We start from the raw sequence: 134,646 nt of genomic DNA, 5'->3' as shown, positions 1-134,646 counted from the left end.
TTTGATCCCTGGCACCACATATGGTTCCCCGATCTCAACCAGGAGTGATCCCTGAGCACAAAGCCAGGAGTAAACCCTGAGCACTGCCTGGTGTGGCCCCCAAACAAAAAAAAAATAGAAAGGAAAAGAAAAGGAAGATTCAGAGTGTGTCTAGAGAGGGTTGATGTCGCCTGCCACACTGTCATCAGTCCAGTAGCTGCCTCCTGCAAGGGCTCCTGGCTGTACATCTCCTTGTGACTAGCAGTGTCTAAAAGAAAGGCAGCACTTGGGGTGCAGAGTCTCTGGATCAGAAGCACCTGCTAACAGCACCTGCTCCTTTCACCATCCTGGTGGACACAGCCATAGGATCCATTGTATGAGAGGAAACTCATTCCCAGGCACGGCCTGGGTGCCTTTTTTGTGATGGCCCAAGGAAGGAACCGCCCCTTGACACGGCTCTTTTTGTCTCCCCCGACAGTATTTCAATTACCTGTACACCTACAAAATGCCCGGGGACATCAAGAACTGGGTCGACGCTCACATGAACTGTGAAGACATCGCCATGAACTTCCTGGTGGCCAACGTCACGGGGAAGGCTGTCATCAAGGTACGGGGTGTCCAGGCCCACCCACCTACTGCCCTGCACCTGTGGGGGTTCCCTTAGGTAGGAGGAAGTGGAGGACAAGGTGAACCGCACGCCCCAAAGCTTTCAGTTTGCAGAGCCTCAGGTTGATGTGCTGGAGGGGGAGGCTCCAATCCTTTAAAAAGAGCTCATTTGGGGCCGGAAAGATAGCCCAGTGGTCACGGCACTTGCCAGGCACACAGCCATTGTGATTCAATGCCCGGCACCCTTGTGTTCCCCATTTACTGCCAGGACTAATCCCTAAGTGCAGAGCCAGAATAAGCCTTGAGCTGAGCCCAGTTGGGTGTTGCCCCAAAACAAAGATACATAGTTGAATGAATAAACAGAGCTTCCTTTGCTTCTTTTGTTATAGTTCTCTTTCCCCTGCAATTTTTTAATCTCTAGTAGCAGAAATCAAGGTTATGAGGGCCCTTGGATAAACGCCTGGAGTGATAGCACAGTGGTAGGCTGTTTGCCTTGCGCACAGCCAGCCCGGCCGAGCCAGGTTCGATTCCTCCGCCCCTCTCAGACAGCCTGGCAAGCTACCGAGAGTATTCAATATGCCAAACACAGTCACAAGAAGTCTCTCAATGGAGACATTACTGGGTCCGCTCGAGGAGGGCAGTGGCAGTGCAGTTGGATAAACGTGGTTTTTTTGTTTGTTTGTTTTTCGTTTTTTGTTTTTGGATTACACCCGGTGTTTCTCAGGGTTACTCCTGGCTCTGCACTCAGGAATTACTCCTGTCAGGGTCAAGGAACTATATTGGATCCTGGGAATCAAACTTGGGTCAGCTGCATGCCTGGGTCAGCTGCATGCAAGGCAAATGCCCTATTCACTGTACTATCTATTTGGCTTTTTTTTTTTTTAATTTGAGTTTCATTGTCAAAACTGATTTTGGAATCTTTCTTGGATTTGATCTGGTTTGCTTTGCTTCTGGTGTACTGTTTTTGCTTCATTAAACCTCTAACCGGACCCTCACACATATAAGGCATGTGCTTCGGCTGTATCCCTGGCCGGTCTTTATTTTTTCTTATAGAAATTGACAAGAGTAGCACACTTGGTACAATAATACCTGTAGCTGTGCCCATACCAACATTGTGTTAAAATACCAATTACAGGTTTTAAAAAAGTACCTTTTCCCATCACACCCTGATAACCGAGAGTGCATATGTGTTTGTGGATATCTGTTCTTGAAATGCATGTTTGGCTCACAGCTGATCCTGAGGTGTCTGTTTAGTTTGTTTTTCTTGGTTCAGGGGGCCACACCCTGCAGTGTTCAGGCACCTTGCTCAGGGGTCACTCCTGGTGGTGCTAGGAGTCGGAGGGAGGGCCACCTATGTGGTGCTTGAGCATCTCAACCTGACCCTGTCCTCCAGCCTGAGCCCCTCAGGTACCTTGGCTGCGTCTGCTTGGGCTGTGAGTAGGTCCTGGGATTCCATCTGTGAAAACAGGCCATGCAGCCAGGCCGGTCCCCCATACTGGGCTCATCCCTGGCCGGGAGCTGCGCTTGGGAACTCGGACCCCACCTGTGCTCGTCTTTCGCCTTCCGTGGGTGAGCGAAGCCAAAGGGACTGAAGAGCCAGAGGAGCCTGACTGTCCTCTCGTCTCGCATGACTTGACCCCGTCCTTACCCCACCCCCAGCTCTAAATCACTCAGTGAGCCTCTGTCTCACCAAGGGAAACCAAAGAATGTAAATCGAGAGATTAGTTTTAAATGAACACTGGGTCCTGCCCCCTCTCCCCCTCCCCACCCCGCCCCTTTCCAATCTCAAAATTTGCCTTTTTTTTTTTAAGGGCATTTTTTTTGTTATGTCTTTTCTCCACATGTTTATTCAAGTACTAATAAAGATCATAAGAACACCAAACAGGGGCCAAGTTGTTCAGCAGAGAAATTCAGGAGCAGAAAGACTCGAGTGTGTGTGTGTGTGTGTGTGTGTGTGTGTGTGTGTGTGTGTGTGTGTGTGTGTAAAAGTATCAGTGCATGCAGGTACATATGTACATGGCCATGTGGACATCCTGGCTGTTGCACGGAAGTCTGTACCAAATTTGCCTTTTTGACAGGCTTCAGGATGTTTTTCAGCTGTGTCTGCCTCCTCCTCCTCAGAACTAGGGATTCCTAGTGCCTTAGCCTTGCCCTGGTGGCTGACTTTTCTCTCTAGTATAGACTATGTTTGGGGAGCAGCCCCTCCACCTCCCCCCTGCCCCCCACAAGCTCACTTGAAAAGAACCCATTCCAAGTTGAAGATTTGGGCGGGTGGGAGGGAGAGACAGCATGTAAGGGGCCCTTGAATTCTTTCCCCAGTTCGCGGTAATGGCCGAGGACCCCAGTCCCGCCCAGAATGGGCCGCTGCTCAGGGCGTTCGCCATGAGCTCGGCAGACAGCGAGCGCCCGTGGGGAGGAAGGTTACGGTGAAAGTTATGGGAAGCTGTATTTCATCGCCCTTATGGCTGCAAGAACAAATGGTGTTTATACAAGGACCTTGGCAGTGAGAAAACAGTCATTAAACAGGAATTAAGGAGCTTGTCATCACCACTTCTTTCCCGTTACAGAAGGCAAAAGCCTTCCAAGCCTTTTTTTTTTTTATTGGGCCCTGGTGAGTTCTGCCCTTGGCCAAGCCAGACAGGATTGAAGGGAGGAGCGTGAGGTGTGTGCGCCCACACGTGTGTGCATGCGTGCATGCATGTGCGTGTGTGCGCGTGCATGTGTACATGTGTGTGTGCGCGTGTGTGTGTGTGTGTGTGTGTGTGTGTGTTTGCACACGGGGGGACCTGCCTCTCCACTTACAGAACACAGCAAGCATGTCGCATGGGGCCACAAGCCCGATTTCACAGCCCAGGGAGCTGATGGCTGGGTATGTTTTTCTGCTGCTCCGGCAGGTAACACCACGAAAGAAATTCAAATGTCCCGAGTGCACGGCCATCGACGGGCTCTCGCTGGACCAGACACACATGGTGGAGAGGTGAGTGAGTGAGCCCGCCCTTGCCGCTGAGGCCCCTTCCCTGCCCAGGCCTCGTTTATGGGATTTGGCTGGAGATAGAAGGACGGCAGCTGGCCGCCCTAGCCATCGCCTCTCTGCAGTGTGGGAATTTGGGTTAGTTCAGGCCCAGGTCACCCAAGAATTAATTTGGAATGCTCCTCGCTCAATTTGTAATGGCTGGAAGGGTCTTAAAAAGTACAGCCGGCCTTAAGCTCTGGAACCCAAGGATGCTCCGAGCAGGCTGTGCCGTGAGGCATCCGTCCGCAGTCACGTGAGCAGGGAGCTGGTTCAGTCCAGGGAAATCACTGGCTGGTTTTACAGGGCTGCCATTTCCACGCTCGAGTAAAAATCGGATTCTAAAAATTTACACCAGACCCACCAAAGACAGGTTAGCTTTGCTTTTGTGGGTACAGCCAAAGCGTTTTGCAGGAACAGAGCTGCACAGCAGCTCCGTGGGTGGGTGGGTGAGTGGGTGGGTGGGGGCCTCCGGGACGCTCCCTGCATTGAGATTCACTTACTCGGGGGTGCATCTCGGGGTGGAATATGGCACAGGAGGCCTGGGAGGGGCAGGAGAGGCCATCACTGCTGGGCAGTAGATATAATCAGTCTCACATGTATCCCCAAAGTCCCCAAACTTCCAGGCTCCTGCATTCAGTCGGGTTCTTCCAAAAGGCAGTTCTTTATGCAAGACAGTAAACTCCTTCTGATATCCAGTAGCTCTAGCGTCAAGGGACTGGAAGGCTGTCAGAGTGTGTTACAGGCCCTTCCAGAATAAGACATCCCCTTCCAGTCTCCACCAGTCACATACACATCTGCTTGCAGCCATTCATTTCTGAAATCTGTCAGCAATATTAAAATCCTTCAAGCAGAGAGGGATTTCTAATTTTTTTTTTTTTGGGTCTCGTACAGAAAGTTCAGTTGGCTTCATTCTTCTCTAATGTCATGCCTTACTCCTTCTCTTCTTACTGCTACTCTCTAAATGCTATCCACTCATATTTCTTACTCAAATTATGTGCATTTTGCCACTGTCAGTGAGAAGTAGCTATGTTATGATTCTGGAAATGTTATTCACACTTGTACGTATGACACAGTCAAGAACTCAACAATTAACTGTCTAGATCATTTGAAAGGGACCCCAATTCTAGTTTAGTGGAGTCCAAGAAAACCATGCTTTATTTGTTTGTTTTTGGACCACTGCCCCTGGCTGTTCTCAGGGTTTAGTCCTGGCTCTGTGCTTGGGGTGGGTTCAGGGTAGGCTCAGGGTGGGCTCAGGATGTGCTCTTGATGGGATCGTGGGACCATGTGGTGTGCCAGGGATAAAATCTGGTTGGCCTCGTGCAAGGCAAGTGCCCTACCTTCTGTTCCATCGCTGTGGTCCAAGAAAACCACTATTAAGTCTGATCCCATGCTCTGTATTTTGGGGAATTCATCGCACTAAACTAATAGGTTATTGGTTGGGCAAAGTTAATATGGTGGGGCTCTGTGCTTCCAAAAGGACTTAGAAGGAGAAGTTGGCCTGACAATGTCAATGACATTAGTGCAGAGGCTGAACAATTCTTATCTGGCGTCAGGGAGATGACAACACATGTAAAAAGCCTCAACATGCAGCGAGAGGCATGTAAGTGGGATAGAATTATTCTTAAACGCTGAAGAAAAGAGCGTAGAACTCTCCTCTTTGAAAAGAAGCTTTAGAGAATAAAATAGGCGATAGCCTAGATGTTCTTTGACTCAGTCAGATTATTCCCGAGCCTATAATTAATAGCAACAAATTGCACACACACACACACACACACATCTCGAATGTGAGGTGTAGAGATAACTGTAATAAAATAAAATTGAATTGAATTCTAGTAAATGTGTGTGCAGCTTAATCAGAGTTTTCCCTCCTAAGTGCCATGAGACTTGAAGCGTTATCCTGGTTCAAAGGAGGGAACAGTGCCTCTTGCTAAGTTAGGAATTAGGAATCGTTTCTTAAAAGAGCCAACTCTGACCATCAGTCTCCAGAGAACAGTCAGGTTCTGCCCGGCAACAGTGGACAAGATGAGAGGTCTGTGCCGGAGGCGGGAGAGGCATGAGGGTCAGAGGTGCCAGCCAGCAAGGCGACGTGTATTTGGCAAGCGGCTCGGGGGTGCGGCTGGGCTGAGGCAGATAACTCATTCCAGCCAAACTGCAGAAAGTCTTGACTACCCACTGGAGACGTCTGGGCCTTCATTCTGTACACTCTGGTAAGCCATTGAGGTTTTTCAATAGGGAGCAACTTGACTTGAGTGTTGCTTTGAGATTCATTTGGGAGTAGTGTTTAGAACAGAGTAGCACATAGCATAGAATTGTGTGTCGCTTGAGTAGAACATTGGACAGAGTAGCGTGTAGTTTCAGAGTTCATGGGGTAGAGTAGCATAGAGGATAGAATGTAGGATAGAGCAGTGTGTAGCTTGAATAGTACGTAGCATAGAATAAGTAATGCGAGACAGAGTAGCACATAGTTAGAATAATGTGTAGTGTAATATGATAACGTGTGGCTTGAGTAGTATGTAGGATAGAATAGTACATATGGTAGAATAAAGCGTGTGGGTTTGCTTAGTAAGACCGAGTAGTGTGTAGGATACAGTAGTGCATGGGATGACAAGATGGAAGAAGGAACAGTTCTAAGGCTTCGATGAAACAATGCAGAAAGAAGGAGAAGGATTAAATTGCAAGATTCTCTTTTCTCCCCAAGCTTGATTTTCACCCAGACAGAAAGGCAGAGGTGATGAAGAAGGAGTTGACAGAGTGTTCACTCTGATTCTGATGTTACATAAGACAGGGGCACTGCTGTGACTGGCTTGCCCCTCAGACCATGTGATTCCTAAGGGCAGCAGAAGGTGTTAGGCTTGGGCGGAGTCAATGGCTTGGGGGTCGTGCACTTGAGTTATCTGCAGACAGGGACAGGGAGCATGGCCTTAGCAATGTGGTGCAAGAACTTTAGAAGGAAAATTTAAAATGAGGATTTGGGGAAGACATCTGGTCGTGGGAAGCAACCGGGTGAAAAAGTCAGGAACAGGAGACACAGCAGTGAATCCCAGAAGACAGTAGAACAGTAGCTCACCGGAGATCTCTCTGGACCCCTTACCAAGTCAGTTCCACTGGCGCACCTCAGATGGAGCCCTCTCTGCCCACTCCAGATGAAACCCCGATGGCCATGAGCTTCCAGAAGCAAAACCCAGATACGTGAATTTAAGGACTAAGACTCCAGGCCACATGGTGGTAGCAGAGATGGGTCACCCCTCCCTGTCTCCCCACCCCCTTGGGGTTCTGGCTGTCACACCCACGATCTGCCTCCGGGCACCATCTCAACACATCAACAGCCTTGATCCAGTGACAAACAAATGAATCTCAAAATGGATTAGCTCCCTACAGAGATGTCTCTGGACCCCAACCATTTACGATTTTAGAATTCCAGAAGTGTGCGGCCACAAAGGCGGCCGCATGACTTCTCATTATATTCATAATAAGCAATTGAAAATAAATTCTGGTGGTGGGAAATTCAAGATAATGGTGGTGGAAAGGTGTAATGGTGGTGGGATTGGTGTTGAAATATTGAATGCAATCAACTAATGTGAACAACCTTATGAAAATAAAATTTTTAAAAAAGTCAGGGGGCAGAACATTGAGGAATCCAGACCTTAAGGAGCTAGAGAAGAATCAGCACTGGAGAGTCATTCAGCATCTTCTAGAGAGGCCCTGCAGGACCTAGGCTCCATCTTATCTGAGCTCATGGGCCCAGGGAGGAACTGGGAGCCTGCAGACTGGAGCAGGGCACCGATTGAACAGGCACCACCAGAGCCGGAGAGTCTGAGCTGGGGGTGGGCAGAGAGTGAGTCTGACTAACCCGTTAGGAATTCTGATAGAAGATGTAACTAAATCAATCTTAAAAAAAAAAAAACAACTTTGTGGGAGAGGTGCAGTGGGTGGAGCAATAGCACAGCAGGTAGGGTGTTTGCCTAGCCAAACCTGATCAGACTCTGGTTTGATCCCCAGGATCCTATATGGTCCCCCAAGGCACTGCTAGGAGTAATTCCTGAGTGCAAGCCAGGAGTGACCCCTGAGTATTGCTGGGTGTGACCCAAAAAGAAAAAAAAAGAGAATAACATTTTTTGGTGGTGGGAGGGTGTTGGGTCACATCCAGCTGTGCTCTGGGTTTATTCCTGGATCTGTGCTCAGGGAACCCTCCTAGTGGTGCTTGGCTTACTACGTGCATACTGAAAATCACATCAAGGTCAACTGTGTGCAAGGCAGGCACCCTGGCCCTGCTCTCTTGCACCTCAGAGCTCAGTCTTGACGTCAGGTAGAATCTGGAAACAAGGCTGTTTAGATTAGAGGGTGGATCACTGAATCACTAAATAAGACCCTTAGACCGGAAAGGAGGGAGGATATTGTTTCTCGAGGGGATGTCCCAACTGTGGAATTGTTCCTTTGCTTTTTTTTATTTTCTTTTTGGGGGGGTCTTTTGGGGTCACACCCAGCGAAGCTCAGGGGTTACTCCTGGCTCTTCACTCAGGAATTACTCCTGGCGGTGCTCGGGGGACCATATGGAATGTCGGGGATCGAATCCGGGTTGCCCGTGTGCAGGGCAAATGCCCTCCCCGCTGTGCTATTCCTCCAGCCTCCTTTTGTTTTTTTCTGTAGTTCCCTTTGTGGGGGTGGGAGGGTGGCGAAGCACACATTGCACAAAACAGTAAAGAGTTGAGCACTCTGCAAGTTCCAAGCTTAATGCTGTTAGGTTGTGTGGTTCAGTAAGCTTATTTATTCTTTGAAGCTTATTTAAATTTGGGGTCCAAGATCAGGACTCTCAGTTGCCTGAAAGAGTCACTTTCACAGTCTGGCATCCGGTTCCAAGATTGATTCTTAATTCTTTAAAGCCAGAAGAATTTGTTGTTGGTCGTTCTCATCAGTGCCTTCACGAGGGTCAAGAGAGTCGTGGCAGTTGAATTAAAAAATAAAGCAGGGCCAGAGCCAGTAGGACAGCAGGGCGGGCATTTGTGCCTCATGTGCAGGCGGCCTGGAGACCATCCCCGGCACCCCATGTGATCCCCATAAGCCCTGCCAGGAGTGACCCCTGAGCGCAGAGCCAGGCGTAAACCCTGAGTCCCACTGCTGGTGACCCCTCCCCCCCCCAAACAAAACAAAATAAAGGCAGTATTCTGATCCAAGGCCGTCTTTGTCCAGACAGTAAATTTAACACTGACTCGCTCTGTGACTTGAGCAGGTCGGCTTACCTCGGCTGCCCTGCAGAGCATTGTGGCCCCTAACATGGGGACGCTGCTGTTTATTGCACGGGTGACTATCCACAGACTCTTAGTAGCCACCGACTGTAATTCCACTTAGAGGTTCCGCCAGCCTTTATTGGATGCTGCAGCCGGGGTGTGATGAAATAACAGTGTGTGGAAGGTGGCCATGGTGTTTCCCCAGCAGTGACCCTAAGGGCCTCTGGTTCCTGGGATGTGTGTGTGTGTGTGTGTGTGTGTGTGTGTGTGTGTGTGTGTGTGTAACAGGAAAACATCCCAGGTGCTTTCTACCCACCCCTCCCCTCCCAAGACACCCTCAGCACTATAGGGGAGACTTGTGAGGGTTCTCAGGGTATTCTAGAAAAACACGCAGCAGATGCAGAGGCTGCAGAATAGCGGCCCAGGTGACCGTTCGGTGGACTCCCAGCAGCATGTCCCACATACTCTCCTGTGGCCTGTCCTGCTGCCCGGCTCCCCTGTGTGGGAAGATTGCGAGAAGTGCTGTGGGAAGCTGCCAGGAGAGTCTCAGGGTGAGCTGGAGGAGGCTGAGGGCAGGCAAGGGGAGCGCTAAGCGGTCCCCCCGGTCCACAGTTTCCCCGAGGTGCCAGGGACCACCCCGTTCTGCCAGCAGCCATCATTCTCCATGGGTACAGTGGCCGGAAACAAGCAGCATCTCCTTGTTTGCCGGCATACCTTTGCAAAGCTTCGACCCTGATGTTTCAGGAGAGCAACCTTGATTGGGGGGGGGGGGGCACTCCCCAACAATCCCTATGCTGGGGCCTAGGCAGTGTTTATGCCCACACCCCGCCATGCTGTACTGCTCTGGCCCATGAGTGACAGGTTACCAGGCAGTGGCAGGGCTCAACACTTCGGACAATGTCCCCCGAGGGCCGAAGAGATGGCGCATAGGGCTAGAGTATGCGCTTTGCACGCTAGAGCCCCGGGTTTGAACCCCAGCACCACACAGTCTCCCAGGCACTGTCAGGAGCCACCCACCCCCAAGCACTGAGCCAAGAGTAGCCTCCATGACCCCAAGAATGTGGCGTCTCTGTCTGTCCCCAGCCCCACATCTCTGATTTGGTTTGGGGTTTGGTTGGGAGCTGTCACACCCGGTGATGCCCAGGGTGGGTTACTCCTGGCTCTGCACCCAGGAATCACTCTTAGCCGTGCCCTGGGAACCATATGGGATGCTGGGGATCAAACCCCGGGTCAGCCACGTGCCAGGCCACCTAACCCTGCTGTACTGTTTGCTCCTCTCTTTGGAAACTTGATCGCTACCTTCAGAACCTGCCAGCCTGGGACCTCTCCATTCCCCGCGGGTTCTGGAAGGGGATGGGAAGGGCAGAGGCTCGAGCCCAGCTGGGAACCAGCACTGGGTCCTCCCTCAGTCTGGGCACTTAATCTCTGCCAGCCCCGCGTGGTCCTCCGCCCTATAATGTAGAGCTACTGTGGACCCTGCCCTTGGGTGTGGAGAGGGGAATACTTTGGAGGAAATCAAAATGGTCATGCATGTAAATTATGGGGCAGGTAATGGGCGCCCAGCGGTTTTTAACTGCAACCCAAGAATTATGTTCAATGAATTCATGTCACCTCTCAATTAAGACTTAGCCTCAGGAGCCGGGATGCCGGCCTTGGGCTTTTTTCCTCTTCCTCATATTTTGACTCTGGTCCAGTGGGACGTGGGGGTGTTAGTAGCACCGTCCCCGTCAGTCCATTGTGGGGGCACAGAGAGGGGTTCTGGAGGATAGAAAGGCCCTGGAAGGAAGCCAGTCCGGCACACGTCATCTGACCCTGGTGTTGCTCTGTGAACTTGATGACCCAGCTTACCTGGACATAGGCTCAGGGTGGGGCTTTTCTGGTAACTCAGCACCCCACAGAGGAGAACCCGAGGGGACCAGCAACAGCTTCTCCCTGTGGCCCCGAGAGCTCTCTGACACAGACCCGTGGATTGGGGTTGCTGGACTCTGCCAGGATGGGGCGGGGCAGGGGGCAGTACACCTGACAGAGGAGGTGGGGGTGGCCTTTCTGAAATCCTCCCTGGAGGTGTCCCCTTCGCTGCCTGCCTGACCCACTGGCCTGGTGGCCCTGATACCAGTTTGTCCTCCTGCAGCTGTCTGACCAGAACTGGTCCCACCGAACCCGGAAGAGGCGACTCCCTGGGCTTGGTGGGGGTCAGGAAACGGACCCCGCTGGGCCGGCCCTTGTGGTGAGGGCCAGCAGCACCCACCCCCACTGTGGCGGGCTCCCCGCACCTCGCTCTTCTCCACCCTTTGCCTCTCTCCAGCTGGCAGGGACGGGGTTAAGGAGGGTTGGCCGCTGATCCACCTTGGTCTGAGGCCTGCAGTGCTGAGCCCTGAGCCCCGGGAATGACTGGAATTCTGGAATTCCAGGGGGGAGGGGAAGAGCTGTGCTGACCTCTACCGGGGGTCCCAGGGCCTCCTCACCGGGGCACCCCTCCCCCTTCCTCCCACTGCTGGAAGAGTCGGGCACCCCTGGGTCCCTCTGTGCTTCTTTCCCGGGCCAGTGGGGGGGCGGGGGTGAGGGGGTTTGGGGGGCAGAAGATTACGGGGTGGGCTGGCCGGGGTCGGGAGCCTCTTGACGCCTCTCCTCCTCCTTTTCTCCCTCTCCCCAGGTCCGAGTGCATCAACAAGTTTGCCTCAGTCTTCGGGACCATGCCCCTCAAGGTGGTCGAGCACCGGGCCGACCCCGTTCTGTATAAGGACGACTTTCCTGAGAAGCTGAAGAGTTTCCCCAACATCGGCAGCCTGTGAAGCACACCCTGGGAGGAGGGGGAGGCAGAGCCCTCCCTCTACCCCTGAGACCCAGGGATCTCAGAGTGGACCACGGCCCTGGCGTCCAGCGTCTCGGCCCTGTCCCCCACGGTGCCCTGAGCCTGCAGTGCCCAGTCTAGCCCTGTGTCCCTCCTGCCCGCCCTGAGGAAGCTGGGGGGGAGGCAGGGGTTGGCACGGAGGGTGTGTGTGTGTGTGGGCCAGCTCAGAAGATACGTGCCACCAAGGGCAGGAAGAGAACGTGGGGGGAACAGGGACCCTCACAGCAGTCAGAGCCATTTCAGGAGAAGCCAAGGTGCTCAGAATTCGGGCCCGAGCCCGCCTCCCTGTGGGGTTGCATGGGCCCCCACCCCCCCTTGGGGGGCATGAGGATTGGGGGTAGGGGGTGAGGGGTAGCCTCAGGGTCTGTGCAGTGTCCAGAACACCCAGTCAGGTGCCAGCCAGTGAGTCACACCAGCAGCTCTCCCGGGTTTGGCTCTTTGATATGAATAAAAGGATTTTCTAGTTCCCTTTCTACTTGGCCTTGAATACGGTTCTTGGTGTCAGAACTCGCTCTTGTTCCTCTACTCGTCGAACACTCGCGGCCGGCTGGGATGTGGCCTGCTGCCCGCCCTGGGGTGAAGGCTGGGACCAGCAGGGGCAAACCCCAGGCCCCCGAGTGGGGTCTCCCCGACCCCCCAGGGGGCTCTGCCGGGCTCTCTCCTGAGCGGGTGAAGTGGGCAGCCTAGGGGAGCAGAGAGCCCCACCTCCTCCTTCGGGAGGAAGGTGAGGAGAGGAGGCAGGGGGTCCCTGTCACCTGTCACCATATGGGCAGCACCAGTGTCCTGGGGTCACCCACCGTCCGCCTCGGGGGACATCGCGGCGCACATGTGGCTCTTCCCCACATCAGGCTCACGCTGATGAGCAAACCCACTCTGGCAACTGTTAGCAACTGGATCCAAAACAGATTTCTCTGACTCTAATAGGAAGATTAGCCACAGTTTGGGCTTCAGCCGAAACACATGTCCCCAGAACACAAAACACGGGCCCGCTTGCTCGGGGTATGGAGATCGTTAACCCAGCGGAGCGGTGGGCCCGTCCGAGTCCCCAGAGTGACAGGGAGGGGCCGGGTTTGGGGCCCGTGGTTTCCCCACATGCCCTTTATGTTGTTTTATTTGACCAGCGCTGTGGCCGTGGAGAGTGCCAGGTGAGGACTGTTAGTGTCCCTGCAAGGGTCACTTATCTGGGTCAAAGCTGGGGGTGGGGGCATCCCCCCGCATGGAGGCCACACACCTGGTGCCCCGGGAGTCCCCGCCTGCACTGGAGCAGCCTAAATGTGGTCAGCAGGGACTGGGACACACATGAACAGCCGGTTTCCGATCTAAGCCCCCAGCAGAAATGTGGGGGATTCCTCCCCTCTCTGGGGGTCCCCTAGCTCACTTTCTAAGGTTCAGGGTGGTGAGAACGGGGTGGCCTGTGCCCCCTCACCCAGGGCAACACTTCAGCTCTCTTGTCATCACTAAATATGCCCCGTCAGCGGCCACTCACCACTTCCAACAGGGAAAGAACATTTTCCCCTGCTCTCCTAGGGCACTCCAGGGGACCGCGTCTCACCTGAGCACTTGTAAGGTTGTTAAAACCCCATGGAAAGGGGGCCAGAGTGATAGAATAGTGGGGAAGGTACTTGCCTTGCACATGGCCAACCCAGGTTGGAACCCCAACACCGGCTATGGTCCCCGAAGCCTTGTCGGGAGTGATCCCTGAGCATAGAGCCAGGAGTAATCCCTGAGCACCGCCGGTGTGTACCCCCACCTCCTACCCACCTCCATCACCCACCCATATACACACACAAATACCGTCCTTGGAAAGGACCTCCCTACCCCCCAAAGGAAGGAGGGTTGAGACAGGGCAACATGGCACAAAGGAGCTTCTCTGTTTAGGTTTCCTTTGTTTGTTTTTGGGTCACACCTGGCAGTGCTCAGGGGACCATAAGGGATGATGCCAAGGATCAAATCTGGGTCGGCCACATGCCAGGCAAATGCCTGCCCTGCCTGCTATACTATCGCTCTGACCTCTTCACAGAGCAGCTTCTAGAATGACTGGAGTCCCCTGCTGGGCACCCACAGTGACCTTCTAATTTTTTAAATTTAATTTTATTATTGATTGATAGATTGATTTTGGGTCACGCCCAGCGATGCACAGATATTATTCCTGGCTCTGCACTCAGGAATTACTCCTGGCAGTGCTCAAGGGACCATATGGGATGCTGGGAATTGAACCCGGGTTGGACGCGTGCAAGGCAAACACCCTACCCGCTGTGCTATTGCTCCAGCCCCCAGTGACCTTCCAGGGCTGTGCCCAGGGTCAGTCAAGACACTGTCACTGTCCTCCCATTGTTCATCGATTTGCTCAAGCAGGCCCAGCAACGTCTCCATTGTGAGACTTGTTGTTACTGTGTTTGGCATTTTGAACATGTCACGGGTAGCATATCAGGCTTTGCCGTGCGGGCAGGACACTCTTGGTAGAGATACTCTTGGTCTCCAAGAGGAATCGAACTCGAGTCAGCTGTGTTGGCTGTGTGCAAGGCAAACACCCTATCCGCTGTGCTATCGCTCCAGGTGAGCAGGTAGCGGAGTGAAGTTCAGGATAGACCTCGGCCACGTGAGGGCGGCCCAGGGATGCTGGCAGGGCTCGGCAGCCCAGCCCTCGTCCGTGTATTTCCGAGCCGCTCACCACCACACTTTACCCATACGCTTGGCTCGGCCCCATCTGCTCGGGGGACACCAGAGAGCTTGGTTGCAGAAGCGGAACAATGATGTTAATTAAAATGGCCTGGCTTGGCCTACAGCAGACAGCAGCTGGCTGCAGATTCAGAGCTCTTTTATTTTTTTTATTTCCAGAAATTGCATCCCACTGGTCTGTTCCTACAGAAAAGGATCCTGGGTGGGGCCCGCTGCGTGTGCTCGGTCGCTCGCCTCTGCCCCCCTCCACCGCACTCCCCGCCTCTCCCGAGGACTTAGGTGGGCCGGGCCCACGAGAAATGAATGACAGGCTGGGAAGCCACTGCTGGCTGGTTAACACGAGGGGCTGTCTGTGTTCTGACCACATGGGTTTTCTTGGGCCTCGCACAAGTGTGCTGCGAAAATGAAGAAAGGAATGGAAAGCCCCTGTTCTCAGAGTCTCCCATTCCTTCCTGCAGGTGAGGTGATGGTGTGAGTCCTCAGGATCGCGACGTGCAGAACTCTGTTTTTCTGCCCCAAATGGAGCAGGTTCCAACTGAGCTGCTCCCTGGCTGTTTTCAGGAGCAGTCAAGTCACCATGGATGTGTGTGTGTGTGTGTGTGTGTGTATGTGTGTGTGTGTGTGTGTGTGTGTGTGTGTGTGTGTGTGTGTGTTTGGGGTGAGATGGGACAAAAGAAGAAAAGTGAAGGAAGGAAAAGGGTCTAAATAAAGATTGTGGGGTTTTATTTTGGGTTTTTTTGTTTTGTTTTGGGTCACACCTGGCGATGCACAGGGGGTTACTCCTGGCTCATGCACTCAGGAATTACTCTTGGCAGTGCTTGGGGGACCATAGGGGATGCTGGGAATCGAACTCAGGTCAGCCGCATGCAAGGCAAACGCCCTACCCGCTGTACTATTGCTCCAGCCCCTTGTTTGTTTATTTATTTATTTATTTATTTATTTATTTTTGTGAAACTATTTAGGGCTAGAGAGCACAATAAGGCTTGCATGCAACTGACCCCGGTTCAATCCCTGACATCACTTACAGTCCCCTAAGCACTGCCTGGGGATCACTCGTAAGTACAGCCAGGAGTAGCCCTTGAGCACAACTGGGTCTGGCCCAAACGCCACCTCTCAAAAATAAATAATGAAAACACCTCATGGCTTCGTTAATCCCGCTCTTGGACAGCATGTTTCATTACTTCTTGCACTGGGAAAACATGAGAGAGAGAGAGAGAGAGAGAGAGAGAGAGAGAGAGAGAGAGAGAGAGAGAGAGAGAGAGAGTCACTGGGAAAACGAGAGGGGGGAGAGAGAGAGAGTGTGTGTCACTGGGAAAATGAGAGAGAGATGGGGAGAGAGAGAGAAAGAGAGAGAGAGAGTGTGTGTGTGTGTGTGTGCGCGCGCGCACACGCACGTGTGTGTTGGCGGTGGGCGGGGGGGAAGCATTCCTGGACTCTTCCTGCACAATACAGTAGCTGCCAGGCATCCTGAGATATTAAGACGTGCACGTGGCGTCCACTAAAACCCCGGGGACATCCTGCTGGCCTGTGCGTGCAGGCCTGGGAGCAGGAAGGGGTGACCGGCATTCACTGGGTCGTTGCTCACTACCCCAATCCCAGCTTCTCCCCAGGGCACTGGCTCATCCTGACTGTCCTCAAGCTAGCAAGGACCCGGGAATCCCCTCTCTTACCGCAAGCCAGCAGGGTCTAGCAAGGGGACCTAGTGGTGTGGTTGCCAGGGTCACCCCCAAGAGCCCTGCAGGGGAGAGCCAGAGTCAGCTGGGGTGGTGGTATGAGTTCTGGAGATCTAGTGCCTGGCTCTGGTTCTGGGAGCCCAACTGGGAGGGGGGCAGAGGGTAGGGGTGGGAGTGGGGGCTGACAGCTTTCCCCAACCCTCTGGGCCTGGGTCGTGTGTGTGCTGGGGGGTGTGCGGGGGAATATGGAGACTGGGCTGCTGGCTGAGCCCAGGGTCTTGAGAGCAGAGAAAGAAGAGCTCTGTCTTGGGGGCCGGGGAGATAGTCCCGTGGGGAGGACGGCGCTTCCCTTGCACACAGCTGACCTGAGTTTGATCCCCGCCACCCTGGAGCCCCGCCAGGAGCGATTCCTGAGAGCAGAGCCTGCACGCTGCAGGGATCGACCCAAACAACAAACTGGCAAACGAAAAAGGAGCAAAGCTCTGTTTGTCCTGTGTGGGGGTGTGAGCTGGAGGCAACTAGACCCCCGCCCCAGAGGCCCGTCATTCAACTCTTTCTGGACAAGAAAGGTGACCTGAACACTGAGCCAGGGGACCGAGGCTTCCCAAAGTGAAGCTGTTGCTATACTCTGCCACTGGGGGATGGGGGTCACCACGGGACCCCCATGGCGGGGATGTCCCAGAGGCCGCCAGATGTTCCCAGAGGCTGTGGGGTGAGCTCAGGAGCCCCCATCTCAAGAGAAAACCTTGAACCTGGGAGTGGAGTGCCTGTCAGCTGCCTTGCTTTCCTCTGCCCAATGGCTCCCAGGAAGCCATGGACAGGTAGGCAGCCCCCTGGGGTACCTGCTGAGAGGGAGAAGTTGGTGGCGGTTCCAGCACTGGCCTGGGGCGGGCACTGGGGACAGGTTCCCACTGCCCCTTGCCCCTCCACAAGGCTGCACCAGCCTCAGGCAGAACCCTGCAAAGCTTGAACCGCTTCCAAGGTCTTCCTGCGAGAGAGTCAGGCCTGGGGCTGTGGGCTCAGAACGGGAGACCGAGGAAAAGGAAGCCAGGTGGATACTGTGTCTGCTCAGAGGCACCCTCAGGTAGGCTCCATCTCGTCGGGGGGCGGGCGGCGCTCCCACCCCTCACCCTCCAGAGCAGGTTGCCACCATTGGGCCACCCTCACCTGCCGTCGGAGCCTTCCCTCGGCAAGACACCCACATGCCCTTCCTCTACAGCCGCCCACCTGGTGGAACCCAAGGCAAGTCCAGAGAACTGGTTCATTTTGTGCTCTGCAAGCTGACCCAGAACATGCAGCTCGCCACTGCCCCAGCTTAGGAAACACAGATTCGGTCATGAGCCTTTCCTCCCGGGGTGAGCTCTGCCCCGGGGCATGGGCCAGGCCCAATGTGAGGCTGAAGTGGAGCCATGACAGGTTCCACTTAAAGACTGAGCTGAGTTTTGAGTTTCCCCCATCAGAAAGTCCCGACTTCTCAGAAAACAATATCACCCTGGGCAGATAAACCAACCAGTGGGAACAGCCTATCAGAGTAGGGGGCATGGGCAGTGGCACCCATTCAAGCAGAGAGGACTGAGGAGTCCCATCCCGGGACATAACACCAGACAGGGACCAAGAATTGGAAATATAATGTTGGTCCCTGGAGCCACCGGACGGGACAGGGACCAGAATTGGAAACATATTTATTGTCAGTTCCTGGAAAAATGCCGTTATGTAACCAACCCCTATCAAAGCTGCTCAGAATTTGAAGTCGGGGTCCTTTGTCAAGACTCCACTGCGTTGAATGAGACTCGGACCCTAGCTCGAGCTAGCAAGAAAGGGTGCCTTGTATTTGCATCCTCACATCTAGTCTGGTCAATGTGCGAGCGAAACTCCCGTCCCGGGACATAACACCAGGACATGGGCTTGGTTGCGTATGAGAGAGACCCACTGGCCTGCGGGCCCTGACTTCCGCACGTGTCCCCGAATCCTATAAGATGGCATGAGCAACGGGAACCAGGGCAGGGAGATGTGGGGAAGGCAGCCTGGGATACTGTGCACAGACAGTGCAGCACCCACAGCAAGTACAAATTCTCACAGACACCCTCTTCTTCAGGACACGTGTGTCCCTCCATCTCTTCCCTTGCTTGATACCCTGGCCCCTTAATTTCCTCAACCCGAGTCCCCCGACCTAAATGTCCTCAAACAGAAAACAGTCACTGCAGACGGCAAGCGTCTGTGGAGCCTGGTTTGGTGAGCCTGTGCTGGCTCTGTGAGACGGCGACCAGGACCTTCATTCACCACATGGGATCTGGCGATGCCGCCAGCCACTCCCCCCCCCCCACCCCTGGTCGCCCCCTCTTGCTGTTTGCCCTGTTACCAGAGAGTTTGGGGGTCTGGATCGTATCTGGCCCCGTCAGGGCGGATTACCCAACGCGCCGTTCCTCTGCCCCAGTCCCTTTCCTGTGCGATCAATAAGCCCCGTGTTTATTTTCTGACGTGATTGAAATGAGCACTTGGGACGTGGCCTCTGGACGGGTCCCGAGCGCGTCCATCCGGTGCCTGGCCGGGGCCCCGTGTGGCTGGCTGCTGTCTGAAGGTATGTGGCGCTGCCCCCCTCCGCCCTCCCGCCCTTTGGATGTGGCTTCGTGGCGATTGGAAGGGCTGCACGCCGCCTTGGATCTGCTGATTTTCAGGTTTCAGCTTTCTGCCAGCTTCTCTGCTGGCTTAGAAGTCAAGTTGTGTTTCTCATTAAGGGGATAACAGGCACAATTGAGGTGATTAAGGGAGATGGTGTGTCGGTAGTAGCAGCTGCGACCGAATTTCTGAGGGTCTCTCTCTCTCTCTCTCTCTCTCTCTCTCTCCCCAACCTGAACTCGCCTCCTGCCTACCTGTGCCCGCTCTCTCCTCCTGGTCTCCTGGAGCCTGTCCCCAAAGTTTCCCTCCCAACAGTCTCATTCTCGTCCCTGCATGGGGTTGGAGGCGGGGACAACTGGGCAGAGACTGTCCCTTGGCTCCATCTTCTCAGGAGCACAGAGGAAGTCAGGATTTTATTATTTTTTTTTCTTTCCAATCTCCCGGTACTTTCCACCTGCCTTTGGACCCTTTGGAACTTCCATGGATGAAAATTGGGTCATTGCGCATTGGTGGATCTTTGCGGTCCAAAGCAGCTGCCTCTCAGTGGAGAGTGGGACCCAGGACTATGTGGGGGTGGGGATGAAACATCTGTGTGCTCGGTGCCGGGATTCTGATCTCTGTGAGTCTGGGGACAGGGAGATGCTCTGAGCGAGGGCTTGAGGGGGACCTCTGGCTCCTTCCCGCTTGTGGGAGCTCCCAGGCGGTCCCCCGCACAGCACACACACACACACACACACACACACACACACACACACACACACACGCCTTAGCGTGAAGACTGGGATTCGCTTCCAGGTGGGATCTGCCTGCCAAGTCATTCAGCAGAGAGTGAATGGTGATATAAAGGAGAGGGGATGTACCTGATACCCAGACTGACTTCCCGTTGACAAAGAGGAACCACAAGAAAATAAAATCACACTCACGTAGTTTTAAGTCTGAGAATGCTTCCCCCCCCCCCCGCCCCCCACCACACACCTTTATCTTTTAATTTTGGGGGAGGTTGCTTTGAGGGGCCAGCAATGCTCAGGGCTTACTCAGGGAACCATATGTGATTCCAGAGATTGAACCCAGGTTGGCCGCCTGCGAGGAAAAAAATACCCTACCTGCTGCCCTGTCTCTCTGACCCGGGATGCCTTTTCCTTAAAAATAAAAAGGGGGTTGGGGGCTTCCACTCTGCAGGAGCCGTTTCAGGGGTGACTGGTGGCATTGGCAAGTGTGCCCAAGCCAAGCTGTGGGACTGGATGCAGCATCACTGGCCCAACAGGAGTGCCGGGTTTTCACTGCACGTACTGAGAAAAACAGAGAGAAGTACTGAACAGAATGAGTTTTGAGGGGGATTCTCTGCCCATTGAACATGTCCCAGTGACCAAAGCAGCCAAGATGTGCTCTCAGGGCTCCTGGGCAGATTGGCCTTTACATGAGTGTCCTGGCCACACTGAGATGACCCTTAGTGGAAAAGAGCAGATGGTGGACCACAGCAGTAGTAGAGCTTGTCACTTGCAAGGCTGTCACTACACATGCCCCTCTGCCCCCCTGAGCCCCACCAGGAGTGATCCGTGAGCAGAGAGCTAGGAGGAAGCCCTGAGCACTGCTGGGTGTACTCCCCCACCAAAAAAATAAAAGCAGACACGTATTATAATGTCTGGGATTGAGCTTGAGCAGTGAGAGCTTGAAGTGTTCACTATAGAAAAACTAAAACCAATGATCTAAACTTCACATTTCAAACAAACTAGCCTTGACCTCCTGCACGACTCTCCCTCCATCCCTGTGAATGGCTTTTTTAAAGAACGAGTCTTTTACCTGCAGTTTGGAGAGAAGGCTGTAGGGAGGGAAGGGGCTCAGACAGTGGCAACAAATCGTAGAGGGAAATATATATATATATATATATATATATATATATATATATATATATATATGGTAAAGGCCCTCCCGTTGATCGTCGATTTGCTCGAGCGGGCCCAGTAACGTCTCCATTGGAGACTTTGTTGTTACTGTGTCTGGCATATCGAATACTCTCAGTAGCTTGCCAGGCTCTCCGAGAGGGGCGGAGGAATCGAACTCGGGTCGGCCATGTTGGCCGCTTGTAAGGCGAACGCCCTACCCGCTGTGCTATATATACATATTTTCAGTTATGTATATAGGCATACCACATATATGCCTATATACATATTTTCAGATATGTTTATAGGCATACCAAAGCTCACATCACCCAAATTTTAACAACATGTTAGTGATATCCTATAGAATGTCTTACTGGCTCCTGACAAAATAAAATAATCTTCACACTGTTTTCTATATGAACACTCTTCTGTAAGCATGTTCAGCAGCTCTTCATAATAAACAATACAAGATATATTCTTTCATTTGTGTTTTGGGACAGGGATTGGGACTTGGAATGGAAACCTCCCAAATTTGGTGGTGGGAAGGTGTAATGGTGGTGGGATTGGGGCTTGAATATTAATTGTAATCAAATATCGTGAAGCAACTTGTAAAATGTCACTGACACTGTTGTTGTCATCCCATTGTTCATCGATTTGCTGGAGCGGGCCCAGTCACATTGTGAGACTTGCTGTTACTGTGTTTGGCGTATCGAATACATCACGGGGAGCTTGCCAGGCTTTGCCGTGCGAGCGAGACATTCTCGGTAGCTTGCCAGGCTGGAACTTGTAAGATAAATAAATTAAAAAGGTAAAGGTAAAAGGTAAAGGCCCTCCCGTTGATCGTCGATTTGCTCGAGCGGGCCCAATAACGTCTCCATTGGAGACTTTGTTGTTACTGTGTCTGGCATATCGAATACTCTCGGTAGCTTGCCGGGCTCTCCGAGAGGGGTAGAGGAATCGAACTCAGGTCGGCCATGTTGGCCGCTTGTAAGGCAAACACCCTACCGCTGTGCTTTTTTTTTAAAAAAAAAAAAAGGAAATTAGGAGGCTGCTGGAGGTGGGAGTGTCAGCTGAGCCCGGGTACTGGCTGAAGAGGTGGTGGGAGGTTCAACAGGAAGTCGAGCCTCTTGGATTCATCGATGAGTTTGGAAGCTGAAAATACTAGTGGACTCAAGGATTTGTCCTCTGTAAAAGGGCGGTACTATGAACTTGGCAAGCGGGAGGACAGGGAGCGTGGAGAAAGGAAACTTAGAGTTCTCGATGTGCCAAGTTTAAGATGTGTGCTGGACAGCTAGACGGTTGTGTCATTTGAGCAGTTAGAGATCTGGAGGTCGGAAGGAAAGTGAGAACTGCCAGGATGAGGGGATTTAAAACCAGAAGGTCATGAAGTCAAGGAGAAAAGGCCTGGAGCCGGATGACGAGTTCCCCCTCTAACGTTCACAGGTAGGGAAGAGAAGGCATCAGCAAAGAAAACTGCAAAGTGGCCATTGAGGGAGGAATAAACCCAGGGCGATGTCTGGAAAATAGACGGACAAATTAAAGACACACCTTGTAAACCCCAAAGCAACCCCGAGAAACATTTCTAAAAGAAGAAGAGCCGATAAATGAGTACTGGGAGAAGGGTCCCAGAAAAATAGGCAGGAAAAAGAGAAAGAGTTAACCAAGAACAGACAGGATAAATAAAAAAGTCAGGGAGTAGTCTTAAACCCAAACACCAATAATTAAAGTAAATGTAAGTGGTCTAAGCATTCTAATTATAGGGCAGGGATTATCATTCTGAATTAAATCGTAAGAGCAATTGCATGCTATCTTTATGGGAAGCACCATAAAATGCAGTTGTTAGAAAGGTTTGAAAAAAAAAAAGTCAAAGAAAACTAACGAAAAATCATAGGAAAGTGGTTATATCAATAAAGAACAAAAGAAACTTTTTTTTTCTTTTTCGGGGGGGTCATGCCCGGCGATGCACAGGGGTTACTCCTGGCTCTGCACTCAGGAATTACTCCTGGTGGTGCTCAGGGGACCATATGGGATGCTGGGAATCGAACCCGGGTCGGCCGTGTGCAAGGCAAACACCCTACCCGCTGGGCTATCACTCCAGCCCCCACAAAATAAACTTTAAAACAAGGAATAGTGCCAGGGAGGACAGAATAAATAGTCACTGGCCAACAGTGCTTCAAAGTTTAAAAAGCAGGGCCAGAGAGACATACAGTGGGGAAGGCACTTGCCTTACAAGCAGCCAACCCTAGTTCTAGAGTTTAAAGTGTTCACTATAGAAAAACCAAAACCAATATGATCTAAATATCACATTTCAAAAAACTAGAAAAAAAATCACAAACTGAATTCAAAGATCACAGGTAAGGTAAAGGTAAAGGTAAAGGCCCTCCCGTTGATCATCGATTTGCTCGAGCGGGCCCAGTAACGTCTCCATTGGAGACTTTGTTGTTACTGTGTCACAGAAAGAAAGAAAAAACTGAGAGTATATAAATAGAAAATGGACGAATGGTGGAAAGAAGTCCATTAAACAAAAGTTGGTTCTTCTGGAAAATTAATGACTGCTGTAGATTTGTTCAAGGGAAGAAAGGAAAGTGACAAGCTGTCCATATCAGGACATTGATAGAAATTCTAGAAATACAGAGAGGAGAATATGTATGAACAACTCTACAGTGATCTCCAGCAGAGATGAACGATACAGTCCTTTAAAAAGAAGCTGACAAACATGCCTCAAGAAGAAATAGAAAATTGCACATAGTCCTGTCACTATTCAATCGACCAAATCCACAATTCAAACACTTTGGAAAGAAGTATCCAAGCCTGCAGTTTTATGTGGCAAATTCTATTAAACAGCTCAGGAAGAAGCATCTACCAATCACTGTGGGATTATTACCTGTACATATTTGTATTTGTATATAAACACCTCCTTCTTTGCTTAATATTGCTGCATTTCGTGTTATGCACATACCTGTATAAAGATGTTTTTTAAATAAGGGTTTTTAAAAATCATCTTTATTGGCTGTTACCCCTCTGGAAAATTCCATGTTCTCTTTTGAGCACATCTTTCTCTCTCTAAATTTCTTTCATAAAAACCAGTTTGCTTCACAAGAAAAAAGGAAGATACACACCCCCCCCGCCACCTCCCCAAAAAGCCCTCATCTTCCTTTTTCTTTTTTGGGCCACACCCAGCAGTGCTCAGGACTTACTCCTGGCTCTGTGCTCAGGGCTCACTCCTGGTGATGCCGGGGAACCATGCATGATACCAGGGGTTGGACCTGGTGGGGCCGTGGGTCTGTGTACAAAGCAAGTGTTCTACCCACTGTATTATTGCTCCTGCTCCAGTTGTTGTCCTCAAACCTAAAGAGCTTGAATGCTTCCCATTTCATGGCCCAGATAAGAGTCCAATGTGGACTCACCTGCCCTCCAGCTTGCAGTGTGAGCATCCCAGGTGCTATTATAGATCACTAGGTAAGGACCACACCATGACCACTTATAATGGAATCGATATACGCATGAGACAAACCACTTTCCCTCCTGTCCGCTAGACAGGGCAGGCCTGGCTGAGTGACTTGCACTCACCCCTCCATGGAAGAAGCTTGGGGCAGCTGGGGTTTGGTGAAGAGAGCAGGAGGCTGGTGGTGGGAGGGAGTGGACAGGGCATGATGGGAGTTTGGGGCAGAAACTTTGGCCTGAAGAAACAAAGAGGGGCTAGAGAGATGGGGCGGGAGTTAAGGTTCTTGCTCTGCCCTTGGCCAAGCCCCAGCACCTCACTGGGTGCCATGAGTACCACCAGGAATGATCTCTGAGCACAGAAATAGGAGTCAGCGCTGCCAGGGGTGGCCCAAACACCACCCAACACACACACACACAGAAGCCAGAAGAACACACACACACACACACACACACACACACACACACACACCCCCCACATCACACACACACAGAAGCCAAAAAACCACATCACACACACACACACACACACACACACACACACACACACACACACACACAGAAGCAAGATCACAGACATCCCAGATTTGCAGGAGCACCAAGAATAGGGTGGGAAACTGGGAAAAGTGAGGCTAGAACTGAAAAGCAATGGGGTTCCATAGCTTGGCAGCATGAAGGTTTCTTACCTAGCTGCCGCCGCAGTGTTGTTGTTGTTGTTGCCGCTGCTGCTGTTGTTTGGCATTTGGCGATGCTCGGGGCTTACTTACACCTGGCTTGCACTCAGGGATCACTCCTGGCAGTGTTCAGGGAACCCTACGGGATCCCAGGGATTGAACCCGGGTCAGCTGCAGGCAAGGCAAGCGCCCTCCCCGCTGTGCTATGGTTCGGACCCCACCTGTGGTGGTTCTGAGAGCCACGGCCCTTGCATCTTTCTCTCTGGCATCAGCATTGGTGGAGAGAGTGTGACTGGCACGACCCCTCAGTCGTGGTCTCAGTAGATAGCGACAAGGTCCTGAGCCCAGCGGGAGTTTGCTGGCCTGAGCTTAGACCCTTTGGGATGAGGGACAGGGATGAGGTGGGGGGGGGGAGGGTGTCTCTCTGTGCCATCCCCTCACCCACCACCGACAGCAGCACCACCCTTGCTCCAGAGCTTGTCCACGCGTTGTAGAATCCATATGCGGAAGCCCAGCCTCCTGTGGGAGCGGGTTGGGAGAGCGTAGCTATAAGAAGGAATCAGAGCATCACCGGGCAACATCCCTGGGCTTCTGTGGAGAGGAGGGCACTCCGCTCGGCAGAGCCCAGAGGAAAGGCTGCCTAAGGACATGGTGGGAGGGGGCAAGAAGGCGGCTGTGGACAAGCCCGGAGGAGAACCCCCCCGCCAGCCGCCAAGGCTGCCAGCACCTCCACGACGGTGGGCTTCGAGCACAGCTGTCTGCTCCTCGGGCCTCCCAGCGCGAGGAATGTCGTGTGGCAGCCTGGCGGGCCGCCCCGGGCTCCACACCAAACCCCGCCCCACAAGTGCAATCTGGGGGGTAGGGGCGGGCATGGGGGTGCTCTCTCCCACCCCCCCACCGCCCGCTGCCTGTACCTCAGGGAATGGTGACACCCTTGGTGGAGCGTCTGCACCCTGCCCTCCTCCACCCTCGGGGCTCCTGGCTTTGCCATCTGTCCAACACTCGCCTTGTAAGTGACTGAGCTCAGTTTGATCCCCGACACCCGAGGGCACCCCAAGCAAACACCCTTACCCGCTGTGCCACGGTTCCGGCCCCACCCGTGGTGGTTCTGAGAGGCATGGTCCTTGCATCTTTGCTTTGGCATCATTGTTGGTGGAGGGAGTGAGGCTGGCAGGACCCCTCAGTAGAAAAAGACCCCTCAGTCTCAGTAGAAAGTGAGTGGGTGTAGCTCACCCCCCCCCCCAAAAAAAAAAACAGACTTCATCTTTATTTATGGCTCAGGATGTAACTCAGCACTTGCCTTGCATGTATGAGGTCCTGGGTTCGATTCCCAGCACTGCAAAAAAAAATATTAAAAGGCAAATATTTGAAGTCTTTTAAACTTAAGAACCTTCTGTGAGATAATCAGGGGGAGCTTGTGACAAGATCACAAGCTGAGAAAGGAAAATGGTTCAGTGCTCACAGGAGGCCGCAGAGCTGGTTATCCTTCCAGCCTGACCTCTCTGTTCACTCGCAGCTGGTGGCGGTGTTCCGTCCCGGGAAGGGAGTTTCACTCGCAAATTGACCAGACCCGATGTGAGGATGCAAATACAAGGCCCCTTTATTGTAGCTGGAGCTAGGGTCCAAGTCTGATCCAGCGCAGTGGAGTCTTGACAATGACCCCGACTCCAAATTCTGAGCAGTTTATATAGGGTTTGGTTATACAACAGCATTTTTTTCTAGGAACTGGCATTATGTTTCTAATTCTGGTCCCTGTCCAGTCCAGTGACTACACGCCATAGGACCTCTCTGCTTGGCTGGGCGCCACTATATATATATATATATATATATATATATATATCACTGTCTCCCATTGTTCATTGATTTTCTCGAGAGGGCACAAGTAATGTCTCCACTGTGACACTTGTTACTGTTTTTGGCATATCGACTTTCAGTATTTTTTTTTGCTTTTTGGGTCACACCTGGTGATGCACAGGGGTTACTCCTGGCTCTGCACTCAGGAGTTACTCCTGGCGGTGCTCAGGGGACCATATGGAATGCTGGGAATCGAACCCGGGTCGACCGCGTGCAAGGCAAATGCCCTACCCGCTGTTCATTTTTTAAAATTTTTTTTATTTTTATTTATTTATTTATTTATTTTATGGGTTGTTTCTTCCAAATGAAATAGCCATTCTTGGTGAGGTTCCAGAACAGCTAACAGATCACAGGAAGACAGTTCTTTGGGCCCTTGTTTGAAATCAACAGCTAGAGTGTAACTATTGATCTTCAGTCAGGGCCATTGTTTTTGGCATATCGAATACGGCACAGTTAGCTTGCCAGGCTTCGCTGTGCCAGCACGATACTCTCAGTAACTTGCCGGGCTCTCCGAGAGGGGTGGAGGAGTCGAACCAGGGTCAGCCCTGGTTGGCTGCGAGCTGGTTGGCAGCCCATATATATATATATGGGCTGGAGCGATAGCACAGTGGTAGGACGTTTGCCTTGCACACAGCCAACATGGCCGACCCAAGTTCAATTCCTCCGCCCCTCTCGGAGAGCCTGGCAAGCTACCGAGAGTATCTCGCCCGCACAGCAGAGCCTGGCAAGCTACCCATGATGCATTCCATATGCCAAACACAGTAACAACAAAGACTCCAATGGAGACATTACTGGGCCCGCTTGAGCAAATCGATGAACAATGGGAGGACAGTGACAGTGATATATATATATATATATATATATATATATATATATATATATATATTTGCTTTTTGGGTCACAACCTGGATTACCCAGGGGTTGCACAGGGGTTACTCTTGGCCCTCACTCAGGAATTACTCCTGGCGGTGCTCGGGGGACCATATGGAAAGTTGGGAATTGAACCCGGATCTGCCCCATACAAGGCAACTGCCCTAACCGCTATGCTCCAGCCCCATGCCCCCTACTCTGATAGGCTGTTCCCACGGGTCAGTTTATTTGCCCAGGGTGATACAGTTATCTGAAAAGTTGGGACTTTCTGATGGGGAAACTGAGACTCAGGCCTGCTGAGTTTTGGTCTTACAGTGGAGCCAGTCATGTCTCCCTTTCAGCGGCAGGGGTTGGGGTTCGGGGGAGGGGAGATGGGGGTGTCAGGCTCCATGCTCCCAACCCCTAAGAGGCTCCTGTCCCAACGCACCGGGGTATGGAGAACTGGGCTGCCACAATGTTTCAGCTTCGGCTGCCACATGCGTGCCCACGCGCATGCACACATTCATGTTCTTATTCCTTCCACGGTCTTAGGAGGCCGTCCTATCCCAGCGACAGTGGGGAGGTTGGGCAGGAAGGGAGCCCCAGGACCAGGGGAAGAGCGAGCAGGGAAGGGGGGTGGCGGGCTTTGCAGAGCCCCAGAGAGGGGCAGTGAGAACGCTGGAGCTCTCGGGGCCCATCTGCAGGGGGTGGGTGTGCCCAGCCTGAGCCAGCCCCACCTTCACACATGGCCAGCACCTGGCCCCGCGCCCGCCCTCCTTGGCGGGAGTCAGCCTTTCCTCCAGCCTGTGGGTCTGTGGTCTGCATGGAGCTCGGGGGAGAAAAAAAATAAAATAAAATAAAAATCTGTTTGGAATCATAATTCCTGGGAAAATGTCAGTGCTCACACCCATTGTCTCCAGTCTGGCATCTTGTCCTGTCTGCGCAGTTCGCTGGGAGCCCTATTTTGGGGAACGGGGCCTATTGTTCCCGAGCTGCTGAGCAGGCAAGTGTGAGGCGAGAGACCACCCCCACGGCACCCCCCACCCGGCCGCTCCCAGAGCAGACTCCGCTTCAGGACCTAGGAAAGGGGCTGGGCTCCAGAGCAGAGCAGCTTCTGGGGCAACCGTCAGCGGGCAGACGTGGCCTCAGAATGGCCAGGCCAGGCTGCAGAGGGGGACAAGGCTGGCTCAGAGATGTTGGGGATGCAGGCTCGACGCTCGAGGGCATCACAGGAGCCAGCCTCAGGACAGTCCAGCGCCAGGAACACAGAGCCAGGAGGGAGAGGGCAGCCGGATTCCCGGCTGGCCCCTAGCTGGGGGCTCAGCTCCCTCCTGATGAGTCTCAGGGGGGTCTGGCATAGCTTCTGGCTCTAGCACTGAGCTCAGGTGCCCCTACCCCCACCCAGCCTTCTACTTCCGGTCCTGAGCCTGATTTGGGGGCGGGTCTCCTAATACTCACCTCCCTGTCCCTCACTCATCTCCTCCTGCCTGGCTTCCCTGCCTGCTCACATGTGAATAGAACCAGCCCCTTTGGAGTCCTTTCGTCAGAGGGTTGGGGGCCGTGTCTCGAGTAATGAGTTAGCAGATGTTTCGTTTTTATTATTATTATTATTATTATTTTGGGGGAGGGATGGGAGACACACTTAGGCAGTGCTCAGGGCTTACTCCTGACTCCACACTCAGTGATCACTCACTCTTGGCAAGGCTCAGGGACCCATAGGGGGTGCTGGGGATTAAATCTGGTTGAGCTTCTGTGCAACGCAAGTGCCCCACCCGCTGAACTATCTCTGCGGCCCCAGGATAAGGAATCTAGAGCCCCCAGAGTGTCAGAGTCTGGTGGGAACTCAGAGGGACAGTGATTGACTTTAGAAATTGAGGTGAGGGGGTTGGGGCACCGTTTTTTTTTTTGAGGGGGTCCCAAAAAGGCAAAGAAGTTGGGGGTGAACAAATGTCATTTGAAGGGACTTCAGAGAAGGAGCTGGAGCTCTCAGATAAAGAGGCCGGCAGGGGTGGGGGCCAACAGAACAGGGCATGTCTCCCCTGGGCTAGTGATGCCTCCAGAGGGGTAGTAGGTGGCCTGGATGGCCAGGCAGGGAAGGGTGGGGCATGGTGGGGGTCCCGGGGAGCCCTGTGGCCAGGTGGGTGTCAGGGCGGGTGCACTGAGAAGCCCCAGGGGTCTGTGCCCCTCTCCTGCCGGTCTCTTGTGCATCCCAGAGAAGGGAGGTGCTCAGCCTCCACAGAGAGGAGTGAGGGTAATAAGGCGGTGCCCCCTGCTTCAGGGTTTCCCCTCTCTCGGCTTTATCCTGACCCGAACTTCCTGGAGGACTTGGGGCACAGAGACCAAGCATCGCTGTGATCCTGAGCCTTAAGAGGTGACAGTTATCATTCTTTCCCCTAACCCGGGCCATCCTGCCCTCCCTCAATCAGGACGCAGACTCTCCGGGAACCAAAGCCCAAGCGGGGCTCCGGGCAGGCAGTGTGACCGAGAAGACGGGACGCGGGGGATCCTCTACCAGGGCACTGAACCCGCTGTCCTGTGCGCACCTGGGTCCCCTGGGCTCACACACACAGCGGGGCTTAGCTGCCTCCTCCTCTTCCTCCTCCTCCTCCTCCTCTTCCTCCTCTTCTACCTCCTCTTTCTCCTCCTCCTCCTCCTCCTCTTTTTCCTCTCCTCCTCTTTCTCCTCTCCTTTCTCCTCCTCCTCTTTCCTTCCTCCTCCTTTCTCCTCCTCTTCCTCCTCCACCTCTTTCTCCTCTCCTTTCTCTTTCTCCTCCTCTCCTCTTTCTCTTCTCCTTTTTCTCCTCTTCCTCTTCTCCTCCTCCTCTTCCTCTTTATTCTCTTCCTGCTCCTCTCCTCTTCCTCTTCCTCCTCCTCCTTCTGCTCTCCTTTCTCCTCCTCCCCTTCCTCCTCCTCTTCTTCCTCCTCCTCTTTCTTCTCCTCCTCTTTCTCCTCTCCTTTCTCTTTCTCCTTCTTTCCTATTTCTCTTCTCCTTTTTTCTCCCCTTCCTCTTCCTCCTCCTCCTCTCCTCCTCCTCCTCCTCCTCTTTATTCTCCTCCTGTGTCTTTCCTCCTCTTCCTCTTCCTCCTCCTCCTTTCTCCTTTCCTCTTCCTTCTCCTCTTCCTCCTTCTCCTCTTCCTCCTCTCCTTTCTCCTCCTCCTCCTCTTCCTCTTTCCCTTCCTCTTTCTTTTTCTCTTTCTCCTCCTCTTCCTCCTCCTCTTCCTCTCCTTCTCTTCCTCCTCCTCTCTCCTTTCTCTCCTTCTCCTCTCTTTCTCTTCTCCCTTTTTTCGCCTCTTCCTCCTCCTCCTCCTCCTTCTCCTTTGCCTTGTCCTCCTCTTTCTCCTCTCCTCTCCTCTCCTTCTCCTCCCCCTCCCCCACCCCCGCGGGTAGACCAGCAGTCCCAGCACCTCCAATCCCCCATCTTTCCCACAGGAGAGCCAAGCTAATTCTTCTCCCTGCTCTACTCAGGGGTCTTCCATGGTGGGGGTGGGGGACCCCACCTCTTCCCAGAGTCACCTTCATGCAGAAAAACACATCTGGCTGGTCCGGTGCCAACTGGCAGCAGCACCTCCTCGCCGCCCACCCTTGCCTGGCCATCCAGGGCCTCTCCCCACCACTTCCCAGCCCTCTGGGGCTATCACTTCCCCCCGCGGAGCGTTCAGTCTCCAGCTTTGCTCTCCGATCATCTGCTGGGCTCCCCCAGACACCCAGTGGGCAGCGAGGTCAGCAACCTGCCTCTCCCGGAAGCCGGTCCCAAGCTCAGTGCCAGGCAGGCATCTGCTTGCCCTGGCCCTCCCTGCCCTGGACTCCCCGCGTGCCCCTGGACTCACCCTTGTCCACCCTTCAGAACTGTGCAGGACTCAGCCCTGACCCAAGTGTCCCCAGAGATGGTGGGGGTGCCGAGATGAGGGGCTTCCGGTCACTCCCCCGCCTCCCCCTCCCTCTCCGCCTGCCTGCTCTGCTATACAGACAGGTCCTCTGGGACGGAGGGGGCGCCCCAGACCCTCGCAGGCCACCCCCTCTTTGTGCAGGAGGCCCGGCTGGCCACCTGTTGTTAATCTAGCCTTGGTAATCCATTCTGTACTGTCAGCAGTTCAAAAGGGCACTGTTAGTATTTTTTGCCGACTTCAATTAACGTGAGATTTCAGAGGCCCCTCTGATCACATTTCATCTGTCACAGTCGGGAACAAAACAGACAGGGCCGGGTTGAGAGGAGGAAGGAGAAGGAGTTTATTGCCAACACAACCAAACAGATCGGGCGTCCGGCCTCGGGTGCTCTGGGAGCTGCCTGGGGCTTCCGCCTCTGTCTGGCCCCTCGGTCTGGGCCCCCAGGGCCCCCGAACCCCTCTCCCTCCCCCCAAAGATGTACGTGCAATAACTTACTTTGAAAAGGCAAGAACGTTTCTTTTTAATATTTTGCTATAATGTCGTTACATGGTGGTATAGGCAGTAAAACTTTATGGAACCAACCTCATTTTTTTTTTCTGAAAAATTTTTTTTAATATATATATTTTTAATATTCCACCCCAGGCCATTAAGCTAAAGGAAGAGTTTGCATCGATACAGGACTAAACTATCTTACAAGGACAAGTTAGTATTGGTTGAGGTTCATGTTCTGTCCACCCCGCCCCCTCCCCCCCACCCCACTCAGCCCTCCACTGCCCGCTCAAAACAGGCCATCAGACGTGGGAAACTGTCCTTCAAAATCAGTAGTATAAAGGCCTAGCTGTATGCGTGTACGTGGAGGGGGAAGCCGCGGGGAAGGGGGTCACCATCCAGTCAGGGGACTTCTTGGGTACCCCACTCTCTCCCGTCCTTCTGGAGAGGGGGGTGGTGGGACTCTGGCCAGGAAGGCTTCTCCATCTTCCTGTGCATGCAGTACGAATGAGGGGCAGCCTCTCCCCCAAAGACCTTGACCCTCAGCCACCCAGAGCCCCTTGAAGACCCATTTCCTCCCCCCCCCCAAAAAAAACCATCTATCCCGGAGGAAGAGTCTGCACCCCAGCAGAAAGCTCCAAAGTCTTCATAGAAAAGTTCCTCTTGTCTATGGGGCTGAAAGGAAGGGCAGCTGGGGACCGGGGTGGCCTCCCACTCCTTGCAGTGTCTTTAAACTAACCTGGCCACCGGCCTTCCTCACACCGGAAGCCTGGGCATGACAGCTGGGAATCAAGTATCACGAAGGGAGTCAAGCTTACAAAGCCCACAGCCCACAGAGGCCATGGAGACTTGGGGACGGGCCTCTCCTGGAGCGTCCCCCACAACCCCTCAGGTCTCCCCTCTCAGCCCCAAGGGTGGTGACAGCACCCCCGAGCTCGGGACTCTCTGTGAGACCTGCCCTGCTTCCCTCCTGACCCCTCCCTCCCGTCTAGCTGCCTCTGGGATGACCCTGGCCTGAGAGCCCACGCACACGGCACCTCCTTTATAGCTTATTTGCCCCGTGGGTCCCCACGGGGATGCTGCCGGCCTTCTTTGGGAGGCTCAAGAGCTGCTCACCCCGTGAGTGTGTCACTGCTCTGGGGTGCCCCCATCCTAGAGGGCAGGAAGCTGAGCTTGGCTGGCCACCTGGGGCGTCTCTGTGGAGCCCAGAGGGGTGCCGGCTAAGATACCTGTGTCCCCCTTGCCGCACTTTGCAGGGCTTAGATGTGGCTTAGGGACTTCCAGTCTCTGTGGGGAAGGGACTGGCCGAACTAGGAGACTCTTAAGTTTGTTTCAGGGCTTGGGAGGTCATCAGAGAGCTAGGCAGGCCCTAGAGGGCTGGGCTGGGATTCGAACAGGAGGGGATGACAGCACCTCATCCACATTTTAACCTTGGCTGGGCTGGGCGGCGGGCAGGTGACCAGAACCAACAGCCATCTTCAGTGAGAGGCTTTTCCTTTTAAAGTTTTGGGGTTCAAGTCTGCTCGACAGAAGTCTAGGTCAGCCCAAAAGCAACCCGCCAGAGGAACTGAGCACCAAAGTCCGCTCCGGAATGTTTTGCCCGGAGTCCTCACTCCACCCTGCCTCCTTGCCAGGCCTTCCCAGTTCTCTTTGCTGCGGGGCAGGGGGCTGGGGATGAGCAAACAGATGCTGTCAGGGCCCCTTGGAACCTCCAGGAGCTCATTTTAGCCTCAGGCATCCTTCTTCCTTGCTCTTCCCAAATTTGGGGGTGGGGGGAAGGGCGGGTCAGCACGATTTCAGTGAACCTCAACACTCAGAAAGGCTTCCTTAAGAAGCATTCCAAGATCCTCAACTCTACGAAGCCCTTATAAGCCAAGCCTTCCAGAACATTCCGTTCAGCATCCAAGCCCATTTCGACTTCCCTGAGGCCAGTTTGAGGGCTACGGTTCAAGAAGTCCAAGGGAAACCAGAGCAGTGCCCACCCCACCCCACCCCCGCCCCCACCATCCCCCTCCCCGGCCCTTGTTTCCGGAGCAGACGAGGACATGGGGGGGGGGGGGAGGTGAGTGGGATCTCCAGAGACCGTGAGTCACTCAGGGGCAGAGGCCCTCACTCCCCTACTTCAGTCCAGGAGGCTGCCCTGTGTCCAGGCCCTCGGAGTGTGACCCTGACTCTCCTCACCCACAGGGTCAAGGCCATGGGGGCAGGTCCTGAGTTCGGTCCCTCCATCAGTGTGGGTCAAAGGCAAGGTCGAGGACACTGAAGGAGACTGATCTCTCTCTCACCAGAGGCTGGTTCTTTCTGGAAAGGGCGGTGGGGCCATGGGTGGGGCCTCTCAGGTAGCCCAGGGCATGACCCAAGGTCAAAACTGAGCTGCCTTTGTTCCACAGACATCTGCTCAGGTCTCAAGGTGCCCCGGAAGGACAATCCTGTATACCTTTCCCAGGAGGGATCCCCTGAAAGGCCGTCTGCAGAACACTGCTTAGGTGACAGGGAGCCTGGTCCCCAAACCCCAGCAGTAGGTGAATCAGACAGACATGAACCTTTTGGCCCCACTACCCGCCCCCTCCCCAAAAAGGAGACACCCGCCCCCCAACCTTTCTTCTTGCAGACAAGGAAACCTATCCCCACCTCAAGTGACCCCGAGCAGTGAGTCAGCGGATGGTCTGGCTGGGGAAGAGAGTCCGGATTCAGAGCATCCCACCTGCAGGCTCCCACTAGGGCTGTGGGAGGGCCTGGGACAGCTCCTGACTGGGCGTGAATGCCCGGTCCACAGCGAATCCTGTCTCTGCTCCTGCTCCTCTGCCCTTGAGCCAGACACGAAGTTGCTTCCTATCAGGAAGCCCCAGGCTTTGCCTACGGGGGGAAGAGCTGGTGTATGCCCGAAACCCTGCCCCACTAGCCCTTCCTCTCTCTAGAAGCACAATTTTCTCCTTCAAGGAGGCGGTTACCATTGGGGGGGGGGGAGGGGGCCATGTTACCCCCCACACACATCCTCCACCTTCTGTGTCCACCCAGACCCAGAGTCCTGGGGTTGGGCCAGAAGTGGGAACCGAGGGGGCGCCAGGGTTGGGGTGGACCATATAGACAGCAGGATTCTTCAGCTGCAGTTTCTCGGCACAGGAAACAGCCAAGGCGGCGGGTGCGCTGGGTCCCAATGGGCCGCTTAACCTTGACTCATCAGGGAGGGGTTCAGCGGTTCAGGAGCGGAGGTGGGGGGGGGGAGGGAGAAAGGGGCTTCAGCTTAAAGTGGAGGCCAAGCTGCCAACTGGGTTCCCTGGCTCTCTGCGAGGAGGTGGGGTGGAGGGTTGGGGAGGGGGCTGTCCCCTAGTCCGGCTGAAAGTGCTGAGGGTCAAGCCCTCCCCCGGGGACAGACGGCTCCCGCCAGGTACCCCAGAGGACAGCCGAGTGGGAGGCGGGGCCCGGGAAGCGAGGGCGGGGCCGTCACTCCGGGGGGCGTGGCCTGGGCGTGGTCGGCGCCCCGGGGGCGGGGCCTGCGCGGGGATGGGGGAGTGGGCGGGGCCTGCGCGGCGCGGGGGGCGGGGCCTGTCAGGTGGCCCAGGAGATAGCCGCGCTGTGCTCCTTGGCCTTCATGCGCAGGGCAGCGATGCTCGACGTCTTGCGGTCCGGCTCGCCGTTGAGGTCGTAGCCGTTGAGGCCCGGGCTGAGCCCCGCGGCTCCGAACAGGCTGCCCATGTGCGTCTGGCCCACGTGACCGCCGGCCCCAGACACGCTCAGGAAGTCGGTGACCCCGCTGGCCCCAGAGCCGGGCGGGTGGGCGTGGGGGGACATGCAGGCGGGCACTGGGTCGCAGGGCACCACGCAGGCTGGCACCGGCGACGCCGCCCCGTTGTTGCCGATCCAGGACGGGTTCTGAATCTGGGGAGAGGGCAGGGAGAAAGGTCACTGGGGAGTGGACACCGGCAGACAGGCTTACCTACACCCCATTCCCCCCCACCCCCCCATGTAAGCCTGTCCCTTACAGCTCATCCTTACCACTGCACCGTTGCAGGGTTTTGTATTTTTTGAGGGGGGTGGGGGGAGCAGGGGGATATTTGCACAGAACTTAGGGGCCTCACATCTGCGAGACTGACTCACCTGTGTAGACAAGAGGCGGGCTGGGGTTCAGGCCCCCGCTCTGCCCTTCCAGAGTCAGCCAGGGGCCGAGAGAAATTCTCATTTGAAGCCCCGAGCTCCAGGCCCCATTGAGGGGCCAATGGGGAGAGCAGTGCCAATGGGCCTAACTGGGCAGAGATGCTCTCATTCACACGCTGACCCATACTCTCTTCCTCTAGGCAGGGCACAAGGGTCAGGCCTGGGTGCCCTTGTCCCGCCACCCCGGGCTGGCAGCTGTACACTGGGGATGAACTGGACATGCAGGTGGGGTGCTGGCCACCTGGATACCAGGCTTGCAGATTCTGACTGCTGGAGGGGGAGGGGAGGAATGGATATGTGTGGGGGGGAGGGTGGGTGCATGGGGTGGGCCAGGGGGCTCAATCAATTTTCCCAGAGCCAAGGCTGGCGAGAGATGAAAGTTCTAGGAGCTGGTGCCCCGGGTCTCAAAGCTCTCACTCAAGATAGAAGTGAGCGCCTGTGAGCACAGGATGGGGCTGGGCTGGACCCCCAGGCTGGAATGAGGGTGGGAGTATTTCGGACCACAGGCTGGGTCAGGGGGGCGGGGAGGTGGGACATCTAATCTCCCCTCTGCGCCACGGAATCCTCCAGCCTCCACTCCTGAGCCCTCTTGTCCTCTGAGAGTGCTCAGGTGAGTCTGAGGTCTGACTCCCCGTGGCCCTTAACTAACTCTGCTGGCTCCCTGCCCCCCTGCTGCAATGCACCCTGGGAAGGCACTTAAAAGCAGAGTCAGGAGCGACAGGACAGCGGGGAGGGCATCTGCCCTGCATGTGGCCGACCCGGGTTCGACCCCCGGCATCCCACATGGACCCCTGAGTCCCACTAAAATAAGAAAAGCAGAATGAGGGGAGAACTGCACCCCCAATCCATGCTCGCAGGTGGTCCTTGCCATATTCCTCTACTCCCCAGCTGCTCCACCACCCCAGCCCCTCTCTCAGGAGCTCTGGGTGCGTGAGAGGCAGGAGACAGGGATGAGCTGGTCCCCCTCCAGTCCCAGAGCTCAGAGGGGTCAAGACACGGAGTGGAGCTGGAGACTGGAGGCCAGCTTGGGGACAGGGGAGCTGCCGGTCAGGGTACCAGAGGGAGGGCCACGTCAAGGACCCAATACCCCTCTCTCAAGTGTCCCAGGGAATGACATCACTCAGCTCTTCCTGGGCCAAGTCTCTGAGCCTCAAACACCTCTGGAGTGGGGAACGAGCTGGCAGGGGGTTGTAGGAAGATGGACGCCCAGGAGAGCAGGCAGGGTGCAGGGCAGACACCGCAACCTACAAGCCACTGGGCTCTCATGGTGAGGAACTCAGACCTCACAGCAACGTTTGGGGAGGGGGGAGTGGAGAGAGGAGACAGTGAAGAGAGGAGAGAAGAGAGAGGAGAGGAGAGGAGAGGAGAGGAGAGGAGAGGAGAGGAGAGGAGAGGAGAGGGAAGAGGAGATGAGAGAGAGGAGAGAGGAGAGGAGGAGAACGGGGAGGAGAGAGAGGAGAGAGAGAGAGGAGAGGGGGGAAGAGTAAGGAGAGGAGAGGAGGGGAGGGGAGGGGAGGGGAGGAGAAAAAAGGGGAGGAGAGAGAAAAGAGAATGCAAAAGCAAGGATCTGGTTCTGTCCCTTTGTAGGAAAAGAGCCTGAGGCCCGAGGGAGGTTGAGGCAGATCTCAGCGATGGGTGGTCTAACCTGCGGGATTCAGGGCTTCCTCTTCTCCCGCCCTGGCACAAGCCTTCCCAAGCCTCAGGAAGGCGGGGACTCCTGCCCAGGGGCCACTGACCTCTCTCCTGTATCGCCACCGGAAATGGGGCCAAGGAACAGAGGAAGGGGCTACTCTCCCTCCCCTAAAGTCCACCACGCCTGGACACTCACACAGCTCTTAGACATGGCTGCGACTGAAGCAGATGCACCCCTGACCCCCGCACTGGAGCCCCGCGCCCTGTCCCCAGCGGGGGGGTGGCCAGGGCAGGACCTTACCTGGGCATAGTTCTCAGCTCGGGTGAGGAGAGGAAGCTCGTAGGCCGTGGAGAAGTGGGTCCGGACCTGCTGCATCTGCCCGAAACGCTCCCGCTTCCGCCACTTCGCCCTCCGGTTCTGGAACCAAACCTGCAGGACAGGGCAGCGGTCAGCCCCCACCAGGAGGCCCGGCCTCTGAGCCCCTGCTCAGGCTGCACTCTGGAGTGTCTGTCTCGGTCTCCATCCTCGGGAGTCATGGCATAGCGGGGAGAGCATGTGCTTTGCACACAGCCGAACCGAGTTGGATCCCCGGCATCCCATATGGTCCCCCTGAGCACCGGCAGGAGTAACCCCTGAGTATCACCAGGGGTGACTCAAACACCATTCCCGCCCCTCCCCCCGCCCCTGAAATACAAGATCATTCCATTCTCAGCGCTGACTTGGGAAGGCGGTTCACTCCCAGACACCCGTGGGTGTGGTCTCAGGCCTGTCTGTTCATTTCCTGGAGGGCTTGGAGAGGGTGTTGGGGTCCACCCAGCAATGCTCAGAGGCTACTCCTGGCTTTGTGCTCACTAGCGGCCCCTGGTGGGAGCTAGGGAGACCTTAGGTGATGCGGGGATTGAACCAGGGTCTAGGGGATGTTCTGGGCTAGTGCTTTAGTCCCGTACTAGCTCATGAACACAAGTTCATTTTGCAAAGTTTCAGAAGCTAAGGCAGGCACTGTGCTCTCTCTCTCTCTCTCTCTCTCTCTCTCTCTCTCTCTCTCTCTCTCTCTCACACACACACACACACGTGCGCGCGCGCGCACGCATGCACTACACACTCTTCTGGTCACCAAACAACCCCAACACGGGGGCACCTAACCCGCTGGGCCCCCCATGCTGCCGTGAACTGTCTCCAAGGTCCTCTCAAGTAGCTCCACTTTCCTCCGATAATTCTGACTCCCTGGGGTTGGCAGGCGTGGGGACCCGACACAGAGATGGGCCGAGAGCCCAGCCTCCACCCTGCCGCCACCACGTCCTCCCTGCCACCCTGCAGTGGGCAACAGTCTCCCAGCTGGGCAGCACCTGTGGGTGGGCGGGGGGGGGGCTGGGGGAATAAAGGACCAGCTTCCTGGAAGAGGGCGCTGGAAGGGTGTAGAAGGAAGCAGGGTCACCTTTGCAGTGCAAAGACTGCCTGGCCCTGGTGTGTCTGAGCGTGGGTGGGCAGGTGCCGGCTGACGTGGGCATGGTTCCTGAGCTCTGGTGGTGTTGGCGGGGGCTGCTGACTCCCTTCTCTTGGCAGTAGCGTTTCCAACAGGCAGAGAACTCCCCACCCCCACCCCCACCCTCCAAGATTCCCTCGGGGCCTATTAGCCCTGCTTGGGATTGGGAAGCAGGGGTGAGTGGGGGAGCTGGGAGGATGGAGGAGGGAGGGAGGCCCCCGTGTCCAGGCAAGGCAGCCCCCACAGCCAGATGCCAGGGTGCCCGCGGGCTCGGTGGATGGAGGGAGACACAAACGGAGCCTGGTACAGGCCCCTCTTGGGCAGGGTCCCCATTGGGCAGGCAGAGACCCTTCCCATCCAACAGAACCAGAGCTGGGGCTGAGTTCCAGAAACATCTCCTGAATCGGTGTTTTCTGGAGTCTGGGCCTGTTCTGGGGCCTCGGTGTCTCCATCTGCAAAATGGGACCAGTGCCTGGGCCTGTTGTTTGGAACAGGGGGATCCAGGGGCGGCGGCAGATGGGCAACGCAGGCAGAGGTTGGTGGGGTGGGGTGGGGTGGGGCGTCCTGTTTGCGTAGAGCTCCTGCCCTTCCTTGCTATTTTGCCAGAGGAATGGAGTTGATTTGTGTGTGTGTGTGTGTGTGTGTGTGTGTGTGTGTGCGTGCGCGCGCGCGCAGCGCGCGTTTGTGGGGGGGGGGGCGGGGAGAAGGGGCACACCCAGACGTACTCTGGGGTTACTCCTGGCTCTGCATCACTCCTGGGCTCCGGGGACCCTATGGGGTGCTGGGGATGGAACCCGAGTGAGCTGCATGCAAGGCAAGCAAGCACCCTACCCACTGCTCTCTCCAGCCAAGAGGTTGGGGTTTAAACAATACAAAACAAAAAGCCAGCGGAAGTGGGGTGAGGGTGGGATGTCGGGCGTCCCCCCACTTTTAAAAAATTAATTAATTTGGGTCACACCCAGCGATGCTCAGGGGTTCCTCATGGCTCTGTACTGAGGAATTACTTCTCGCATTGCTGGGGAGGGGGGGAACCATGTGGGATGCTGGGGATTGAACCTGGGTTGGCCGCGCGCAAGGCAAATCCCTCCCCACTGTTCTATCGCTCAGGCCCTGTGGCCCCTCAATTTCGTGCCTAGTCCCACGTCCACTTCCGAGCGTTCATGCACGCCCAGGTCCAAGTACTTGCACGTCCGTTTCTCCCCGTCTCTCCCCATCTCCCTCTTCTTTCTCACCTTCCTCCTGCCTTCTCCTGAGACCATCACCCTCTCCTGGGCTGGGCCTCTTGGCCCCCTTTCCTTCGGGGGCTCCCAAGGTCCAGGTCCGGGCCCCCCCCACTGCCTGAATGGGACCCCCCCCTTTATCAGTGGCTGGAATGTGGGGGGCTGAGGGCAGGATGAGAGCGTGAAGCAGCGCAGCGTGTTTTCATTTCGTGTTTAATTTCCTGCAGGCTTAGTTCAGTCTTTCCGCAGCTTCCTCCGCCTCCCGGGTTTTCTGGGGGGCACGGGGGGGGGCAGGAATGATGACAAAGGAGCCCACTGGAGGCACCCAGATCGACTGTGGGGGTGGGAAGAGGGGGAGGGAGGCAGGTGTTGGCAGTGGATGCCCAGGGCCAGGAGTGGTGGGGGTACGCACTGTTGGAGGGGTCAGTCGGTCCCGTGCGGAAGGAGCCTGTGCAGGCAGGGTCAGGGGGACCTGGGTTATAGGGGGAGGCGGAGGGGTGGGGTGGGGGCTGCTGAGATAACACAGTTGGTGGGAAGGGAGGGGAGGAGGGCCAGGAGGAGCCATTTATGAGGAGTGCGAGATGAAGATTTGGTGGGGGCGGAAGTGCCCTCCTCCCTCCTCCCTCTTCCTCCTCCTCTTATTCCTCTCTTCCCTTCCCCCTCCCCTTCCTTCCCACCAACACCCTTCCTCCTCTTCCTTCTCCTCCTCTTCCTCTTCCCCCTCTTCCTCCTCCTCTTCTTTTCCCTCTTCCTCCTCCTCTTCCTTCTCCCCTTCCTCCTCCTTTTCCTGCTTCTCCTCCCCTTTCTCCTCTTCCATTCATTTTCTCTCTCCTTCCATCTTTTCTTTCCCTTCTTTCCCTCTTTTCTTCCCCCTCCTCTTCCCTGCATCCTGTTCTCCTTTTAGACATCTTCTACCCCTCCCCTGACCCTTTCCTTCCTCCCCCTCCTCCTCTTCCTCCTCTTTACCCTCCTCCTTTCCCTCCCCCTCTCCCTCCTCCCCCTCCTTTTCCTTTTCCACCCCTCTCCCTCCTCCTCTTCCTCCCTTCCCCTCCCCCTCCCCCCTCCTCCCCTTCTGTGCCAGGCCCAGTGCTCTCCAGATCTCAGGCTTAACCGCAGGCCCCGCTGGGTTCCCACCTCCTCACTGCCACACTGTGAGGTGCATTTCCCACCCTGCTCTGCTCCCGTCCTCACTCCCAGGTCACAGTCCTTCCTGCCGGGCCCCTCCAGATGTGCGGTGCCCCCTCCCAGCCCTCGGGTCTGACAGTTCCAGGCAGAGCCTCCCGGAGGAGGTGAGGTCCCGGCCTCCCTCCTGCACACGCTGCCCCAGGACCCTGCTCGGGGCCACTCCGCATGGGCACTCCCCCCCCCACCCCCCCTGCCACGGGGCCAACCATCTTGGCCCAGGACGTCCTAACCGCAGCGCATCTGGGCCGGGGCGCGGGGGGTGGGTGGGGGGGCTCCACCTCATTGTCTTCAGACACCAGCTGTGGAGATCGGAATCCCAGACAGCAGAGAGAGGCCCCCGCAGCCCCCTGGAGTGGGGCCAAACCCCGGCTTCTTCCCAGGAAACGGCCGTGGTGGGGGGCACGGTCCCTCTCTGCCCCACTGCTAAGGCCTGGTCTCCCAGCAGTGAAGCAGAGCGGGGTGCGGGGGCAAAGTCAGCAGAGGCGGGAGGCGGAGTGGGGGGACGGTTGGGGGGGGGGTCTCAGCACAGCTCCCCACCCCGGGGACACCGCCAGGCTTGGGGCACAACCCAGAGGTCTGACGCACACGAAGATCCCACCCACCGCCTTGTACAAAGGATGCCTGGGGCAGCCTGGCACCCGGCCGGGCCGTGGGCAGAACCCGGCCTCCCAGATTCCCGTCTTCAGTACCGCCATGGAGACACTGTCCACCCCGGGGGCCGTCTGCTGCGTCCCCAGGGGACGGGCCCCAGGTGATTTTCCTGGGCGCTGACATGCTCAGATTTTTCAAGTTTCCCCTTAGAGGCCGGAACAGTGGGACTCTGGAGTCCCCCTCCCTGCTCTGGCAGCTGGGGAGCTGCACACTGAGGCTGGCCCTCTCTGGACCTCTGATCTGCTTGACATTGGGCAGCACCCTCACTGGCCCACATCACGCTCTCTGGTTCTTAGCTGAAGAGAAGTCTCTCACCCGTGGCTCCAATTGGAAGTTGGACTGCGCATGCGTGTATGGGCATATGCGTGCGTGTGCGTGCGTGTGTGCACGCGTGTGTGCACATGTGCTCATGTATCTGTGCTGTGTGTTTATCCGTGTTCGTGTGTGCATGCCTGAACATGTGCCTGCGTGCATCTTGCACACATGTGTATGTGTGCATGTGTACTGTGTATGTGTGTACTTGCGTGTGCATTTGTGTGCATGAATGTACTCATGTGTGTGTGCGTGCGTGTGCATATGCACATGTATGTTGTGCACACATGTGAACATGTGTGCACATACGTGTGCCCACGGGCATGCCCACGGGGGGCGCAGAGAAACTATCCACTGGAGCTGTCGGGCTGTGACTGGGATTGTGAGACCTGCCCCTTCAGTGCCATGACTTGTTCCAGAAGGTTTTTTCGTCCCACCTCCAGTTCAAAGTGACATCAACTCTGGGGTGGCTGCCGGGAGAGATCCCCTGCGCAACATGTTCCTGCACATGCACACACATGTGCCCGCACACAGACCTGGAACAGACTGAACCGGCCCATCCCACACCAGCCGTCCAGGAACAGCTCGCCAGGGACCCTGTCTCATCTCCATAACCCCTAGAAGCCCCCCACCCCCGCCACCCCCGCTGGGCTTCCCGTCCAGACTCTGACACTGGGAATCCAGCATCGATGAGGCCTCTGCCTGCTGTCTGCTGTCCACAGGCAGTCACGGCTGGCCCTGTCAGTCAGTGGCCAGTGCCCCTTTTGCTGGAAACTGCCTGTCCTTCCCACACCCACCGTGGGGGATGAAGAAGAAGCTTCTGGATGGTTCTAACATCTTGAAGCAGGGCACACTAAAAACGGGTGCCCTTGGATTTTTAATCGGGACCACTCCAGACAGAGCTTGGGGCTCAATCCCGAAGCCCTCCCTGCAGGAGAAGTAGGGATACCCACCCCCCAACCACCCCTGGGGCCTCGCACCCCCCACACACGTGCTCTACCGCTTGAGCCTGCCGGTCCTGGCCCTGAGACCTCAGAACCAATCTGGCAACAGCAAACGCTCATGTCGAGAGAGCTCCATCCCACAGGGAAGGGCTCAGCCACCTGCTGTGATGGGTTGTACTGTCTCATGAACCGAGCTCTTGGGAGATGGAGGAACAGAGGCACGACCCAGATGCAGGCACTGAGGCATCACCCCGAGGCAGGTGGGAACCCTCAGGAAAGGAGACACCCTGGGAGAGCCTAAAGGTGGTGAGAAGAGTCTGAAAGGGCCTGGGGCCTGGGAGATGGTGTGGGCGGCCAGTAAGGGTCTGGCCTGGCATGCAGCCAACCCAGTATTGATGCCAAGGGTCCCCCAAGGCACCCAGGAGTGATCCCTGAATGTAGAGCCAAGAGTAAGGCCCGGGCGTTACTGGGTATGGCCCCCAAAACAAAACAAGAATATGAAAAGGCCCTCAGGAGTCCAAGGTCTTTTCCCCGCAACTACACCCAGATGAAACCTCCCGCATGCAGGGAGCTCCGGGTCAAGAGAGTTCAGAAGAATCAAACTGGCAGGCACTCGAGGTACATGCTCCGCCCTGGGTCTGGCCTGATCTCAGCCTGAGCTCTGCATTCCCAGCTGTCCCCCAGGAGAAGCCATGCTCGCTCACACACACACACACACACACACACACACACACACACACACACACACACACTTCCTCTCCCCCCTTCACATTTCTCTAAGTAATTTTTATTTAAATAAAACTATTTTACTTGGAGCTGGAGCAACAGTACAGTGGATAGGGCATTTGCCCCAACCCAGGTTCGATACCCAGCATCCCATATGGTCCCCTGAGCACTGCCAAGAGTAACTCCTGAGTGCAAAGCCAGGAGTAACCCCTGCGCGTTGCCAGGTGTGACCTCCTAAAAAAACTATTTTAATTTACAAAAATACACAAAATAAAATTTTTAAAGCATTTCTCTTTGGGGGCCAAGAGATAGTAGAGGGGTTAAGGCACTTGCCACGCATGTGGCCAACCCCGGTTTTGATCCCCACCATCATTATAGTCCCTGAGCACCACCGGGAGTGATCCCTGGGCACAGAACAGAGGGTACTGTTAGACCAACAAGTACTGTTAGATGTGACCCCCACCTCCAACCCTCCTCCTCAGATTAAATAAATAAGTAAAAACTTCCTCTTCATTTTGTGGTATGAATACACACTGGGATACTAAACAGTCCTAAGGACAACTTGGATGGAATGGGAGGGCATCGTGTTAAGATAAATAAGTCAGTGGGAGATGAACGAATGTCAGATGACCGTGCTCATCCATGGCATAGAAGGAGACAAAACAAAGGCACAGCAGTATTCCGCAAAGAGGCCGCTGGCGGCAGAACTGAGATTACCAAGCAGGACGGCAAGGGACAGGGAGGGCAGTGAAGGCCGACTTGAGGTGACACAGGGACAGCGGCAGAAGATCTGGGCACTGTGTCAGTGATGAAGACGCACTTCCTCTGTCCTTCAACACTATCCACACGAATACTTGTTGTCACCACATTAGCTCAGCCCAACACACATAAAAACAAATTAAAAACAAAAAAACTTCTCTTTGTTCTCCAGCTATTGATTTTCTGGGGGTGGGGAAAACCAGGTTACACCAACACCATATTCGCTGTTTCAAACAAGCTTTGGGGCTGAAGGGGAGGCTGAGGCTGATCATGTCTTAGGATGCTGAAGCCTGAACTTGAGTGCAGATATTTTGTCACCTGGGATGTGTATGCTTAGAAGTCTTTGATTCTTTGCCAGTTCTTTGCTGTGTGTAATTTCATACAAGGAGCACAGTGAGACAAAACAATGTTCACACATTCTTCTAAGGGAACAGTTTTCAAAATCATTTTTAGCAAATTATTTATAACAAACAATATGAAATAAATTATTCAGGGCCTACTATAGGGGAAGACTTGAGGGGTGGCTGAGAAAATTGTAAATAATGGTGGTGGGATTGGAGTTGGAATATTGAATGTAATAAATCACCAGGAACAACTTTATAAAAATAAACTAATTTTTAAAAATTTCACACAAAGGGAAGAGACAAGCTTCTCTAGACAAAACAGGGCATTCATTCCACTAATGTTAATCTTTGGCCTATGGCTCTAACGGGTAGTATAGTGATGAGCGATCAGGCAATACTGATTTTCAAAGAAATCACTTTCTAGCAGGATCAAAGAAATAAAATAACTTAGCCAGTCCCACAAAGAAAGAAAAATAGGACCATGCAGTAAAAGGTGAGTTGGTCTTTGGTTGTGTTGTCTAAACTGAGTTGTCTTGAACTGTGTGGTGTTTTGTTGTGTTGAGCTGGTACGGTTGGGTTTTACTATATTGTATTAGGTTGAGTTGTATGGGTTTGAGTTGCATCAGGTTTGAATTGTGTTGCACGATATTGAGCTCTTTTGTATTGGTCTGGATTGTGCTGAGTGGGCTGAACTATATTTTTTGGGTTCTGTTGTGTTGAATTGTATTGGTTTGAGTTGAATTCGGTTCTACTGCATTGGTTGAGTCGTGCTGGTTTAGATAGTGTCAGATTGTGTTGAGTTATGTTGGGTTGAGCTGTCTTGAACTGGGTTGTGTTGGATGAGTTGAGCTGTGTTAGGTTCTGTTGTACTGAACTGTGTTGTGTGGGTCTGAGTTTGCCAGGTTTTGGTGTGCTTGTACTGGGTTGTGTTATATTAGGTTGAGTTGTGTCAGCTTGTGTGGGGCTGTGTTGTGTTGCACTGGGCTGCATTGGTTTGATTTGGGTTGTATCAGCTTCAGTTTTTTAGGGGTGAGTGAAGCTGTGTTGTGTTGGGTTCGGTGTTTTGGTGGTTGGGTGGGTTTTGGCCCTGGTGGAACTTGAGAAGTCTGAATTGGGACTGAACTAGTTAGAGGAGAAAGTGACCTTCCTGGGCAGAAACAAGAGCCGCATGGTTCTGTTTCTGCCCGCTAAAACGTTGTGCGTATCTTAAGAGATTAAGTCTTGCCTCCTGCCACAAGCTGGTGGGACTGGAGGTATTAGGCACAATAAGTCAGACTGAGAAAGACTAAAAGCAGATGGTCTCACTTCTAGGTGATATATATAGAAACAGTCACAGTCATAGTCACAGTCCTCCCGTTGTTCATCGATTTTGTTCGAGCAGGCCCAGTAACGTCTCCATCGTGAGACTTGATGTTACTATGTTTGGCATATCGAATACTTCACGGATAACTTGCCAGGCTTTGCCCTGGCTCGACACTCTCGGTAGCTTGCCGAGCTCTCCGAGAGGGGCGGAGGAATCGAACTCGGGTTGGCCATGTTGGCTGCGTGCAAGGCAAACGCCCTACCGCTGTGCTATCGCTCCAGCCCATATACAGAAACAAAGCAAGAAAATAGACAGAGTCTGCTGAAAAAAAAAAAAAGGAGGCTATTAAGGGTAGGGCGAGTGAGCGAGAAGAGTTCTATGAGGAAGGCTGGAGGGATACTGGCACTTTCAAGGTGGCAGTGGTCCCCTAGAACACGTATTTACTCTCTTGTAAGCCAATGTTGAATCAATTTTAAAAAGACAAAGGATTTTTTGCAAGCATTAAAAAAAAACAACTTTGGGCATGTCTTTGTAGTCGATTCTGTCTCTTTTCTAAATTATGGGCCATCTAGGGCTAGAGGAATAAGTCATGGGCTGGAGGACGTGCTCTACAGCAGGAGGCCCCAGGTTTGATCCCCGGTACCACTTGCTCTCCTGAGCACTGCCAGGAGTAACCCCTCTGTACGGTGCTGGTACAGCCCCACAAATACACAAACAAAGATGGGTCTTCTAGCACGGAGCCCTGTTACCCTCCTCCTTCACGAAAGGCCTTCCCTGGGGTAAGCAGATCCCAGGCATACAGCTTTGGGGCCCCCAATCCTTGGCTCCTGCCTCCCCCCCCGCCCCACCCTCAAGAATAGAAGCTTTAAATGAACAGAAACTTTCTCAAAGAAGAAATCCGAATGGCTAAAAGGCACATGAGAAAATGCTCTACATCATTAATCATCAGGGAGATGCAGATCAAAACAACAATGAGATATCATCTCACACCACAGAGACTGGCCTACATCCAAAAGAACAAAAGCAACCAGTGCTGGTGCGAATGCAGTGAGAAAGGGACCCTCCTTCACTGCTGGTGGGAATGCCGAATGGTTTAGCCCTTTTGGAAAACAGTATGGACGATTCTCAAAAAATTAGAAATTGAGCTCCCATTTGACCCAGCAATACCACTCCTGGGAATATATCTCAGAGAGGCAAAAAAGTATAGTCGAAGTGACATCTGCACTTGTTTGTTCATTGCAGCACTCTTTACAATAGCCAGAATCTGGAAAAACCTGAGTGCTTGAGAACAGATGACTGGTTAAAGAAACTTGGGTACATCTAACAATGGAGTACTAGGTAGCTGTTAGAAAAGATGAAGTCATGAAATTTATATACAAGTGGTACTACATGCAAAGTATCATGCTAAGCGAAATGAGTCAGAAAGAAAGGGATAGACATAGAAAGATTGCATTCATCTGGGGAACATAAAAAAAAATAGGAGACTAACACCCAATAATAGCCGAGATAAGTACCAGGAGGTTTACTCCACAGCTTGGAGGCCAGCCACACATGCTAGGGGAAAAGGCAGCTCAGATAGAGAAGGGAGCACCAAATAAAGGGTGTTGGGAGGATCCTCCCAGGATGGGAGATGCATGCTGAAAGTAGACTATAGACCGAACATGATTGCCACTCAATGCTTCTTTTGCAAACCACAGCACCCAAAAGGACAGAGAGACCAAAAGGGAATGCCCTGCCACAGAGGCAGGGTGCGAGGGGGGGGGGGGAGGATGGGGGGTGGGAGGGATGCTGGGACCCCTGGTGGTGGAGGATGGGCACTGGTGGAGGGATGGGTACTTGATCATTGTATAATTCAAACCCAAGCACAAAAATTTGTCTACAACTGTACCTTATGGTGTTTCACTAATAAAAATTAAAAAAAAAAAAGAATAGAAGCTTTAGAGTAAAGTAGGGAAACGCTCCCTCATGGAGGGAGCAGGGTGTGGGGGCCCACCTAATCTTTCAGGCTCTCACGGGACAGTGGAGAGGAAAGACCCCCAGCCCGGCGGGGAGTAGGGGGTACAGTCCGAGCGCGCTCCACCCACCACGCCCCGCTAACCTGCACACGGGCCTCGGTGAGGTCTGTCCTCATGGCCAGCTGCTCTCTGGCGTACACGTCGGGGTAGTGGGTCTTCTGGAAGACTTTCTCCAGCTCCTCCAGCTGGTAGCTGGTGAAGGTAGTACGATTCCGTCGCTTCTTGCCCTTGTTGCTCTCCGAGTCGGCCTTCTCCAGCGGGCTGGGCAGCTCGGCGCTGGCCCGGTCCTGGGGCCCCTTCACGCCCGCCTCCTTCACCCCGAGGTAGCTGCTCTCCATCCCCACGGTGTCCGAGGCTGGCGGGAGCTCGGGCTCCCCCAGGGAGCTCTCTTTGGCTGAGGGGGCAAAGGACAGAAGCCAGTGACTGAACCTGCTATGAGAAGTGAGAGGTCCAGGGCCCCGCCCCGTTCCCCCCCCCCCCCACCCCAGGACCCACTCCCTTCTCAGAGGTGCACAGGATTTGGTCCAGGGCACAGCCCACCTCCACTCGCCCCCCCAGGACCCACTCCCTTCTTAGAGGTGCACAGGATTTGAGGTCAAGAGATTCCGGTTGTCAGGCTGCAGAGGTTGTACCTGGGTATAGCGCTTGTGCACCCAAGTGGCTCTGGTTTGATCCCCTACACCACATATGGTGGGATGGGGGCATCACCCCCAAGCACAGAAGCAGGAATACCCCAGAACACCTTTGGGTGTGATCTAATAACCAAAGAAAAAGGAGAGAGAGAGAAGAGAGCGAGAGAGAGAAAGAGGGAGGGAGAGACAGAGGGAGAGATGGAGAGAGGGAGAGAGGGGGAGAGAGAGAGGGAGGGAAGGAGAGAGAGGGAGAGAGGGAGAGAGAGAGAAGGAGAGAGAGAGGGAGAGAGTGAGACAGAGGGAGAGACAGAGGGAGGGAGGGAGATAGGGAGAGAGAGAAGGAGAGAGAGAGAAGAGAGGGAGAGAGAGAAAAAGGGAGGGAGTCAGAGTGAGATGGAGAGAGGGAGAGAGGGGGAGAGAGGGAGGGAAGGAGAGAGAGGGAGAGAGGGAGAAAGAGAGAAGGAGAGAGAGAGGGAGAGAGTGAGACAGAGGGAGAGACAGAGGGAGGGAGGGAGATAGGGAGAGAGAGAAGGAGAGAGAGAAGAGAGGGAGAGAGAGAAAGAGGGAGGGAGAGTCAGAGTGAGATGGAGAGAGGGAGAGAGGGGGAGAGAGAGGGAGGGAAGGAGAGAGAGGGAGAGAGGGAGAGAGAGAGAAGGAGAGAGAGAGGGAGAGAGTGAGACAGAGGGAGAGACAGAGGGAGGGAGGGAGATAGGGAGAGAGAGAAGGAGAGAGAGAAGAGAGGGAGAGAGAGAAAGAGGGAGGGTCAGAGTGAGATGGAGAGAGGGAGAGAGGGGGAGAGAGAGAAGGAGAGAGAGGGAGAGAGGGAGACAGAGGGAGAGACAGAGGGAGGGAGGGAGATAGGGAGAGAGAGAAGGAGAGAGAGAAGAGAGGGAGAGAAAGAGGGAGGGAGAGTCAGAGTGAGATGGAGAGAGGGAGAGAGGGGGAGAGAGAGAGAGAAGGAGAGAGAGAGAGAGAGGGAGACAGAGGGAGAGACAGAGGGAGGGAGGGAGATAGGGAGAGAGAGAAAGAGAGAGAGAAGAGAGGGAGAGAGAGAAAGAGGGAGGGAGAGTCAGAGTGAGATGGAGAGAGGGAGAGAGGGAGACAGGAGAGGGAGAGACAGAGGGAGGGAGGGAGATAGGGAGAGAGAGAAGGAGAGAGAGAAGAGAGGGAGAGAGAGAAAGAGGGAGGGAGAGTCAGAGTGAGATGGAGAGAGGGAGAGAGGGGGAGAGAGAGGGAGGGAAGGAGAGAGAGGGAGAGAGGGAGAGAGAGAGAAGGAGAGAGAGAGGGAGAGAGTGAGACAGAGGGAGAGACAGAGGGAGGGAGGGAGATAGGGAGAGAGAGAAGGAGAGAGAGAAGAGAGGGAGAGAGAGAAAGAGGGAGGGTCAGAGTGAGATGGAGAGAGGGAGAGAGGGGGAGAGAGAGAAGGAGAGAGAGGGAGAGAGGGAGACAGAGGGAGAGACAGAGGGAGGGAGGGAGATAGGGAGAGAGAGAAGGAGAGAGAGAAGAGAGGGAGAGAAAGAGGGAGGGAGAGTCAGAGTGAGATGGAGAGAGGGAGAGAGGGGGAGAGAGAGAGAGAAGGAGAGAGAGAGAGAGAGGGAGACAGAGGGAGAGACAGAGGGAGGGAGGGAGATAGGGAGAGAGAGAAAGAGAGAGAGAAGAGAGGGAGAGAGAGAAAGAGGGAGGGAGAGTCAGAGTGAGATGGAGAGAGGGAGAGAGGGAGACAGGAGAGGGAGAGACAGAGGGAGGGAGGGAGATAGGGAGAGAGAGAAGGAGAGAGAGAAGAGAGGGAGAGAGAGAAAGAGGGAGGGAGAGTCAGAGTGAGATGGAGAGAGGGAGAGAGGGGGAGAGAGAGAGGGAGGGAAGGAGAGAGAGGGAGAGAGGGAGAGAGAGAGAAGGAGAGAGAGGGAGAGAGTGAGACAGAGGGAGAGACAGAGGGAGGGAGATAGGGAGAGAGAGAAGGAGAGAGAGAGAAGAGAGGGAGAGAGAGAAAGAGGGAGGGAGAGACAGAGGGAGAGATGGAGAGAGGGAGAGAGGGGGAGAGAGAGAGGGAGGGAAGGAGAGAGAGGGAGAGAGGGAGAAAGAGAGAGAGAAGGAGAGAGGGAGAGAGGGAGACAGAGGGAGAGACAGAGGGAGGGAGGGAGATAGGGAGAGAGAGAAGGAGAGAGAGAAGAGAGGGAGAGAGAGAAAGAGGGAGGGAGAGTCAGAGTGAGATGGAGAGGGAGAGAGGGGGAGAGAGAGGGAGGGAGGGAGAGAAGAGAGGGAGAGAGGGAGAGAGAGGAAAAGACAGAGGGAGGGAGGGAGATAGGGAGAGAGGGAGGGATGGGGAGAGAGACTGAGAGAAAGAGGGAGAGAGAGAGGGAGGGAAGGAGAGAGAGGGAGAGAGGGAGAAAGAGAGAGAGAAGGAGAGAGAGGGAGAGAGGGAGACAGAGGGAGAGACAGAGGGAGGGAGGGAGATAGGGAGAGAGAGAAGGAGAGAGAGAGAAGAGAGGGAGAGAGAGAAAGAGGGAGGGAGAGTCAGAGTGAGATGGAGAGAGGGGGAGAGGAGGAGAGAGAAAGGGAGGGAAGGAGAGAGGGAGAGAGGGAGAAAGAGAGAGAGAGAAGGAGAGGGAGAGAGGGAGACAGAGGGAGAGACAGAGGGAGGGAGGGAGATAGGGAGAGAGAGGAGAGAGAGAGAAGAGAGGGAGAGAGAGAAAGAGGGAGGGAGAGTCAGAGTGAGATGGAGAGGGAGAGAGGGGGAGAGAGAGAGGGAGGGAGAGAAGAGGGAGAGAGGGAGAGAGAGGAAAAGACAGAGGGAGGGAGGGAGATAGGGAGAGAGGGAGGGATGGGGAGAGAGACTGAGAGAAAGAGGGAGAGAGAGGGAGGGAAGAGAGACAGAGAGACAAAGGTTCTAATCTTGGCTTGTCAATGCTTGTGACCACAGACAAATCCCTTTCCCCCTCTGAGCCTCTTTGCTATCCTCCGGAAATGTGGCCCTTCAGTACCCGTGTAGAGTGACTCAGGACCATCCAATCTGACCTCCATGACCTTAGAGAGCTTCTCAAATGGCTTCCTCAGACCAGATCTTTCCCTTCGGGCCTCAAAGTCCAGAGTCCTGTGCTCTCAGCACCGAGCCCTATCTAGCTCCAAGGGACGTGCGGCCTAGTCCTGTCTGGGGTTCAGCTGCAACGATGAAGACACCCCAAGGATCCAGAGTGAGGGTCCCATCCCCACCACCTCTACAATGACCTCTGCAGCCCCTTAGGGCGAAACCACCATGAGGAAGGACTCTGAACAGTGTCCCCAGCCCAGGAAGCTACACTGTGGTCCTGGGAAATCTGCACCTGGCTCTTGGTCTCTAACAGAATGGAATTCGAGAAGCTTCTAGAAGCTTCTGTCTGGAAAGGCCCGCAGGAGGGGAGGGCCAGGGAAGTTTGAAGACCTCACAGCTCATCAGCATCCCGGGTGCACACTTGCCTCGGGGGCTGAGGCAGGGCTGGCTCTGGGTGCAACACTCACTCCAGTTGTTTGCTTTGTGTCTCAGTTTCTCCCTCTGTAAAATGGGGGTGAAGAGACCCTTCCCTAAGTGTCCTCTTCAAGGTGGCTGCAGGCAGGGAATGTGGCCTCTGTGGCAGAGCACAGGCCTGGGTCACATGCCAACCCCTGCTGGGCCCCTGGCAGCCCCAGAAGCACCGCTAGGAATGCCTCCCCCACCCCCCCAAAATAGAAACTTGGAATTCAAGAGGCCGATGGGGTCAGACACGCCCAAGAGGCGGAGACTCCTGGCCCTGGTCTGGGCTTGCAGGCGGCAGAAAATTCTGACTCCCGGAGAACCCCCAGGAGTGGGGGAGGAGAGTCTGGGGTGCGGGTACCCCCACCCCATTCCTTCGTCTGGGACTCAGGGAACAGCTTTGGTGCGGGCAGGAGAGAGGGGGGGAATCTACCCCTACCCAGACCCTCCGCGTCATCCTCTGAGCACTGCAGGAAGGGCCAGGAACAGCCCTTGGCGCCACCTCTCCACCCGCTGTCCCGCCACGCCTCACCTCTCCCCCAGCACCCCTGTGCACTCCGGGCTGGATGAGGAGACAGAAGTCTGGAGACACGCTGGTTTCTCCCCTCTCCAAGACACCACAGGGGAGTGGGGGTGGGGGGGGGGAGTGTTGGGGGCCTGAGGACAACTTCCAGAGGCTGTTCCCAAGCGCCACGGTGGGTGGGGTGAGGGGGCCCCCCTCTCTCGCAGGACCCCCCTCCCCATAAGCCACCCCAGCCTCGGGGACCACATTCACGCAACCATCACTGGCCTGGCGGGCTGAGAGCTTTCAGCCAAGATATTTATCTTCCTGGCAGAGAAGTCAGTGTTAGGTTTGGGGTTGGGGTTTTCTTTTTGTTTTGTTTTTGGAGGAATCCCACCCAGCCTTTCCACAAATAAACATCTGTTATGCAACTTCCTGGAGGCCAGAGTGGGGGGCAGCCCTTATCCCTCCTGCCCTGCTGGACGCCTGGGGCCCCATCCATGACCCTGAGACCTTTACCGTATCTTCTGGTCTCTGTCCGGGACTCAGGTCTACCCTGCTCAGCAGCAGGGGCCAGAAGAGGGGGCAGTGGGGGAGGGGAGGGGGGCGTCACATCATAGATCCCCGATGCCTGGGCAAAGCCCAAGCTCCTTGGGGCGGGAGCCCAGTGGTTGGGGGCATGAGGCCAGAGAAAGCAGGGAATGTGCACTGACCCTTCTCCACCTCTCCAGGCTTGGGTGGGGGCACCCCCTAGACAGAGGTGGGGGCAGATGGAATGCAGGGGGTTCACATTCTCAGGGAATGCTGGTCTGCCATCCTGGGGTTCCTCCCAAGGTCTGCCCAGGCCTGCACCACCCCTCCGATGCCTGACCGAGTGGGGGCAAGAAGGCACAGGGTGAGGGTGCTGCCTGGGGAGGGAGACCCTTCCCCATCCCAGTCAGACCCCCCTATCCCACACGCCTGGTTGGGGCAGAGCTGGGAGACACACAGGCTGGGTCTGTCCCTGCATCTCTCAGCTCACAGACAGGCTCAGAGTTGCCCGAGAGAATTCTGGATGCTTCTGGGGCCGGAGAGATAGGACAGCAGGGAACGCCCTTGCCTTGCACGCAGCCTACTCGGGTTCCATCCTATAAGATCCCCGCAGCACCGCCAGGAGTGATTCCTGAGGACAGAATCAGGAGTCACTTCTGAGCATCGCTGCATGTGACCCGAACCATCAAAGAAAAAGAATTCTGGCAGCTCTTGAAGAGGGAAGAACATCCTTTGTCCTATAAGAGCAAACCTTGTGGACTGGAGCGATAGCACAGCGGGTAGGGCGTTTGCCTTACCCGTGGTCAACCCGGGTTCTATTCCTAGCATCCCATATGGTCCCCCAAGCACCGCCACGGGTGGTTCCTGAGTGCAGAGCCAGGAGCAACCCCTGAGCATCGCTGGGTATGACCCAAAAAGCCAAAAAAAAAAAAAAAGCGTTTCCACCTGAGGCTAGGATTCTGATGTGGAAACACCCCCAGGGCCCGGCACCCGGCACCCTGCACCCTCCAACTGGTCCAAAGAACCCTCACTTGGGGGCATAGGAGACGGCTGGAATGCAGGCTTTGCACACGAGGACCTGGGCTAGGTCCAGGTTTCACCTGGGCCCCTCAGCACTCCAGGAGTGGCCACCCAGCACCACCCCACACAGCACCTCGACCACAATAAGAGGGGGCACATCTTTCGACCTTCTCCCACGATGCAGCCTCATCAGGAAGCTCAGGCCCCTGATGACCAATGTCCAGGATGCTTTTGGCCCTGATGTCCAACCTGTAGCCCTGGTTTGTGGGTCCTGGTTCAAAGCCCCCAGGATAGCCAAGGTCACTAAGGAGCTGCTTCCTCTCGTGTCCTTCATCCTTCCCAGCAATCGCCCCTCCCATAGCTGACTCGCTGGTGGCCCTGAGTCTCCTGATCCCAAGTGAGGCTGAGGTACCAGGGCTGGGTGGGGCATGACCCTGGGCAGGGACTGCCCCCCCCCCCCCCCAGTCAGACAACCCACAGGGCTAGAGAGAATCAGCTTGGTGGCCTGAGATCAGGGTGACATGACCCCTCCCCCCCACCCCGCAATATTCCCTCAGCAGGACAGCCACGGAAAACAGAAGCCTCTCAACACATCTGAATTTGCTTTAGACCGCAGCACAATGCTGACCTCCTCTGAGTCCCCTCACCCCTACCTCCAGCCACCTGAAGTTTCTGTTCCTCAGCTCATCTCCGAAGCTCAGTTATCTGCCACCTTTTCCAGGAAGTCCTCCCACACGGCAAGGACCCTACTGACCTCTCCACCCTCCGCTCATTCCCTCCCTCCAGTGACCGCCTGCATTCCTGACTCAGATATCACTGAGCCCTGCAAGTCCACTCCTGCAGAACTCACTTCCCAGGGGTATGGGACATCACGTCTACACCTCCCCAGTCCATGCTCAGCGCACACTGAGGTGCAGGTAGACCAGCGACCAGGGGCTGGAGAGGGTGAATCGATCAGAGGCGATGGAGGGTCTATAACTAGCGTTACCGGGGCTGCAGCTGTGAGCACAGGCTCACTGGGTGGAACAGGCGGAGGAACGAACCCCTCTTTCCAGGAGAGAGCTGGGTGGGAAGCCAACTGCCGGCACTCACGCCTTCTCCCTGGGCAGCTGCCAGCTGGAGCAGGCAAAGGGAAGGTGCTCTGAAGAACGGCCCTGCCAGTGTGCATGGGTGCATGGGTGCATGTGTGTGTGTGTGTGTGTGTGTGTGTGTGTGTGTGTGCATGGATGCATGCGTCTGTATGGGTGTATGCATGTGTGTACACCGGTATGTGGGTGAGTGTGCTTATGGGGGGGAGGGTGCCTACATGTGTGTAAGTGTGGATGCATCTGTAGGGGTGCATGTGAGTGTGTGGGTGTGTGAGCGTGTGTGGGTGCATGGGTGAGTGCATGTGTGAGTCTGTACAAGTGTGTGGGCACACGAGTGTGTGGGTGTGAGGGTGTGTGGGTGTGCGAGGGTGTGGGTGCGTGCGTGCATGGCTGAGAGCGAGTGGGTGGGTATGAGTGTGTGCGGGTGCAAGTGTATGTGAGTGTGCAGGTGTGTGGGTGTGCAAGTGTGAGTGTGGGTGTGCATGTGTGGGTGCAAGAGTGTGTAGGTACGAGTGTGTGTGGGTGCATGAGTGTGAGTGTGCGTGCAAGTGTGTGGGTGTGAGTGTGTGTGGGTGCGTGGGTGCAAGTGTGAGTGTACATGGGTGCAAGTGTGTGTGTCAGTGTGTGTGGGTGTGTGTATGGGTGTGAGTGTGTATGCGTACACGTGTGTGGGGGTCTGTGGGTGCGATCGTGTGGGTGTGAATGTGAATGTTGTGTGGGTTCGTGGACCAGAAGGGATGGGCGGGCAGGGGTCAGAACTGTGAGGAGACTCAGTCGGGGGTCCAGGGTGGGCCAGGGACCCACCTCACTGCTGCCCTGCTGGGTAAGAAGGGATTAGGGATGGGGTGTGGGGGGTGCCCGGATCTCGGGGAGTCACAGAGCATCCAGCCTGCAGGTCTGGTTCCCACGCCCACCCCAGCTCCCTGGGGCAACTCCCGAAAGAGCACTGTGTGGACTCGGCTGGACCCAGGCTGGGCCCCACCCACCTTCAGCTTCCCTGGGGAGTGTCCTGAGTGGGAAATCAAGGCAGGTGCAGGAACCGGGGCTCACTGCGAGGTCTACATGCATGGTCGTATGGTCGCCAGGAGACAGCCCTGGCCCAGCAACTGCAGATAGATACTTCCCCTACTCGCACTCCCAATGAAGATTCAACTCTGAGGGTGAAGGAGGTGCTCTTGGACCTTCGGTTTCTTTGGGGGCCCATCTCGTGGAGTTGGGGGTTGAGGGAGCTATTCTTCCTGTGTGCATGGAAGGTGCTCACCTCCCCGGAGGTGCTCAGGGGAAACTTGCAGTGCAGGGCATCAGAGCTGGGCCTCCCCCATGCAAAGCACGTGCTCTGCCCATTGAGCCATCTCTCTGGCCCTGGAGATGATGCTGTGAATCAATAGCCATGCAAAGCCCCTCTCTTCCGGGGGAGGAGGGACACCCTTCTCCAGGAGCCGCGCTGGCTACCGGCTGGCAGCCGTGACTGCTGGCTTTCCAGGAGAGAAACAGCAGCTCTCTTTCCTTGTCCGACCTGCTTCCTGTGGTCCTGATGTCACTCTAATCCTGGCTCACCTTTCTGTTTTCTCATGATGGGAAAGCCAAAACATGGCTATAATCTCATAGTATTTCATGCCTTGGGGGGGGGTGCCTTCCAAGTACCCAGGAGGCATGGGGAACCCTACTGAAGATTCTCGGCCACCCCGGCCAGTAGTGTAACCCAGGCCTGAGAACACCGTGCTGCTTGAGCCCAGCAGTGCCAGGGATTCTGGGGGCCTCCCCAGTGGGGTTTGAGGGTCTCGAGGATTGCTGCATCCGGCAGTGCTCTGAGGACCATATGCTGCCAGAAACCAAATCAGGGTTGGTGCCTGCATGCCACCTTACCAAGGATTATCACTCCAGCCCCCTAAATCTTTTTAATTTTATTATTATTATTATTATTATTATTATTATTATTAAGGGCTGGAGTGATAGCACAGCGGTAGGGCGTTTGCCTTGCACGCAGCCAACATGGCCGACCCGAGTTTGATTCCTCCGCCCCTCTCGGAGAGCCCGGCAAGCTACCGAGAGTATCTTGCCCGCATGGCAGAGCCTGGCAAGCTCCCCATGACGTATTCGATATGCCAGACACAGTAACAACAAAGTCTCCAATGGAGACGTTACTGGGCCCGCTCGAGCAAATCGATGAACAACGGGAGGGCGTTTACCTTTATTATTATTAAAGGCTGGAGTGATAGCACAGTGGTAGGGCGTTTGCCTTGCGTGCAGCCGGCCTGGCCAAGCCGGGTTCTATTCTTCCGCCCCTCTAGGAGAGCCCGGCAAGCTACCGAGAGTTATCTCGCCCGCAAGGCAGAGCCTGGCAAGCTCCCCGTGACGTAGCTGATATGCCAAACACAGTAACAAGTCTCAAAATGGAGACGTTACTGGGCCCGCTCGAGCAAATCGATGAACACCGAGAGGACAGTGCTACAGTGCATTATTATTATTATTTTGCTTTTTGGGTCATACCTGGTGATGCACAAGGGTTACTTCTGGCTCTGCACTCAGGAACTACTCCGGGTGGTGCTCAGGGGGAACCATATGGGATGCTGGGAATCGAACCCGGGTCGGCCATGTGCAAGGCAAACATCCTACCCACTACGCTATCGTTTCAGCCCCTCCCCACTAAGTCTTTTTAAACTTGCACTGATCAGGGACTAATCCCCAGCACCCCACAGGGTGCCCTGAGCTCCGCCAGGGGTGATCTCTGAGTGCAGAGTCAGGAGTAAGCCCTGAGCACTACTGGGTGTGACACCCTCCCTGAAAAAAAAAGCACACAAAAATCAATATAACTGTGTTTTAGTATTCATAAGACTTAACTGGGGGCAGGGGGGGCTTCTCAAACAATACCTGGGGGATTGGAATCCATCCTTGGTGATACTTGGCCACGGGGTGGGGGGGGCTGGTTCAGTGTTAAGGGCTGGCCCCCAGGGCTGCCCCTGAGGCACCAGGCATGCTCTGGCCCTTTGAGTCCCAGTCCAAGTCCCACAATGTCATTTCTGTCTTTTATTTTTATTATAATTTTTTTTTCTTTTTGGGTCACACCCAGAAATCCACATGGGTTCCTCCTGGCTCTGCACTCAGGAATCACTCCTGGCAGTGCTTGGGGGACCCTATGGGATGCTGGGAATTGAACCAGGGTCAGCCGCCTGCAAGGCAAACGCCTCACCTGCTGTGCTATCGCTCCAGCCCCCTCATTTCTGTTTTTTTTTTTTAAGTAACTGTGATTTGATTTGGAAGTTGCTGCCAGGGGAGGGGGAAGATGATGGAGGCTGTTTACTGGGGACGTCTCTGTGTGCGGGCAGGGCTGGGTCCCCCGGGCCATGTGGTACAAGACTTCGGAGAAACAGGGGTGGCTGCCCACATGGGCTATGGCCTGCAGATGGGGCTGGGAGCATGTGCGCCTGGCTGGTGGGAGACCGCCACCCCCCAGACCCACCTGTGGAGTAGGTGGGTGGGTGCAAGTATGAGCAAGCCCAAGACCACGGACATCCATAGATAGTGGATGTGCACACGTGTACATGTGTGTGTGCATATGTACATGCATGTGTGTGTGTGTGTGTGTAAATGTGTATGGCCCTGGCATGTGTCATGGGTGCTAAGAGGGCTGAGTAATTGTACCCTCCGTGGCTAGCATTCCATCTGTGTTCCTTCCAACATCTGCTCTGTTGGGGACACGCTGGCTGTTACCGGGTGAGTGGCCCTCACCCCGTCAATGTAATCTCCTTAAACAAAACAGGTCATGGGAGGCCCTTTCATGCCACTTAAAGAGCAACCGGCTAAGCTCCACTGTCCAAACAGTGGGGACTGGGGAGGTTTAGGGATCACGTCCTCAGCCCACCTCATCTGTTCCCCCCCGCCCCACACACACACACACACAACTGAGTCCCGTAAGTAACACCTGGGGGAGGGGGCAGTAGTTACAGGGTCTAGAGCCCAGCAAAGCCACAGGGGCCCATCTGGGCGCGCCCTTAGCCACTCGCCACCCATGCTCTCAGGGGTCACACCAGCCCCTCTGCCCTGCCACACGCACCAAGCAGAGCCCTGGAGATGGTTCGGAGCCCCCTCAAGGCCAAGGCAATGGAAGGACTCAGTGGAATGAGGGTCACCGGCAGGGCCTGGCGCAGTACAAGGCTGTCAGGAAAGTAATGAGTGAAGGCACAAGTGATGCTTGTGTTGGGTTTGGGGGCCACACTCTGCTGTGCTCAGTGCTTACTCCTCCTGGCTCGGTGCTCAGGGATCACTCCTGGTGGTGCTTGGGGGGCTCCTAGGAAGGGCTGAGGCTCCAACACGGGTTGGCTGCATGCAAGGCAGACACCTTACCAGCTGTACTATTGCTCCAACCCCAACAAAGTTACTTTTTTTTTCTTTTTGGATCACACCTGGCAGTGCTCAGGGGTTACTCCTGGCTCTGCACTCAGGAATTACTCCTGGCAGTGCTCAGGGGACCATACAGGGTGCTAGGAATTGAACCTGGGTCGGCCGCGTGCAAGGCAAATGCCCTACCCACTGTGTTATCACTCCAGCCCCCAAAGTAGCTTTTTAAAAAAGAGTTGAGGAGTGGGATAGGAAATTCCCGAAGCTCTCTCCCAAAGTTGTACTCCCCGTGGACATGCAGGCCCCAGGAGGGTGGTTTTGCAAAGGAAACAAAGAAACTGACAACACCCAAGATCCACGGGGATAACTGATCCATGGGGACAAAAGATCTATGAGGAGCTACTGGAAGGAGGCTGTGGGCAGGGAACCGCCACCCCAGCGGCGACACCCCCACCCTCCCCAGCACAGTCGAGCGGCGAGTGGGCTAGAATCAGACACTCTCATGGCACAGGGACAGTGGTGGCTTAGATGAAAATGAAACAAGGTTAGGGCAGGAGGCACCGACAGGGCTGAGGGCCCTTGCCTGCAAAGAGCAGACCCCTAGTTTGATGCCCCATAAAATCCGGAGGCATCAATGGATGTGGCTCAACTCTTCCCCCCACCTCCAAATGAAAGAATAGGAAGGGAGGGATGGAGGAAGGGAGGAAAGGAGGGAGGAAGGGAGGAAGTGGAGGGAGGAAGGGAAGGAGGAAGGAAAAAAGAAGGGAGGGAGGGAGGGAGGGAGGGAGGGAGGGAGGAAGGAAGGAAGGAAGGGAAGAAGGGAGGAAGGGAGGAAGGGAGGAAGGAAGGAAGGAAGGAAGGAAGGAAGGAAGGGAAGATGGGAAGAAGGGAGGAAGGAAGGAAGAAAGGAAGGAAGGAAGGAAGGAAAGAAGGAAGGAAGGGAAGAAGGGAGGAAGGAAGGAAGGAAGGAAGGAAAGAAGGAAGGAAGGGAAGAAGGGAGGAAGGAAGGAAGGAAGGAAGGAGGGAAGGAAGGGAGGGAAGAAGGGAGGAAGGAAGGAAGGAAGGAAGGAAGGGAAGAAGGAAGGAAGGAAGGAAGGAAGGGAAGAAGGAAGGAAGGAAGAAAGGAAGGAGGGAAGGAAGGGAGGGAAGAAGGGAGGAAGGAAGGAAGGAAGGAAGGAAGAAAGGAAGGAGGGAAGGAAGGGAGGGAAGAAGGGAGGAAGGAAGGAAGGAAGGAAGGAAGGGAGGAAGGAAGGAAGAAGGAAGGGAGGGAAGAAGGGAGGAAGAAGGAAGGAAGGAAGGGAGGAAGGAAGAAGGAAGGAAGGAGGGAAGAAGGGAGGAAGGAAGGAAGGAAGGAAGGAAGGAAGGAAGGGAGGAAGGGAGGAAGGAAGGAAGAAGGCAGGCAGGCAGGCAGGCAGGCAGGCAGGCAAGCTGACTTGGGGAGGCAGAAACCATATGCTAAAGTGCAAATGTTCATGAAAGTTTGGGCGTTTCCAGGGCCCCAGACCCTGTCCTTCAGCAGGGCACCAAGATGCAGTCAGGGACTGCCTGGGCCACTGGTGGAGAAGGGCCATAGAACAGTAGTCATGGGGCCAGGGCAATATTACAGCATGTAGGGCGCTTGCCTTGCACACGGTCAACTGGGTTCAATCTGTGGCATTCCATAAGGTCTCCCAAGCCCCCCAGGAGTTATTCCTGAGGACAGAGCCAGGAGTAAGCCCTCAGCACCACCCTCGCAAAAAAAAAAAAAACAGAATGGTGCAGGAGATGGGTACAAGCAAGGGCATGGTGGCATCTGTGAGAAGCAAGCCAGATGCCATGCATGGCGACAAAGAGCTCCACATGGCCCTGGATGGCAGGGAGGGAGGGGCAAAGGGCCAGGAAGAAGCACCCTCACCTGCTACAGGGAGCCAGGACTGGGGGTGAGATGGTCTCCAAAATGCTGCCTGAGTGTGGAACAACGCCGTGTCCCAAGTTTAGTCTCGATCCGACACGCGAACATTCTGGCAATTGCATATACCCCGGTCAATTCTCCAGCGTGGAATTCTGTTTTTGTTAGTGGCGGGAGGATGTCAGAGCATGGTCTTTGCCGTGAAACCACATCCCAGTCCCCTAATATGTGACTTTAAGTGACTGGTTTGGGGGTTGGGCCCCCCAAGCAGTTGTTCAGAGGAACTAGGGGCCGCTCCAGTGAGAGACAGCAGAGCTGGGAGTCACACTCAGCAGTGTTGGGGGGTCCACATTCAGTTCCCTGAGCCCTGAGCTAGCTCCCTGGCCCCACCACTACATGATTTTTTTTTCTTTTTGGGTCATACCCAGCGATGCTCAGGGGTTACTCCTGTCTCTGCACTCAGGAATTACCCTTGGCGGTGCTCAGGGGACCATATGGGATGCTGGGAATCGAACCCCGGTTGGCCGCATGCAAGGCAAATGCCCTACCTGCTGTGCTATCGCTCCAGCCCCACCACGTGATTTATACTTAAGAATCAATTTGTTGTTATTTTAAAACATTTTATTCGATCACTATCAGTTAAGCCCAAAGTTACTCATGGTTGGGCTCTAGCCATACAATGTTACAATACCCATCCCCTCACCCACCCACTCCCCTCCACTCACTGTCCCCATGTCCCCCCGGCCCCCCAGCCTGCCTCTGTGACAAACGCTTCTTTGATAGACATGAGGCACTGTGGCTGACTGTCCTGTTACTGATGGGATTTCGTGCACGACTCTTCACCACCTTTCTGCGGCCCCGTCTGCAGCAGAGAAAGAGCAGCGAACTGCAGAGAAGGCAGAAGACTGCGTTCCAACATCAGGAGAGAAAAAAAAATCAACGGAAAGTTCACCTTCCCCTAGAAATCCCACTTTGAGGAATTTTAAAGGAAGAATCACGCAGGGTGGGCACAAAGCAGTGGCTGGAGAGAAAATTCATCAGGCTGTCATTGGATAGGAAAAGGGCAAGACACCATCCACAGGCTGCATCTGCCGCCCGAGACTCGGGCTGGCTTGCAGCAGGCTTGTGGAGAACATTTGGTGGAGGAATGAATGAAGCAGATGCCAGGGAAGAGAAGTATTTGAGTATCTGGGGCGTTGTCAGTTACACTGCATTGGCTTCACGCTGGGGCAAAAAAAAAAAAAAAAAGAAGAAAAAAGAAAAAAAGAAACGGGAGGGAAGCCTGCTGGCCTGGGGGGGGGGGGGGATATTGGAAATTCTCAGAGGGGGGCATACGGGTGTGGGGGTTAATGCTGTTCCTTTTGTCTTGTTGGGTTTTTGTTTGGTTTTGGCGTTACACATGGCCCTGCTTAGGGTTTACTCTGGCTCTGAGCTTAGGGATCATTTCTACTGGTCCTCGGGGGACCCCATGGGGTGCTGGGGATCGAACCTGGGTCAGCCAAGTACCTTATCTGCAGTACCATCATCCTGGCCCAATAGTTTTCCTTCCTTTCACTTTCTTGTTCACGTTGCTTTTTTTTTTCGTGTCTAACCATGAATACAAACGTTTTTCCTCATATCTTATATATATTTTGGAGTTGGGTTTTTTTTTTTTTTTGGTTTTGGCATCATACCAGGCAATGCTCTGGGGTTACTCCTGGCTCTGTGCTCAGGGATCAGTCCTGCCAGTGCTCGGGGAACTATATGGGATGGCGGAGCTCGAACCCGGGTCTGCTGCATGGAAACGCAGGGGTTCCTTCCCTGCTATCCTATCGCTCTGGTCTCACAGCTGCATCATTTTAAACAGTGGCACTGTACTCCGTGTGTCCCGGAGTCGCTGTGTCCAGCGACCCTTCTAGGGCACAGTTTTGGATCTCAGCATGCAAACAGGCCCACGATGAACCCTGTTCTTTTGATGCTTCCACTGAAGCGAGCTGCTCAGAAGCGCCAAGGACCAGAGGCACCGCCCTGAATCCAACACGGCCTTTGCCTGCCAGCCTCAGTCACACTGTTATCTAGAAACATCTCCATTTCCTCTGCCACCAGCATGGTGCCCGCCTGCCTCCTGCCTCAACCTATTATTATCACTCAGAGGTTTTGTTTGTCTGGTTTGGGGGCCACCACCGGTGCTGCTCAGGGGCTATTCCTGGTTCTGTGCTCAGGAGCGACCCCTGGAGGTGCTCAGAAGATCATCAATGGTGCCCGGGATGGAACCACAGTGGCTGCAGGTAAGGCCAGCACCTGACCTCCTGTACTATCTCTCCAGCCCATTAGGATCGTGAGTTTAAACTCTCTCTCTCTCTCTCTCTCTCTCTTTCTCTCTCTCTCTCTTTTGCTTTTTGGGTCACACCCAGTGATGCACAGGGGTTACTCCTGGCTCTACCCTCAGGAATTACTCCTGGTGGTGCTCAGGGGACCATATGAGATGCTGGGATTCGAACCTGGGTTGGCTGCATGCAAGGCAAACACCCTACCCGCTGTGCTATCACTACAGCCCCGAGTTTAAACTCTTTACCAGGGTGCTAGGTGGGAGGGAGCGCTTATGTGGCATGCACACACACACACAGACACAGAAAACACACACACACACATTTGGTTTCTTTGGTCATACCCAGCCATGCTCAGGGATCACTCTTGGCAGAGCTCAGGGCTCAATCCAGGGTCTTCTGCCTGTAAAGCCTTAACCACTGGACCATCTCTCTGGCCCTGGCACAATTCATGTTTCTAACAGAGGCCACACACCTGGAGGTGCAGTCCTTGGGTGCTCAGGGGCCATGTGAAGGGGTCAACCCCGGGGCCGTGCTATTCAAGCTCTGCTCCACCCTGGGGTCATCTCGGGCCCCTGCTCTGAGAATTGTTTCTACCCAGCTTCCAGGATTCAGTGGTGGAGACCCCAGGCGTGGCTTGCCTCGCCAGCAGGGCTTCCCGGAGGCTGTTCTCTTCCTGGTTTCAGAGGTAGTTCCGTACCTCACCATATGGGCGACAGTGGATGGGACCAGGTCAAGGATGGCTGGACCTCTGTCTGCCAGGGCAGTGGGGGTGGGGAAGAAAAGGACACTTCTCCCTCCTGGGGGAAGGACACTTCTCCTTCCTGGGGGAAGTCAAGACAGACAGAAAGGCTATCTGGGCTCTGGAATGTACTGCCCATCCCAGAGAGGGCTCCTAGCACGCCCAATTCCCGAGGAAAGCCCTGAATCACCACCTGCCAACAGGCTCCATTGAGGGTGCAGTTGCTCACCATAGCCACCAGGAGGCACTGCCATCCCAATAAAGTTTATGGGGCAGAAAGGGGTACCCTAGGGTCCAGGTAGTTTAGGGGTGTGTGTGGTTGAAACTGAGGTTCAGAGACAAGGGACCCTGTCACCTACGGCTGGGTGGCAGGCTTGTCCAGAGCTCATACTCCCCAGGATGCCCTCCGTCCTGGGGCCCTAGGTCTACAGCCATGGGAAAAGGCCCCTGAAGGGCCCTTTGGACTAGAGCAATAGCACAGCAGGGAGGGCATTTGCTTTACATGCAGATGACCCAGGTTTAGTCCCTGGTATCCCACATGATCTCCCTGAACATCTCCAGGAATGATCCCTGGGCACAGAGCCAGGAGTAAGTCCTGAGCACCGCCAAGTGTGGCCCCCAAACCGAAAAGTAAATAAATAAAAATAATAAAATGAGACGTACATGCCTGAATGGGATGGAGCCCCTTAACCCAGGATTCCCTGTTCCGAAGCCAGCGTCGGGAAGCCCCGAATAGGACCCATGTGTGCTCAGCCACGCCATCTCCATCCCTAACGCAATCCAGACCCCCCAAAGATGAACGGGCTTTGAAGTCTGTGATCAAGACCCTAAGACGACTCTGGACAATGTAGTGCCCTGCATGGTCCTAGGAAGACACCCTGCAGGAAACAGTGATGCTGGCACTGACCCCCGTCCTCCTAAGGTCCAGGAAGTGTGGGGGAGTCTCTCATCAGCTGACTGGAATTAATTTCCTCATGGTTGGGGCCACACCCAGCAATGTTCAGGGCTTACTCCTGGCTCAGTGCTCACTCAGGGGTCACTCCTGGTGGCTATCCTATGAGGAGCCGGTGATCAAACTGGGGCCAGCCCTCGTGGGAGGCAAGTGCTTAACCCTTAACCCCTGCACTGTCTTCCCCAGCCCCACCTTTGGAATTTAAAATGGAAACTTTTCCAATATGAGCTTATTGTCACCCGCCTCTTCCCACAACAGTTCTCAGTGAGCATAAGGCCTGGGCACCAAGAACGGTGGAAGAGCAAAAGGGTTCCTCCTCCCTCCCATCAACAGTATTGCAAACCACAGTGCCTAAAGTAAAATAAAATTAAAAAAAAAAAACTGTAGCACTGTAGCACTGTCGTCCCATTGTTCATCAATTTGCTCGAGAGGGCACCAGTAATGTCTCCTCCATTGTGAGACTTCTTGTTACTGTTTTTGGCATATCAAATACATCATGGGTAGCTTGCCATGCTTTGCTGTGCAGGCGGGATACTCTTGGTAGCTTGCTGGGATCTCCGAGAGGGACAGAGGAATCAAACCCGGGTCAGCCGCATGCAAGGCAAATGCCCTACCTGCTATGCTATCGCTCCGGCCTATCCCAGAATAATTGCTAGCAATGTCTACTTTCATTCTATAAAAGCCCTGGTAAATTTTGATTTTTCTAAGTACAATCAATTATAGAACAATGAATTCTGGGACAGAAAATGCTGTGATTACTGAAATCTGAAAAATAATATTGTCACAGAATTTACTATCCGATAATTTAAATAATTTTCCATTGGTGGAAATCAAAATACCTTGATTGAGAAGTACTAAAAAGGAGTGCCATAAAGTTTTCAGATGATGCTAAAATATTCAAGAATCCAAATTATTGATAAGGAGACCTCAAAATTATACAAGGAGATGCCATAACAAAGGATAAAAGGTACCAAAAGGAATAGGAAAGAAATATATGCTTCAACACTCCCCCCCTCAGATATGGGAATTTGTAGTAAGGAAATAACAAATCCAGGGCCAAGGGCTGGAAAGATAGTACAGCAGGGAAGGGTGCTTGCCTTGTAAATGGCCAACCTGGGTTCAATCCCCAGCATCCCAGATGGTCCCCTGAGCACCACCAGGAGTGATTCCTGAGCACAGGGCCAGAAGTAACCCCTGAGCATAGCTAGGTCCTTTAAAAAAAACCAGTAGGAAAAATATTTGTAAAATTGTAAAAATAATTTTTGGCTTCCCCCCCCCCCGACCCATGATACTTTTTAGAAGATCTCTCCCAAAAAATCAAATTAGAATGCCCATATGACCCAGCAATACCACTTCTTGGCATCTAACCTCCAAACCTAAAAATATTCCTTCAAACGAATTTAAGCACACTTAATATTTGAAAGGATGTTAGTACACAATTTTCACTGCCATCAAGATATGGAAGCAAACCACATGCCCAACTCCTGATGAGTGGATCAGGAAGTGGTAGTCTCTATACCCAGCGGAATACTACGCAGCTCTAAGAAAGGACAACAATCACCAATGTCTCGACGTGGGTGGAACTACAGCTTATCAAGCTGAGAGCGAAGCCAGGCTGAGGGAGGGGAGCCACAAATAGCCAAAGGCAAACAGAACTAGAGAATTGGGACGTGGTTCACAGAACCAAGCAGGGTGTGTGGGATGCCTTGGGGCCCTGGCGGAGGGAAGAAGCTACGCTGGTGTTGGAAGTGGTTTTGGAGCGATGTATGCATTAAAAGTATTATAAACCAGACCAAAGGGATAGTACAACGGGTGGGGCTTTTGCCTTGCATGTGGCCCACCGGGTTCAACCCCTGGCACCCTGTATGGTCACCTGTACGTTGGCAGGAGTGATTCCTGAGTGCACAGCCACTAATACCCCTGAGCATTGCTGGTTGTGACCCCAAAACAAACCCCCAAAATGCCAGTACTATAAATCACAGTACCTCAATAAAGACCCCCCAAAAAGAGGAGAGGAGAGGGGAGGGGAAGGGAGAGGATGGAAGGAGGGAGGGCAAGGACGGAAGGATAAGGCTTCTCATCAGGACCACCCAGTACCCCCCAGGGCTCAGGAGCATAAGGCCCATGGGGGGGGGGGGTCTTAAAAATGAAGGAGACGGGACCCAGCCTCAGTGATGAGCATGAGACCACCAGGACAGGCTGGGGGGAACGTTAAGGGTGAGCTTGACCCCCTCATTCCTGAGCTGCAAGAAATAACTCTGAGGCTCCATTTCCTGTGAGGACCTTTGGCCCCCACTGAAGCCAGAAGGGACACAAGCCCCCGAGCCAGTGTCCTGCCTGCAGTCCACCTACTGGTCGACCCTTTAATGCTTCTCCCCTTCTGTCCCCTGCATTGCATCTTGGCTCACTGCAGGAAGGTTCATCATGCAGTTCTAGGGTTCACGCCTGGATTTCCCTGTAAGATCCCAGGACTTCCCTGTAATCACAGGTACATGGAGGGACCAGGCGAGCAAGGGGCACGCGTGACTGTGAGGAAAGCAAGGCAGGTTAGAAGAGGCCGCCCCCCCCCCCCCCACCAACTCCCCAAAGCCAGGTGGCGGCCTGAGACGGGACCTCTCCCAGCCCAACAAGGACAACACAGCCCCTTGCTGCAATCCCGCTTTAGGGGTGGAGAAACCGAGGCACAGACACCACTGGCTCACTCAGAGTCACAAGACAGGGATGGCAGTGCTGGTCCCGCTCCCTGTCCTCTGTCCCCCCCTCCCCCCCCACCCGCTACTCCACTTCTGGATTCTCAGGCTGGATGGGCTCAGGGTGAGGCGGGGGTGAATGGGCTGTCCTTGACAGCAGGAAGCAGTGGTGCCATTGGAGTCTCTTCTGTTTTTTTTTTTTCTTTTTGGGTCACACCCGGCAATGTACAGGGCTTACTCCTGGCTCTGCACTCAGGAATTACTCCTGGCGGTGCTCAGGGGACCATATGGGATGCTGGGAATCGAACCCAGGTTGACTGCGTGCAAGGCAAACGCCCTACCCGCTGTGCTATTGCTCCAGCCCCAGTCTCTTCTGTCTTGAGGGACTGACTGAGCCTTAGGACCCCCACCAGCCCCCACCCCCATGTAGGATCTAACACTCTAAGGGGAGGCCTTTGTGTTTACTGGGGTGGGCAGGTGCCTCTTCCTGGGGCTGGGACACTGGTGCCTGGTGGGGGTCCGGGGTAATGGCCAGAGGAGGAAACGCCCACACTCCCCCCAAGCTCTGGGGCTGCCTCAGTCACTCCATCACAGGGCACATGTCCCAGATTCATCCTGGGGGCTGCCTGCCATTGCCCCTCTGAGGGTCCACCCAACAGGGAGCCTTATGAGTCTCTCAGCATCTCCCGGTGAGACCCTCAGAGCCCCCCTCTCCTCCAGGGTGCAGGGAGAGCTTGTCCCCTCCCCAGCGCCCCTGGAACACAGACACCCCCAGCAGGCCAGAGGGGTCACTCACTCACTCGCTCACTCACTTGCTCATTCACTCACTCATCCATTCATTCATCCACTCATTCACTCACTCATTTACTCACCCATTCACACACTCATTCACTCATGCATTCACTCATTCATTCATGCATTCACTCACTCATCCACTCATCCACTCATTCATTCACTCATTCACTCACTCATTTACTTATTTACTCACTCATTTATGCACTCATTCACTCATTCACTCACTCATTCTCATTCACTCATGCACTCTCACTCATTCACTCATTTACTCACTAACTCACTAAATCATTTATCCATTCATTCATTCAAGCAATCATTCACCTATTCAATCGGTCAATATTCAATCATTCACACATTCACTCATTCATCCACTTATTAATTCAATTATTTATTCAATCGTCCATTTATTCATTCATTCACTCATTCATCCCTTCATTCACTCACTCAGTCATCCACTCGCTTATTCCCATACTAATCTCTTCCTTTAACCATCTCATCACTTATACACTCACTCACTCATTCATTCAGTGAATCCAGACTTCCAGCTGTGTGTGTCAGGCAAGGTCCTGAGTGGTGGAATACACCCCCCCCGAGAGGAAAGCCCACCTTCATGACAGCAGAGAGGCAGATGAGTGGGGACACAAGCCGAGTGCTTGGTGACCAAAGTTTAGGCTACAACTTGAAAGAGAGATTTTCTGAAGAAAACAGCACTCAGAGATCCAGGCATCCACATTCAGGCCACTTAGGGGGTAGCCCAATACAGCTGGCTTGCCCCCTCCCTCCTTCCCTCCTTCCCTCCCTCCCTCCCTGCCTCCCTCCCTACCTCCCTTCCTATCCTCCTTCCTTCCCCACACCCATGAATGCTCAGGGGCTACTCCTGGTGTCTTCAGAGGCTGTCCCCAGTGGTGCTCAGGAGACAAGGTAGTGCTGGGACTCGGACCCAGGCCTTGGCCTGCGAAATCAAGGTATTGACCCTTTGAGCTCTCCCCTGACTCCCCCTTCTCTGGGTCTCCCGAGCCCTGCTGATATTGGCCCTGATAATATTCAATCACCAGTGTCGGGTTGTTTGATGTTCAGGTCCTGTGGGTCTGGGGACCACAAGACCATCCCCGTCGTGATCAGGGGTCCCCAAGGCCACCCTGGTGGTACTTAGGGTCAGCTTTTTTTCTTTTTCTTTTTGTTTTTGGGGGCCACACCTGGTGATGCTCAGGGATCACTCCTAGAGGTGCAGGAGATCACATGGGATGCCAGGGATCCAACCTGGGTTGGCTGCAGGCAAGGCAAACACCCTCCTCACTGTACTATTGCTCCAGCTCCTGTTTTTCACTTTATAAAATAAGGTCACACCTGGTGGATGAGCTGGGCTCAGCATAGATACTTGGTGCTCAGGAGGCCATAAATGGATACAGGGCCTCACCCATGCTAGGACGGGCTCCACCACCTTCGCATCTGCTCAGCCCCGGGCAACCTCCTATGTTGGCATGTGAATGATTAACTGTTCTGGAATTTGGGAGTGCTGAGGGGGAAATCCGCAGGGAACCTCCTCATACCCTTCACCTATCACATGTCACTTGGAAAGTGATGGAGAGCAACAAGAGGGTCCATTGGCTCATAAATGTGCTTCTGTGACCACTGTCACATGCAAAATAAGCTAATGGTCCTCTCCGGCCACTCAGGTCACCTTCCCAACCCCCAATCTACCATCACCCAGCCAGTAGAGCGGCAAGAGTGCTTGCCTTGCATGCAGCTGACCCGGGTTCGACCTCTGGCACCCCATATGGTCCCCTGAGCATTGCCAGAAATGATCCCTGAGCACAGAGCCAGGAGTAATCCCAGAGTGTCATTGGGTGTGGACCCCCCCAACAAATCTAGCATCACCTTAACCTTCTCTCAGTGGACCCCATCTTGCCCTCTGCATGATGCCCTCAGGAGCCCCAATAATAAAATCAATTCCTGTGGCAGGAGTAGCTCATCACCCCCTGCACTGACTGTGCCCCACAGGGAAGCGACCCACATCATCAGTCCCAGCCTGGCTCAGCCCGATCAGTTCTGTTCGGTCACCAGGTGCCGGCCTGGAGAGACTCACGTTCTTTCACCAAAACCAAGTGTGTCCCCTCACAAATGTGTCAGTTCCCAGGCAAAAGCATCACCAACAAGTTGGAACAGCACAGATTTCATCCCCTGGACATGAAGGGCAAAGTCACGGCTGAGCCCATGGAAGGTTGTTGGGTAAAGTCTTTTGGAATTCAAAAGGATAGATGAAATGATTCCACCATGGCTTAAAAAAATATTGTCTTGAGCCGGAGAGATAACACAGTGGGTAGAGCATTTGCCTTGCAAGCAGCTGACCCGGGTTCCATCCTCAGCACCCTGTATGGTCCCCTGAGCTCCACCAGGAATGAACCCTAAGCATAGAGCCAGGATTAAGCCCTGAGCACCACCGGGCATGTCCTCCTCTGGAACACCATAGCACTGTCCTCCCGTTGTTCATCGATTTGCTCAAGCTGGCCCAGTAACATCTCCATTGCGAGACTTTGTTGTTACTGTGTTTGGCATATTGAATACGTCACCGGTAGCTTGCCAGGTTTTGCCGTGCAGGCGAGATACTCTCGGTCGCTTGCCGGGCTCTTCGAGAGGGGCGGAGGAATTGAACCCGGCTGCGAACAAGGCAAACGCCCTACCGTTGTGCTATCGCTCCAGCCCTGTAACAAATCTGTCTTTATAGTCATCAAATGGCTCAAAAGTCAAAATGTCTAGGGTGGAGAGTGTTCAGGGTTTAAGGTACATGCAGCTCACCCGGTTTCAATCCAGGACCAAATAATCCCCCCAAGCACTGGCAGGTGTAGCAGCTCTGGAGGCCCGCAGGACCCGAGCAACACTGCATCCTCAGACCTTCACACCAAGACACCCGGTCCGGGAGGCTGAGAACCTCCTCCAGGGACCTCACACTGCCTGAGCACTGATTGGAAGCTCCCTTCCCGCCATAGTCAAACTTTGAGAATGTTTCCATCTGTAATCTGTCGGTTAGAGCATCATCAGAATGGCTGGAATTGGGGGTAAGTGAGTTCCAAATGTTCGCGCGTCACAAGGAAGCAGGAGAATAATATGCCAAAGGATAATATCTACGATGGCTCTGCTGTTGGGTGCTCACCGTCCTCTGGTTTTAATTGTTCATTTATCATTGTTAGCCAATGGGATGGACTCCCAGGGTTGAGTTCACACTCCTTATGTTGTAACTGTCACTTTCTTCAACCAAACCTCATGAAGAACCCTCTGTCCCCAGAAGATGCCCCCAACCTTCCTCCCTTGTAACGTCATTGAAGCTTTTACTGATCCTCGGAGTCTGTGCTGTTGTTTCTGACCAATCAGCTTGTTTAAGTCACTCACTGGTCACCTCAGGTGAGACCCTAATTGTCTTTCACTGCCTGGTTTATTTTTACTTCGCATCACCACCTCACACCCCACCCATGTCTGCAAAGAGCACGACTTTGTTGGTTTTGCAAGGAGAATTATTTTATTTTATTTTTAAAAATGTATTGTGGTTCTAGAGCGATATAGCAAAGCAGGTATGTTGTTTGCCTTTCAGGCAGACAACCCAGGTTCGATTCCCAGCATCCCACATGGTCCCCCAAGCACCACCAGGAGTAATTCCTGAGTGCAGAGCCAGAAATAACCCCTGAGCATCGCCGGGTGTGACCCAAAAAGCAAAAATAAATAAATAAGTCTTGTTATGCCAAGACTTGTTTTTACTTTAAAAAAATTTTTGTGGAGGTAGTGACCCCTTCACACCGATAGATGAATACAGCTAATCTCCTGAAATTCCACTCAATTGAAAATCAGTAGTTGATAAAGAAAAAAGTTTTATTTTATTTTTGGTTTGGGGGCCACATGCAGCAGTGCTCAGTACTTTTTCCTAGTTCTGTGCTCAGGGATCATTCCTAGTGATCCCTAGGAGTGCTCAGGGGAATATACAGGGTGCTGGGGATTCAAACTGGGTTCTGTCCCCTGTTAGCCCTTATACTGTCTTCTCAGCCCCTAAATATTTTTTTTCTAAAAATGTACATATTTCTCTTTTCATAGATATAGAAACTAAAAAATTAACAGTATGAATAATTCTCTATTAATATACTTTAACGGATATAATCCCATCACACGAAATGGATATAATCTTACAAGTATACAAGTTAGTAAGAGAAAGGAGAGGAGAATTAAGAAAAATATAATGGAAAACCCTAAGTAGGCCTCTAAATATAAAACTGTAGGGCCGGAGGGATAGTACAGCGAGTAAGGTATGCCCCAGAACAACGACCCCCCAAAAAGTTTAAGTGTGTTTTATCCGAAGATAGGAATATTGGCTTTATGTTTAAAAAATAACATCTATTACATTATTACTATTATTATGTAATTTTACAGTTATATCTCAGAGCAAGAATAAGCCCTGAGCCTAGCCAAGTGTGGCCCCAAAACAATAAACAGAAGCCCTTCTGCGGCCACTACCGTTGGCCGGCCTGCTGGACTGGAGCGGAGGGCTTCAGAGACTGACCACGTCCTCGCCATCTGCCAGCCCGCGTCCATGCTGTGGGGAAGGACACCACACAGGGGCATCAGGAGGAGAGACGTGAACCGGAGAGAGAGCAGAGGGGAGGGCATCTGCTGTGCACACAAGCCCAACCAAGTTCAAAACCCCACCACCATGAATGGTCCCCCGGAAGCACTGCCAGGAGGAACACCTGAGCCCAGAGCCAGGAATCATCCCTGAGCACCACGGGAGGGGGTGGCTTAGAAACAACCACAGAGCATCACGTGGGGGTCAGGCCCATGGGACTGTGACTTAACATCGGAATACACTGCTTGTGACCCTGATCCCAACCCTCAGTCAGACTCACTCTAAAGCTGAGGCTACTTTGAAGGTCCTTTCAGCCCCCACCCAAGCAGAAGCAATGAAGATCTTTTTCGCTCTGCCCCCAAACACTCACTAAGGGGCCAGACAGATAGTACTGCGGGGAGGGTGCTTGCCTTGCACATGACCAAGCCGGGTTTGATCCCCATCATCCCATATGGACCGCCTCCACCCCAGCAGCGCCAGGAGTAATTTCTGAGTGCAGAGCCAGGAGTAATTCTTGAGCATCACCGGGGGTGGCCCCAAATCCAAAAAGTGGGGGAAAAAAAACAACTTTCTGGGGCTCTTTTCCCTCTGGAGAAGCCTGTGTTTTCTCTTGAACATACATCTGTCTCTCTCCTGCATCTCTCTCTCTAAATTTGTTTTAATTAAAAAAAAAACTAAAAACAAAAACTCGGGGCTGGAGCAATAGCACAGGGGGTAGGGCGCTTGCCTTGCACACAGCTGACCTGGGTTAGATTCCCAGCATCCCATATGGTCCCCTGAGCACCACTAGGGGTAATTCCTGAGTGCAGAGCCAGGAATAACCCCTGTGCATCGCCAGTATGACCCAAAAAGCAAAACAAACAAACAAACAAACAAAAAAACTCACTAGAAGAGAGACTCTTTATCCAAGGACAATGAGATTCATCTTCCCCATGAATGAGAACAGGCAACAAGAGGGGCTCTTGAGAGTTTGGCACTTGGGGTGCATGGGGAGAAGCGGGAGCCCTGGGAATCTGTGGGTGATACAAGTGTGTGTGTGTGTAGCTGTTCTGAAAACTGATGTGCAGAGTCCTTAGAAATAAAGAAAGGACAGGCCGGAGTGATATATGGGGGGTGGGGCGTTTGCCTGACAAACCCAGCATCCTCAGCATCCCATATGGTCCCCTAAACACTGCCAGGAGTGATTCCTGAGTATAAGGCCGGGGTACAAAGTACAAAGCACTGCTGGGCGTGGCCTAAAAATCAAAATAAATAAAAAGTAGCACTGTAGCACTGTCCTCCCACTGTTCATCAATTTGCTCGAGCGGGCACCAATAACGTCTCCAGTGTGAGACTTGTTACTGTTTTTGGCATATCGAATACATCACGGGGAGCTTGCCAGGCTCTGCCGTGCGGGTGAGATACTCTCGGTAGCTTGCCGGGCTCTCTGAGAGGGGCAGAGGAATTGAACCCTCATGCAAGGCAAACACCCTACCTGCTATGCTATCACTCCAGCCCAAATAAAAAGTAAATACATTTTTAAAAAAGGAAGGCCAGAGAGATAACACAGCAAGTAAGGCTCTTGCCTTGTTCACATCCAACCTGAGTTCTATCCCCAGCACCCCATATGGTTCCCAAGGCCCCATCAGGAGTGATCCCTGAGCACAAAGCCAGGAGTAAGCCCTGAGTACTGCTGGTTGGAGTGCCCCAGATTTTTTTCAAAAAGGAAATAAAATAAAGGAAGTCCCCTTTGGTCCAGCACGTCCCCTGCTGCATGGAGAACTGAGAACACTCTCTGGCTAGGAGACTGCAGCCTTGTGCTCCAAGCAACCCAGTGCCCAGTGGGCAGGCACTGACCTGAAACCTCAGAGTCAGCGGCAGCAGATGGTCCAAGAAGCCATGTCTGAGACTCAAGGGAATCTGACTCTGACGCAGTGGCTTTAAAAAAAAATACTTAAACGCTGGCGTGCACACGCTCCAAGTATGAAAGCTCTTGGCAAATGATCTCAAAGTCCCCCAAACAAGTTCAAGACAGACTGACCCTCGTTTCGGATGACGTGAGGTCTCGCCAGAAGGAGAAATCTCCCCCCACCCTCCACCTTTCTCTTCCTCCTTTCTCTTCTTTTGAACGTCCCTACACGAGAAGATGGATATTAACCTAACTGGTTGTGTTTATCATTTACCGTCGGTGTAAATCGTACCATCACAAGGACAGCTGAGATCGTAAACAGCAATGGAGGGCCATTATTATGCCACAATAAAACCAGGGGGCAAGAAGATCTCGAAAAAGAGATAAATAAATATGAGGTTGCTAAGGGATTTTATACTTTTCTAATAGCGAATAAAGGTTTTATTTCTATTGGATGTGCTATGTCTACTCAGGCGATTTTGTTAGATCTGTAGAGATTTGTATTATAAGCTATACTTATTAGTACAGATATTTAAGAATTCATTCTAATATTAGATTTAATGTTATTTCTATATTAATATACTGTATTAATTATAATTAATATAGCACTGCACTGCACTGCCCTCCCGTTGTTCATCGATTTGCTCGAGGCACCAGTAAGGTCTCCATTGTGAGACTTGTTGTTACTGTTTTTGGCATATCGAATATGCCACGGGGAGCTTGCCAGGCTCTGCTGTGTGGGCAGAATACTCTCAGTAGTTTGCCGGGCTCTCCGAGAGGGGCGGAAGAATCAAACCCGGCTCAGCTGGGCTGGCTGTGCACAAGGTAAACGCCTTACTGCTGTGCTATCGCTCCAGCCCATAATATTAATAATATTATATTATTGACAATGGGAGCTCTGAGCTCAGGAGTCGCTCCTGGCAGATTCAGGGGACCATATGCGATTCCGGGGATCAAACCTGGGTCGGCCACATGCAAGGCCATCCTCCCTGCCGTGCCATTTCTCTGGTCCCTCACAGTAGGGCCTTATCCCAGCTGAGAGGGTTGGGCCGCCAGCACCTCTCAGTGACTGCTGGCATGATAGCACGACCCCCTCGTGGCAGGACCTGATCTATTCCCTTTCCCTCCAGGAAGTCTCACAGTGCTCCTCAAGGCTGTGCTCCACACCCCCACTTGACAGATAAGGACATGGAGACCCAGTTATGCACACTGGACTCTGATCCCTAGACCCTGAACTCTGTTCCCCAACTCCTGGAAACCACAGGCCTCTGAAACCTCAGAGACTGCCCACTGCACCCCCGCCCCCCGGCTGCCCATGTTGGGGGCAAACACAGACTCTGCAAGAAACCAAGCTCACTTGCCTCTGGGCAATGGCTGGGCCCTGACATACACCACCAAGTGTATGAGCTTCCTCTGCATGACTGCCAAGGTCAGAAGCATCTAAGCCCAGGGCACAGCCTTCCGCGGATCCGCTGCTCTGAGGGACGGTGGCCACTGCAAAGCCCCCTACTCTGGAAGCTCTCGCAAAGCCCCCTCCTCTGGTCACCCCCTGGAGGCACAGATTCCATCTGTGGGCAGGCAGTAGGGAGGACATGCTGGGCTGGGTTCACCTGGTGGAAGGGAGGGGCCCCACTTCCGGGGTTTGGGAAGAGTGTGCAGACCTTCAAGGGGGCCGAGGAGAGCCCCCCCAGCCCCTCACACACGCAGCTAATGGGACCATCTGAAGGAGGTTGAGATTCCCAAATAACCCCAGCACTACTAAGAGACCGAGGGCATGATCCAGGCACCTGTGTCCTGGGCTCTGCCCCCTATTCTCTACCTTCTGCCCTCTGCCCTCTAACCTTTGCCCTCTGTCCTCTCACCAGCTCTGGTTCTTCAAATGGCTAAAGAGATGCTCAAAGGGCTGGAGCACAGGCTTGGTTGGCATGAATGGGGTGGGGTGGGGTGCAAAATTGATCCCTGGCACTGCATGGTCCTCTCCCAAGCATCACAGGGAGTGACCTCAGTGCACTGAGCCTGGAGTACTCCCTGAGCACTGCTGGAGGCGGTCCCCAAATAATCCCCATCACACTGTGTCGCCAGCCCAGCTGACTCTCTGGCCTATGCACAGGGGGAACGGAAAGGATGATGACAGGTTTCACAGGTTCCGGGGCCTGGGCTTCACAAGCACAGACCAGGGTCACATGGACAGACCCACAGAACAGACCCATGGAACCGAAAGGAGCCCGGAGATCAACAAGTGAGTGACTGATTTTTGTCTGTGACACCATGACCGTTCCATGGGGCAAAGGACAGTCTCTTGGTTTGGGGTTTGGTTCATTTTTTCTGAGCCACCCCTGACTGAGCTCTGGACTTGCTCCTCTCCAGGGCACAGCACTGACCCTCTAAGCCTGCTCGAGCCCATGATGGGGTGCCAGGCACCACAAATCGCCCAGTGCTGCTATTTCATTCAAGTTTCGATGCTTGTTTTAAAAAGAGAGGGGTAAGAACAGCTGGCTTTGGAGTTCTTGGAGTTTGTCTTGGGGGTGGGGCTGCAGGGTGGGCAATCTCTTAAGCAGTGCTCAGGAGACCTGAACAGGGCCTTCCTGGTGATTCCTGAACAAGTGGCCAGTGGGTGAAGGCAAGGGCCCTGCCAGGCTGTGTCAGGGATCACCCAGGCCACTGGGTGGTGCTCAGTTACACCCACAGATGCCTGGGGGACCATGCCAAGACAGAGATGGAGCCAGAGCCAGCATCGTGACTCGGCATGTGCCTCACATTCTCTATCTTGGGCTCTCTGTTTCTCTCCAAGTTTCCACTCCTGGGTCCCAGATATTGACTCTCAGCAAGGAGCTTCCTGTCCCCCTCTCCTGGACTGTAAGGGGGACCCAAGAAGAGCCATGAGGCTCCCCACAAGAGACTCATCAGCGCCCCGCACAGCAGAGAGGCATCTCCTCACCAAGACTCTTGCCCCTTCGACCTCATGTCATTATGTCCCCTGCTCTGCAGATGGGGAAACTGAGGCAAAGAGGCTGGCCAGAGTCCTCTCCCTTGGGAGACTGGATTGGCCATCAGCCTCCCGTGGATAGGTGTAGGGTGACATTGCTTCGTCCTTCCAGCTAGGGATCCCAGCAGAGTCGGGGATGGGCGGGATCCCCAGGGGTGGGAATTCCATGCAGGGAACCATAAAGAACCCCAAGGCCTGGAGATCCTGTTAGCAGGCTGGGTTTCTGGGCAGGCGTCATGCTCGGCTAAGCTCTGTGCCCCATGGAAACTTCCGCTTCTACTTCCACTGGACCCTGAGCCCCTGGGCTTGGACATGGACGGGGGGCAGGGGAGCGCCTGGACAATACAGAGGTCCCTCTGGCCCTGCTCTGACATGAGTTTGAAGGTTCCCTACCATGGCCTGCCTGCTCCCAGCCCCCTCCCACGGTGGAGCCTGTGAGGTGGAGCCCTGAGCCCTCCTGGGTACCCAGAGACCCCCACACCTCCTCTCTTCCACCTCACTCCACTTTCACTCTCCCTCACAGCCCCCCCTTGTCAAAGGAGAGAGAGTGTGACTGTACCCATGGCCCAGGAGCACCCCGGACTGGATGCCCAGATGGTCCAACCAGAAGGAAGCCCCGGGGTGAGCTCCTTGGGCTGGAGCAGTCACTTTGCACACAGGAAGCCTGGGTCCGCTCCCCAGCACCCTTGGGAGCTCATCCTGAACACAGAACCAGGAGCAACCCCTGAGCACTGCTGGGCGTGGCCCCAAACCAAGAAAGCCGTAGCCACCATGGCGGCAGCAAAGGCTGGTCACGGGCCAGAGGAGATCCAGCCCATGTGGGGCATGACCCGCCAAGACCCCCAGGCCCCTCAACCTCACTTAGCCCTTCCCTGATGGGACAATTCTCAGCACATCAGAAGGAAGTAGAGGCGTGGCTTGTGATGGGTCTCACCCCCATGCAGGGAGTGGGGCACAGTCCCATGCCTGCTCCATCCGTCCGTCTCCAGGGACCTCGGGGCAGAGGCTGGGACTAATGTTCTGAGAATCCCCCCCAGGTCTGGAACAGTGACAGGCCGAGCTGAGGGACGATGAGTCAGTGGAATCAGGCCTGTACCTCGCCTGTGTGCAAAATGGAACATCTGGGCCAGCAGAATCTGGGACATCACACGCCTTCCAGCACGGGCGAGGGGTGGGGGTGGGGTGGGGGGGACCTGCTCCATACCATGACCTGTGTGTGCGTGAGGAGAGAGGGGAGAACTAGGGGCACCTGGCCTGATGCCCTGTGCTGTGACTCCCGCTCACCCGCCCCACGCTGGTTCCAGGCTCTTTAGGAAGGACAGTTCAGCCGCGGGAGTGCAGGCGGACAATGCCCTACAGAGCTGCTCCACACTGGGTCCTGCCACTCCAGCCCTCTTGCCCCATCCTCCATCAACCCCACCCCGCCCTGAATCTCAGCTGGAGAGCTGCGAGTTCAAGCATCTGCCTAGAAGGTGTACAGAGGCAGGGAAGCTGAGGTGGGGGCCGGCAGGGCAGAGAGAGGGTGACCACCCACCTCTGCCTCTCCCAGCAGTGGGTCCTCCTTCCCACACGCAGCTGGTTGTGAGACCCTGTTTCTGCCCAGGGCCTCTGTGTGTGTGTGTGTGTGTGTGTGTGTGTGTGTGTGTGTGTGTGAGTGTGTGTGTGTGTGTGTGTGTGCTTGTCTGCTAAATGAGTTCTGCAGCAAGCATGACAATGGGGTTTCCCCTCTGCTGCTGTGAGCCTCTGGGGAGAGCTCTGTATGTGTGTGTGTGTGTGTGTGTGTGTGGTGCGGGGGTTGGGGGGAATCAGGGCTAGGCCTGGCTGAGGATGGGAGTTTCGGGGGGAAGGTCTTGGGTGGACCCTGTGCCTGAAGAATGTGTCTGCCTCTGGCTGAGTCAGCCTCCTCGGGGACTGTCACCAGAGGGGAGGGGAAGGCCACAGACTTTGACACACGGGGGCTTAGTCACCAGGGCTGGGGGAGCCACTCTGGGGGCAGTGGTTATGCCGAGCAGGCCCCGGGGCTCGGTGTCGCCACCACGGCCCTCCCACAGGGGCAGCAGGGCGGGCCACACCAGACACACAGACTCCAACATGGGGGCTGGAACGGCGTTCGCACGGGCCGGCATGTAGTTCAGGACCCAGCCAGGACTCCGAGTGGGCACCGCAGGGCGCCCTGCCCTGACGGAGGATCTGGGCTCTGTTCACAAATGCAGGTAGCCTCACTCTGGAGTCCAGCCTGGAGGAGAAGGCTTCTTCATGTGCCCTTCTTTGGCCAGGAAGCAGCCATTGTGCCCAAATTATGGATGCTAGAAAGGACAAAAATGATAGGCTACCTAGCGGGCAGGGACTGGGTCTGTCCTCCGAGAAGAAACCTCGACCAAGGGATGTGCAGAGCAAAGAGCAGGAGCCAAGGGCAGGAGCAGGGGAAAGGCCAAAACTCCTCCCCCCTACACACACACACACACACACACACACACACACACATATACCCCACAGACCCCTGGAATTGAGGCTGGTCACTGCAACTCACCCCTCTTCATAGTGAAGCCTCAGCCTGGAGCTTAGAACCCACACATAGGCAGCCAGCCCATGGGCCACTGAGGCACAGCCCAGAGAAAATTCCAGATCCTAACCCCCTTTATCCCTGATTTCTCCAAGCAAATTTCTCCCAGGGTGGGAAGGACTGGGAAAAAAAAATGGGCAAGGTGGGTCCAGATTGGCACCAGGCACAGAAAGTCACTAGAGCCTCTTTGTGGGAAAAAAAAACAAACACCCGAACCTTCCAGTACTTCTCAGAGGTAAAATTTGGACCCAGAGGGGAAGGAGCTTTCTCAAAGCCCTGTAGCAGCCCTGTGACCTGCTGGGATCTTGGCCCGGATCAGTCTGCCCATCTGTGCTTGTTTGCCAAGCAGGACCTTAGCTTCCAGCCCGAACCGCCCATCCAGTCCTATGTTCCAGCTTCTCGACTTGACTCCAAATTTTGACCTAAGGCAGGGTGCCCCACTGCCGGTTATCCTGCTGGATGCTCAGAGTTGCTGTCCACACCTAGCTCTCGCCGCCCGCAACTTTGGATGTTTGCTGGAAGACGCAAGGCCTGAAGCCTCTGCTGCGGCGGGGGTGGGGGGAGGGGGTGGGGGGGAGATTTTGCAGCAGCGGTTGGGTTCAATCTCCAGCACCACATAGGCTCCCTGAGCACCGCCGGTGTGGCACACATGCACAGCATCAATAAAAAAAAAAAAAACTAACACACACGCACGCGCGCACAAAACCCACAGCTGGGGGGTGCGGGGGCGCGCTGTACTGGTGCCAGAGACCCCACCCCCACCTCCCATCAACACCAGGGGCCACTCTCCACTCTGCCTACCCAAAGACTGAGGGTAGAGGGGTAGAGGGGTAGGGCTGAGGGCAGAGGGAGGTCTGGGAAAGACTCGCAGGTCTCAAGTCAAAGGCATCTGCACCTTTAAGGAGCCTTTCCCCTTACCAATTCCCAACAATCTTACTCTCCAAAAAAAAAAAAAAAAGCCCTGGGGTTCTGCTGGACACAGCACCAGAAGGAACCAGCCTGCTGCCCATCACCTCCCGCCCCTGCGCCTCTCTTTGGCCCTCTGCTCTCTTCTCACTCCCCCTTCTGCGGCTGGCGTTGCGATGGGGTGGGAAAAAAGTCTTATTTAATAACAAGATAGAAAGAGCTGGAGGGAGGTGAGGGAGCACTGGGGGTCTGGTGTGAATGGGGTCGCCCAACACCTCCCTGGACTCATGGGGGGCTTCTTCTGTACCCCCCCAGGCAGCCCAGCTAAGGGAGACCAGCTCCAAGGCAGAACAACCACCCAGTGTTTGTCCCTGAGGTGGGGGAGAAGGGGACATTGTGAAGGAGATAAGGAGCCGGAGGAGCGGAGGAGGGGGGGGGTGCCTTCTGCCCCCTGCTCATCTGTAAAGGAGGGGAGCTGCACATCTGGGGGATCTGGGAGAGAGAACGGGGTCCAGGAACTGGTCTCCAAAAGCTCCAGGGTATGGCTGGGAGGGTCTGCTGGCTGGAGAAAGGGGTCACTGCTCATTCCATCACCACCCCCACTCCCATTCCCCTGCAAAAGATCCCGTGGGAAAATAGAGCCTCTCCCAAACATCTACAAAACTTGTGCCCAGGGCCCCTGAGCACGAAGCAGCTTCCATGGTGGAAGATATCCCAGAGAGCCGGGCTTCCTTGCTGTTCTGCTTCCCTAAGCCCAGGACCTTCCTGGTCCCCTTAGTGACTGCCCACACCTGAGCTACAGTCGAACTCGGCCAGGTGGTGCCTGGCCGGCAGCAGGGACTGACGACCTGGACAGTAGTCAGCTATCACCATAGCACAAACGTGGACTGGCTGGCTCTTATCCCGGCAGCCCAAACCATTAGCTCAGATTTTGGTCCTTCTGATTCGGAACTGGGCAGGGCATCCTACGAAGGAGCCGTTCCCGGCCCCAACTCCCGTTTACACAGGATGCAGGGTGGGGACGCAAGGTTTTCCTTCCCACTCAGGGCAGAATGGTGGTGGGATTCTGAGCAGTTCCTCTCCATTTTCCCCCCATCTCCTGTCCTTTCGTGAATCCTGCTCGTGTTGTGAGCGGAGAAGCCCAGGGACCAACGAATGGGGGAGACCCCCTTTCCCGTTCCCTGCTCTCCCAGAGCTGCAAAGAGAATTCCTTCCTTCCTTCCTTCCTTCCTTCCTTCCTTCCTTCCTTCCTTCCTTCCTTTTCTTTCTGTTTGCCACCAAAACCAAGCGTGCAGAGCTGTGGCCACACGGAAAAAGGGATGCTGGAAAAAACGGCGTGCTGAGGGTGATAAGCGCCCAGCGGCCCTTGGAAATGAATGCGCAGTCAGGGGACAAGCCTTTCACACCGCCGGCCCCTGGAAAGGCTTTTTCGGGTACTCAGACTCGTCTCCCTCCCGTGGTCCCGCCGCGCTGCTCCCACGTACCCGGCTCCCACGCACCACACGCCCCAGGCGGACTCGCGTCCAAGATCCCCCACGGGAGAAACAAACAAACAAAACACACACCGCGATGGGGTGCAAGGCGGAGGAGGATGCCAAGTCTCTTCTAACATTTTCTTAAAACCGTTTACAAAAGCTAAGATCTCCCACTCTCTTTAGAACTTTCGGGCACCTATTACCAGCGAAGTAGAGACAACAGCAATTCAAATTGGCCTCTTAGCAATGTAATAAAAAATCACTGTAAAAAAAAATACATCGTGTGCACGAAGGGTTGTTTTAAAAGAATGAAGTTTGGACCTTGAATTCGGGCTTTCTGCTGCTTGGATTTTACAGTGGATGTGTGCTGGGGTGGAAAAAAAAAGGAGTAAAAAAAATTTCAAGTCGCTTCATTCCTGCCACCCGCTGCTCTTCCAAAATGGGCCTGGGGTCGTTACAGCAAAGAGGCCCCTGCTTTTCTTTCTCTCCCTCCTCCTTCATTGGTCTGGTCCCCTCGCCCGGCTCCGTGTCGCTGCCTGTTGGGGGTCTCGTGCTAAAGTCCAACAGCGCCAGTAGGAGCTGACGCATTCCGTGGTCTGTGGATGGGGGGCCTGCGGGGAAGACAAAAGTCCCCGCAGTGCAAGAAATGGTGTATCTAAATTCAACAAGCCATCCCTGCCCCGCCCCACCTCCAGCGGCGCCCCAGGGGTCTCGGCCTGATCCGCCTAGCCCATCCGCCAGCCACCGACACCGATGCGGGAAGGTGGCCCGCAGACCTACGCAAAACAAAACAAACCCAAACAAACAACTCCCCCAAATCCCAACCAAACACAAAACCTGCGCTTACCGAATCGAAAGCGAAAGGGGAGGAAGCCGGATTTGCTCCCAGAAGCTTCTTGGGGCGCACGGCTGGGGCCCGGCACTCGCCCGCTGCCAGTCGCGGAGTCGGCCCAGGGTTTGGAGGGTCCGAGACATCGGCGCCCCAAAACTAGTGGTTAGGAGGTTCTTTCTGACAATGAGAAACGAGGGGTTCCCCCACCTGGCATGTGTCCTGGGGCGCAGGTGGCCCAGGACGCGCGGGGGCCCGGTTGGGACTCGGACAGGGCAGGGACACGGTGCGAGCTCCAAGCCGGGTGCGGCGCCTTCGTAAGAGCGCGGACGTCTGCGCGCCCGGAGCGGACTGCGATTTCGCGTCTCAGGCTACCCCATCGCATCGGGAAACGGGGTCGGAGGGGAGGGAAGGGGCTATAGAAGCTGAAGTAAACCTCGAGGACGTTCAACCGCCTTCACCCGCAACTCGGAAAAGGCTCCAGGCGCTGCCTCCAGCCCGGGTCTCCGGCGCGCAGCAGCGCTGAAGGGTTCCTTGGCGGAGCTGCCTTTGGCCGCGGGGACCCGCTCCGCGGAGTAGCCCTTGTGTAGCACTGATGGGCAATCCTCAGCCCTTTCCCGCAAATTCCTGGGAACAACCCCAGCGAGCATCTTCCTAGCTGACTCTTTTCTCCTTCTTTGGTGTGCGCAATCTCTCTCTCTCTCACGTGCTGGAGAGAACCGTGTCCTTGTGGACCTCGGTTTCTCTGCTTGCTGGCATTGCAGAGAGCCAGCTCGATCGAGTGCTTGCCCCCTATAAAGGACCCGCCAGTCTCGATTCCCTCCTCTCTAAGGAGCCTAATGTCTTTAGTGCAAAGTGTGCGCCCAGCAGGGAAAGTCAGCTCACCTGGAAGCCGAGCGTAAACAACTCTGCTTGTTGTTTGCGGCTTATGCTGGAGCCCTCGGCCTCCATCTTGGGCAGCTGGCCCATGCCCGGCCAGGCGAATTCCAGCCTGGCTTTTGTCCCAACCTGAAGTTTCCGGGCTATGCCCTGAACAGGGGCCAGGGGTGGTCCACCCTGTCCTCAAGAATCGGGTACTAGCTTACAGGAGTTCCAAGTTGCACAGAGGCCAATGCTGATGGGCATGTGTTGAGGGCCTGGCGTTCTCACTGGGGGAGTGGGGAACCTTGCAGAGATCACCCCAAATGCAGAGGAGGAAATTTCTTGAGTGGAGCTCTTTGCTCTCAGGCTGTGCTGTGGACTGACACTGTCAAACGGTCCTCCCGGCCCTTCAGCCTAAAAGCCAGGGGAAGCAGAGGAAGGAGCAGGCTGGCATACGCCGTGGGTGGTGGGGAGTGGGGACCCAGCAGGGTTCATCAGGCTGCCCAGGGGAACCAGCCCTTTGGCTGGAACCTGATGGCATGTTCTTAGCGGGAGGTGGGAAGTCACTTGCCAAGGCTCCTCGCTTAACAGTGCCGCCGCTTCCTTACAAAGCTCTCACGAATTTCCCTAAAAGAGGACAAGGCAATGCAGTGGAAGAGAAACCATGAAAAACCATGAGAAACCATGGGCACGCCCGGAACTAGCACTTCCAGAAGCCACAGAGAGCCTGTGACTTGCTCTCATGAAACAGGTCCGGATGATGGGGAGTGATGCTCAGAGGGTGCTGAGCTCCTTGGGGCTGGATGTGCCCATCTGCCCGGAAGGTGGGGAGCACCTGTGTGCCGGTCAGAAGGGCTGTTCCCCATCCAGCAGGAAGGTGGCAAGGGAAGGTTGCGGAAAGGCCACTTCCTAAACTCGCTCCTGGTCTGTCTCTGCAGGGGCTTCAGGAGTCTCAGAAGAGAGGCCACTGCAGTCAGTGGTACCCTGAGTGTAACAGTTCAAGCACCTTGACCCTGAGGAAGAGACTCTGTGTGTGTGTGTGTGTGTGAGTGTGTGTATGTGTGTGTGTAGAACACAGGTTTTCATAAATGCATGGTTGTGTGACCTCTTTAGCTTTGCAACAGGTATGTGAGAAACCTGGGGAGGTAAAAAAAAAGTGTTTTTGGGGGGGCTCCCCCTACCGCAAACGATTCCCACGGGCCAGGCCTCCTCCATGTCCCAGTTCCAGGCCTACAGAACTCCGGCAGGCTCAGAGCTGCGAAGGCGAGGAGGCCTTTTCAGCCCCAGCTTTCTCCTGGGCCTGAAAGTCCGGGCCTCAGGAGGATGGTCTGTCCCCCTCAGGGTTCCCAGGCCAGAGAATACTTCCCCTGCCTCCAGAGCGGATTCTGAGTTATTATTGAAGGCCCAACCGCAGGGGGCTGAGAAGCTCTGCTCACTGAGCCTGAAAGGGCAGAGCCTGTGTCCCGTACACACGGTCAAGGGGGGCTGGAGGTCATTTAGGCCTCGGGTTCCCCTGTGGATCCAAACTAGCTCACAGAACTGCCCTGTACAACCCTGCGCTCCCCAGCCGGTCTTCCGGCTTTCCTTCCGGGTGGGTCCAACATCTTTGTTTCCGAGGCCTGCGGCCCGGTCCGAGCAGGAATGCCGGGGACTGCATTGTGTATCCGCCTTTTCTAGGTGAGCCGCGCTCAAGGCTCTGAGATCTCTGCGGGGTGGGGGTGGGGGGGGTCTCAGGTCTTCCGCCCGGCCCCTGGGGTCTCTAAGCCCCGCACGGCGGCGCAGCACGCCAGCTTCTCCGCATCCCGGCGCGCTCGCTCTGCCAGCTGCGCTGGGGGTGCGGGGTGGGCTCCTAGCCGGGTTCTGCACCTGTGACGCCCACCGGAGGTGCCCCCACGGCGGCGGGGAGCGAGTCCTCGGCGGCCCCGGGCTCCCCGGTACCCCGAGCGCTGCGTCCGCTACCCGCCTGGAACCGCTGCGAATCGTCCTCCGCGCTCCCCAAGCCGGCGCCGCCGGCAGCAGCGCAAAGCGAATCGAAGTTTAGGAAACGCCGGAGAAAGAGAGAAACGAACTCCGCCGGCGGGTGGGTCGAATCACCAAAACGCTCAGCGCTCCGGGTCGGGGGTGGGGACGGGCGGCGGGGGTTCTGCAAGGGCCTTGAAACGCACCCCTCGGTGCGCCCGTGATTTTTGACTTTTTTCTTTTTTTCGGAACTAGAATTACGCTTTCGTCGTTCGTCCCCCTCTAAGCCCCCCGGCGCGCCAACTCTGCGGTGGGTGCGCCGGTCGAATGCGTTGGGTGGGTACCGGAGCATCGCTCCCCGCGCCCCGCGTGCCCGTTACTCCCCGGAAAACCCCCCTTCCCCCCTCCCCCTCCACCTCTGCACGTGCACTCACCGTAGCAGGGGACCTGCAAGGCCGCGCCGTGGCCGCCGCTGCCCTCCTGGCGTTTGAGGCTGCCGTCCGGGGGCGTCTTGCAGGCGCCTCGCTGCAAGTAGAGATGAGACTGCGGGGCCGGCGGCTGGGGCTGCGGGGGCTGCGGGGGCTGCGGCGGCTGCGGCGGCGGCGGCGGCTGCTGCTGCTGCGGCGGCGGCGGCGGCGGTTGCGGGCCGGGAGGCTGCGGCTGCGGCTGGAACTTGTTAAAGGAGCCCCGCGCCCCCGCGGCCGCTTCCAGGGACGCCCCCAGGTCCTGCTGCCCCGCGCCGCCTCCGCCTCCGCCGCCTCCGCCGCCGCCACCGCCGCCTCCACCGCCGCCTCCGCTGCCGCCCGCGCCGTAGCGGGCCCGGCTTTTGGCGTCGGCGAAGCCCGGCCCTTTGGCTGCGGCCGCGGCCAGGAACGCGGCGCCAAACTTATCGCCGCCCGGGTAGGCGCGGAACGGCGACGAGCCCTCGCGGCTCTGCGACACGGGGCTGTAGTAGGCGTCCATGGCAGCGGCCGCCGAGTCGCAGTACGACACGCAGGTCTCGGCGTTCATGCCGCTGCGGGCGCGGAGCGCCGGGGCGCGCGCGGCGCCGGGAGTTTGGAGAGGCCCCGACGGACGCGCGGGCGGTGCGCTCCTCGCCCGCCCGCTCGGGGGGTCTCCCGGGGCTCGGCCGCTCTCTCGCTCTCGCTCTCTGCTTCTTCTCCCTCCCCTTCCCCTTCTCCCTCCCTACAGCTGAACCGGAGAAAGAACGGAAGGCGGCAAAAAAAAAAAAAAAAAAAGATTCAGATGTTTTCGGAAAGTTGACCAGATCTCCCAAACCCTCTTAAGGTTTTGAAGCGGAAAGAGAACGAGAGAGAGCGCGCGCGAGAGCGAGCGAGCGAGAGAGGGAGAGGGAGAGAGAGTGAATTCCACCCCCCTCTCTCCTTCCTTCACCCCTCCTCCTCTCTCCCTACCCTCCTTCCTCCCGCCCCTGCGCCTCCTTTCCTCGCGGTTCAGAAGATGCTACCCGCTCGCTCGCTGGCACGGGCTGCATCCCGGAGGCGCCCCAGGGTTTTTCCGATTCGAGGCGGGGACCGCGGAGGTGTCAGTATCCCCCAGGGCTCCCCGAGGCTCCGTGAAGAATCGGACGGGCCCAAGCTTTGGCGAGGGAAGAAGGGGGCTTGGGGGAGAGGGTGGGGCGGGTGGGGGGGGGGAAACGGGGGTCGTACAGAAACTTCAGCGAGTGATGGAAAAATGAAAACGCACAGGTCTTGGCGTTTGGAGTTTGGACGACCCGCGCTCGCCTCCGAGTTGCAGGCGAGTCCTGAGGATTTTTCTGGGAGAATTTGGCGGCGCGGCTGCGGGCCTTCGCCGCGGCGCCTCTTCCTGCTGCGCGCCCGGACCCCTGCCCCGCGCGCGGGTCCTCGGCAAAATTCACGCGCGCGCGCGCACGCCCTCGCCCTCGCCCCCCACCCCACCCCACCCCCACCCCGCGACTCGGTCACTTTCACGTCCGGTTCACCTTTCCCCTCCCCTATAAGGGCGCGAGGGAGTGGGGGCCATGGGGGCGCATTGCCTCGGAACCCTGCTGCTCTCTTACCCCCGCGGGCTGGAACTCCACTGCCGTGACCAGTCAGGCGGGATTTTCCAGCCTCTGGGTGGGCTGTGAGGATTTGGAGACCCACTGGCCCGTTTGCCGCGGGAAGATGGGGAATAACCTGCTCCTCTGGTACAGGTGGGGGCGAGACCGGCTCCTCTCCCTCCGGTTTCACTGTTCCTGGATGCTTTGGATTTTTTTCGGGGTGGGGGAATGATGGGACCGTTTGTGGTGGTCCTCACTGCAGCTCGCCTCAGTGCCCTGGCACCAGCCACGACCAGGGGATAGTTCTTGGTTGGTATGTGAAGCCCTCACCACACCACTAACCATCCAAGATGCCTCACCAATACCCGTGAGGGTCGGATACAAGGGGCCCTCGGATTTTCCCTGCAAACAAATCGGGGCTCAGAGAGGCATAGTTACCAAGGCGAGGTCACACAGCTGAGACTCACCGTGCTGCTTGGGAGCCTCTGCGGAGAGGCAAGTCTCTCCAGCGCTGCAGTTTGCAGCCAGAGGAAAGGGAGGCGACAGAGGGGCGCTGAGAAGGTCGTCCGGAGAGCGACGGGGGAGCAGTTTCTTCACTAAAGGGCAGGGGAAGCCTGGAAGGGCGGACACTCCAGCGAGACCACGACAGGGTGAGAGGTGAAAAGGCAAGGAGAGAAGGTTCGGGAGCACCCCTGAGCTCCGCAGGTCACTCTCTCGTAAGGAAGGTCTCCTGGAGAAAAGTCCATGAGGGGGCCCTCTCTCCTCAGCCTCCTTGGGGCTAACCCTCATTCCCTCCACATCTCAGCTCCTTGTTTTGCCTCTGACTTGGCGATCGCACATCTGGTTTCCATCGCGGTTTACCTTGAAGTTCTCCTTAATAAAGATATTCCACAAACTTTGGCCAGGGGTGTGCAGATCTGAACCCCACCCCACCCCACCCCACCCTCCCCAACCCACCCCCAAACCCATGGGGACCTGCGCCTTCCTGGCCCCAGGATCCATGTCACTTGTGGATCACAGATACACGATCATAGATTATGAGCGCTGTTGGCCTAAAGAAAGTCACCTGTGGCTTCCTCGCCAGTCACCCCTCAGCACGTGCATAGCTCTGTCTACCCATTTTGCAGATTGCTAGATGCAAACTCAAGTCAATTGGTCTCCTAACTCCAGAGAGCCTCCCTCCCTGGCCACACTGTCATCCTCCCAAATGCATCCCCTCAGAAGAAATGTCTTTCCTTTCTCAGAGTCTGCCCAGTTCTGCAGCGCCAGGCTTTCCTTGACATAGGACTCCCCAATCTCACCCATGTATGTTTGTCTTGCTAAACATTTCGGGTTCAGCCTGGGAGTTCCTCCCTCCAGGAAGCCTCATCTTTCCCTATCTGATTCTGGGACACCCTCCCCCTTTTTTTGCTTCCCTGTGTTGGAGCAATGTGCATGCTACCCACTATAGTTGGGGGTTCCAGAGGGTCTGTACTATGTCAGGTGCACCCACACACACAATAGTTCTGGAATAAGAATGTTGAAGCTGGAACTGTTGCACCCTGAATCTAAGGACTAAATCTGTTTCCTTATCCCCTTTCGAATCAAATGACAAAAGCAGCTGACACCTAGGGATAGTAGATACATGGGACAGATAGATTGCTCCATAGCTGGAAGCCTGCCTGCCTCATGAGCAAAGGGGAGAAGGCAGCTGGAATAGAGAAGGGATCACTAAGAAAAAGATGGCTGGAGGAATCGGTCGGGATGGGAGATGTGTGCAGAAAGTAGATAAAGGACCAAACATGATAACCTCTCCGGGTCTGTATTTCAAACCATAATACCCAAAAGTAGAGAGAGATTATGAGGAATCATGTCTGCCATGGAGGTAGGGAGAAGGTGGGAAAGGGGGGGTATACCACGGATATTGGTGGTGGGGAATGTGCACTGGTGGAGGGATGGGTGTTTGATCATTGTGTGATTGTAACCCAAACATGAAAGTTTGTAACTATCTCATGGTGATTCAATAAAATTTTTTAATAGATGATGAAAGCAAGAGCTTTCCGGACTTTTCCCCCACCTACAAGAGCAGTGATCTGTTCTCTGCCTGAGCAGGACCCAGGCCTCTCTTGTCTCCAGCAGAGCTGGACGCTCTGGAGGTGCTCGTAAAATGTGTTAAATTTATGAATGAAAATGCATGTGATCTCAGAGGTACCTTTTTGCCAAGGAGTTGAAGTGAGCAGACGGCATTCCTGGCTGCAAGCAGCCAGAGGGTGGAGACACTTTCTCCGTTTCCCTTTCCCTCTGCAGTACCTGATTCAGATACTGGAGGGACAGTGAGGAAGGAGGTGTCTGGGGTGGAATGGAGGAGGTGCTCCTGCTCCCGGACAGGATTGGTCGCTGGGACACTGGTCTCAGGCAGCCCTTTTCACTGCAGAAAATCCCGCAAATCCAGGAAGTTTTCTTTGCAGCTGGCTCTTCCAAGCTATTTATCCCATGGTTTTATAAACTGCTTAACTGCATAATTCAGTCATTTTATCCAGTTTATCTCAGTGTTCAACCTCTTTTTGGTCTCCTGAGGATTTCATATTCCTGAGCCCTGGGGTGCAGAATTGGATGTCTTGGCTAGAATCCCTCCTGGTGTAGGACATTCTGAGCATGTTATCTGTTATCAGTTTATGATCTGAAAAAAACTGCAGAAAACCCCTTGAAAAAACTTTACCAGAGAGAATGTTGGTCAGTGTAGATCATTATTTCTCTGTGTGAATTAATTTGTTCATCTCCTCTGCTCATTCATCCATACGTCCATCCTTCCATCCATTCATCCACCTATCCATCCATTCTTCCACTGATGCATTCTTTCATCCACCCAAACATCCACCCACCCATGCATCCACCCATACATGCAACCATCCACCCACTCACACATCCATCCACCCATCCATTCATCCATGCAGCCAACCATCCAACCACTTATCCATCCATTCATTCATCCATTCCATCATCCACCCATCTATCCACACATCCATCCATCCATCCATTCATCCACCCACTCACACATCCATCCATTCAACCATCCATTCATCCATGCAGCCAACCATCCAACCATTTATCCATCCATTAATTCATCCATTCCAACATCCATCCATCCATCCATCCATCCATCCATCCATCCATCCATCCAATAATCCATCTATCTTCTCCACTTTTTTCTCCTAGAAGTCACAGGACAATTTCCAGCACTTGGACAACTCCGAGAGGAATGAAACTAGTTCTTCGCACCCCTCTACCCCCTGCTTTGAAGAGGAGATACTTTGTGGAGGGACCAGTGTCACCTCCTCTAAGAGACCTGCCTTCATTACCCTAGTGACTTTGTCATAGCTGCTCAACAGACTCCAGTCTGATCGCACACCATATCCCCACTGTTGACTTACTTGGTTTATTGCCTGTCTTCCCAATAGAATGGGGGACCCGTGGCTACTACCTCCCTTGTGAATGACAGTGCTTGGACACATAGCACTGGTCAGCAATGACCCATCAAGTGAACAGCAGAAGGAGAAAATGAAGCAGAGCATGAATAGATTCACAAATAGAGTAACGAGAGTCAAGTCCAGATTTGGGGGATAACTACCAGGGGCAGAGGAAGATAGCCCAGGTAGCACAAATAGGGATGCTCAGGGCAGGACCCGGCCCCTGACCCTCCCGTTCTGCAGCTCAGGGTAGTCAGCCTGTATCTTCTTCCTGTTCCGACTTCCCCAAGCCTGACTTCCAGGGAGAGCGATCTGGGCTTCCCACCCATCTCGCCTGTCCACACTTCTTGGTTCCAAGTTGCTATTCAATTTTTTGTTTGATTGGGGATGGGGCTTTCACCCGGCAGTGCTTAGGGCTTACTCCTCACTCTGTGCTCAGGGGTTACTCCTGGAGAGGATCAAAGGGCTACATGCAGTGCTGGGGTTGGAACCTGGGCTTGCCTTAGCAAGGTAAGCATCTCCCCCCTCCCACTGTCTCTCTGACCCCCAAGTTGCCATCCTAAATAGCAGAATGCTTATTTCATCAAAGTCAACGACGAAGTCTTCTATCCACATATTCACTTGCTCATAAAGCCACACCTGAATCAGAGATCTATTTTGCAAGTATCTGAAGATGAGGTTGATGGGCTGCACCATCACCTTCTGGTTGAGTCAAGGACAAATTCTTTTGGATCCCTGCAAAAGGAAGTTGAGGGAAGAAGGTAGGAGTTTCGGAAATCTCAATCTTACAAATCCGTACGATTTTGTTCTTGTTCCTTGCAAACACAGGGAAGACAAACCTCAAGGTGGAATTTAGCGTTAGCAAAGGCGCCCGGGACGGTGCCTGCATGTAGTGTTTCGAATAGGAGATTCTAGCAGTCCTTCCGCATGGCACCGTGGTGGTATATTTTCCTCCTTTCACACCAAAATCCAAGCAGGGAAGAGTCATACAATAATTTCAAATCGCACAACAAAGCAAAGGAATTAGGAACGGAACCCAGGGCGATCGGATCCAGGACGCTCCGTCTTAACCACTTCGCGGTCGCCGAGACTTACACAAACGAAATCTCTGGTCAGGGCGTGTTTCGGGTCCTAGGGACCCACCGGTCGGAGGGCGCGCGATGCTTGCTGGCCCCGCAGGGAACGCGGAGAATCTTCCACGAAAATTGCATAAGCAAGCGCGCGCGCGGGCACGGTGAAGCGGGCAGGGAACCGCCGCGCTGGGCAGCCTTGGCCGCACGCAGGGACCTCCGGTGCGGGCGCAGGGGCCGGCAGACCCCCGCGTTGCGAGCCCCAGACGCCCGCCCCCAATCTCCAGGGTCCGAGTACCGTTGCACTGACCAAGCCCCTGGAGTGTTTAAGCGCTTTGAGCGCGCAGGGGTACCCCGAGGGGGTAGGAGTAGGGATCCAGGATTAGGTGCTGGCGTGGGGGCTACGCATTTCGCCCTTCCTCCTTACAAAAGACCCGCATCGCATCTCATACCCCGATCCCCGCCGGCCCCCTGCGCCTGGGGGACCGTCTCCCGCTCTCGCTTGGAGCTGGGGTGCCTCTGTAAGAGCACCCTGGAGCCTGGATCCTGCAAGGACACGTTGCTGGGGTCCGACCCTCTAGACGTGGAGGAGAGGGGCTCCTGCTCCGTGGGGAGGGGGGGCAACGCCTTCATCCCTCACCCTCCCAGCCCAGAAAATTGTCGGCACAGAAGATCTTCCATAGGGGATCCCAGCCCTGCGCCCCTTTGCCTATGGGTTGGAGTCCAGGAGAGCCAAGCGGTAAGTTCCTTTCAACGGAAGCGGAAGCGCCCCAATGAATCCTTCCCTCCCAGGGGGTCCACTGACGCTGAAGGGTGGGAGGTGGCCAGGTGGGGGACACCGGGTTGGACTCTGATGGTAAGGAGTGATATCCCCACCCTCCAGCAGAGAGAGAGAGAGAGAGAGAGAGAGAGAGAGAGAGAGACAGACAGACAGACAGACAGACAGACAGAGACAGAGATACACAGAGACAGAGAGAGACAGAGAGTGAGAGAGACAGAGACAGAGGCAGACAGAGATACACACACAGAGAAAGAGAGAGAGAGAGAGCGCAACACCAAGTTGACCGAAATGGGGAGTTCGGGGAGTTCGGGCATCAGAAAGATAGTACAGTGTGCAGGGTGCTTGTAAGAGGCTGATCTGGATTTGATCCTAGCATCCCATATAACCCCTCCCCCAGCCCCACCTAGAGTGATGCCTGTGTGTCCTCCTGAGCACAGCTGCAAATATCCCTCTCACATACCCCCCACCAAAAAAATAATGGGAAAGAAAAAAAAAAGAAACGGGGAATCCATTTCTTGCTGGAACGGGGAGGATAGTGCATGAATGAAGGTCCAGCAGCCTTCATTCCAGGGAAGAACTTTACACCCCTTTCTTGGTCGAGGAGTGAAGGGGGGGAGGGGGCTGCCAGATGGGGACTCCTTCCCTTTGCTTGTTACAGGGGCCAATCCCCAGGGGAGCAGAGTGGGTCGAAGAAGCTTCCAGCAGAATCTCAGAGGTGTCCTGAACTCTAGCCTGTGGGTCTAGAGCTGGGCGAGCTGGGCCCTGGGAATAAAACATCCTCTCATGGCCTAGAAGAGCCAGCAGGAGCCTTGGGGGTGGCTCTGAGTGGCAGGGATGGGCTTTCGGTGCTTCTTAGGCTGGGACACTAGCTCTTCCTTTCTCCAGAGCCTGTGTTCCCTTACACCCTCCCCACACGGTGGGGGTGGGGGTATGGCCCACAGATCCTCCTCCTCCTCCTCCTCCTCCTCCTCCTCCTCCTCCTCCTCCTCCTCCTCCCCACAGCAAGAGGCTTTTCTCCTAGTACCCTTCCCAAGTTTCATTTTCCCTCTTGGCCTTCCCGAAGACCCAAGAGTTCCTGGGTACCCCGTGTAGCTTCTAGTACCCACCTGTTCTCCAAATCATCCCTCCCAGCCAGGTGTGGTCCTTAGGGATGATGGTGTGTGTGTGTGTGTGTGTGTGTGTGTGTGTGTGTGTGTGGTATGTGTATATGTTGTGGTGTGTGTGTATGTGTTGGGGGTGGGAGATGGGGCTTCTGAGTTCTCTCTGGGGCAGAGAACAAAGTCTGGGGCAGTCTTCAGGTGCCTCGGGGAGGCCTTTGAAGGGAAAAAGAAGGAGATGGGAGATTGGAGCCAAACATCCCAGCAGCAGTCCTGAGTGGTCCAGCTGACATGAGGCTTGGATCCCCATAAACCCCTTGGCTGGGACATAGGCTGAGCTGCCGCTAGACCAGCCTCCACCTTCTCCTCTGCTGAAGGGGGCCATCACAGGAGCTGCTTTTCAGGAAGGATGCACGCAAGACAGGAAGCCTGGTCACCGTGGAAGGCGTGTCCCAGTAGCCAGCACTTCCCATGACACTGTTTAGACTTTACTGCCCAGTTTTAGAATGACCAGTGGAGATCCAGGCCCTCCAGCCCCTGAGGAAAGAGGCCCTGTCCCCTCCTCTCTGACCACAGCTTCTTGGGGTCAAGGTCCCCCTGGGGTGAAGAGGCCAAAGAAACTTAGGCTCCCACAGTTGGCACAGGCAGGAGGTAGAGAGGGCTTGTATGTAGTGTGTGTGTGGGGGGGGGGGGGAGGTTAGGGGAGGAGGGTCACTGTGGGGAGGGAAGACCTCATCTTCTCTCTCTCCACCCCCTCCCCAGGCTCCCCCTTATAAGGCCACCCCTGACTGGTGATGCTCCTTTTGTGTAGGGTATACTCTCAGACCAATGTCATTTTGCAATGCAAGGGGCCAAGGTAACCATCAAGCTCAGGGGTTAGGGCTCCCAGGCTGGTGTCTCTAGAGGGAAGAAGTGAAGGGGGAGACTAACATGAGCTCCCCCTTTACCCCCCTGCCTGCACACCTGGCCGCTGGCCCCCCTCCTGCCTCCGGGAGGGGAGAAGGAGGCATCCTGGTGATTGGCAGAGAGCAGGGCTGGGGGCCAGGGGTCTATGGGATCAGGGATGGGGGGGGGGCGTGTTGCAGAGAAGCAGGGAGTCATCTTGGAGCCTGATGAGGAAAGGAGAGAGGGTTCAAAGCTCTGTCCAGGTGTTGGCACATAGTAGTTGCTCAGTGTTCAGATGCCTCTGCCCTCACCAACTGCCACCCTGTTGCTCCTTCTGCTTTCTTCTTCCCCTCCACCCAGCAGGAGTAGGAGGCCTCCCGACCTTGACCCCCTCCCACCCCACTGCCTTAGATCTCTCTGGAACCTGTGGGCATGCAGCAGCTGGCCTTACCACATGCGCCCTCACTCCTCAAAGTATGCCCGGAGCTGGGGTCCCCAGCACACGGTTGTATACTTGGACTCCGGGTGGGGGAAGGGATGTTTGTTTTGATTGTGTGTGTGTGTGTGTGTGTGTGTGTGTGTGTGTCTCGTTTTTTAGGCCACACCCAGCAGTGCTCAGAGCTTATTCCTTGCTCTGCAACTCAGGAATTGCTCCTGGTGGGTTCACAGTACCATATAGGATGCCAAGGATCGAACCCGGGTTGGCGGCGTATAAAGCAAGCATCTTACCTGCTGTACTATCACTTCAGCCCTTGACCCTTATAATTGGACTCAGGATTCCCTTTTCTGCTGTCACTTTCTTGGACCTGGAGCAGTCCTAGGGGTGAGGTGTGTGTAGGGGGGGAGGGGAGGGGGAGGAGGGGAGAGATAAAGGAAGGGAAGGAGGGGCCAGAGCAAATGATCCAGCCCTCCTTTGTCCCATCCACCCCCTGAGCATCAATGGTGGATGGCCCCCAGACCCAAACCCAAATGAAATAAAAATGAACCAGTATAAAACAAGACTGGTAATTCAGTGCCATTTAGTAATTTTCAACATGCTGCTGCCGCCTTTGTAATTAATTCTGCCCACCAGAGACTTGTCTTATTTCCTTTATCTTTTGTGGAGAAGGGGGTCATATTGGGCAGTGCTCAGAGCTTACTCCTGGCTCTGTGCTCAGGGATCACGCCTGGTTGTGCTCAACCTGTGAAGGGTTGGGGATTCCAGCTAGGGTCAGGCCTGGTCACGACAAGTGCCCTAACCCTAGTGCTGCCTCGCCGGGGCTGACCTGTTCTCCTGTCTCAGCTCTGTTCCTGTCCTAGAATTACCTGCAGGAGGGCAAGGTGAACACTGGGCTTCCTGGCCCCTTTCAGCTCAATGTGTTCCAAGTGGTCCCCGAGTACTGCTGGGAGTGACTCCCCAGCCCCACCCCAAGAACTGCCAGATATGGCAACGCCCAAACAGGAAAACAACAACAAAGCAATCCCAAACCAGAGTTCCAGACAAGATCCACTCATGAGCGAGACACAGGGGGGAGGATGTGAAAATCTCATTCTGGTCCTATCCCCTCATCCTTATCTCCTCATTCACCCCAACTGTGGGGAGGGGGGCTTCCTACTGAAGACCACTTCTTAGTGTTTGTTTGTAATAAAGAAGCTCTGGGAAAGAGTAGCATCGGCCCGAGCTGAAGATGTTGAAAATGGGACCAACCCAGTACATTCAACCAGACCATCTTCATAAAGACCCTATGGAGAGCAGGGGCTCAAAGTGGCCTTTTAAATAAATGAAAAGTAGGGGCTGGAGCGATAGATAGCACAGCAGGTAGGGCGTTTGCCTTGCACGCGGCCAACCCGGGTTCTATTCCCAGCATCCCATATGATTCCCCCGAGTACTGCCAGGAGTGATTCCTGAGTGAAGAGCCAGAAGTAACCCTGGAGCACCGCCGGGTGTGACCCAAAAAGCAAAAAATAATAATAATAAATAAATAAAAGAAAAGTTTGGAGATGGGAGTGATAGTACAGCAGGTGAGGCAGTTGCCTTGCACGTGGTGGGGCCTGGAGGGGTCTTCTCCTTCGGGGGGGCAGGCATGGAGGTGTGGAGGGGACGAGGGCCAGTAGGTCTCACAAGAAGCTGTGCCCTGAGCCCCGGAAACTCCCGAGATAGAAATGACAGCTCCCTCAGCTGAGTCCCCAGGGCGCCACCTGTGTCCTGGCTACAGATGGGATTTATAGAGTGCAACATTTTAATAAAAAACATACCCACCTTCCCATTTGGGTGCATTAAGAGATTTCTAACGAAACACGGTAATGTTGCTATAAATTTCTCTCCCAGCACCCTCACAAGTAATAACTCAGCTTTGGCATTTTGCATTTAATGTTTATTTGGATGGCTACATTCCAGCCGGAGTGGGGTGGGGGTAGGGGGTGGGGGGTCAGGGGCCGGGGAGGCAAGGCCCCCATGCCTCCTCGTGGGCTTGCCATTAGCTGTGTGTTTTTAATAAAGTCCCTCACAAATAGGGGAGCCAACCCTGGGGAAGGGAAAGCATGACACCTTATCAGGGAGTATCCATGGTCCCCGCTCTGGGAAGGAGCTGGGCCGAGGCTGTGGCTGTCTCCTGCCAAGAGCATCCCGAGAGAGTTCTGGAATGTCTCCTTCGCCTGTGTCCCGTGTTCAGCCTGAAACGCCCTTCTCTCTGCTCCGGGACCGCTTCTGAGGCAGAGCACGAGTCTTATCTTCTGGAATTTCCCTCCTACCCTTTCTCTCCCAGCATTTTTTGGGCGTTCGTCCCCTGAACAGCATTCATTCCATCCACTGATCCCCTGCACTGTCATCTTCGACTAGAAGGGGCTCAGGCACTCAAGGCTGGAGGAAGCAGGCGAGTGAATGAATGAAGAAATGAAGGAGGTATGCCTGGCTGCAGAATTCTGCCTTCCCTGAGCTGAGAGCCTGTCACTCCATAAAGCCTGCTATCTGGAGGAGGGGACGCTGGTTAATTATTTTCCCCTTTCAAGAAGAGCATCTAGGGGCTAGGGAGATAGTACAGGGATTAAGGTACTTGCCTTGCATCCTGCAGACTTCTATTCAAATCCCAGATGATCTCCTGAGCACTGCCAGGGGTCCCTCACGAGCACAGAGCCAGGAATAGGCCCTGAGCAATTCCAAGCATCCACCCCACACCACCTGCCAGGTGGATAGAAAGAGTCTTAAATTGTATGGGTGGGGCCCAAGAGAGACAACAGCTCGCCTTGCATGCTGCTGACCCGGATTTGATTCCCGGCATCCCATCTGGTCCCCTGAACCCACCAGGAGTGATCTCTGAGTGCAGAGTCAAGAGAAAGTCCTGAGTACCGCTGAGTGTGTTCCCCCCAACCCCAAAATGAAATGAAATGAAAACTGTGCGGAGCTCAGGTCACACCTGCACTTTCACAAGCAAAGCAGAGGTCAGAAGAGAGGATCAGGAAATGGGTCTTCCTGCTAGGCTGTTCCTTTTGCTTCCAGAGAGAAATGAAAGGGGCGAGGGAATTCCAAAAGGTCAAAGACGTTGGGGGAAGTTCTTTCCTACGTGGCCTGAGGCCTGGTAGCTCATCAAGCTCATTCTTCCACAGCATCCTCCCATCCACCCAGCATCTCCTCCAGGAGACTCATAGCCCCTCCATCTTTCTGTGGGCCCATGAATCCAAGTCTAGGTTCTGGGCTTGTCCTGGACTCTGAGGCTTGTTGGGTTGGTGGTCATAAAGGGGCAGCAAGCTGGAAAGCCACAGAGGACCCCGGGCGGTGTGGGTACAGCGGGACTCATGTGGGTCGGCAGTGGGCCAGACACTGGAATCAGAATGACTGGTGCAAGACTTCAGCTTTCTCATCTATGAACGGGGAGTAAGTTTAGCAACTGGACCCTGGAAAGGAGGGCTAAGGATTCTCTCTCTCTCCTCACTTTTCATTATTTTATTTATTTATTGGTGGGCTGGAGAGATAGCACAGCAGGTAGGGCGTTTGCCTTGCACGCAGCCAACATGACCGACCCGAGTTAGATTCTTCCGCCCCTCTCGGAGAGCCCGGCAAGCTACTGAGAGTATCTCGCCTGCACAGGAAATCCTAGTAAGCTACCTGTGACGTATTCGATATGCCAAACACAGTAACAAGTCTCACAATGTTACTGGGCCCGCTTGAGCAAATCCATGAACAACGGGAGGACAGTGACAGTGACAATTTATTTATTGGTATTTTGAGCAACACCCAGTGGTGTTCAGGGCTCATTCCTAGCTTTATACCCAGGAAAGACTCCTGGTGGGCTTGGGGAACCATATGGGATGCCAGGGATCAAACCCAGGTTGGCCGTGTGCAAGGCGCAAGCACCCTACCCACTGTATATGACTTTGCCCTTCCTGGGGGGGGGGGGGGGTGTTGGGGGTGATGGGAGGGAACCTGGGGACACTGGTGCTGGGAATTGTATAGTGGTGGAGGGATGGGTGTTGAAATACTGTGTGACTGAAATCCAATCATGAACAGTGTTGTAAGGGCCTATATCACAGTGACTCAATTAAAAAGTTAAAAAACAAAATTCTCTTCTCTCGCTGTGTGAGAGGACATGGATGAGAGAGGGCCTGGCTGTTCACGCCGGCACCCGCCACCCCCACCGTTCCTTGGTCCTGCCCAGAGCTGGCTGGACAAGACACCCCTTCCTTGACTCCACATTCACCCCAAACTCCTCCCTGCTTAGCAGGAAGGAACTGCATCTTTCAAACTCTTTAACCTGCCTTCTCTGTGGAGGAAAACCATTCTCCCATCAAGAACATACATTTTTCCCTTGCTCGCCTTTCTTTTTCCTTCCAAGGTCTAGCTTGGGTGAGTTTCTTAACCTCTCTGGGCCTCTGTTTTCATAGGGGCTAAATGAGCATGTCTGCGTGGGTCCCAGTGCAGTGCGGCGAGGACTGAGGAGAGGGAAGGCCTTGTCACGGCACCACTTGATAAACGCTTTTCCCTTCCCTCTTTCCTCTGGTCTGCGCCTCATCGCTGCCACAAACGGAGGGACTGGGGGTTTCCCGGGAGGGGGGTGGCACTGCACTCAGCCTGATGGCATGGGGACCTTAATCCATTTCCCCTTTTCACAAACGGCCGCTGCAGCCTGGGCCATGGCAGGGGAGAGCAAGAGATAAACAGCTCCAGGGCAAAGCCAGGGATCAGGGCTGATCTTGGCACTTTCTAAAGTGTTGCTGATTCCTGCAGGCAGGATCGCAGCCCTCCCCCTGCAGCCCCTCCGCTTTAATGGGTGCCAAGCACTTTACACCCCATGAAACCCTCAGCAAATGGGTCTCGGCTCTGATGTCCCTTCCAGGCTGGCAGCAGGGTGCTGGCTCTAGGCCGGGGCTGCCCGAGGAAATCAGAGCCTGATGGGGGCTGGAGACGGAGGTGGTGAGGGGCTTCTAAAAACTGCGTGGAAGCCGAGCCTGCTAGCTGGGCTGTCCTGCGCTGTGTGCATGCGTGCGTGCGTGCGTGCGTGCGTGCGTGTGTGCGCGCATGTGTGTGACGTCCTCCTGCAATGTGGGAGAAAGTTGATCCATAAGGCAGACTCCTGAGAACCACCCAGCCTTCTCTGGCTCTCGTTTGATTTGTTTTAGGGGGCCCCCATCTGGAGCTGGTCAGGGGTACTCCCAACTCAGTGCTCAGGACTCGCAGTGTTGGGAACAGAACACAGGACTCCAACTTGCCAAACCTGAGCTCTGGCCCAATGGAGCCACCCCCGACCCCCTACTCCCCACCCCATGGGTCCCAGAAGCCTCTCTGAAATGCAACCTGGCCCAAGGGGAAGCGTGACCCTGTACGGAGTGCCTTTTCCTTCCCAAGCCAGACACAGGTTTCTACTTGCTCCATGAATTCCTGTTCAGGGGCTCCTGGTTCAAAGCTGGCCGCCTTTCCAGGGGACCCCCGGCCACTGACTTCACTTTGAGTCTTCAAAACCCTGGACCGGTCCCCCACAGTCAAGATCTCACTTGCCTTACATGTGTCGCCCCGACCCCAAGCAATGCCAGGAAACTCACATTCATTCCAGAGCCTGGAGAGAAGTTTGACTCAGCGCACACACTCAGTCTGTGTTTGGTGTCATGGCTGGTGGAGAAAAGGGACCATCTTCAGAGCCAGCTTCCCAGAGGGTACTAGGATTCTGCCCTTTGTACCAGTAAGAAAACCAAGGCCGAGGAGAGGCTGGGCGTCTGGGTGCAGGGTCCAAGGAAGACAGAGCTGTGAGTGGATTGTGGCGGGCAGTTCTCCGACACACCTTGAGGTGACTGGTCCATGGGGACTAGAATGCCTGGCTGAAAACAGGAGCACGTGGCCTGCGTGTTTGGAGAAACATGTTCCCATCACGTCATTGGCTTATTCTGGAAGGGCTCAGGAACCGCTTCTGGCTCAGTGCTCCAGAGTCGCTCCTAGCAGTGGTCAGGGAAGCCATGAGGTGTCAGGGGCCAAGCCCAGGACCCCACACGTGCAAGCTTAGTGCTATAGCACTGAGACCCAGTGCTAAGGCACTCTTGGCCTCAAATATTTGAATATTTGAATTTGTGATCTTTTTCTCTTGAGCTTTCACAGGAATCAGTCAGGCTGTTATCTTTATAGGTTATTTGATAAAGAATCCAAGCTCAGAGAGGTCAAGATCTGGCCCGATGACAACATAGCTGGGATGGGGACCTGGGCACATACTTTTCAGGGAATTTGAGGTCCCTCCTGGCTCACATAGTCAGGAAGTCAGCAAACTAGAAAGGGGGTCTTGACTCTGAATGCCCTGCCTGGTGTTTCCTCATCAGCAACCTGGAACCAGGTGTACAGAGGAAGGTCTAGCCTGTGCATGGGGAGCTCTGATCAGAGACGCCTGGGGTTTTCCTGGGAATCAGGAGGGGGTAGGGGGTGGATGGCCTCAAGGAAACACACAGGATTATGTTCATATGAGTGTGTTAGTACACATGTGAGCATGTGAGTGTGTGTGTCAGTGTAGGTGAGCCTGAGTGTGAGCATGCGTAGGAGTATGTGTGAGCATGTAAATTTAAGTATATGTGGTAGTGTGTGTGTGTGCATGTGTACATGAGTGTGAGTGTGTGACAGTGAATGAGTGTATATATGTGAGCATGATTGTGTTACTGTGTGTGACTGTGTGCGTATATGCACATGTACATGAGTGTGAGTGTGTGACAGTGAATGAGTGTATGACTGTGTGTGAGCATGTATGTGTTAGTATGTGTGAGCCTGTATGCGCATGAGTGTGAGTATATGAATGAGTGTGTGAGCATGTCTGCATGAGCATGTGTGGCTATGTGCGTGTATACAGATGTGCATGAGTGTGCTGTATGCGCATGAGTGTGCATGAGTGTGTATGCGCTGTATGCGCATGAGTGTGCATGAGTGTGTGCATGAGTGTATGCGCTGTATGCGCTGTATGCGCATGAGTGTGCATGAGTGTGTGCATGAGTGTATGCGCATGAGTGTGCATGAGTGTGCTGTATGCGCATGAGTGTGAGTATATGAATGAGTGTGTGAGCATGTCTGCATGAGCATGTGTGGCTATGTGCGTGTATACAGATGTGCATGAGGTTAAGTCAGAGTGTTCGAATGAGTGTGTGAGTATGTGTGAACATGTACGTGTGTGTGGCTGTGTGTCCATGCATGTGTGCGTGAGTGTAAACATGTGTGATAGCAAGTGCTTGAATGAATGTGTGAGCACATCTGTGTGGCTGTGCACGTGTGAGAGTACCTGAGTGTGTGTGTGTGTGTGTGTGTGTGTGTGTGTGAGCACGTGAGGGGTGTGCTCTGGGAAGTGTGTGGGAAAGGGCTCTGTGAGTCTGACGTGCTGGGCCTCGGAAGGCTTCTTACTGTCACCCCCAGTTCTGACCCTGCCCCGGCTGTGTGGAAACCGTTCTCCCTGGGCTGTTCGACCACCCTGCCCGCCTTTCATTTTCTTGTCTGGTATCTGCTGCCTGTGCAGGAACAGTCTAACATTCTGGGGATGGGGGCGCCAGTTAGTGTGACTGGGCCCCTGGGGTCCAGCTGCCCAGGGCCCATCCCAGTGGTGCTAGCAAGTCCCCTCCCCCATTCTGGCGGCCACTCGAGGAGGCCCCCGTGGGCCCTCAGACCCTCACGCCCCCAGTCCTGACCCCACACCAGGCCAGCCTTGAGAGTTCATAGAAGCACCCGTGGCGGGGGTCCCCTCACACCACCTCAGAACAGTGCACCGGCACTGCGGCAGGGCGAGAAGGGTAGGCCTGGCTCAGCGCCTCAGTCTCCAGTCTGACGTCATCACGCCAGGGCTGTTGTGCTGAGCCGCCACCTTCCCCTGCACACCGAGATGGTTCTGGCCCACCTCATGGCTCCCGCTTGTGAAACCGTGTTTCCGGCGATGTGCCGTCAGAGGCAGCCTGTTCCGGATCCTGACACGTCACGGTCATGGGCACACCCAGCCCCAGACCTCTGGCAGGGATGTGACATGCCACCTCTCTTCGCCGCCCTTTGTCCAGGCAGTCCCTCCCCCACTTTGTCACATCCTCCTCACGCCTCAGACTCCACCTCCGTACCCCCACCAACACCCCCTCCCCCGCCAGACCCGTCTCTGGAGCCAGAGCCTTGGGCAGGATGAAAGCCCCTGGCCAGGTCCATAAATCAGCCCCCAACGCCCCTTAACCTTCCCCATTAACCTTTCACCCCGGCAGGCACGAGCTGTACCCCCCTGCTGCCATAAATGACTTGCTAGTGAATTTATGAGTGTTTAGGAGCATGTCCTCCTTCTGGCCTGCCTACCCGTCCGTCCTCCCCACTTTCCTGCAAATCCTGGCAGAGAGCAAACCCCTCCACCCCAACCACAGTCCTCGCCCGGGGTCCCGTCCATCCAGGATCCCCTCTTCTGGGGCTCTGCACCTGGCCTTCTCCACACAAACCTTTCCCGCCCACGTCCTTGGGCTATACGCACAGCACGTGAGCGGATCCTGGCTGTCTACCGGCCCCGTCCAGGGTGTCTCTCCCCGGAGACCCCACACCTTCTCGGTTCACTGTCTGGGGTTTCGTCACCCCACCCGCTGGGTGTGAATTACAGTCTCAGCTCTCAGAGGAGGAAGTGTCGGGTGTGCTGGGCTCCCGGGCTCTGTGGCTGGCGGCGTGGCCATGACCGTCAACCACCAGCTCCACACGCCTTTCTTCCAGACCACTGCCACCCAGGGGGCCAGCCAGCCAGGAAGGGATGAGGGCCTGGGAGGTCAGCGGGCTGCCCAAGTGACACAGTTCCAAATGGGACCTGTGAGGAACCACTGATGCAGTCCAAGGGCGTCTCTAAGACCCACCTTTGCAGACTCCTCTTCTCACCTGGGAGCCACACGTGTTAGAGTTTTCATCTCATTCTCCCCCTCCCTCCTCTTAGCAAAGTCAACTCAGCGCTCTGGGGACGCACAATGACAGCAATGACCATGATGAGGGTGACTGACACTACAGCTTGTCAAAGGGAACCCACTATGATACCAGATACTAGACAATGAACTGTTATTATTGTCGTTTATTTTGGCCACACCCAGCAGTGCTCAAGGCTTATTACTTCTGGCCCTGCCCTCAGAAATCACTTCTGGGGAGCTGATTGGGGACCATATGGGGTACAGGGGATCGAACCTGTGTTGTCAACTTCTAAGGCAAGCTCCTTACCCACTGTTCTATCTGTCTAATCCCTATCATTATTATTTTTAACTTAATTTTTTTTTTTTTTGCTTTTTGGGTCACACCCAGTGATACTCATGGTTCCTCCTGGCTCTGCACTCAGGAATTACTCCTGGAGGTGCTCAGGGGACCATATGGGATGCTGGGAATTGAACCCGGGTCGGCCACGTGAAGGCAAATGCCCTACCTGCTGTGTTACCGCTCCAGCCCTGATTTTTTTTTTGAGATTTCCTAGGTTCCAGTTCTCTTCACGTTGTTGTGGGGTTGGGGATTGAACCCAGAGGTGAATGTGGAAGTCCAGTGCTCTATGTTGAGTCCCATCTCCTTTATTGATTTTTTGCGATGCCCCCCAGTGGTGCCCGAGGGGCCTGGCAGTGATGGGCTCAGTGTGGCCTGGTGGTTCAGCGCTCAGGCTGAAGACGTGATGCTGCTAAGGGATGCCAGGGGTGACCAGGGCTACAGGTCTCCTGCATGCAGGGCACAGTGCCAGGCCCTTTGAGCATGTCTCCAGCCCACCAGGCACTTCCCACGTAGCAACTTGGGCACTTCTCTTGCTGTATAAAGATGTGACCCTCGTTGTACCCATTTTTTTGGGAGAGGAAAAAGGCAAAGAGAAGCCTCGGAGTCTGTGGAAGTTTACCTCTGCTAGTAAGCCCCTGGGCAGATGCAGTCAGACTCTGGAACGTGTGTCCTCATCCCCAGCCAGTGACCCAGATGACAACTGTGCTGACATCATGGGTCATTAACCACAGTCTAATGGGCACCCACAGGGGATTGCCACCTGCGGAGCCATGGGGCAAGTCCCATGGGGGTGGCTTGTCCTTACCTGCCCACCTCTCCTCCTTGGCAGCTCTGACCTCTGGGCTCCTGAAAGTCAGGGTTTCCACTGTCGCATCCCAAGAGGGGTCCTGGGGAGAGGGGAGAGAGGTCAGGTGCAGGGCAGGGGCTGGACAGGGGAGCCTGGGCGGAGAGGAAGGTGTTTCCAGAAGACCAGCAAGGATAGGGACAGCCCTGCCACTCAGGGTCCTTTATTGGTTCCCTTCCCTCCCCCCCACTCCTTGGTTCGGATCTGAGCCAGTTTCCCCTTCTGGGGTACATTTGGCCACATGTCCAGGGAAGAGACCTGGCTACCGGTGATCCTCTTATTCTGTGGCACCCCCTCCCCCACGAAGGAGGCGAAGGGGAGATACAGTCAGAGGTTGCCACAGTCCCCCTCTGCCTTGTGTGTGGTGGCAAAGCTCCACTATATTGGGAAGCCCCGAGGGGTCGTGGTCCTCTAGACCCAGTGCAAGTCCCTAGTGTGAGGTGGAACTGATTCCCCCCAGCCACGAAGGTGCCCTTATCTGGAAATAGGGTCTTTGCAGATAGGCTTTGCTCAGATGCTGTCGCTCTGGATTTAGGTGAGTGCAACTCTAACGACCATATTCAACAAAGGGGGTGGGGGGTGCCGGGCTCACAAATGTGAGCAGGAGGGTCTGGCTCAGAGGCGGGCACACCTGCAAGGCCAGGACAAGCAGGGACGGCCAGCAAACCCCGAGTCTCCAAGAGGCAAAGGGGGCAGTTTTCCTGGCATTCTTAGGAACAAGACCCTGCCAAGTTGCTTACTTTTACACCTTGGGTTTCCGGAACTGGGGAGGGGGTTAAGTTCTGGGGGTCTCCAGCCACCTGGTTTGGGGTTCTTTGGGGGGTGGGGGCTCCTTCTTGAGCCTTGTACAGGGCTCCAGACTCGGGAGACCTGTCTGCTCTGTGCTTTAGTACCATCCCTCTGCAGAAGGGAGTGTCATGTGGCACCAAGAGCTCCTGCTTATGCTTTTTAGTTTATTTTTATTTTATTTATCCATTTCCTGCTTTTTTTCCTTATTGCTCACATCCAGCGATGCACAGGGGTTACTACTGGCTCTTCACTCAGGAATTACTCCTGGCGGTGCTTGGGGGACCATATGGGATGCTGGGAACTGAACCCGGGTCGGCCGTGTGCAAGGCAAACGCTCTACCCGTTGTGCTATTGCTCCAGCCCCGTTTTGTTTTATTTAAAAAAATTTTTTTTTAACTTTGGGGGCCACGCTGGGTTAGTTCTCAGGGCTCACTCCTAGCCCTGTGCTCAGGGCTCACTCTTGGCAGTATTTAGGGGACCCTCCTTGGTGCTGGGAGTTGAACTGAAGTTGCTGCATATAAGGCAGCTTCTAGCTGAACCCTAGTACTCTCTCTCCTCACCACCCTGCCCCCGTTCCTTGTTATGCTGAATGGCTAATTCTGGAAATTCCGAATTCATAAATAGGCTCACAGTTGATCAGACATATGCAGCTTCTATTAAAAGCATCCCCAGCCATTCCACATTTTGTAGGAAATTGGCGGGGGGAGGGGAAGGGGAAGGAAGCAGTCATCTTGGCCCCTGTACAATGCAGGTATAAACCTCATAGCCGTCACTGAACAAACACACTGATTTCAAACCGATGTCTGCCACCCCGGAGGCTGACCAGCCATGGAGTTATGTTACATATATAGATACTCATGCATCAACCCATGTCTGACTTGGTCTCCAAAACCACATGTGTCTTCATCGTCATGCATATTGGCCGCATATATATCCAGAACAGAGGCATGCCTATAAAGCTCTTCCGCCATTTAAACCAGCAGATAATCACTGCGTGCTCCCCCCATACAGATGTTGGCACGTGGGTACCGACAGAGGGAATATGTGTTGGTGCCTCAAGAATGTGATGGCACGGGAGCCCAACTGGATTGCGGTGGTGTGTCTCTGCATTCAAAGGCAGCACAAATCTTCTGGCTAGAAAGTCCGGGAAAAGAAGTGGATGCCAGCTCTGGGGGAGAGAAGTGGTCCCCACAGGGCTATTGGGTCTTCTTGCCTGCCCTGCCCTCTAGAGCCCAGCAGAGCCTGCTCCCTAGAAGCCCTACATGAAGAGCTCAGGGAACCCAGAGATGAAGGGAACCGGTTCAGTGGTAGCCAGGCCCCCAGGGGTCACCCTTTCCTCAAAGCTGGAGCACTGGTACCTCCCAGCCTACCTGGGCCCCAACTGTGAGCCCTCCTCCTCTTCCTCCTTGTTTGACTCCGCCCACCAGAGTGTGTGGTGTGGGGGGGGGCGGACCTTCACACCGGAAGTCTGATTTTTTTTTTTAAGAAGCAGCTTCTAGGCCCCCAGAGAGTTATTTTATTTTATTTTGCTTTTTGGGTCACACCCAGTGATGCTCAGGGGTTACTCCTGGCTGTGCACTCAGAAATTACTCCCAGTGGTGCTCGTGGGACTAGTTGGGATGCTGGGAATCGAACTCGGGTGGGTCATGTATAGGACAAACGCCCAACCCGCTGTGCTATCACTCCAGCCCTGGGAAGTCTGATCTTAACCCTCCACCTGGCACACCTTAGGTGCTGGGCAGAGCTGGAGGAATGAAGCAAGGGTCAAGGGGGTTGGATACAGAGCTCTGGGTCTCAGGGACCACAAGGGCACAGAGTGTTTTGTCCGAGGGTGAACCAGGAATTCTCCTATGACTCTGCCAAAGTCAGGGCGAGAGTGGGTTTAACTGGGATGAGTGGGCTCAAGGAGATCACTAGACAGGTGGGCTAGCCTGGGAGTCAGGTGGTGTGTGTGGGGGAGGACGCTTCATATAAGAAAGAATAGGTTCCAAGGCTTTGATGTAAACACAGTCGTAGATTTCAGAAATGGGGGTGTCAAGGGACCTGAGCGAGATAAAGTGGGTAGAACATTGGCTGGGTTGGTTTCGATCCCCAGCATCCCATATGGTCCCCAGAGCACTACCAGGAGTAAATTCTGAGCGCAGAGCCAGGAGTAACCCCTGAGCATCACCAGATGTGGCGCCTCCCCCCAAAAGCAAGGAATGAGGGGTATTGAGCCTGGAGGGGGGGTTGCAGGAGAGATTGGGGTGTGCTAGAGCACACCTTATTTCGTTCTGGATAGCTGGCAGGTTCTCTGTCATCCCAGGACACTGGAGTTCAGACAGACTGACCAGCTAGGCTGCTCTCTCTCTCTCTCTCTCTCTCTCTCTCTCCAACCCATCCCTGGCCCGCAGAGAAGCACACAGCTGGTCTGGCTACGAATCTGGCACGGTAGCCCTGACTTGCTTGCCCCATCCCTTTATTTCTTTTTCAGCAAGGGCTTCATAATTCTCCAGAGCAAATAAATAAATAAATACATTCATTGGAGCATTTAGGCTTTTGTTTCTCCATTCCCCGCTGGTGTACCACCAAGGGAGAATGCGGGTTCTATTCTCTTTCAGGGGCTCCGTCAGTGACAGCGTGGGTTTCAGACAATGCAGCCCTGCCCCCTCCCTGCCCCACTAAGCCCACCTTCCCTTCTCCTGTGAGAGGATCCCTGAAGACTGCTGAGCCTGAGGGGCGCCAGTAGATTGGGGTGGCCTCTGGGTGTGCTATGTCAGCGAAAGAAGGGATTCATCATATATGCCCACAGCTGGGACTGAGCCTGTCAGACAGACTTGTATAAGGGAGGGGGTATGTCGGAGGGGGGGTCAGAGTGGAGCCTGTGCCAGTGAATTTGGGCAGAGGGTGCCCCCCTCTGCCCCCCTCCACCACCACTAGTTGACACTGGAGTGTCATCCCAGATTAGTGGCGAAGAGACTCGGCAAGCAGCCTGGTAGAGCTATTATAAGATGTTCCCTTGACCAGAGCTCCGTGGTCACCAGCAAATCCCATTAAATACAGGGGCTTAGAGATGCTGAATGTAAGAAGCGGGTGCCTGGGGACAAGATGCTTCAGCCCCGTTGTCCTCGCTTGCCCCCTGTTCACTGTTTTGCTTTGTTTGGGGGCCACACCTGGCTTTGTACAGGGCTTACTCCTGGATCTGTGCCCAGGAATCACTCCTGGAAGTGCTCAGGGGACCATACGCAGTGCCGAGGATCAGGCTTGGGTTGTCTGCATGCAAGGCGCCTTACCTATTATGCTCTTTTCCCCACGTTCCGGTTCTGTTTTTTTTTGGGGGGAGGGGGGGTGGAAGTGGTGGTGAGTCACATCTGATGATGCTCAGGGCTTACTCCTGACTCTACACTCAGGGATAATTCCTGGCTGGTCTCGGGGGAATCCTATGCAGTGCCAGGGACTGCACCCTGGCCAGCTACGTGCAAGGCAAGCACCCGACCTGCTATACGACCTCTGTTAAACTGGAAGAGGAGAACCAGTCTCACGTCTTTGCTTTGAAGTTTCCCGGCGAGCCTGCTGGGTACGCGCTGACTAGAGGCTCTCTCTGACGGTGCAGCAGTCAGAAGTATACTGAAAGAAGGCTGTGGGATCCAGGCCTCTGCTGGGGGGTACTGGGCACCCCAAAGGCCAGTGGTGGACTTGAACAGAGTCGCCTCCCTTGCCCAGTCAAGATGGGGCAGGGTGCCCGATCTTCCCTGGGCAAGGGCACAGAAGAGATAGTGTGTGTGAGTGTGTGTGTGTGTCTGTGTGTGTCTGTGTGGCGGGGGCAGGGGCAGGTCGGGGTTGCTGGTTTCAGGCGGCTCCTCTGAACAGGCCAAGGATTCTCTGATCCGGGCGCAACCTGCTGGGATTTGCAGCTGCTGTGGGCAAGGGGGATGAGGAGGGGCCAGAAGAACCCCCAGTGTCATGGGGCTTGGGGGGGTTAGCCCCCACAGAGGCGACGCCGGCCCTCAGAGCCCTCTCAGTCTCTTTGGCTACTTTCTCCTATTGGTCCCAGAAAAACAGAAGATGAGTCAAGTCTAGGGGACCTGGGGCTCCAGCTGGACCCGGGTCCCCTGGGCCCCAATTCCTTCTGGTCAGGGTGGGGTGAGCAGGTTTCCATCTCCTTGAAGCTTCTCTCCCCCCACCCCACCCCTCCCGGGGGCAGGCTGGTCTGCCTTTCCCACACTCGCCCTGCAAGCGCCTTCTCACACCGCATCCTTCTTAAAGGGGCTCTCAGAAGAAGGAATTTTCTATGAGCAGAAACAATGCCCTATTAATCTTAGGAGGGATTTGAACTTGGCAACATTTCAGCCTTTGATTTAAATATCATTTTGGTAATGGTGGAAAAAAAAAACCGAAAGAGAAGGCTGAGCAGTGGACAGGGAGAGTTTCCAATATCTCCGGACCCTGGGACGATTTCGGATATAAAACTAAATCCAACTCCCCCCTCCTTCCCTCGGCCCTTCCCTTTCACTCACAAAAGCTCCCTTCCCACATACTTCATGGGGATATTTCCAGTTAAAGTCTTGTTTACCTTATAGAAAAGTTAATTAGTTCCTTTTGATCTCCCAGGGAAAACCGCACAGGAAATTTTTCTTCGGAAAGCATACACACTTTAGCCTCATAACCAGAGATATTCATTAAAACAATTGGTTTCAATTTTTAATTGAAAGAAAACATTTGCCATTTTCTCCCTGTTTATTATGAAGCTACGTAGAAGGTGTCTGCCGTGGCATTGGTCTGTTCTGAGGGGTGCAGGCAGGGTTGGACCGTTTAGAAATGATCCACTTTGGTTTTTCTGATCTTGGAGAATAAGAACTTTTCTGCAGAAATGCAAACCTCCAAATATGCCAGATTCCAGGCGCCCCAAATATGAAAAACCCAGGGTTTGGGAGCGATCGACGGTATGGTTTAAATAAAGATATTTAAGTTCTGAAATATAAATATTCACGATCTTGCAAAAACATATCATTGCATTAAAATCTGAAACAGGCAGTGGGAGCGTCGAGGGGAGGGAGTGTTTACTTTTTTGAGGTTTATCTAATGAGAGATAATAAATAGGACATAAGCTCTTTTCTTTCAACCCCTAGAGAGAGGGTTCAGGGTTCAGCCATACCTGGATTTGTACAATAAATGGGTTGCCAATATTGAGAGAGAGAGAGAGAGAGAGAAAGAGAGAGAGAGAGAGAGAGAGAGAGAGGCTTGAATTTTCACAATGTGATTTTTGATCTTAAGCACATTTTCCACATCTTGTATTGGGATGGGATAAGGACCGCCGAGGACGCCACAAATTGTGGAATTCATTTCCAGCACAGACGGATCGAGGAAGAAAGCATCTGAATTCCTCGAGGTTGAAAGAACAAATGGAAATGGATTGCTGATGGACCAAATGTGGCACTCCCCGGTCCTACAAGAAAAAGCCCTGGTGGAGATTCGGTGGGTCGGGGTAAGCGGAGGCCTGGAAGGAAGACGTGTTCTTACAAAAGAAAAACCACAAAGACATAGCCGTCCTCAGGAGGGCTGTTGACACCCGTATATGATTTAGAGGATATTTTTAGGTGCGGATCCCTTTCCTGCCCCTGACACAAATATTTGGAGATTGGGACTGTCATTGTTGATAAAAAATTAAATTGATGTCACATACAAAAGATATATAAAAACCATGTTAACATATGGTGCGACTTTGATGATGCTCTCTACAGAAAACATATAAGAATCTGATGACATTTTATTGTTAGCAATTTGGGTTTATAATCAGCCCCGAGCCCTGCCTTCAATAACAAAACCCTTCCTTTTTATGACTTTATCTAATGTTTTCTCTTCCAGATAAAGTTTCAGGTTGTCGCAGATTCCCTCCTCCTGACTTTTTTTTTTTTTCCTCCTCCATTAGGTAAATGAGGAAGGAGAGTGACTGTCCATTTGTGAAGCGAGAAAAGAACAGGAGCATTTCCAGGAGACCCTAAATGCAAAAGCCCCCCCCCCACCCGCCCCCGGGAAAGTCAGTTATTAAACCAAACTTTCCAACTCTCTGTTCAGACGCAGAGTCTGAAAACCTTTGAAAAGTGTCCTAGAACACAATTCTTTAAAAACACAATTCTTTTTCTCATGGGCTCCTTAATAATCTACTTTTGATATTTTCTTCTAAAGGAAGTTACTGGTGCTTTTTAGAGGTGAGAAACAGCCTCTTCTTTTTTCCCCTCGAGAAAAATAAAGACAGAGATTTAAAGTTCAAGGGAACAGGAGAGCAGCCTTTGGGTGGGGGTAGGGGGGTGGGGGAAACCGATGGAAAACAGAAGCTTCCTATGGATGGAGACTCAATTCCCTCTGTGGATTTGCTAAATAACAACGAAAAATCAAATACTTCCCTTACACCATGGAAGGGAATCCTCCCCAATAAATATGCATCTATTTCTATTTTCATCAAAACAAATCATTCTCTCTGTGGCTAGGACGTGGGCATCCTGGGGGCTTTCCCTTTCCCAGTGCACTCCGCTGGGAACCTGGAGATCTCATTAGAGGGAGAGAGAGAGAGAGAGAGAAATACAAAATTTTCCTTTCTCTGCCTAGCCACAAACTTGGCCCTCTCTCTCAAAGGGAGTCGGGGGGCCTTCTGGGTTGACGCTTCATTGGCCTGAAGGCAAGAAGCAAAGGGGTGTAAAAGAGCCGAGAGCCAGTCACGGCCCCCAAGAAGAAAACCTTGGCAGCAGGAGAAAAAGCCCAAGACGAGTAAATATTTTTCTAGTGCGCCTCCAAGTTAAAACCAGAGAAGTTTCCCACCCCCCCACCCCCCACCCCATCCCCCAGTTAAAGCAAGAAAGCAAGCAAGCAAGAAGAAGAAGAAAAAAAAAATACAAAATTTGTCCCTACCTTTTGTCAGATGAAAAAGTTATGGGGGCACTTGTTTCCAGAGTGGTGGTGACCTACACCGGGCGCCTTACCTTAAATCTATACATTTTGAACCAAAACAGCTTGGAGCAATTCTCCGCAAACAACCCCAAATGTTAACCATTCCATTTCAAGATCAGGTTTCTCCTCCGGCCCCAGACAGTGATATCAGTTGGGGCTTTCTTTCTCTTTCTTTCCTTTTTCTCCCCTCACCCCCCCCAAAAAAAAGGGGGGGGAGGAGAAAATGTATTCTTATGTTTCTAATCCTCAAACATCCTTTTTTCATCTTTGTGAGCACAGCTCTGGCCACTGGAGGGGACAGAAGCCGCTGGAGATGCTGAGCAGGAAAATTAGCCTCCTGCCGGACCGCTGGATCATTCGAAAATGGCATGATTTGTCGTGGCCCCCTGAATGGGGTGACTCTCTCTCTCTCTCTCCCTCCTGCTCACCTTTCCTACCACTGCAGATACGGAAAGTTTAGTGCAGGCCATAAATATGTCGGGTTTGGCCACGGAGCTTGCTAATAGAGAACCTAGAGGTCTTATTGATGGAAAGGCTGATGTTTTCTGGAAGACGGGGCAGGGGCTGGAGTCGGAGGCTTTGCACGCCTTGGAGATATCCAAGACGCAGGACGCCCAGCTGTGCCTGCCTGCCAGACCCAGGCCCTGCCACTGCTCTCGGCTTCTCCGGGTCACACGCGGTGGCAAATGTCTGCCTTGTTTTAAGAGCTCTGTCTTTTATTTTTTTTTCCCTCCCCTCTCTTCCCAATGACCTTGCTGACCCCCCCTTGATAGCTGAGCTTATCAGAGAATCCAGAGATCCTCCTTGCCCGCCTGGGAAAACTTCTTTGAATTTAGAAGCTCGGCCCCTGTGGATGGAAGGGAGGGATCATCCCACCGTTTACAGCCGGGTCTCACTTGCTCAGGTGGAAGGGAAACGCCTGGCTGGAAGTCGGATCGATTTTTCCCTCTGCTGCCTCGCGTGGACTTTCCTTCTGCTCCCTTTCTTCCACGCCCTGACAAGGCCAAAGCAGTGGACTCCCGTTGGGTTAGCACAGCCCTCCCCCCCGGCCCCCAGGCCCCACTCTCCCTCTCAGCCCCTCACCCTCATTTTTTTCTCCTAGCACCCCAGAACTGCTTCATCTGGTGCTAATGTGGCCGTCACATGGGTTGGCCCTCTGAATTCCATGCTCATTTACCATTAATCAAATGCATCATTATGAATTGTCTATGCATTTTAGAACAGACCCGAGCGCCAGTGCGCTGCAGCCCGATCTTTCACATTCGTGTGCGGCCACAAAACTCGCATCTGCCAGGGAGCTTCAGGAACAGCCAGGGCGGAGGCCACGTTCCTGGTGTTTTGTGGCCCCCAGACTAACAACAGCTTTAAAGAACACAACGGGAGCCATGATCAGGCAGCATTATTATTATTTTTTTTTTAAGGGTGAATTGTTCCGCTGACTGTGGCCACAATACTGATCCTGGCTGGCGAGAGGCTTGATCGAAGTCCCTGAGAGTCTCCAAGAGGCCCTGGTGGAGTGCGGTGGGGTCTTAGTCTTAAGTTGCATTTTAGTGGAAGCGGGGGATTTGCCATTCTAATTTGGAAGAATTCCAAGTATTTGCAGTCTGATGGGGGAGGGGTGGCAGGAGGCTGGGATGGTCAGTATTGCCTTGGGGGTCGCGTTGGCCTCGGCATCCCTGGCCGGTGCTTCTCTGGGACTCCCTCCCCCGTGGGAGCTCAGTGGCAGGGTCTGGGCTCCTCAGAACCCATGTGTGTGTGTGTGTGTGTTTGTGTGTGTGTGTGTGTGTGTGTGTGTGTGTGTGTGTGTTGGGGGGGTGGGGAGCCTGGAGTGCCCACATGATAAAGAGGGTTTTCACAGGGAACTTCCAGGGAGCCAAATCTATCCTGTTTCTGGTAAAAAAAATCCTTCCCACGTCTGTCACAAGGAGGTCCAGGAGCTGGGGGCCAGCTGGGACTCGAGTCGGGATGTTGTTTTCTCCGGCTGGCTTGGGAGCCAACTGGAGGAGGGAGAGCAGCCCTGACTCCCAGCCGAACACAGGGTGGTGAGAAGGGGAGTCCCTACTGACTTAGGGGGCGGGGGCTTTAATTCTCCCCTCGAAACAGACAGCTGGGCCCGGGTCATGACATGGTGACCACTCCAGGGTTGTCAGGAAGCCACAGAGCTCTGGGCAAAGGTCTGAGAGGCTGGCGGGGGGCTTCCTGGCTTCGGCAGCAGAACAAATACCCTTTTATTTATTTATATTTTAATTTTATTAAAGAACTGTGATTTATAAAATCATTATTTTTTAAGATGCCAAGTCTTTCTTTCTTTCTCTCTCTCTTTCTCTCTCTCTCTTTCCTTCTTTCCTTTCTTCTTTCCTTCCTTCCTTCCTTGCTTCCTTCCTTCCTTCCTTCCTTTCTCTCTTTCTTTCTTTCTTTCCTTTATGGTTCACTCACACCTGGAGATGCTCAGGGGTTACTCCTGGCTCTGCACTCAGGAATTACTCCTGGCGGTGCTCAGGGGACCATGTGGAATGCCGGGGATTGAACCCGGGTCTGCTGCGTGCAAGGCAAATAACCTCCTTGCTGTACTATTGCTCAGGCCACAATTTACAAAATTATTGACCTTTGAGTTTTAGACATATCATGTCCCATGGCACCACTCCCCCGCCCCCCACCTCAGTGTCAGCCTCCCTCCTGCAGTGTCCCCAGGCTCCCACCCCCACCCCCACCTGCCATTTTGACAGGCACATGTTAAGGTTGGGGCGTTGCCCTTTGGGTCTCCTGTTTCCAGTGATGTTGGTTCTGTGGGCAAACGCCCACTTAGAAAACCCTGCTGGTTTGGGAGCCTGGCAGTCACGCCCACGAACTGCCTGTGGCGCCACATAAGCTCATTAATCGGCCACGATCCAGAGACTCATAAATAAACCTCAGAAGAGATCAACAAGCTGAAGAGATGCTTCTGGACCCCAAAGTTGCCATCCGGTTAAAAATTTAACTCCAGCTCTATCACCGCATTCAAAATTTTAGAATTCTTGGAGCTTGAAGAATTCCTCATACTCTATACCACTGATATACCAGGGGTCGCACACCACATTGGACGGGATGTAAAGTAGAAGGCAACCAAGCTCGAAGAAGAAAATAATAGCACACAAGGCTTACCCTGCAACGACATGTTGGTAATCTCTTATACAAGGGCTTAATAGCTCCAGGGTGAGAGACAACAATCTTCACACACTATTTCTTTTTTTTTTTAGGGAAATCACTTTTGATGATTTTTAGCAAATCATTCACAACAAGCAATGCAAAATAAATTATTTAGAACCTGCTATTGGGGAAATCTCATGTGGCGGTTGGGGAAAACTGGAAATAATGGTGGTGGAAAAGTGTCATGGTGGTGGGATTGGTGTTGGAATATTGAATGCAACAAATCATCGCGAACAACTTTAAGATTAAAAACAAAATTACATTTTTTTTAAAAAAAGGAAAAAATAAGAGTTACCTTCCAAACACAGTAACAACAAAGTCTCCAATGGAGACTTTACTGGGCCCGCTGGAGCAAATCGAGGATCAACAGGAGGGCCTTTACCTTTACCTTACCTTTGGGAAAAAAATAGAGAAACATACTGAAAAAAAAAAAAGAAAAGAAGGATAAAGAAAAGCTCTGCTGCCAGGAGGATTACTCCATAACTTAGAGGCCAGCCGGGTATCCTAGAGGAAAGGGCTATTCAGATAGAGAAGGGAGCACCAAATAAAGGATGTTTGGAGGATCCTCCCAGGAGGGGAGATGCATGTCGAAAGTAGACTATGGACTGAACATGTTTGCCACTCAATGCCTCTTTTGCAGACCACAACACCCAAAAGGAGGGAGAGGACACAGGGGATTGCCCTGCCACAGAGACGGGGGGATGGGGGGATGGGGGTGGGAGGGATATTATCCATGGTGGTGGAAAATGGGCACTGGTGGAGGGATGGGTATCTGATCATTGTATAATTGAAACCAAAGCACAAAAAATTGTAAATCTACAACTTTAAAAAAAATAAAATAAAATAAAGGGGGGAAAAAAAAAAAAAAAAAAAAAAAAAAAAAGAAAAGCTCTGCTGGTACATTCTAAACGCCAGGTTGGGTGGGGGCCTGGGGCTCAGGAGTGCTCTAGAGGTGGGAGGGACCTGGGGTCCCAGAGGCCACAGAGCTGAGTCCTGGCTCTGTTGTGGGGCCCTTGGGCGTGTCTGGAGAACCATCTCTGTTCAAACTGGAAGAGTAGGAACATCTTGGCAAAGGGTCTGTCTGGGGGAGAGTTTGGGGACCCTCAAGCCTGGTTTTTAGCCACCACCTGAGAAGTCTTCCTAAGCCTAGAGCCCGCGAAGCTCCTCCTGTCTGGGCCACAGTGCTCGAGCACTGATCTCCAGAAGCTGAGGTCCTGTGCCCTTTGCTCATGGGCGAGGAGTACGGGAGAGTCTGCCCAGCAGTGGGTGCTGCCCACACCCCCTAGGATTAAGTGTCAGGTTCGATTTGGAGCACTATGGGGACTTCTTTCTGAGGTTGCCAGCATCGGGCAGAACTTGGAAGGGGCAGCTGGAGGGACAACAGGTTGACCTCAGAGAGGAGGAGTGTCTGGGATGGGGCACTGTGGTCCTCTCCCTTGGGGGGCTGGAACAAGGTGGCCTCCTGCAGGTGTCCCTGGGGATCAAGGCGACTGTCTTTGCAGCTGCTATTCTAATGGGTCTGTGGCTTAGGCCTGGGATTGCCCTGAGTGGCTGGAGTCCACTAGAGGACCCACTTCCTCAGGTTCTTCAGTCCCTTCAGGGAACCCTGCGAATCACGGCAAATCTCTTCCAGGTCATCCACAATCGTGACACTTGGATTGGATTGGGACTTGGAGTCCCTTCCCTCTCTCCCTTGGGACATATCCTAGAGTCACCTCCAGCCTGGGACCCCGAAACAGTCTCAGATCTCCTCTGTTCCAGAGAGAGCAACTGAGAGAGACTCACTTGGGTTTTCAGGGAAATAGCTTCACCTCTACAATCACATTGGTATTTATTGAAGAAACTCGGGGCCAGAGAGATGGTCCAGCAGGTAAGGCACTTGCCTTACTTGCATGTGGCCAAGCCTGGTTCGAATCCCTGGTACCGCGGAAGGTACCCCCAGCACTACCAGGAGTGGCCCCTGAGTATAGAGCTAGAAGTAATCCCTGAGTTTTGGGGGTGGCCCCCAAACAAAATTTATCGAAGTTTGGATTTGGATCATTTGGGTTTGAGGTTCTGTACCTCAGTGTGACTTGCCAAGGGTTTTGTCTGCCATCTGGTTTGGATCCAGGTCAGAGGAGATTATGTTTATTTCTCTCAGCTCTGCTCCTTCCCAGGGGAGCCCATGCCCCAGGCCTTCTTCACCCCAACCTGCACGTTTAAACAGCCCTGGATCCAGCAACAGGAAACGCAGGCAGTGGCTGGGGTGATCAATCAGCTGGTGGGATCTGATGGGGATCGGCCTTCATCACATTGAAACCATTTCTAAATTATGTTGAAGGTTACACAGTCACGGGTGCTAAAAACCCAGGCCCCTTCCCTCCCCATTGCCAAAATCTTTCTAACATCAGTGAAACACGTTGGCATCTGTGAACACCACGCCTGGCACACCACAACCCCAGAAATGCTTCTTGAAGGAAATCCTGTGAAATTAGAAGTAACTTCTCCCCTTTGGGATCAATCATGTGCCTCTCTAGAATTTCTGGCATGTTCATCCAGAAATTCTTAGCTTATATACATCTGAGGGCCCATGTAATGATTTTTACATTGTAAAGCAAAAAAAAAAGTAGGCAATCAAACAACATTATACATTATGGTCCTGGTTTGTTATACTAAGACTGAAGAGACGAATAGAGAATACAGTGGAAGTGGGCCTGAGAAAGTCATCCTTGGGGGAACATGGGTAGATTTTTTTTTGGTTTGGTCTCCTTTTGCTCACTCCTTCTATAACTTTGAAAGAGACCCATGAACTGGGTTTTTTTGTGGTGGAAAATGTGCACTGGTGAAAGGACGGGTGTTTGATCATTGTATAACCGACCGAGACTTGAACTGAAAGGCTTTGTGACTGTTCTCACGGTGATTCAATAGATTAAAAAATAAATAATAATAATTTAAAAAAAAAAGAAAGAAAGAGAAAGAGACCCCTGAGATCTCAAGGCATAGTACCTGCCTGGTGAGCATGAGGCTGTGAGTTGGCAGAGCTGGGGGTCCTCACCTGGCCTGAGTACAGTTCCAAGAGGCTCAGCTGGGACCCCGACTCCACCCCCCTGCCCATGGTGCCAGCTCTGATGCACAACCAAGTATGTGCACGCACCCTGACTCCAGGGTATAGCCCTGACCAGGAGTGTGACCCAGTGGGCATGTGTGAGTACCACAGCTGAGAGAGCAGGGAATGAGGGGGAGACCCATAGGAAGTAGGACCCTCCACGAGCTCCAGTGCTAGCACAGCCCCAAAACCGGGTCCCCCCCATCTCACCCCTCGAGCACTGAGGTCGAGTGTTTGAGTCCCCAGGTCACCCCAACCCCAGCAACCATCAAGGGAAAGGAAATGGAAGAAAGAAGAAAACCAGGTAAAATGCAAATGAAAATATGAGAACGGACAAATCCAGGGCCAGGACCAGGAAATACGTCTCTCAGGAGGGTGAGAGTCCCTACTGGCAGCCGGGATGCCCAATTCCTAGCTGACAGAGAACTCCCTGCCATGGGCTTCTGGTAGGGTGGGCTGGCAATCTACTGTGGAGCCTGGCCCCTGATCTGCCTGGGCTCTGCCCAATGTCCCCTAGACTCCCCCTAGTATCTCCTGGACTCGTGATCCACCAGGATCTAGTTTTCCCCCTCCAGCACCAGGTCCTCAGTTTCCCCCCTTGTGACTTTGCTGCCTCTGATCTTCCTTCTGCCAGCCGGAGCCTGATGGAACCGGGATGAAGGGAGACCCACTAGAAGGGAATTTCCTCCCACAAGACCCCTGGCCAGGGTCCTCAAGACTGTCAGGCACTCTGGGTGTGGGTTTCAGGGTCAGGGAGGCAGCGGGCGTCCACTTGCCAGTGTCCCTGCTTGCCTCACATCCTCATCTGATGCCTGGGAAACAGGGTTTGAAGTGGGTCCAGCTGATTGCTCCTGACGTGGTAGGCAAAGATGGGCTCAGAGGGTCCCGGGGCTATGACCCAGACATTGCCCCCTGGCGTCCAGGGCACCTGGAGCTGCTCATCCCTTTTTTCTTTCTTTTTTTTTTGTTGTTATAATATTTTACTTATTAATGCTGATACTTAAGTTTTATCTATAACATAGTATTTTCTAACATAAAGCCAATATTCCCTTTTTAGGATAAAACACATTCTTTTTTATTGTGTATTATTATTTATTATTATTTTTTAAATTTTATTGAATCACCGTGAGATAGTTACAAGCTTTCATGTTTGGGTTAAAATCACACAATGATCAAACATCCATTCCTCCACCAGTGCACATTTTCCACCACTGATATTCCCGGAATACCTCACCTTTCCCACCCTCCCCCTGCCTTCATGGCAGACAATTTCCCCCATATTTTCTCTCTCTCTCTCTCTCTCTCTCTCACTCTCTCTCTCACTCTCTCTCTACTTTTGGGCATTGTTTTGCTATATAGCTAGAACAGGTGACTGGTTGAAGAAATTTTGGTACATCAACACAATGGAATACTATGCAGCTGTCAGGAGAGATGGAGTCATGAACTTTGCTTATAAATGGATAGACATGGAGAGTATCATGCTAAGTGAAATGAGTCAGAAAGAGAGGGACAGACTTAGAAGGACTGCGCTCATTTGTGGAGTATAAAACAACATAACATGAGGCTGACACCTAAGGATAGTAGATACATGGGACAGGAAGATTGCTCCATAGCTGGAAGCCTGCCTCATGAGCAAAGGAGAGAAGGCAGCTGAAATAGAGAAGGGATCACTAAGAAAATGATGGCTGGAGGAATCGGTCGGGATGGGAGATGTGTGCAGAAAGTAGATAATGGACCAAACATGATGGCCTCTCATTCCTCCTTTCTATGCCCGTCTGCTCCCCTCTGCAATGGATGCAGACACTGCCTCTTCCTCACCAGTAAGGAGAGGCATTTTCAGTGCTTGGACCGAATGCCTGCAGGGGCCAGGGCAGAGAAAATCAGAGGGGACCCTATTTCCCAGCCCAAGTGAGCAGAAAGAGAGAGAGCAGGATTTTCAGGACAGGCGAGAGTCGGGGTGGCGTCTGCCTGTCCACCTTCTCTTTGGGGCTACAAAGTTACCTCCAAGAGCTAGCGAGAGAGGAGAGAGGGGCGGTGAAGGACCCTCCTCCACACACCCCCTTGATGATTGTTCCACTCTCTGCAGGGCAGGGAGGAACAAAGAAGCTTGCAGAGCTCCTGGCTACGTCCTGGAGCTGAAACTCTCTCACAAGCCTCAGGTTCCCTGGCAGCAGCGGCATGGGTGGAAGGGCCCTGTTCACCTTGCCCGGGCCCCGGGAAGCGTCCCAGATGTGCAGAATCCTTCTGCAGGGTGTGGCACACAGGGACCTTTGCCGGTGGCGGGGAGCTGACTGCTGTGTCTGGACTCAAGACTCTGCTCTCTATTGCAGAGCCCGGAGCATCTGGGGTGCACGTGAACCCCGGGGGCTCCCGAGAAATCGCATCCTTCTGTCTGGCTTTTGGCTTCCCGGTCTGGATTGCAGGCACCTACCTCCCTGCACCCCAGCTGCCACCCCGCCAGACCCCCGGCTGCCTCAGGAACAGACGGAGAGGGCAGCTTGAGGCGGAGGTTCGGAAGAGAGGCACGGGCAGAGGCCAGCGGCACCAGGCACCGGGGATCCTGAGGTTGCTTGGGGGTGACCGGACCTTCTGAGTGACAAGACTCATCCCCCTCTCAACCCACCCACGCCAGCTCTCTCCTTCCTCTCCCCAACCCCTCCAACCCCAACGACGCTTGGCCAACGGAGAAGGCCAAGGGAAGGGTTGCCCGTTGTTCCTCACTCCCTCCCTCCCCTCATCTGTAAAATTGAGACATTACAGTTCCAAAATGGGCTTCGAGCCTGTAGAAATTAATCCGCTCTGGCAGGAGGTCTGCGAATAAACATATTGTTTCCATTGGTGTTGACATTTGGATTGTGAGAAGGTTTGAAAATGTAACTCTAGTTGGGATTTTCCAGCCGGGTCCAAGGTTTTCCCGGCGGGTGAGTGTCCTCTGTCAGCCCCTGCTGGGGGGCCCCCGGGAGCAAATCTGGAGGTGTCAGGGTTCCTGAGGCAGCAGCCCTAACTTGCCTGCAGGTTACCCCCCTCTGGCTTTCCGGGGCCACCCACCACTCCAGGAGGGACCCCCCACATTGAGAAAGAAGACTCCTCTCTGCCTGGTACCCTAGCCCAAAGCTGCGGCCTGGGAACCTAGAAGATCCAATGGTACACCGGGAGACAGGGAGCCACAGAGAGGTTAAGTAAGTCGCCCCGGACACACAGGAGTCCAGTGGGCATTTGCTCTTGGCCCGCTCTCCCTCCGCATGGCTTGCCCTGTCCCACCTCCTTGATGAGTGGAATTTTCCGGAAGGCTACCGCATCAAGAGAAGCATTGTTCTGGGGAAGGGGCTAAACTGGCCGGAGGTAACCTGAGTCGGCGGCGTGTTCAGTTGCCAGGACTGCCAGCTCCATCCTATTTCTGGGATCCTGGTGGACGGAGCTGCCCCCCGGGGATCTCCCTGCCACCCGGAAGAGAGGCGAGGGCAGAAGCCAGCAGCACCAGGCACCGGGGATCCTGAGGTTACTTGGGGGTGACCAGACCTTCTGAGTGACAAGACTCATCCCCATCCCGGAAGTTCCCACACTGGGGGCGGGACTTCCTCCTTCCATGGGTGCCCCCTTACCTGCCTCCCCACTCACAACCACCTCTCCCCCCACCCCCCCAAGAAGCCTGGGAAAGTTCGCTGGTCCCCCTCTGCCTCCCCTAGGGCATCCTCAGACTTCCTCTCCAGACTGGGATATGACGAGACCGCTCTCTGCATGCCTCCAATGCCCCCGTACCCCTGCACCTGTCGTGCCACCTTGAAATGCCCAGGAGACCCCCCTGCCTGGTCCTCGCCTTCCTTTCTCAAGAGCCTCCCATGGGCTGAAGTCCTGACTGGCCTGCCCCCCCCCCCCCCACATATAGGCCCTCTCCCATAGCCTAAGAAACTTCTCCCCTCCTCTCCCTCCCCTCCTCCTCTCTTCTCTTCCCCTCTCCACCCTCCCATCCTCTCTCCACCTCTTCCCTCCTCTCATCTCTTCTCCCTCTCTCTCCCCTTCCTTTCTCTCCTCTCTCTCCGTTCCCCTCCCCTCTCCTCTCCCCTCTCCTTCCTTCCCCTCCCCTCCCCATCTCTTCCCTCTGCTCCTCTCCTCTATTCTCCTTCCTCTATCTGCCCTCCCTTCCTCTCCCTCCCCTCCCCTCCACTCTCCTTTCCTTTCTCCTTTCTTGTGTTGGGGCCTCACCTGGTGGTGCTCAGGGCTTGGTCCTGGCTCTGCACTCAAGGGTCGCTCCGGGTGGTGGCGCCAGGGACCCACCTGGGCAGATCACATGCAAGGCAGGCACCCTCCTGGCCATGTTATCATGCTGGTCTCTCTCCAGGGATTTATCAGCAGACCCCCAGGTTAGAGCAGAGAAGGCAGGAATGATCTAGTTTAGGGCTTTGGCAGTCTGGGAAGGGGGTATCTCTGCACCCCCATTTCCATTTCCTTTGCTGTCAGAAAGTTAGGAAGTAAGAGGTGTAGCCCCCCCATCCCCACCCACTTTAGGGTCCTGGTGAGGGCCTGAGAACAGGCCGCGCAGCACCATCTTGCTGGTTACCCTTCTCTGCACGCCACCCTCCCCCTGGGCTCTGGCTACCTCCTGGAGGAATCTGGGGGAGACGCCCAGCTGGGGGGGGCGCTGGTCTCTCTGCAGTTCCAACACAGCTGCTTCTCCTGCCCCCCACAGACCCCCCTTGAGTTTGGCTCCTGAGCACCCTCCTCTTCTTCCTCTCCTGTGACCAGAAGTTCTAGGACAGGGACCTGCTGGGGGTCTGGGTTGGTTGGCGGGGGCTGAGCCTCTCGATGCTGACCTCCTCTGGGTTTGAGGTTCCGGGTATCAGTCAGATTTCTGCTCAGGTCAGGGTTCAGAAGAGGGATGTGGTTTGGGGTCACGGTGCTGTGTCATATGTGTCTGACAGCAGCCTCGAAGAGGAGGGATCCCAGGAGGCCCTCGCTGGTTCCCAGGGGAATCCCAGGGCCACCCAGGGAGGGACTGGGGAGGCCACGGGCAAGGGGTCTTCTTGGCACTAAAGTGAGGGTCCCGCTTCTGGGGCAGCAGAGACAGTTCCCTCTGCCTTCAAGCATACCCCAGAGTACTCCTGGAGGCAATTTTCAAGGACACAGAAGGGGTATTTTGTGCGTGCGTGCGCGCGCCCACGTGTGTGTGTGTGAGAGGGAGCTGGGCTTCAGCCAGGCCACGACTCTCACTCACCCCCAGGAGAGGCCAGGTCACTTCTTTGAGTCCCAGAGTCCTCACGCCCCACCCCCAGGCCACTTGAAGCATGAGAACAATCCTGTTTGCAAACTCTGAGGAGCGTGGGTCATACTCATGGATTTCCCAGAAACAGGACTGTGTTCCATCCTTTCTATGCTCCCTGAGTCTGCACAGTGCTCAGCGCTGCCACTTGACCCACTGGGACTGCCAGAAGCTAGATGAGAACCAGCCCCCTGGGGATTGCCGTTGGTTTGGTTTGATTTCTGGGCCACGTCTAGGAAGTGCTCATGGGTCACTTCCTGCTTAGTGCTTGGGGGGACCATGTGGTGTCAGGGGTCGAAGTCAGGTTCTTCCTCACGCAGATTTTGTATTCAGTATGCAGAGACGTCCCTGGGGCCAGTATTGTGGTGGCTGTCACAGCCCATATGTGCCAAGGCAGCCCTGAGCAGCCCTTGTCTGGAAGGGGGCCCTTCTTCCTGGGCACGGCCACTGCCATCTGTCACTGTCCAAAGCTGTCCCCAGGCCAGTCAAGACCTGTCCCCTTCTCTTGCTGGGCTGAGTCCAGAAGAACTCTGTGTGTGTGTGTGCATGTGTGTGTATATGTGTATGTGTGTATGTGTGTATCAGTGTGTATACATGTGTGTATGTGTGTGTTTGTGCATTTATGTGTGTACAAGTTTGTATGTGTATATGTGTGTATGTGCATATGTGTGTATGTGTGTTTTGTGTGTGCATATGTGTGTACATGTGTGTATGTGTATGTGTGTTGTGTACATGTGTGTATGTGCATGTATGTCTGTGTATATGTGTATGCGTGCATGCATTTGTTTATATGTGTGTATGTGTGCGTGTGTGTATGTGAGTGTATGTGCATGTATCAGAATGATGCGGTCCCCTCCTCATCCAACTCAAGAGCTTCCTGCCTGCTTGGGGTTTCCATCTTGGATCTTGGGGCCCCGCCATGTTGTGCCTCAGTTTCCAGCCGTGGTTGAAGATTCTCAGCTTCATTGTTCTCTGAGGACCAACGAAGCGCCCTTAACTTTGCTCTAAATAGCAACACTGGGACAGCCAAAGTGATAGTTCAGCAGGTGAAGTGCTTGCCTTGCATAGGGCAGACCCAGATTTGATGCCCAGCACCTTGTGTGGTGCCCGAGCCCACCAGAACTAACCCAGGTGGCTCAGTGATGCGGCCAGGCTCAGAGTGTGGCTGCCTGGTGTGGCAACCTTGAGTTTGGCTGCCAGTATCCTGCACAGAAGGGAAGGGAAAGGGACGGGTACCCAGAGCGTCAGTGCCCCTTGTGCCTTGGGAGCCCAGCCCCTGGGGATAGGACGGGAACGGCTGCTGCCAGCTCCCAACTAACCCTGGCAGGCGGGTGCCCCTGACTGGCTCCAGAGGGGCCACTGGCCATGAAAGGTGAGCTGTTCCAGGGAACCGCCTGGGGGCTGTGTGAGGCCCACACCCCACACGGACGCACCCCCCCCAGGGCCCCTCAATCCCTGCCTGTTCTGCCACGCAGCCCCCCACCCTGGCTGTGCCCACTCCGCCCTCCCCTTCCCTGGCATAGAGGCGCCCGGCCCGTCAATGCCCCAGTGTTCTGTACTGGGGGCTCCTTGAGCCTCTTCAGAAAGGAGCTGCTGCTGTTCCCAGGAGGGCTTTAGGGGCCTGGGGGGTTGGCCATGGTGGGAGCATAGATGGTCCTTTGTAGGGGATTCCCCCCAAAGCTCTGCCATCTTTGAGGCCCCTCAGCAGCGTGCAGGAGAGCAGTGTTTGCCGGCCGAAGGGCAGGTCGGTTGAAGGACACGTGGGTTTCCTTTCACTCTGTCAGGCAGGAAGTAGGGAGATTTATCTAGATGCACCTCAATTTTGTCTCCTGCTCCCCATGTCTCCCTATATAGGCAGTCACCCCCTTGGTCATGCTGAGATGCCCCAACCCCACCCTCCTTGCCTGCTCTGTCCCTCCCTGTCTGTGTCTGTGTCTGACTCTCCCCTGGCCCTGGGCTTCCACGCCCCTGCCCTATGTGTCCACCACAGTAGACGGATGGTGGAAATCTCCCTCTTGACCTGTCTCTGTGGCTCCCCCGCCCACACATTCTCTGCTCATTTTTTTTGTGGTTATTTTGGGGCCCCACGCGGTAATGCTCAGGGCATACTCCTGGCTCTGCACTCCAGAATCACTTCTGGTGGTGCTCGGGGGGACCATTTGGGGTGCTGGGGCTTGAACCCCAGTCTGCAAAGTGCAAGGGATGTGCCCTACTTGCTGTTCTGTTGCTCTGACACCCCACTTCTGCTCATTTTTTTGGCTCCACCTCTGTGCACTTCAACTCCTCTTCCCACAAAGCAGGCCCTACCACAGCCCCATATCTGAGTTAGTTTCCCCAAGGATACCTTTGCCCAGACTTAGTTTAGAGTCTTGCCAAAGGCAGTCTCTGCCTCCACTATTTCTCCATCCCTGCCCTGTGCCCCGAATCCACTTTCCTCCATGTAGCCCATCACTGCTCTGAGGTGAGGGTCTCCTCCCTGAAGCTGAGGACGCTGATGGTCCAAGTCCTGTCCCTACATGGATGTTCAGAATGTCCTATTCCTCTTCCTGCTGTGTTGTTGTGACCCTAACTTGGTTATGGTGCCAGGACTCACTCTTCAGGGATGTGTGCAGGGACCCCAAGGCAGATACTTCCAGCTGAAGCCTGTTTCTTTTTCACTTACGTTATTGTTTGAACGTGGGCTTAAGAGACACCCAGTCGCAGGCTGGCTCTCAATTTATTTATTTATTTACTTTTACATAGAGATGGGAATGGAATCAGAGTGATAGTACAGCAGGTAGGGTGCTTGCCTTACATGCGACTTATCCAGGGTTGATCCCTGGTGCCCCATATGGTCCCCTAAACCCTGTCAGGAGCATCACTCGGCATGGCCTCAAAATAAAAGGAAAAAAAGAAGAAAGAATGATAGATAAATATGGGAGAAAAACTTGAAAGTAATAATTCTGAGTATGAGCAAGATAGTACAGGAGTTAAAGTGTTTGACTTACATTTGGCCAGTCTTCTTTTTTTTTTTAATTTCTATAAATTTATTTATTGAATCACCGTGAGAGCAGTTACAAAGCTTTTGGGTTTAAGTCTTGGTCATACAATGATGAAACACCCGTCCCGTCCCTTCACCAGTGCATATTTTCCACCACCAAAAACCCCAGTATACCTCCCATCCCATACTCTCCCCCTACCTGTGGGGCAGATGATTTCCACATTACTCTCTCTCTACTTTGATTACATTCAATATTTCGACACCAGACCCACCATTATTATTTGGGATTTTACCCCAACACTCAGATCTGCAGAAAAGGCAACAGTAGACAATTTGTTTTCTATTGCTAATTATGAATAACATATTATGTCATGTGGCTGCAGTAGTGGCCATGTGATTTTGGAATTCTGAAATTTTAACAATTAAATCTGGAGGGATTTCTGCCCAAAATCTTCTGGGTTCTGAGATTTGTTCCTGAGTTTCTGGGATCATGGCCATTAAGCAGCTTGATCAGGAGCCAGAGAAGCCGTTGGTGGGTGGCGACTTGGGGTCTTATTGGGGTGGGGAGGAAAGGGCCGGTTCCACCCCCATCCCATGAGGCCCCACATCTTGTCAATGTGGGCCCAAACCTGGCTATCCAATGGCCTCTGGGGGATGGCAGCCATTGAGCCACCAAGGGGGAGCAGGCAGAGGGACAGCACCCTTACCCCTCTGGGGTGGACTGGTGCCGGTGATCTACTGCGGGGTCTGGATGCATTTCTGCCAAAAGCCACTGGATTCCAAGATTCGTTTCTGAGTCTCTGGGATCATGGTCATTAAACAGCTTGATCAGGAGCTTGAGAGGCCATTTGTGGGCAGTGACTCAGCGTCTTGTTGGGGTGAGGATGAAAGGGTTGGCTCCACTCCCATCCCATGAGGCCCTGCGTGTCTCGTCACTGTGGGCCCAAACCTGTTGGCCAGTCTTATTTGATCCGTGGCACTCCATGGTCCCCTGAGCACCACTGGGACTGATGCCCAAGAACAGAATAGATAGGAATATTCAAGCACTGCCCAATGTGATCCCAAACTCCCCCCAAATTAAAAAAAAGTTATGCACATTAGTTCAATGGTGTGTGTATATGTATTTGAATATAAAACCGTGTAAAAGATCATCATTTTTTTTCATATATTTTGATGGTAGAATAAATACTACTGGCCAATGAAATCTCCTTGGAGAAGAAGAGAGATGTTTTATTTTATAAACATAGATCTTCTAGTTGGTCTCTGATGATCAAATCAGTACTTTTGGAAAAAGTAGAACATCGCAGAAATACACACGACTTTGAGACTGAAAATCTTTTAATATTGTGTCTAGTCCCACCTCCCAGCGACTTCTTTTGCTTTTCAGACCTACTGAGCTTGGATCCTATTCTAGCTGCTAGAAGGGAACACATTCCACTTGATTCTTTGAGACTCATTACTGAATGACAATGAAGAGGCATGAAAAAAAAATCAAGCAACTGTAAAAGTCCAACTGTGCTTTGCATTACAAAAGAGAAGTTAGGGTCCAGGGACAGCACCCCTCCTCCTCCATCTCTGTCCTTCCTTGGACTTCTGGAAGCCTTTCCTGCCTCTCACCACCATGCCAATTTATTAGCCCAGTTCTATAGATTCTGAAGTGTCTGGACTCTGCGGCCACATATGTGGCCGCACATCAGCCCCAAATTCCACAAGACTGAAATTCCAGTAGAAGCACACAAATTAGATGGGAAAGTAACACAAGCCAACTAAGCTTAACAAACAAAAACAATAACACAGAGGGCTCAACTAGCAACAAACAGCTTAGTAAATCCTCAGACAAGGACTTAACAAAACTGTGGTGAGATATAATGATTTTCCACAAATTTTCTTTTGCTGAAATGCTTTTTGATAATCCCATTAGCCAATTAGTTGTAACAAGCAATGTCAAATAAATTATTATGTGCCTGCTAAGGAGATAGGCTTGGAGGGTGGTTGGGAAAATGAGGACAGTGGTGGAGGGACGGTCTCTGGCAATGGGATTGCTGCTCAACGTCAAAAGCCCATGACAACTGTGTGGACCACAGAGCTTAAATATTTTATATAAAAAAGAATTTTGTGTATTGTGATAGCACAGCAGTAGGGCGTTTGCCTTGCACGCAGCCAACATGGCCGACCCGAGTTCGATTCCTCCGCCCCTCTCGGAGAGCCCGGCAAGCTACCGAGAGTATCTCACCCGCATGGCAGAGCCTGGCAAGCTCCCCGTGACGTATTCGACATGCCAGACACAGTAACAACAAAGTCTCCAATGGAGACGTTACTGGGCCCGCTCGAGCAAATCGATGATCAATGGGAGGGCCTCGAGCAATATTAAGAGCAGAGAAGGCCACTCCCTGTTTAAGACAAAGGTGGCTTGGATCACATTTGTATGTTATCTATCATCATACATGGCTAAATACCCAGATGACTTTCTGAGAAAGGCTGTTAAAACTAATGTCAAAATAACTCGCATTGGTCAATTTGTTCCTTGAGTGAATGTCACAGAGTTTGCTCACAAAGACCTTGAAGGTGTAGCCTCTTGCACACGAGGGTCCCCACTACGGCTCTCACGGTGCAATAACTTCATCAAGGACCAAAATGTCCAAAAGGGAATGACTCTGTTCTTTCTCATATGTACTCCTGGTGGAGTTGTGTTTATAAACGCTTTATCAGAATAACTAAAGAAATAAACAAATCTAAACTCATTTTTTTATTAGCTCATGTAGCTGCAGACTGATTTAGGAGCTCTATGTTCCCAATGTTTCTCCATCTCTCAGCCTTGCCATTTGTCCTGATGACTCTCCAGCCCCTCAGGGACACCCCAGCGGAGCAAGTGCTGCATCCAATCTCTTAATGTGGTACCATACCAAGAAAGAGTGCCTGGAACCTCCAGTTCAGCAGCTTCCCACCAGCTTGGGCCACGTGCCAGATTCTAGAACCAATCATCAAGGAAGGAAGAATGTGATGCTCTGATTGGCTAGACCCACATCACATGCCCATGCCCCAGATGAGGAATGTGGCATTAGATGCTCAGGAAAACATGATCTGGCCCAGAAAATCAAACATAAATAATGAAAGATTAGGAGTCTGAGATTGACCATGGGGAGGATGAAATAGGTGTTGAAGAAGAGTTGGGAGTGATCTCTTTCTGAAAATAGCCACACCCAGGAGTAGGTGTGTAAAGAAAGATCTGGAAATGATCCAAGTGATGTATACTTTCCTGTATGCTTCATATTTTTCTTGTTTATTTGAAAGTACACCAAGATTTTCAAAGTACCATCTGGAGAGTGGGGAAGAGGGTTCTGGGAGGAAAAAGGGGATACAGTTGCTAAGACCTGGGTACACATCATGATATGATATTTATACACATATATGCATAGATTAATATAATTGTATACACTTGCTTATCTAATTTTTTCACTTAATTAATGTTGGGTATTTCCCCCTGATGATCATTGCTGAATGTCACACTTTTAATTTCAGAAGTATTCCTTCATTAGACAAATAAGCTTGTCTCCTCAACACTCCTGAAAGGAAGGGGTGGACCAGCGCTTCTAGATGCCCATAACTTATACTGGTTGGAGGCCATACTCTGCCAAGTGACACCCTTCTCTCCTCGCTTCTCCCTTTAAATCTTCTGCTCTCTTGCTTGCTCTAGTTTCTAGAGCCCCTCTCCCTGCAATGAGACACCATTTTATTTCCTTTTATACAAAATCAAGGAAAACTTCCAAAGTTCTCTCTCTCCAAATGCTGGGGAGTGGCTGGGAATGGGACCCTGGCTGCAGCTACTGGGGGACTGTTGAGGGAAGAGAGGAAGGAGGGCAGAGATCCTGGGGGCATGCTCTCTTTCTTGTTTGTTCTCTTGGGTGGAGGGAGTAGGTGACAGGCATTGGAGGTGCAGGGAGAATGCCTGCTCCCTGGTGGACAGAGCACTCCTCACTCCCCTGCTCCGTGGTCGGCCTCGGGGTCTTCCTCTTTAATGTCCTGTGTGGTTTCTGCTTCTTTTGGACTTTCTCCCCAGGATCTCTCTCCTCCGAGAGGAAGGAAGGAGGCAACTCTTCTCTGGCAGCTGGGCAGAGTGCTCTGAGTTTGCCAGTGCCTGGAGGTCCATGCCCCAGGAATCTCTTCTCTCACTGTGTGGTCCGCCTGGCTTCCTCTGGTCCAGAAAGTCCTTGATCTGTCAGTTGGAGGAAAGAGCCTTAGCTTTGAGATGAAATGGACCCAAGTTCTAATGCAGTTCTGGCTGCGTAGCATCTAAGGACTCTCAGCTCCCTGCATCGGAAGACAGAGCCCCTTCATGATTGGAGCCAGCACTAAAGGAATCAAATGATATTGTTCCCAGAAACCTGGCTCAGAGATGCTTGTGGTCCCCCTTGCTTGCTCATCTACCTAAGCCAGCCAGGAGGTGGCCCTGGCTGTTGGGAGGTGTGGGCAGCTGACTGGAAGACTGATGGGTTGGATGAAGCAAACAACAAGAGTCTGGGTCGCTCCACTAACAGGAGTATCTCTTCTAACAGTGCTAGAGGCGGGAAATCAGACACTGGTGTTGGCAGGGATGGTTCCTTCTGAGGCCTCCCTTCTTTATTTGGAGGCAACTGTCTTCTGGCTGTGTCGCTGCATGTTTTCTCTCTCTGTCTCTGTCTCTCTCTGTCTCTCTCTCTCTGTCCTTATTTCTCTTCCAATAAATCATACTGCATTAGGGTCACCAAAATGACCTCATGTTACCTAATTATTTCTCTCTCTTTCTTATGTTACCTAATTATTTATCTCTCATTTTTTTTTGGTGGGAGGAAGAGTGCACACCATCTGTGTTTGGGGGTGGCTCCCCCAAAGGTGCTTGGGATAAGGGGGTGACTGAAGTGCTGGGGATGGAACTAGGACTGCTAACCAGCCCTTTGAGCCATTTGCCCAGACCTCTTCATGACATCAGTTTTAGATTTTATTTTTTTTATTAAGTTACAATGGATTTGTGGAATTTTTTTTTTATTACTAGTTAGAGTTGGGTTTTAGGCATACTATGTTCTAGCACCAATCCCACACCCGGTCCCAGGTTCCCTCTAGCTCCCGACCCCCACCCTCCCAA

At 54.0% G+C, this 134,646-nt stretch overlaps 2 protein-coding genes and 1 non-coding gene across 4 annotated transcripts in view; 1 reads left to right on the top strand and 2 right to left on the bottom strand.

The window, feature by feature from the left end:
- EXT2 (exostosin glycosyltransferase 2) overlaps window positions 1-12,101 on the top strand; it is a 129,616-nt gene extending 117,515 nt beyond the window's left edge. Inside the window, exons 12-14 of one of the 2 annotated variants that reach the window (XM_056131308.1) lie at window positions 458-586; window positions 3,480-3,562; window positions 11,477-12,101. In XM_056131308.1, coding sequence (XP_055987283.1) covers window positions 458-586; window positions 3,480-3,562; window positions 11,477-11,615 — 351 coding nt within the window. In that variant the 3' untranslated portion in view covers window positions 11,616-12,101. The remainder of the gene's footprint in view (window positions 1-457; window positions 587-3,479; window positions 3,563-11,476) is intronic. The other variant, XM_056131317.1, reaches the window with a different exon arrangement.
- Window positions 12,102-26,780: 14,679 nt separating this feature from the next.
- LOC130017292 (small nucleolar RNA SNORA2/SNORA34 family) lies at window positions 26,781-26,916 on the bottom strand. Its single transcript, XR_008791376.1, has one exon. It is a non-coding gene; the product is annotated as a small nucleolar RNA SNORA2/SNORA34 family (small nucleolar RNA).
- An 8,279-nt stretch (window positions 26,917-35,195) lies between these two features.
- Window positions 35,196-88,506, bottom strand: ALX4 (ALX homeobox 4). The gene is made up of 5 exons (XM_056137859.1): window positions 88,297-88,506; window positions 87,922-88,230; window positions 48,527-48,837; window positions 37,802-37,930; window positions 35,196-35,592 (listed from the first exon to the last, which is right to left on the bottom strand). The coding sequence occupies exons 1-5, from the start codon at window positions 88,496-88,498 to the stop codon at window positions 35,263-35,265; spliced, it is 1,281 nt and encodes a 426-aa protein (XP_055993834.1). The 5' UTR covers window positions 88,499-88,506; the 3' UTR covers window positions 35,196-35,262.
- Between the last annotated feature and the right edge of the window lie 46,140 nt (window positions 88,507-134,646).

Source organism: Sorex fumeus, unplaced genomic scaffold (assembly GCF_029834395.1).
Source record: "Sorex fumeus unplaced genomic scaffold, SorFum_2.1 ptg000007l, whole genome shotgun sequence".
NCBI classification, from domain to species: Eukaryota; Metazoa; Chordata; class Mammalia; order Eulipotyphla; family Soricidae; genus Sorex; species Sorex fumeus.
Note: the sequence above shows the minus strand (reverse complement) of the source record. Positions and strands in the feature narration are given on the sequence as shown.

Coding starts and splice junctions, on each gene's coding strand:
- ALX4 (XM_056137859.1), bottom strand. CDS start 88,498: ATGAACGCCGAGACCTGCGTGTCGTACTGCGACTCGGCGGCCGCTGCC. Junction 88,231..88,296: donor CAAAAGCCGGGCCCGCTACG/GCGCGGGCGGCA, acceptor GCGGAGGCGGAG/GCGGCGCGGGGCAGCAGGAC. Junction 35,593..37,801: donor GAGCTGAGAACTATGCCCAG/GTAAGGTCCTGC, acceptor CCCTCTCCCCAG/ATTCAGAACCCGTCCTGGAT.